Source organism: Spermophilus citellus, assembly GCF_964194105.1.
Source record: "Spermophilus citellus genome assembly, chromosome: 5".
Taxonomy (NCBI): Eukaryota; Metazoa; Chordata; class Mammalia; order Rodentia; family Sciuridae; genus Spermophilus; species Spermophilus citellus.
The window spans coordinates 21,611,962-21,731,309 of NC_138186.1; the positions used below are offsets into that span (position 1 = coordinate 21,611,962).

A 119,348-nucleotide genomic window follows, 5' to 3' on the forward strand; every position below is an offset into this window, starting at 1 on the left:
AGAGTGCAATAGTACAGGGAGGAGGGAACATTTTTACCTAATGAGAGCATCACAGAGAAAGTGGTTGTGTTAGCTTTCTATTGCTGTAACAAAATGCCTGGGATAAACAACTTATAAAGAGGAAAGGCTTGTTTTGGCTCACAGTTTTGGAGGTTTCAGTCCATGTTTTTTTTGCTTTTTGTTTTGGGACCTGTGGTGGCATGGTACATTATGAGAGACTAATAGGGTGAAAGAAGTACCTCAAAGTTCTCCAGGAAGTGAAAGAAGAAGAGGGGCTAGGATTTCACTATCCACATCCAGGACAGGCTCCAATGACCTAACTTCTTCCCACTAGGACTTACTTCTTCTTTTTATATTAAATATCTTTATTTTGCTTGTTTATTTATTTATTTTGTATGTGGTGCTGACGATCGAACTCAGGGCCTTGCACGTGCTAGGTGAATGCTCTACCACTGAGTTACAACCCCAGCCCCCACAATTACATTTTTGAGGGGTAAAGCTTAAAGAGAATTTGATATCCAACCAGGAGTAGCATCTTCAATTTTGAAAGGCTCAGACTGGTATCTTTATTAAAAATGGATGTTCAGGGTGCTGGAGGTATAGCTTAGTGGTAGATCATTTGCCTAGCATGCACAAAGCCCTGGGTTCCCTCCCTGGCATAAAAAAGGGTGGCTTAAAAACATTACTATCTATTCACTCTAAATTATTATTGTCATCTGATGCAAAAATTTGCAAACTTAGGTGAAGTTGACATTCTGAAAGTAATGTAAATTGAGGTTCAGGTTTATACTATATTTTTAAAAGGAAGCTTTTTAAATGCTTTTAAAAACATTCTTCCATTTTCACAGATGCTTTTTATTAAGCAGTAGTAGTGGGGCATCATTGGATGGGTTTAAGGGCAAGAGAAACTGGGGTATCCAGTTCTCTGGGCTTTCTCTAAGGGGTCCAACAGAGACCTGTGTTTCATAAAAATGGAAATAATCTTATTGCCATTATGGTTCTTAGGTTTTCATTATTCTGTAGAGAAAACTAAAGTTTTCAAAATCTCAAGGACCTGCTCATTAGACTGACTAGATATATTTCAGCTATATTATGTGTGTCACCTATAAATAGGGCATCAATCAACAGTAATCCTCACCCTTAACATGCTATGTATTCACAGGGCACTTGTCACTAGAGCATCCTCACCAGAACCCTTCCTCTTGGAGCCCTTTGAAGGCAGGTGGAGATGAAGGGCAGGCAAAGAGAAGGGTAAGATCCTGAGTCCTTCCATAAAAGGCACATGTGGTTACATCTTCCACTGAGAATGCATTCTCTAGACTGAATTTTGTCTTCACAGTGCCTTCGGTGTAAGAGTGATGGAGCTGAAACACTGCTGGTGACCTCAAGACTAAAGCAGGAAATGACCTGTGGCTGGAGGATATCAGTGTCCCTTTCCATCACCTGCCCAACTGCCAGCAGAGCTGCTCTTTTTTTTTTTTTAAGTGTTCTCTGGATTTTTTTAATTATTATTTTTATTTGTCCTACTTAGTTGTACAGGACAGCAGAATCCATTTAAGTTTATCATACACAAACGAAGCACAACATTTCAATTCTCTGGCTATACACGGTATACAGATGCACCATTTTTACAACCATACATGTACCTAGGGTAATGATGTCCATCTCATTCCACCATCTTTCCTACCCTCATAACCCCTCCCTACCCTCCCTTTTGCTCAATCCAAAGTTCCTCTATTTTTCCCATGCCCCCCACATCATAGATCAGCATCCACTAATCAGAGAAAACATTCGACCTTTAGTTTTTGGGGATTGGCTTACTTTGCTTAGCTTAATATTCTCCAGCTACATCCATTAAACCCACAAATGCCATAATTTTATTTTCTTTTAATGCTGAGTAATAGTCCATTGTGTATATATACCACAGTTTCTTTTTTTTTTATACCACAGTTTCTTTATCCATTCATCTATTGGTGAGCATCTAGGTTGGTTCCATAGTTTAGCTACTGTGAATTCAGAGCTGCTTCTTTTTAGACACCAAGACAAATAAATAGATAAAGGGAGAGAGTGAGAGAAAACCAATTATTTTTCCCCAATGCTCTTTAGATGCCTATTATAGGGAAGAAGAGAACTAGTTGGCTCCATTTCCTCCTGTTATTATCTGCTCAGTGCTATACAAAAAGTGTTGCTTTGTGGCAGCGTGGTGGGTTGGGGTATTTACACTGGAGAGGAAAGCAGGAACTCACAGCCCTCAAATGAGTCACCTTGGGCAGGGCAGGCATTATTTGAACATCTGCATGTGTGTTTCTCTGATTATATACTAATACACATCAGGGGCGGTGCTGGGAAGGAGGAGGACAAAGAGCCAGCATGAAGAGGCGTAGGCAGGAGCAGGCAGATTTGGGAAGAACGCTCACGGCCAACCATCCACAAAGCAGACAGTCCTCAGGTGCTGGGCCTGCCCTAATCCATGTCATCATTGTCTGTTTACTGTCTGTCTGTCACTCAATGCTCAGAGCCCATACAGTGCCTCATAGCCACACAATGTAGCAATCATAGATTTCCATTTTCCAGATATGGCAATACAGGCTCAGAGAGGTGAAGTGACTTGTTGAATGGCTTAGCCAGGAATGGCATCAGAGTGTGTTCACTCCATGGGGTGATCAGGTACTCCATGGTAGGTGATCAAATGCCCACCTGTTAGCAGACCCCATGACCCCCGTAACATCACTCCATGTCTCATTCTCTGCTTCTGTTGGCCTTAAGTTCCAGCTTGAATCAAACAACAAAGTCCAACAAGCAATTATCTCCAGAAAATCTTTGTGCAACTGTGTAATCTGCGATAGTCACCAGGAGCAGGGCCATTTCTGGGGAGGTTCTGGAAGCCCCTAGCTGATGGTGAAGGGCTATGGTGTGGAATTGGAGGCAGGGGTGGAAGAAGGTAGAGGCCAAGTCCTAGAACACTGAGAATAGCATCAATGAGACAGCTGTCAAGGAGGGGCCCAGCAGCTTGTGGAGGGGAGAGAGGAGGAGTCTAGGACATCCATGCCCACCTGAGAGAAGGCACCAGGCACCTGCTGGTATCTGGGGGGACCCCAGAAGTCTGGCTTCCTAAAGCAGGGCTAATGAAGACAGCTTAAGGCCAAGAGTCTACTCATGGATGACTGGCTTTTCACTTCCATCTCTAATAAGGAGCAACTATGGATATAGCAAGTAGGAGTCATATTTATAATGACAGCCTCACCTTGGGCTTTATGGAGGCATTTTTGCCCCATAAACTCGACCCCCTTTCATATATAGCTTCTGATTTCCTGCTCACAATGCTGGCTCCAGGGCACCTGTAATTATCATCATTTTGTATTTGGAGAAACTGGCTCTAGAGAGGAAAAGGTGGAGGCTCCTGTTCACTTGCCCCTGTTAACCATCATCTTGGAGACTAATTAGGGTTGGTGCTGACCTCATCCTGCCCAAACCTTTGAAACTCACCTGGGCTGTTGCCAAATGAGTGGAAAGAATGTAGATTCATTCACTTACTGGCTTTGTGGCCGGTCAGGTCTTTCAGCCTTGCCTTCTGATCTGTGAAGTTGGGAAAGTAATAATGCTTATTCTAGAATAGTGCTGGTTAATAGAAATACCCATGAATATGAGCCATAAACTTTTTCTAGTTTTCACAAGTTAAAAGAAATGAGTGAAATTAATTTAAAATATTTTATGTCACACAGTATACCCCCAAATTATTGTTTTGATTTCTAATCAATATTTAGTGTATTTAAAAGTCAGTAATGAAGTATGTTACACTGTTTAACTACTAATCCCATGAAAGCCGGTATGTATTTTAAATTTACAGCACATCTCAATTCAGAGGCCTTACTTTTAAGCACTCAACAGCCACATGTCTCTAATGGCTAATGAATTCACAGGTCTGTAAGGTTCCCTGAGGATTGAAAGATCTAAAGTATGTGAGGATGGGGCTGGGTGTGTGGCTCAAGCGGTAACGCGCTCGCCTGGTGTGAGCCGGGCACTGGGTTGGATCCTCAGCACCACTTAAAAAATAAAATAAAGATGTTGGGTCTACCGAAAACTGAAAAATAAATATTAAAAAAAATTTTTAAAAAAAGTATGTGATGACATGGGTTGACACCTCAACGCGGCCATTATATTCCTCCTTTCTCCTCTCTCTGACACACACACACACACACACACACACTCCGGGATTTTCCATATTTAAGAGGCCTTTACAGGGACCCAAGAACCCAAAGCAGACATGTGATAAATCCAGCAGTAAGCACTCTTCCTAGCTCCTCTCCACCGCCTTCCTTATAGAGGTGAAAACCTACCCACCTTGCTGTCCTTGAAGACAGCTGCCTGTCACCCTCTCAGCCCTAGTCCCATCACCCCCCACCCACCTCCCCGCCCTGCGCCCCTCCGGGCGTTTATATCAGCCAAGAATTCCCACCCAGAATAGAAAGAGAACACAGCTTGGCGTTCAGGACCCTGCCCAGGATGCAGAAGCCCTTGACGAAGAGCTGGAGACCCCACTGAAAAAGCGTCTTCAACTCTGGGACCCCTATTCCAAAAGGGAACCCCAAATGTTCTTTGCCCCTGAGAGGCGAAGACAGTGTTAGGAAGCAGCAGCTCCTCCCTCTGGTTTCGGGACCCAGATCTCCAGCCCCCCTCGGGGCTCAGGGTGGGCAGGGTAGGAGGGGGACGGGACGAGACTAAGGACCCACCTAGGGGTGCAGCTACGCCCCTGGATGGGGAGGCGGCGCCGGCAGACCGGGCCGGAGGTCTGGGCACCGCCCTTGGCGGCGAGTTGCCAAGGCTGGGAGCCCTCCCTAGACCCTGCGGCCGCAGTGCTGCGCCCGAGCGCCCCCGCACCTCGCACCGCGCCCCAGCTCCCTCTCGCGGTGCCGCAGTCCTACCGCGCCGCCCCCAAATCCCCGCCCCTAATTACGTCACTGTGGGCCGGGCGGGTCTTGGGATATAAAAGCCCGAGCTGGGGGCTGGCGGCGGTCTCAGCGCTGTCCTTAGCCCTCCGATTTACCGCGAGCGCACAGCTCCGAGGGCCAGCGCCACCACCCGCTCCGCCGCCGGCATCATGCGTGAGATCGTGCACATCCAGGCTGGCCAATGCGGCAACCAAATCGGCGCCAAGGTGGGCGTGCTGCCGGGGAGGGGGCCGGGAGGAGTCGCGGACCAGGGCCAGAGACCCTTAGGGTGCGGGTCGCGGCTGGGACGGGGGCTGGGTGAGCGTGAGGAAGCTCCGGGCTGCTTTCCACTCCGAGCCCTCTGGGTGGGGCCTGTGGAAGACCCAAACCTGCCGCGATGCTACGCCGCTGCGTGTGCCCTTAATCAGGACCCTTTAAATTTCCTTGGGATACAATTCTTTTGCAGGGTACAGTTGGCATTCCTCTGGGTGTATTAATTTCTGAACTTTGAATCGGGGCTACAGTAATATGTACCCATCCTTAGGCTCGTGTGAAATATGATTTGTATGTTTTTGTCGTTTGAATGAAAAAAATGCAATGTCATTGAACTGACAGATGTTAGAGAAGCTTTTCTTTGGCTGTCATGTAGAAGGGTGTTAGATAAAGTCTCAACACGGGCACTGTCTAGACGTGATGACATATAACGTGATGGTTTTTCTCGTCTGCTGGGTGGCAGGTGACTACATGGGTGGGGGCTGTAATTCCCGACCGCAGTGGGGAGGCAGCAGCGGGCATGGTGCATAGTTGTGGGCGGGCGCCCTTACAAGGACGTGGTCTCTTTCAAAACCGCCATATTGCCCACCCCAACCTCCCCGCCCCCTTTTCTGCTACAAATTCACAATGGACTGTAAGTCGTCATGATGGCAAATGTCTTCCACTGCTGCCTGGCACCTTGACAGGTTCTTGCCTACCTATTCCCTGCCAGGGTCAGAGCACAGAGGCCAATATGTAGGTCAGTGGCATAAAACTACCCTGTTGTAAGCTGCGCGGGGTTTGTGCCAGGAGTCAAGGATCCCTGGAGGCAGCTGTGGAGCAGGAGATGGGGGCGGGGCCACCTGTTTCACTGTCCTGCAAGCATTCATCCATCAGCCAGGATGCAGTGACATTCAGCCCTACCTGAAATGACAGTCCCCCTGAGTCCACTTCTACATAGAATGAGATTTACTTGCACTCTCCTCCAGTTTCTCTACCACCTTTTCAGTCTGCACTCTGCGGATTTCCAAGCCCCTCTGCAGCAGCTGCTGCAGGAAATAGGGGCTGTAGGACTCTGATTGCTGCTGTTCCAAGTCAGCCTTGGTGACAGAATTTTATGTCAAAATGCGATTTTTTTTCTTCTCATTTTAGTTTTGGGAGGTCATCAGTGATGAGCATGGCATCGACCCCACTGGCAGTTACCATGGAGACAGTGACCTGCAGCTGGAGAGAATCAACGTGTACTACAATGAAGCTGCTGGTGAGTATTTGAACGTGAACCTTGCTTACCACATGTGGGTAGAGGAAATGTCCTAGGAGCATATGAATGACAAATGCTTCTTGCATATTCATTGAAAAATACACATTGCAAAAAAAGAAAAAAAAAAGAACGAGCTAAATGGTTCCTTAAGACTCCTGCATGTTTGGCATGACTAAGCATGTTCAGCATCTCTTTTTTCTTTTTCCTCCCTTTGTGTCAAATGCTGGGATTTTCTGTAATGAATTGTGCTGTGAGAGCTGCATACAGCACAGTCTTGCCCACGACTTGGTTGTCAAGCCCAGGTCTAAGCTCTTGTTCCCACAGGCAACAAGTATGTACCTCGGGCCATCCTGGTGGACCTGGAGCCTGGCACCATGGACTCAGTGAGGTCGGGACCATTCGGCCAGATCTTCAGGCCAGACAACTTCGTGTTCGGTATGTCCTCATGGTCCATGGGAGGTGGCCAAGTGACTCACCTTCTTCCTAATAGCCACACACTTTACTGTTCTCAGAGTTCAGTGCTGAGGGGAGACTGTGTCCACAGATAGCCCCACTCCTGGCCTAACCCGATTCAGTCTAGGGGAGGTGGTGTCTCTGGTCCCTCTGTGGACAGCTCAGAGATGAATATCAGCCTGCAGAGACTGCAGTGGCCTCTATTACAGAGCAGCCTCCAAAGAGAAAGAACAAAGAGCAAGAAGAGCTTCAAACAGGGCTTATAGGCTACAGGTAATTTCAAAGGTGACCACAAGTAACCACTTCAAGGAGCCAAAGGCCAGTAGCACAGCTTATGACCAAGGTGTAGACAGCTGCTTAGAGCCCCTCTTCTCTGATCCCGTTCTGCTTTCCCCTTGCCTGCTTAATTGCACCTAATTAGAGTGTTTACAGAAGGTCTCTTCTTAATATTACAAGCACTTGGGTTTTGTTGAATATGTCTTCAACTTGCTTTTTTACCTTAGTATGAATGCTAGGGTTTTTGAAGGTCACTGATAACTGAACTTTTTTCCTTAACAAAAAGTAACAGGGCTGAGGACATGACTCAGTGGTAGAGTGCTTGCCTCACATGAGTTAAATTCTCAGTGCCACATATAAATGAATAAAATAAAGTCCATCAACAACTGAAAAAAATAATTTAAAAAAATAAAGTAACAAAAGCAAATCTAAAAGACTGTCTAAAAGTTATCTAAGACTAGTTCTACCTTTTCTACCACATAAGGAATCCAGAATTCCTTATGGGTCTGTGGCTAATATTTTCTTTTCCTCTGGCAGGCCAGAGTGGTGCAGGAAATAACTGGGCAAAGGGCCACTACACAGAGGGAGCCGAGCTGGTGGACTCAGTCCTGGACGTGGTCAGGAAGGAGTCAGAAAGCTGTGACTGTCTCCAGGGCTTCCAGCTGACCCACTCTCTGGGGGGAGGCACCGGCTCAGGCATGGGCACCCTGCTCATCAGCAAGATCCGTGAGGAGTACCCAGACCGCATCATGAACACCTTCAGCGTCATGCCCTCACCCAAAGTGTCAGACACAGTGGTGGAGCCCTACAACGCCACCCTCTCTGTCCACCAGCTGGTGGAGAACACAGATGAAACCTATTCCATCGACAACGAGGCCCTGTATGACATCTGCTTCCGCACCCTGAAGCTGACCACGCCCACATATGGAGACCTCAACCACCTGGTGTCAGCCACCATGAGCGGGGTCACCACGTGCCTGCGCTTCCCTGGCCAGCTGAATGCAGACCTGCGCAAGCTGGCAGTGAACATGGTGCCCTTCCCCCGCCTGCACTTCTTCATGCCGGGTTTCGCACCCCTGACCAGCAGGGGCAGCCAGCAGTACCGCGCCCTGACGGTGCCCGAGCTCACCCAGCAGATGTTCGACTCCAAGAACATGATGGCCGCCTGTGACCCGCGCCACGGCCGCTACCTGACCGTGGCTGCCATCTTCCGAGGCCGCATGTCCATGAAGGAGGTGGACGAGCAGATGCTCAACGTGCAGAACAAGAACAGCAGCTACTTCGTGGAGTGGATCCCCAACAACGTGAAGACGGCCGTGTGCGACATCCCACCGCGGGGCCTCAAGATGTCCGCCACCTTCATCGGCAACAGCACGGCCATCCAGGAGCTGTTCAAGCGCATCTCGGAGCAGTTCACGGCCATGTTCCGGCGCAAGGCCTTCCTGCACTGGTACACGGGCGAGGGCATGGACGAGATGGAGTTCACCGAGGCCGAGAGCAACATGAATGACCTGGTGTCCGAGTACCAGCAGTACCAGGACGCCACTGCTGACGAACAGGGGGAGTTCGAGGAGGAGGAGGGCGAGGACGAGGCTTAAGAACTTAAATAAATAGTGCATCCTTAGTGAACTTCTGTTGTCCTCCAGCATGGTCTTTCTATTTGTATACTATGGTGCTCAGTTTTGCCTCTGTCAGAAATTCACTGTTGATGTGATGATAATGTGGATTTCCTCTAAAAATGACAGTATTGTCTGTTAAGATATCTATACTAATAAAAAAGCATGTGTATAAAACCTGTGACATTTATTTTCCCTTTAGATAATTTATTCTTCCCCTAAATTTTCTGAGATACAAAGTTTGAGAGTTTACTCTTATCAGTAAGGTAGGATTTGATTTACTGCTCTTAATTAATAGCATTTCTTGTATTTTGGTAGAGATGGAAACAGGTTTTTTCATCTTCACCAGCCCAGAATGTCAAAATAAATGAAGCTTGCAAAAGTGATCAAGGAGTGCAGTGTGGAGATGAGGCAAACCTTCCCTTTTTTGGTACGGTTCCAATTCCTAGTGAATCTCTAGAATCGAGGTCTTAGGTAAGGATTTTCTTGTTTCTATTCTTTTTGGACAATGAGATAAATCAAAGACAAATACAGCTTTATTTCTCAAATAAACTGAATGCCATAAATTCAAGATATTGTAAAATAGCAGATATGAACACTACAAAATTTCCCCTTAAAGTTTATTTGAAAATAAATTATGTCAGGAATTTACTTTTAAGACAATGATAGAAACTCACAAGTTATTGTTTAAAAATAAGATTTCATCTTTATAATTAAAGCTAGAAGCTGCTGTCCATAGTCATTATTCTTGTTTGCTTACAATCACATTGTTGGGCGGGTAGAGAGCCTGGGAAGGCAGGTGAGCTGAGGTGTGATATAAAGCAGGGAGTTTCCAAACTTCAGGGCATTATGGTAATAGGCAGTGACACGATCAAGCCCCATGCTAAGGAACCACCAGGACGCAAAAGTTCTGAGGGGCTTTTTCATTGTAGGAATTCTTCTGCTAACTTGTTGAATTCATTAGCAAAACGTAAATGCAGGTTGTGTTTGCCTTCTGGCATAAGATGTAACCTTAAAAAAAAAAAAAAGCTTCTGATTAATGGTACACTATTTAAAAGTCTCTTCATCCCAACATTTCAGGAAAACATAATTTCACTACTGCTGTATATTTTTGTATGACTGCTACTGGGGAGGTGTAAAGTAAGAGTAGATACTTTCCATGAATATGGACATAGGGTGAACCCCCTGAGAGGTTCTGACCACTATGAAGGTTAACTGTAATTACTTAACAGTGACAGAAACACATGGTATTTGGAAAGACATCAGGAAACAAATAGTACGACTGGAAAACATGGTGGTGGAGGTGACACAGTGGTTACTTAAAAAATCTAGCTGGGCTGGGATGTAGCTCAGTGGTAGAATACTTGCCTACCATGCATGAAGCCTTAGGTTTGATCCCCAGCACCCCAGCACTAATCAATCAATCAATCAAATTCCACTTTAATAAAGTTGATTTTAAGAGAGAAGGTTGTAAAGATATTTTTTAAGGTTTTTTTTTTTTTTTTTTAAAGGAAATGTCCAGAAACCATGGGGTCTGGGTGGGTGTTTCTTAGGGTATCCATGTAGCTGGAAAAACAAATCAGAATTCACTGCTTCCTTTCAAGGTTCCAAGTTATCCTGTCAGTTTTGGAGTACTGAGCAAATAAGCCTGAATACAGTTATCAGATAAATGGCAAAATTCCTTAGGACCGCCAGGACAGCAGGGCCCTAGTCAGCAGCCCTGCATTCAGAGCCACTTGAGCAGCTGTCACAGCCCATCTTTGTAGCCACCCACTGTCCTTGTAATGCTTCTTCCTTTCAATAGGATTTTGTTGAAAGGAGATTGGTTTGCAATTTCTTGAAAAAAGACAAAAAAGAACCAGTTGCCAAGGATGTTGAAAAGCAATAAAAAGGTATGTTTAGGCCAAAATACATCCCCCGATGTGTATTCTGAGGCAGAGCCCCAAATGGCCAAACTTGAAGTCCTCTTCAGTAACTGTGCAACAGTCACGTGGCTACCCTGTTTTTACAATTTGTTCATTCCCTTAAGGAAGGAAAGAGATACCAGCTGTGCAGTCTTTCTACTAATGCTCTAGTTCTTGGGGAAATAAAAACTGAGTCCTCTTCACTAATAAACATGGGAGACCTACTCTGGATACCAGATGGGTGGGCAGGTGGATGGATGGATAGATGGATGGTGAGTGGATAGCTGAGTGAAGGGATACATGGATGGATGGATGAATGAAAAAATGAAAATATTAAAAAATTATTTTTACTCTTGATACCTTTTGGGAACTATTTTGAGGTTCTTAGTATACCTCCCTCCTTTACAAAGGACACAAAATTTGCTCTACAGGAAACCTGTCTCTGTTCCTCTTTGGGAAAAGGACTAAAACACAAAGGTGTAAATATTGGATGTCAAGGTCATGGAACAATTGTACCCCTAACCTTACTCTTACCCAGATAACAAAAGGATCTAATTACATGTCCCCTGGACAGTGATTTTCAAATAATCACATTCTTTAGGAAACTGGTATGAAATACTCCACCACTAAACACATGGCTCAATTGTAAATGAAGGGACTTCAGTGGGTGGGTATAAATTCCTATTCATGGGGGCAGGTTATACATCATATTTGGAACCTTTAGAAAGAGACATAATTCTAGGTCTTCTGGGGAATTAGAAGCTGTCTAACCTGACAGGGTGATTCCAGAGGTCACCTCATCTCTGCTTAATATAGTCCTGGGTGATGTTGGCATGGGTGTGACACTAACCTTATCATGTTAGCTTTCCTTCCCACTCTCAGCTCTTTTGGTTTCCATATTGAACTCTGAGAGCTATAGATAGTGACAAGGCTGTAAGAAATGTGCTGCTGGGTGTCTTTGCTTTGGATGAAGTGTGATAAAACTTTTAGTGATTTACAAACCTATAAAATTGACAGGAAGAATGTGAACACTTCTACTTTCATTAGAAAACAAAGGAATTGCTGATTCTTTGAATGAGAATCTCTTCCATTATGAAAGTAGACAGCAATATGGCTGCAGGAAGGCCTTGTCACTACACGTACTCCTTCCAAGGTCATGCAAACCTGGTTGCCCATAACAGCTCCTTTTAACTCAAAAACAAAACCTTTCTATTTTTATTCAGCTCCTTCTAGAATGCCCTAAAAAAAAAAAAAAAAAAAAAAAAAAAAAAAAGATAATGTCAGGTGGCTGCAAGCTCCTTCCAGCTGGTAAAGCTGGGATTGGGCAAGGCCAGCTTTATTCAACCAGGCATTTGGGAATGATGGGTGAATATCTCACTAAGAAGTTCCTTTGCTCAAATGCAATCATGTCTCAAGTATTAGGAAGAAAGGAAACTAATTTAGAGGCTGATTTTTGGGCAGTGCTGTAGCCTGGAGTGGACCATTGCTACTGGGTCGGCTGGATTGATGCTTTTACATGGGATATGGAGGACAAAGTCTCCAGGAATCTGGGTGGGGCCTTCTGACTGTAGTGAAAGCTTTCTTTCCATGGCAGCTGGATGTAAATGAGAGGTGCCATCAATGGATTAAAAAACACATGCAACGGAAATATTATAAATAAAAAAATCCATTTGATACATTTCTCCAGTCTATCCTACCTTACATCATAGCTTAGGCTAGCCTACCTTAAATGTGTTTAGTACACTTAAATTAGCCTAAAGTTGGTCAAAATCATCTAACACCAAGTCTGTGTTGAACATCTCATGTAAATGAATACTGTACTGAAAGTGAAAAACAGAATGTATTGTAAAGCTGAAAACCTAAGCTGAACCATGGGTAAACCAAGGACTATCTATAAATCTCTGTCACTTTTTAATGGCAGCCCTAGCTGATATACATCCTGAGCACACACTTGGCTTGACCTAGCTGTGTAGTCAAATCCTCTTCTGAGTAGGCCTAGCCCTGCTGCCTCCCAGGGGCTATCCACCCTGACCCTAGAGTTTGATGGGTGTCAACCTCTGCTCAACAAGAATCTCTGAAAGTGAGCCGAGGGTGGCCTCACAGGTAATGCCATGCTTGGTAACAGGAGGTTGTCACATAGAGGCCCGTGGACCAGACACATGGGAAGCAGTGTCGGCACTTTCCTATCTAGGAGGGAGCTCTGGACATACAGGGGGTATCCAGGGGCTGGGCCCCCATACAGGACATGAAGGGCAGGGTTGGGTTCCACTGCTGCTGTGATCAGAGCAGCTCTCACTGTGTTTTGCATATTGGCCTCTGCATAAGAGTTTGTTAGGGGGAGGGATTCAGCTGCCTAAAAACAAACATTGAAAACCATAAATTTGAATGCTCTGTAAGGCCTCTTTACTTCCACACGACTTTATGATTCCTCTCTCACAAAAAGAGAAAAGCAAAAGAGGAGGAGACAAATAAACATAAGCTGGAAGCAGGCCTCTCCCGAGAAGGGAAGGCAGCTTGGTGTTTACTTCACATACAATATGTATTCCTTGGTAAAAATCTGTGAAGGCATAGGCTATGCCGTCAAGTGTAACTAAACATGCACCTGGCAAGGCAGGGAAAAATCAGGTTCACCAGAAGCTTGCAATGCTACGCTGTTTCCCTATTGTCAGATTCTGGAGCACAGAATCACAGTAGGATTTTGGTACTCAAGAAATGCATCTTCTTTTTGTGGGCTCCTAAATAACCAGTTGTAGTCTAGGTAGGTTCGTGACCAATATAAAGTGCTATTTTTAGTGGAGAAAGTAGAAAATACAGGCCAGTTTTAGATAATAATTGTTAATAACATTTACCTTTAGCACATTGATTCCAAAGAATAGTGCTGTAAGAAAATGATCTTCCACAAGTCTACTGAAGCAGCTAATAAATGCATGGTAAGGGTGTATTCTCTCCCATATTGATATATTCTGTTGCTAGGAAGATGGGTCTGGAATAGAAGTACTAAACTAAACTATTTTGCCTTTACTTTTATTGAACCTGGCTTTTTAAGAGGACACATTGCATTAGGTGTCAGTGTGAAAAATACCTGTCATTTCTGAAGCTGAAGTTAGAAAACAATTAACCAGGCCACTCAGTATATTATTCCCAGCATTTTACCATCATAGAAAGAGTACATTTGTGAACATCAGCTGTGCTATGCTGGAAAAGCACTATATTAGGAGGAGAAACTCTAGGATCTTTGCCACCTTGAAAGATGGCTTAATATTGTTCAGCCTTGGTTTCACATCTGTAAAATGGATATTTTTTCCATGATTGTCATGGCATATAATTAGATTTTATACGTAAAATTCAAATTTTAAATTTAAAAATAATGCCTAGATGTAAGCATCACATTATACACTGTATATAATATTAAAATAAAACAAAGATAGATTATATAGAAAACTTTTAGGATTAATAAGAGAATATTTTCTGTTTGAATTTTGTACCACAACCATGACAAAGTATTATAATATTATAAAAGTCTAGTTTGAAAATGCCTTATTGCCTATTAAATCAATGTATAAACTTTTCTATTAAATCTTTACATTCACCAAAACCATAATCTTTTATATATATATATATATATATATATATATATATATATATATATATATATAAAGAGTTTAGTTACAGATGGACACAATTCCTTTATTTATTTTTTTTGTGTGGTGCTGAGGACTGAACCTGGTGCTCTATCACTGAGCCACAACCCCAGCTCCCCAAAATATAATCTTAATCTAACTTCTACTTTTATTCTTCACTTCCTCTATGTCCTAGTGAACACCTAAAACTCCACCTTCCCTGCTTCTTTTCCTTCCTGTGGCTGCTCTCATTCACTGAGACTTTGCAGGCACGGGTGCTGACGCGGTGCCTGAACTCACCGTGACCCTTTCACATGCTCATGTATGAAGTCAGCATGAAAACGTGGGACCAGAGGATCCTTCTCTCCATGCACAATTAGGGTGGGGCACTGAACCAGGGGCAATAAGTGCCGACAGATGTTACCTGAAAGACAAAGAGCATGAGGAATCTACCGAAGCGTAAAGAGGAAGAACTGAAGCATAACCACTCTGCAAGGTGAGAAAGAAAGAATGCACAGAGGCTTCCTGCTACAGTTTGGATCTTGAATGGGCCCACGTATTAATGGCTTGGTCACCAGAGAAGTGCCACTAGGGAGTGTGGAACCTTCAGGATGTGGGGCCTTGTGGGAAGACTTTAGGTCACTTCGATCAAGCCTTTGAAGGGTATTGTGGGAACCTTTTGCTCCCTGACTTCTGAGGTAAGCAGTTTTGCGCTGCCATAGACTCCCACCATGATGTGCTGCCTCATCAGAGACCCAAAGTAACTGGGCCACTCGATCATGGACTGGAAGCTTCAGAACTGTAAGCCCAAACAAACCCTTTCTCTTATAAGTAAATTATCTGGGCTGGGGATGTGGCTCAAGCGGTAGCGCGCTCGCCTGGCATGCGTGCGGCCCGGGTTCGAGCCTCAGCACCACATACCAACAAAGATGTTGTGTCCGCCGAGAACTGAAAAATAAATATTAAAAATTCTCTCTCTCTCTCTCTCTCTCTCTCCCCCCTCTCACTCTCTCTTTAAAAAAAAATAAGTAAATTATCTGAGGTATTTAGTTATAGCAACAGAAAACTGACTAATACACATACTCCTCTTTGGATTTCAGTTTTTCTGTGAAAATAATGGTTTAGATTGGGGGTTCTCTACAGGTCTAATATTTTTGGGATTTCCTTTTCTATTTTTTTTTTTTTTGGTTATTGTTTGGTTTTAAGCTCTACTAGCAAACAAAAAGCTTTGCTTGATTAAAATTCATAATTCATATGAATCAGAAGAAAATCAAACAAAAGGAAATACCACAATTCTTTATATTACATAGGAGGTGGCCTATCTGCCATGTGCAGGTGCTTGACACCTGGAAAGCTTCCCCTCGAAGTCACGTCTCCAGGCGTGTGGGCCTCACAATGAAGTTACGATCTGTATGCAGAAAATAAGCTTCTCTTCATGCTTGTGCCTTGGTGACACCCCTGGCCACCATACCTTGAGAGAACACGAGGATCTAGCTCCTATTTATAACATTTTTGAGGCAATTATGGATAATCTGGGCTGCAGTTCCTATCTTTCTCCTGCTTCTGAAATCTTTTTTTAAAAATTATTATTATTTTTTTATTTGTAGTTGGACACAATACCTCTATCTATTGATTTTTATGTGGTGCCAAGGATCGAACCTAGGGCCTTGCACGTGCGAGGAGAGCGCTCAATCGCTGAGCCACAACCCCAGCCCCTGCCTGCCTCTGAAATCTTGATGGCTCTTTAGCCACTTTGAGCTTCAGCCTGAAATAGGAATAATCATAGTTTCCTGGGTTGTTGTGAGGCAAAAAGAGAGCCACACTGAAGGTTCTGGGCATCCATAAAGCTAGCTCCTCCTTGTCCTTCCTTTCTTCTCTGTTCACACAGGCACCACCCACTGCCCTCCTCTTCAGTTGGAGGTAGCTGTCCACCAACTGAGAAAGTGACCTGTTGCCTGGGGAAAGACTTCTCTTGGTCTCTGAAGCTTCCTGCTCCTGTCCCTGGGACAGCATGAACCTGCCAACTGTGTAATCAAATGACAATGACGAATGCCAGTGTCACTGAGTGCTCACTGTGTTTCAGAGCTATTTAAACCACTGCATATTTGTTCAGGCTTTACAGTAGTTACATGTTTTGACTCACTTTGTACAATTATTTGTAAATTAAGTGCTTTTAAAATAACAATAACAACAGTCTTTCATGAAACACTCCACTTGTGGTAGTATACCACAGGTGAAATGAATTATCTCAGCTAATCTCCACAACAACTTTATGAGATAGCTAATCATATTCGCAATTCACAGACAGGACGCTGAAGCTTAGACAAGTGAAGTCATCGGCCCAAATCCACCTTAACAGCAAGTCGAGTGGAAAAGCCATAATTTAAACCTTGGCCTTTCTGTCTCCAAAGCTGCACAATTAATCCCTAGTACCCATAAACCTGAGCGTATAGTGATAAGCAAGAGCTCCAGTCAAATTAATTAGCATAGAAGGGAAATAAGTTATGCACAGTATCGCTGTGGATGACTTCTACACTGTTCAATCTTATGAGGGAGTTATTATTATTTTCATTTGCTCATTTAACTTTGCATTTGGATCTTCCTAACTTTTCATTGCCCTCTTCAATAAAGCATTTCACAATGTAAACCCTTCAGTGGGGAACTGTCCATTGTTTCATGGCAATTTTGTTGTGTTTTAACAGTGGAGGGAAGTATCTTTCAAGGACCTGCTTCTATGTGTGGATGCTGTGTTTGATAGTATCATTATAAGGCATGTATTTGCTGTTTCAAACTTAAACTAGAAATGTAACATTTCCAAAAGTCCTTTTCATTGTGAAAGTTTTGATATAACAGATGATTCATGCTGTAAATGACTGTCTAATATATTAAATTTGTTCTTCCATCACAAGCATTTTATAACTGAATGTGTTCAAAGATTAAATCTTAGCCATTCTATTCTTTCAGCAATTAAAAGCAATAACAACAAAAAAGAGAGCAGGCATTCCAAACACAAATAGCTTGCTATAGCTTGGATCTTAAATGTTCCCCAGAGGCCCAAGCATTGAAGTCCTGTTTCCCAGAGTGGCACTATTGGTAGGTTGTGGAACCTTTAAAAGGTGAGGTCTAGGGGGAGGTCTTTAAGTCACTGGGGCATCCCCTCAAAGGGCATTGTAGGACACCATCTATTCCTCTTTTCTTTTTTTCTCCACTTTGCAGCCCTGGGATGACTTAGCTATTCTACCTGCTCCCACTATGATGCGCTGCTTCACCACAGGCCAAAAAACAAAAGGGCCAGCCGACCATGGACCAAAACCTCTAAACCTTTGAGTCAAAATAACCTTTTTCTTTTATTAAGTTGATTATCTCAGTATTTATTTAAGTTACAGAAAGATGACTAACACAGATTGGTATAAAAATAGACTAATTCTGAATTTCTTTTAAAGATTCATTACTATTCATGGAAATCTTGTTAATTTTTCAGAACAAAAAAAGGGGGAGACATTTGTTCATGGCTAAGGTCATATAACCTAGTTCTGAAGATGAGTAAAGAACTACATACTCTCAGCTGGGCATGGTAGTACCTACCTGTAACCCCAGTAACTTGAGAGGGTGAGGAAGGAGGATTTCAAGTTCAAGGCCAGACTTGGCAATTTAGTAAGTCCCTAAGCAACTTAGCAAGACCCTGTCTCAAAATTGAAAAAAAAAAAAAAAATTTAAAAGGCTTGGGACATAACTCTGTGGTAAAGTTCCCCTTTGCTAAGTCCCCAGTACCAAACCAAACAAAACTGAGTATTTTCTTCCCATACTAATACTGCTGGGATTAAAGCTAAGGACAGAAATTTCCTCCTTTTTTGTTGCAGGAAGAGGAGTGTGTAGTGAGGTGACACATCTAAATGGATAAAAAGGGGAAAATATTGTCTTCACCACGACTTGTTTTCTAATTGCCTAGGCTGGAATTAGAAAATAAAAACCAAACCAAGGATTCTGGAGAATTCATTTGTCATTATATACACAAAGGAAAAAAGAACAGTCTGCTATTAGAGGCTCAACATTATGAATCTTTACGCAAGCAGTACTGTCTCGAGTTTAAAGCAGATTTAGTATGCAAGAGCTCGTACTGTGTACAATATCTAGTGTTCTCTGTTCACACATTTATATATAAGGATAGTGGGTAAATTCATCAATGGCTGCGGAATGCAGAACAACCAGGGAGAACTCAAGCATCTTCTCATAAGGATGGCCATTAAGCAGTTCATGCAACCTACCATCTGGTAGATGTTTAAACTGTCCTATGCCATCCACCCACTTTTCACAGGTTTTGGCAAGGTAGTCATATCCATACAGGGCTTCTAGAGGCTTCCTTGTTTTTTCGCTCCATTTAGAAACATCTCGGATACCTGAAAAACAGAAGTGTGGACAAGGATGGAGTCAGACTCACACTAAGGTATTCTTTTTTTTTTTTTTTTTTTTTGTACCAGAGATTGAAACCAAGGGTGCTTAACCACTGAGTTGCATCTCTAGTTCTTTTTATTTTGAGACGGGGTCTTGCTAAGTTGCTTAGCGCCTTACTAAGTTGCTGAGGCTGGCTTTGAACTTGCAATCCTCCTGCCTCAGCCTCCTGAGTTACTGGGATTACAAGTGTGTGCCATCACACCTGGCCTAAGGTATTATCTTTAAATATCACCAGCACAGGCCTCCTTGAGCCTCCTGCTCACTGTTCCATCTGCTCGGGAAGGCCTTCCCTGGTAGCTGCACAGCTCAATCTGTGATAGTCAAGCCAAAGGGACTCCATTTTGTTTTATAATTCCATTTTGTAAAACAACCATGCCAAGTAGAAGGGTCATGGTCAGGGCAAGATGTTCTTTTCCTTTTGCTATAGAAACCTTTAAGAACATGGAACTACCTAATGGGGTATTGTTTCTGTAACTGGGGTGACTGGGTTAATTGTGATTGGTTAAGCGTCTGACTGCACTCTCCCGCTTCTGTAACCTGGCTTGCTTGCATAGGCTGGACCCCCAAATGTCCCTTTTGCTGTTTTCAAGCTTATAAGGAGTGCTCTTGCAATTGTTCAGGGCTGATCAGGGGAACAGCTTTATGTTCTTGTCAGTCGCCACTGGTGTGCTTCAATAAAGGCTTGATCCGATTATACGTGAATAGTCTGGAAGTCAATTTATGAAACCCTGGGATGAATCTTTAACAAATCCTCCAGGTCTCCATTCAGATGTCAGCCAGCGTCTCCTCCCCATTAGCAACTGCCACAGTTTTGCACCCTTTTCTGCATTTATGGCTGAATGTCTATCTTCCCATCAGGATATGTACCCAAATGTAAGGGCTTTTGCTTTGTGCCCTGCTATACACCTGGGGCCTAGGCCTGTGCCTCCCACAAAAAAAGGCCCACAATAAATATTTACGAAGTGAATGAAATTAGACCTGTACCAAGTGCTTTCTCTTAAAAGTAAAAGATAAAAGAAAACACTCCTCTTACTAGGGTTGCCTGGGTAAGAGTGACACTCCAGCCATCCCTCCTGTATGTGGGAGGATTCATTTCAGGATCCCCTGTGGACTTCAAAGTCTGTGGATGCTCAAGTCCCTGATATAATATGGCATGATACTTATACAGAATCCATCTACATCCTCCTGTACACTTTAAACAATTTCTAGACCATTTATAATATCAAATACAATTTAAATGATATATATATAGTTCTATGGTATTGTTTAGGGAATAATGACAAGGAAAAGAGCCTGTCTATGTAGAGTACAGACAGATTTTTTCCCCAAAATATTTTCACAGTGGTTGCTCAAATCTACAGATTGAGAACCCATGGATATAGACATGGAGGGCCAGTTCTTTTTGAGAACTGGTATCTCAAGAAACACACAAATTATTAAATTCTATTAGTGAAGAAATAGGGTATAAAAGCAAACTCTAACCCAAAACTATATTATAGGTGATTCATTATTTGGAATTATTATACGTATTCCATTATTATAATAGCTAAAAACCTTTAAAATAAATTAACACATGTAATTACTTAGCTCAACCTTTCCCATATTTCTTTAAATGCTGTGATAAAGATTCTAGTGCTCTAGAACATATGAAATATTGCTTATTGAGAGCTTTCAATATAGTGTTCCTGCTCAAGGATGAACCCAAAAGACAAGATGACACTGAGCAGGGACTCTGGGGATCAAACCCAGTGATACAAACTCACATTGAACAATAATCTATACAGCACTCCATCTGGTAGGCTCTCAAAGTTTACATAGTGAATGGGAATAACCAAATAGAGGAAAAACTGCTACTTACAACTACAACTGTCTTCTGAGGGGGAAGATTCTATTATTGGAGGGTGCCTGTCTTCGTTCTGCTAATTGGTTTAAATATTCAGAGGGAAGTCAATTCAGAAGGAGTTGACTACAGAGGCCAGGAAAGGTCAAACTGCTCTGCACAATAGTGAAAAGACTTCAGAGAGGGGTAGAGAACTAGCCTGAAAATCCAGAGTGGAGAGAAGATTTAAGAAGAAGGGGAGTTGGGAGAGTGGGGAAAAAAGGAGAGAGGCTAGCAAGATGATGTGAAGAAGGAGTAAAATGATTCCCTGTAGAGGGGCTGGGTGGCTCAGTGGTAGATTATAAGCATGCTCGAGACCCTGGGTTTGATCCCCAGTGTCCCTGCTCAAAATACTAAAAGTTCCCTGTACATACTTCTATTTTGTGCTATCTTGAGGATACACCCTATGAGAGGCCCTTTTACAGTAGAACAACTAGATTTTTTTTTTTTTTTTGGTACCTGGGATTGAACCACATCCCCAGCCCTTTTTATTTTTTTATTTTTGAGATAGAGTCTTGCTAAGTTGCTGAGGGCCTCGCTAAATTGCAGAGCCTGACCTTGACCTTGTAATCCTCCTGCTTCAGCCTCCTCAATTGCTGTGATTACAGGTGCATTACACAATGCCCAGCCTAGATCTTTCATAAAATGTAATTCTGATGCCTTGATGGAGTTGTAGTAATTCATGCAAATTATGTATTTAAAGAATGCATGTGAGTTTGCCTATATGAGAAAAAGAAAACCCTGAAAAGAGGTCAGAGGTGACTCTGAAGGCAGAGCTGTCAAGGTGGAAACAAAGCCATTGGGAAGGAGGATCAAACACAGAACTTCTCAGTTCACACATGTTGTTTTGTGTGTTTTCAGATTAATAGCAACACGTCATCATAAGGCTGGGGTTGTGGCTCAATGGTAGAGCGCTTGCCTAGCATGTGCAAGGCCCTGGGTTTGATCCTCAGCACCACATAAAAATAAAAATAAAATAAAATAAAGGTATTGTGTCCAACTACAACTAAAAAGATAAATTTAAAAAAAAGAGTCATAAGTCATTACTTACAATGTGGTGTCTTTACACAAGACACTCAGCAATTTTGTTTGTGGGCTTATGCCCTGGAGATACTGTCACTCCTAGGCTCAGGAGTTAGTATGGGAATGTTCACTTTAACAGCTGTCTGTTGGAAAAAAGAATGAGCACATACACCTGCCATATCCTCCCACTAGCGTCTCTGAATGCAACACAACAGTGACAAGTAACACACTGCAGCTACAAGCTGTAAGCAACTTAGAAATTCATGAAACCGGACTGGGGATGTGGCTCAAGTGGTAGTGTGCTCGCCTGGCATGTGTGCGGCTTGGGTTCGATCCTCAGCACCACATACAAACAAAGATGTTGTGTCCGCCGAAAAACTAAAAAATAAATAAATAAATCCCCCCTCTCTCTCTCTTAATAAAAAAAAAAAAAAAGAAATGCATGAAACCTAGAAATGCAATGGGCAGTGAAAAAAATAAGTTATAGAAGACAATATATAGTATGAAATCAGTTTTTTAAAGTTCAAAGACAAACTACATTGTTTAATAAAAAACATGTGACAAACTGTTTTCACAAAGGCATTGGGCAGATTTGTAGGGTTCAGGTGAACTGGGAGGAAGCACACGGATAAAGGGTATATCCTGGGCTCCATAGTATGTTCCTGGGTATCATAAATCATACATGTAACACGGGTAGAATATACCTATCAAATATCACATAATAAAAAAAAACCCTAAAAATCATTTAGAAAAAAACAGTTCCTTGTGATGTAAAGGCCAGACTTTTTATGAAAAAAACTGGCAAATATTCAGGATAAAGATGTTTTTCCTGCTAAAACATCATAAAATAGCAAGAGATCCTTTTAATGAGTTACCTTTAGTAGAAGCAGGCAGAGGAGAGGTCTCTATGGGAATGTCAAATCTGGGGCAAAGTTTCAGATTCCCAAAGGAAATAGTAACTAACTCGCAGGAGGCAGGGAAATTCAGCTGTAACTGGAGTAAGCCAGATGTTCACATCAAGCACTGTGGTTAAGAACACAGCTTGGAAGTCAGGCTGCCTGGCTCTAAGTCCTTCCTAGCTCTGTGATACTGAGCAAGTTGCTTAACTTCTCTGTGCCACAGTTTCCTCATCAGAAAAATAAGAATTGTATGTCAGGCGAGCGTGTTACCGTTTGAGCCACATCCCCAGCCCCCTTGTAATAACACTGTGAAATAAAGAATAAATAAGTTACTACATGAAATGTGACAACAACAGTGCCTGGCATATAACATGCACTCAAAAATATTCTTTGTATTTTTATATTTATTCAGGAGGAAGCCAGTTCTGTCCCAAAGCATAATTACTACCAAAAATTCAACAGTAATTATGTTTTATAGTTAAGTTCCCAAAATAACCATTTGAATCAAACTGTTTGTTGATCTAAAACAGAACAAATTTGGATCTCCAAAGAAACTGATATATTTCTCTTTTTTTGAGCATATAATCTGTGCAAAACACTGGAAATGTAACAAAGAAACTGTTTACTCTTCTTAATTGGTAAATCAATATTGCAAACATTATCAAGTCTGCATGTGTTGGTTACTGCCAATATAAACTTGAATGAGATATGGTCTCTGCCTTCAAGAGCAGAGAGCTTAGACACAGCTGCTATAATTCCCCCTTATCCTCAGAAGATATGTGCAAGACCCCTGTGCCTGAAACCAGAGATAGTCTGGAATCCTCTGTATACTATGACTTTTCTTGTACATCCCTACCATAAAAAAGTTTAATTTATAAATTAGGCATAGTAAGAGAACAATGGCAACTTATAAAAAAAAATAACAAAAATAACTCTGTACTGTAATAAAATTGCCAGCATTGCTACCCATACTCCGAAGCCACATTAAGTAAAGTAAATCCTTATTGTACACAAACACTGCATCCTTGACATGTGATAACCAAGATGGCTACTAAATGACTTGACGGGCAAGTAGTGCATACAGTGTGTATACATTGGAAAAGGAAAGATTCATGTTCCAGACAGTGGGGCAGAGCAGGACAGAATGGGATTTCATCGTTCTATTCAGAATGGTATGCAATTTAAAACTTATGGTATTTATTTCTAAAATTTTCCATTTAATATTTCTAGACCATAGTTGACGAGAGTAACTGAAACCACAGAAAATAAATCTGCAGATAATGGGGGCTACTGTATTATAGTGTGTATTATTTAGCAAGATAAGAAACTTAGGAAGAAGAACAGGTCTAGAGAAAGGTTATGAGCTCAATTTTGTTGTGTGTGTGGGGGGTATCCAGGTAAGAAAATAAAATGAAAAGTTGAATTATCTGGGATTTAGGAGTTAGGTTAAGACAAGGAAACCTAAGAGTAAGAAGAGGGCTATGTGTGATGGCTTCTACATGTAATCCCAGTTACCTGTGAGGCCGAAGCAGGAGGATCATTTGAATCTACAAATTTGAGACCAGCATGGGCAATCCCTGCAAGTCAAAAAAAAAAAAAAAAAAAGCAGCAGCAGCAGCTTCAAGAAGGGGGGTGTGATCAGTATTGATACATCATGAGCCCATCTTCAAATGCTGCAGAATGACCAAGGGAAAAAGGGAGCCAGTGTCTAGTGGGTTGGTTTCATGGAAGGCCCTCTGTCTGTTGAACTTGTGGGTCAGAAATCATCTTGTCACAAGGAGAGACTGGTGGGATGAGGAAGTGGCCAAGAAGATGGCCAGGGAGAGAAGCAGAGATACATTAGAGGGTAAAAGTGGTGTGAGGTTGGGAGTTGTATTTTGTGCTCCTAGAAGTCAGAGCCACTACAATGGTGAACACACACTACAGTGACTGAGGCAAAGGGGTAAAAGGGTGCCAGGGCCCAGGATGAAGGGCTATTGCACAAGTAATTGCAAAGTGTTACAGAGTCACGGGGGAAATCAGCACCAGGCTAAAGGACTCTGGGAGGCCTTCACAGAGGTGGTGCCCCAGAAGCAGGCAATGGGGTGAGGACATGTCTGCCAAGGAGGATGTGGTGGGAAGGGGTCAATGCAGCTGGTACATCACAGGTACAAGGGCACAGAGATTAGAAGGGGAAAGCTTGTTTCAAGAAGGGCAATTTGTGCAATGCAAGGAATGCACAGGAAGGGTCAGGGAACAGGAGGCAATGAGGCAAGAAAGCTGGGTGGGGCCAGACTGGTGGTGAGCCAAGTAGTGTAGCCTTTACTGAAGGATTTTAAGTGGGATGATTAAATGGTCAGATTAATGCCTTGGAAAGGACACCCTCCTGTGGAGGGCAAATTACCAGAAAAGGCTAAGGAACAGATCCAGGAACATGGAGGGTCGGGAAGAGAGGAGGAGATAACATAAGCAGTGTTTTGAGCATGGTATCAATGGAATGAAGTCACAGTAAAATGTAGAGGGCAGAGGAGCTGAGCCTTCAAGGGATGACTCTAGGACTGGGCTTACACATTTAGGCAGATCATCAGCTGACAGTGATTATGGGAAAGAACAAGTGAGCAAGGGTGGAGCACAAGAAAGATCAAGAAATAATGAGTTCAACTTTAGACCAAAGCATACCATATTCTGGAGCATAAAACTTAGCAAACATAAAAGAACAAAATCATACAAAGTATATTTTTTGAACCTAATGAAATTAACTAGACACCAATAGCAGAAAGGTAATCTGGGAAACCCCAAATATTTGTAAATTAGAAAATACTCTTCTGGTATGGTTTAAAAAAAGAAAAAAGAAAAAGAAAATACTCTTCTAAAAAGCTATGGTGAAGAGACACTAGGAAATACTCTGAACTGAATAAAAATATGGCATATCAAAATCTGTAGGATGCGGCTGGGGTTGTGGCTCAGTTGTAGAGTACTTGCCTTACATATGTGAGGCACTGGGTTTGATCCTCAGCACCACATAAAATGAATAAATAAAATAAAGGTATTATGTCCATCTACAAAATGAAATAAAACAAAAGAGACTGTAAAGAACTAAGATCGTACAATGAGACACTATCACTGAGTAGCTAACTAAGGCATATGAATTGCAGAAGATCAGAAAAGGCTAGGCCTGTGATAGCCTAATGCTGGGGTCTGTAAACTTTTTCTGTACAGAGCCAGAGAGTAAATATATCAGTTTCTGCAGGCCAAGAGGTAAAATCAAAGACATTATGAGGATACTTCAATATGTGAGGATAGAAAATGCCTGATCCATCTAGACCTAACTGCCTAGGGTGAACCATTTGAGGTCCAAAAGAAATATACTCGGGACAAAAAGCTACAAGTCTACAAGGAAGGGTCCTGGTGGTCAGGCTAATAGGTGGAGGTAACCCAGGTCAGTTTCACTTTTTCCCCCAATAACCTTCAGACCCAGAAGAATCATTCTCTACTCCTGAGAGCCTGGTCAACTCAATTTGGGCAGCTTGCTGGAAGTGGAGCTGTTTCATGTCTGAGTGTGTGGTATTTACCAACAATCCCCCCTGTGCCATGGCCACCAGGGCAGGCCCTGGGAAGCAATGCTGGGAGTGGAAAAGAAATGGGGAAGGGGTGGAGTGGATCTCCGGCTTGGTCTCCATGACTCACACAGCATTAGCCTCCTTAGTTCAAGCCTGGGCCTTGAAAAAAGCATGCGGCAGGCCAGATTTGACCCACATGTCCCTCCTCTAGTGCCCCTAAAAACCGATAAAAGAAGCTTGAAGGACTACCTTAAAAATGCAAATAATTTGCACAGAAACTGTTACAATCAAAATGAAAGTTCCATATTTGAATTCGATGTTCCCTTTTATGCCCACATTATTTTAAATGAGATTATGAATAACACTTCACACACCTCCTCCTTTTTTCAAGTTCACTACTAGTCATAGTAAATGTAAATACTGCTTTTCCTTAGACTTTTCCTGAGTCATAGAAGTTTCACTTCTGGAAATAGAAAGTTTTCTATTTTCAGATGGGTTAATTGACACTACTTTTCTGAGCATTTACTATTCTTCCAGCCTGAGAGCCAAGAACTAGAAGTGGATGATATGACTTATCAACACATCAAAATAAGAGATGAGGACAGAAATAAAGCTCAGTCATTGCCTGGGGTCGACAGAACCTACCCTGATAAATTCTTTCATCCTCTTCAGTGACATAGGCATTAGCTCCCCAAATCACCATCTTATTGATGTAAGATGGATATTTCGCAGCAGCAAAGAGTGCAGTGATGCCACCGTCACTCCATCCCAGCAGAGAGACCTTCTTAAACTTCAGCATCTGTGAGAAATACAATGAAAACCACAGCAGAGGTTATTGCTCCTTCCTGCTAAAAGAACCTGAGATTAAAAAATGATCAGAATCAATACGGGGGCTCTGGAGTATCAAGGATGAATCCTAGCTGGGTGCAAGGATAAATGCCTGTAATCCCAGCAACTAAGAATGCTGAGGCAGGAGGACCGCAAGCAACTTAGTGAGACCCTGTATCAAAAGTAAAACTAAAAAGGGCTGGGGTTGTAGGTCAGTGGAAGAGCATTCCTGGGTTCAATCCCCAGTACCAAAAGGAAAAAAAAAAGAAATCCTAGAGTCTACTACTTGGTAACAGTGTTTTCTCTCAATTAGTTTGGGTGAAAATATAATTGTCATAGGAATTTGAGTACAGCTGTTTTAAATTATGAGGGAATTACATCTTCTGGTTGGATAAAATGTCAAGGGAATAGAATCAATGGAGATCAGCTGTATTTGGATATGACAAATTGTGTATGTGCATGCGTGCCCATGTGCACTCCTTAAACAAGGATTTGAGAGCAATTATATGGATTATAGAGGGGACCTGAGGTTTCTTGGATGAAATGAAGTAGGACATCTGGTGAAGCCACAGACTGCAACTGTGGGAACAGACCACGAGAGATGGGTTGAGAGAGAAGAGTGTCACCGGGTTGCAGGTCCTTGGGTGAATTAACCAGGGCATAAGTCTGTGTTTGGCAGAGAAAACTGACAAAGATTATGTTTGAGAGATGTTGCCTAGAATTAAAAGTAGAATGACTGAAAATATTAAAGTTAAAAAAACCAAATATTAGTCCAAAATATTTGCTGATGGGATTATATATTAGCATAACTACTAGAGGTAATAATTTGGTACTAACTCATAAACATAAATATTTATATCTTCTATAACCCAGCACATTTCTCCTAAATTTGCATGAAATTCTTGTACACATGTGCCAGGAGATGGGCCCATTAAGTCTGCAACAACCTTGTTTAAAATAGCAAAAAAGTAAGAATCAAAATGTCATGACAGGGCTGGGGATGTGGCTCAAGCGGTAGCGCGCTCGCCTGGCATGCGTGCGGCCCGGGTTCGATCCCCAGCACCACATACAAAAAAACAAAGATGTTGTGTCCGCCAATAACTAAAAAATAAAAATTAAAATTCTCTCTCTCTCTCTCTCCCTCTCTCACTCTCTCTTTAAAAAAAAAAAATGTCATGACAACAGAATGCTCAGTGTACTAATGTTTATAATTAAAAAAACACAACTTAAAAATTAAGTCCTCTTGTTATCTACCATTATATAACAGGTGAAGTAAGACACGGTGCATCTATACAGTGAAATACAGTTACTTTCCCTCTTATCTGTGGGGAACACTCCCATACACTTCCAGACTATTGGTAGATGCCTGAAAACAGTGCCAAGCATGCTACATTTTATCCTATACACACACAGGATACAGGATGGATATACTGGACAAAGGGATGATTCATGTCCCAGGCAGGATGGAGGAGATGGAGCAGAACAGTGCAGGATTTCATCATACTACTCAGAATGGTGTTGAAGTTAAACTTAGGACAGTAAGGTAACTACACATTAACAAGAATAGAAGAAAGTATTTTAAAAGTTTTCGCCATAAAGAAATGATGACTGTTTGAAAAGAGATATGTTAAACATGATTTAAAATATATGCAGTGTATAAAAATCATATATAATATTCATATATGTGTGTGCGCGCATGTGTGTGTGTATGTGTGTGTATTTTTTCCCCCAGTGCTGGGGATCAGATCTAAGGCCTTGAGAATGCTAGACAAGCACTTTACCACTGAGTTATATCCCCAACCAATATGTACTGTTTCTATATTTTTATGTACCAGTTACAAAAAAATTAAATTGAACTTTTAAAAGAGTAAAAAGCAACTTATGACTTATTTATGGAATTTTCCACTTAATATTTTTGGACCACAGTTGACCATGAGTAACTGAAACCACAGAAGTGAAACCATGGGTAAGAGGAGACAAGTGTGGCAGGCACCTATTATAAAACAGATGCAAAAGCATGTTTATTGACATGAAGTATCTTCTTTGGAAATTGTTCAATGAAAATAGTATGTTAGAAGAACATCAGAAATAGCATGATGCCATCAATACAAAACTGTGTGTTTATATTTATCATAAGACTGGTCAGAAAGACAAAGTCTTAAAGTATTAATAGTGGTGTCTCTAAATAGCTTGATTGTGGAGTATTTCTACATTCATCTTTACATCTATTTGAATCATTTGGACTTTCTGTAGCAATCACATGAGGTACAGCATTTGTAGAAAGAAATAACAACAAAAACTGAGCTAAACAAATGAAGACAGGCCCAGCCACCAACCCTTCCCTGAGCATTTCCCCGGGGACCCACCTTCATCAAATCAACAGCATCTTTTGCATCCCTTTCAAAAAAGTCCGCTGGGAAGTCTCTATCTGGGGGTCTGGAGTGTCCATATCCTCGAGGATCCCAGGCCACCACAGTGAAGAGATTCTTATTTAAGCTTTTAAGTTGGGGTGCAAAATCAGTCTCTCCGCTTCCTGAAAATAGCCACTTGGTTATGCCCTGGTGAATTCTTTCATTATATGAAACACATCAGAGAGAAAACAGAAGCGATAGCAATTTTAAAAGAAAGTAATTAGTGTCTATTCAAAGTAAGCCACAGGAACATAATCAAGAAAGTAGTCTTACAAGGATTGAATCCATTTACCCAGAGGCAGATAGACTTCCTTTCTCAGTGAAGTTCAAACCTGCCTTCCATCGTCCCCTAGTGGACATTCTGAGAAGGACAGGGGCTGGCCTTCATTTAGTCCAGTATTCAGCAACCCCTGCCCCTTTTTTCCTAAAGAATTAATGGAATTATACAGAAATAAACTTATAGCTATGTTATACTTCTAGATTTTTTCTTTTTAAAATAAATGACTTGACAAATGAGAAAGATCCCAATAAATTCTGTAAACAAATTTGAGATTTGAGTCAAAATGGAATTCTAAAATTCTGGATTTTTTTAAAACTAAGATGATTGTGAATAGCCCTGAAGATTTTATTTTGTAGTTACAATTAATGCTAAAGTGAAACACTGAAATGGTGGTGGTGGTGGAAGAAATCAAGTGGCATCAAAATAATTCAAAAGAGTTTATACTAACAAGTAGAACTATGGTTTTTTTTGTTGTTGTTGTTGTTTTTTTGGTGGTCCTGGGGATTGAACCCGTGGCCTTGCACATGCCAGGCAATCATTCTACCAGTGAGCTACACACCTAGCCCAGAACTATGTTCTCAAACCCATGGTAGCTTCAACTGGTAGTCCCCAGCTCGATGCAGCCATTCATGGTGCTGTGTGCTCATACTCACTACAGAGTGGAAGGTCACTACAAAGAGCTCAGTACAGGGGCAGATCACCTATTTACTGGTAAAGTCAGTTTGATTTCTGAGGACTCACACTTCAGACCACAATAAATATTAAACACCTTGCCTGATGAACTAGCTTCATTATAGAGTGTTTCTAGATGGAGCAGGATCACTTAAAATCATCAAAATGCATCATTCTTGGCAAGGCACTGCTTCTTCGAGATCAGGGAAATCATTCAGGAAACCCAGGTCCAAACCAAATTGGTGATTTCCAGCCTAGGTCTACTACTTTGACACTTGGCTTCCCTTATGTCCCTTGGCTGGAGGGACTTCTGGTGCAAACTATCTTTTTTTTTTTTTTTTTTTTTAAGAGAGAGTGAGAGAGGGGAGAGAGAGAGAGAAAGAGAGGGGGGAGAGAATTTTTAGTATTTATTTTTTAGTTCTCGGCGGACACAACATCTTTGTTGGTATGTGGTGCTGAGGATTGAACCCGGGCCGCACGCATGCCAGGCGAGCACGCTACCGCTTGAGCCACATCCCCAGCCCTGGTGCAAACTATCTTGAAGGAGGAGCAGAAGGTAGGAAGATGGGAAAGGGAGCAGGCTAAAAGATCAATTTCAGAAATAATGAGACATTTGTTTTCTGGCAAATATGTAAATATTTGAAGACCAAGGCCATACACACACACACACACATATATTATATATAATAATAATAATTATTATTATTAACTAATACATGATACCTGAATAGCCCATGGGGAAGGGATCAGGATCAGGGGGACAGATAGGAAACTCACTGTTTTATTTTTAAATTTTGGAAGCATGTTAATGGTTTTACATAAATAAAAATTGGTATGTTTTTGTACCTGGTTAATGATCATAAATACTAAAATAATGGAAATTCTAACCTGGTAAGTTGTTGTTGTGACAGATGACTTTAGCTTGACATTGGTTATTAGAATAAATGTCCTCCTTCATTACAATAGCTTAAGGAAAACAAAAGGTACTAAATACTAACTAGACAGAGATACCTCACTAGCTACCACGGTACCACATCAGCGGAGGCTTGATCAAATAGAAACATCAATTAACTGACAAGTTTTAGTAATTTATTTTTAGGAGAAAGAAGCAAATCACAAGGAAGTATACATAGGATTATTTAACTAAACCAAGAATAAACAACAATACTAAATCCTATAAAACTAAATTCTAGATGTCCTGGGATCCCTGTGTATCTTCTCTCACTTTCTACATCTGGACTACTGTTCTGTAAAGTGAGATTCAGATCCAGAGGGCTCACGGTGCCCCACACTGAGAGAGGGTAATACGATAATCTAATTTTGATTTTTAAAATTTTATTTATTTATTTTTATGTGGTGCTGAGGATCGAACCCAGGGCCTCACATGTGCTAGATGAGAGCACTACTGCTGAGCCACAACCCCAGCCCTTAATTTTGATTTTCAAAAGGACCTTAAGTTTATTTTTTCTTACTTTTTTTTTGGTGTGTGGGGGAGTGAAACTGGGGATTTAACCCAGGAGCACTTTATCACTGAGTTATACCCCTACCCATTTGAGATGGAGTCCTGCTAAGTTGCTGAGGTTGGCATTGTGATCCTTCTGTCTCAGGCTCCCAAAGTTGCTGGGATGATAGGTGTACGCCACCACACCCAGCTCTTATTTCTTATTTTAACTGAACATATCAACCAGAATAGAGAGCATCTGTCCTGGTTTCAGCACTGTAAGTCCCACAACCTTGAAAACTTCTTGATGCCAGGAAACTGGGATGGCTAATCACCCACTCACCTTATTTCTTCATCTACTCCTTCCCACACCCTTTCCTTGACCTCTCACCTTTGGTTTCACAGCATAACCATATAGGAAAAAACTGGGTATATAAAGGAATACAAAAAACATGATAGAAAGTTATCTACTTTTCTAAATCATGCATTTGATTTTAGCAAATATCCCTTAAACCAGTCTGGTAAAGCACTAAAATTAATCAATATTTGGCAACTAGTATCATGACCCTATCAGAGAGATTATACAGCATGCCAAAGGATTATATTAAAAATTGTCAGACCCAACATCCCAGGAAGCAGCAGGACTGCATGTTCGCCCTCTCCAGTCTGCTGATAATGCAGGTGAACGCCATTCACAGATACTTTGGCAGAGGTTACTGTTCTGGAAGAAAAAGAAATCCCCAAAGGAAAATTAATTAACACAATATGTTTATCAATTTAATATGATAAGACTGCTCTTTTACATGCATGAATCAGTTCCAGTACCCCTCTCAAGTTTCTTGGATTATTTTGATTTGTGCCTTAACTTTCCATTCCTAAACAGTGACATGAGTTTGTATCTTCTTTAACAGACTACAAAATCAACTGTATTCATTTTTCAATATACTGCAGCACCCAGCCTGGGGCCCACCCTACACGAGCACTGAAAGGTTTGCTGAATTCAGTGGCTATATGTACAGGCCTAGGGCACATGTCCAGGAGCTAGAAGTCAGTCGTGCCCACGTGCAGGCTGATGTGGGGCACCAGAGACACAGAACCTGGAACCATTTTATCCTCCTCAGCAGCTTTACAGCAGCTACCAGGATGTTCAGCAGTACTGGTGGCATTCCTGAGGACAAGACTGATCCCAGGAGTTCCAAGGAAAGGCCCTGGTGATCTCAGGGCATCTGGTGTCATCTGATCAGAAGCAGGAGGGCTCTAATCAGAAACACCCAACTGCATTGACATGGACTTGCTGGTTTTTAAGATGCTGAAATATTCCTGTGTTGACTATTAAGAAGCCATTTCCATAGGTCCCATTCATGATCCAGCATCTAACTAGACACTAATTGGCACAGGACAAGGCCACCACCAGCATCTGTCCTGCCTGAGGATGCATGGGCTGTACAGGTGTTCTCAGAGGCTCTTCTGGAAGCTCCAGAATAGACTGTCCAAGGATATACACCAGCATAGCACCTACAAGACCCCTGCACCGATTTGCCAGACAGATAACTTAGGACCTGATGGCATACTAGGAGAGGTGCTAGGAGGAGCCACTCCTCTTCTAGTGGACTGTCAATAAAGTAGAATCAACTAATCTTCCTTTTTCTATTACATACTCCTCACCTGACCACTGCCCTTGGTCAAGATGACTGCTCAAATATACGCTTTTGAAAAAACAAGGTCCTGTTTCTTCTTTTGGTTTCACCTGATTTGCCAACTTCAAGTAAAAACGAAATGCAGGAAAAAAATTTGAATATTGCTGTATCTAATTGTAACACACACTTGTCTGTAAAATTATGACAGAAATGGGAAATAAGAAGTCCTGATATAAGCTCATTTTAGAAATATCATTAGAGGAGCAACAATCATGTCATTAAGTGGTTTTAGTATAATCTGTACTCTGCCAATTTACTTATTATTAACTTCTTATTCCTCTGAGGAATTAATTTTTATTGGTAGGATGGCTTTAGTTATCTTAGGCTCAGGATAAAAACAAATAAATGTACTTTACTAGTAAAGACTCATTTTAGTAAATGGTCATTTATTGGTGTATATTTGCTCACAGTCTAGAAGGAGAGATGATAAAGACAAAAGATTTACTCTGCAAACCCTCAGGGAGGCAGTTATGACTGAGGAAAAAGGAGCTTTGAGGCACCTGGATGGGATAAAAGTCCTTATTGCTATTTCCTGTGTTGCCTAAATTAAATGAAGCCACTCCCTGAACAGAAATGACTACCATCCGTGCAGCTCACATTAGCAATAATGTGCACCATACCATTATTCCCTTTATTACTCTTGTGCCCTAGAATTTTTAGGAGCTCCCTTTCCTGAAGTGCCAAGAACATGCTCATGAAAGCTACATTGCACTGTGAGGATATTATGCACGATGAAAGTACCCTTCCCTCACCCTCCTCCATGTGCAAAGCTCATCAGTTTTCAGGACTGGGTGTTGCTGCCTTAAGCTCTCTGCATCTCTGCAGGGCACAGACTCACAGGCTTTTCCTCAGCTTCCATGATCACTCCCAAGTCTCTGCTGCAAAATACAAACAAAACTAACTTCCCTCTGCGCTTGGTAGTATCTATGTTTTGATTCCCCATTCCAAACTTCTCTAATTATTACCATCCCATGTTCTCTTGGTTACCTAAAAGGAATAGGGAGATAAAACCAGGCAGTCTTGATTTTAGCATAATGGCAACTCAATGTCAGGGAAGAATGTTTAAAGGGAGACAGAGATCATATCAGGGCTGGGCAGAGGGATCTAAAAGGAGCTTTGGAGATGAACTTCCAAAGAGGGGTCAAATTCTGAAAAGAAAATGTGGTGGGAAGGGCATTTCTTTTTCTTTTCTTTTCTTCTTTTATTTTAGAGAGAGAGAGAGAGAGAGAGAGAGAGAGAGAGAGAGAGAATTTCAATATTTATTTTTCGGTTTTTCGGTGGACACACATCTTTGTATGTGGTGCTGAGGATCGAACCCGGGCCGCACGCATGCCAGGTGAGCGCACTGCCGCTTGAGCCATATCCCTAGCCCCGGGAAGGGCATTTCTGGAAGACAAAAATAGTCTGATCAATGGCCCAGGAGCAAGGGACATCCGTGGGGACAAGCTCATGTTCAGCTAGCAAGAATATGAAGGCAGCTCTATGGTGGGGGCCTGCAGCTAGGCTGGGGGAAAGATACTGTCACACTGCTTTGTCTTCAACCACCCTATATGTTGTTGCACCAGAGGGACCTGTACTGTCACATCAGCCCATCCCAAGGGGTTGATGGAGTTTGACAAAAACCTTTCATGAATCTTTAAGCTGGAGGAAAAGGAATGAGGACTATTTGTGAACAAAAGCAAATCAATATCAAACATAAGAAAAAGGTTTACTTTTAAAGATAACAGTTACTGCTGGGCATGGTGGCATATACCTATAATCTCCAGTGACTAAGGAGGCCGAAGCAGGAGGATCACACATTTGAGGCCAGCCTCAGTCACTTAGTGAAATCCTCAGCAATATAGCAAAACCTGTCTCAAAATTAAAACATATGAACAAACAAACAAAAGGACTGGGAATGTACTCAGTAGTAAAGCACACCCCTCAGTTCCAGCCCAATACCGTTAAAAAAAAAAAAAAAAGAGACAACAATTATTGTTTACTTTCACAGAAATATAAAATATAACAGAAATGAGTATAGCACTTTTCTTCCAGATTATTTTAGAGTTGCAGTCAGGCCTTGGATTAACAGTTATGTGCATGTTGTAAGAAAATCAGGCCATAAAGACCAGGCCTTCAATGACCCTGCTGTGTGTTTATTACTTGAACCACATTCAAGATACCAAATTTCCCAAAACTCTCAGGGAGGAAAAAAAAAAAATAGAAAACTTCAGAAAATTTAGAGACAAAAATTATAGGCTGTGGGGTAGAGCTTAGTGGTAGACCATTTGCTTACTCTTATGCACAAGGCCCTGGGGGTCCTGAACTCACAATCCTCCTACCTAGGGCCTTTGAATAAACAATAAAGAAAAAAATACTAATCCCTTCCTCTTTGGCTGTCAGTTTGGTTTTTCCATCTCTTCTTCCCTCTTATTAAATTGCATCTCTAACCCAGGTATTCTGAAACAGTTGTGTTGTTTAGAATCACCAGTGGAGATTTAAAAGCATGCCTATAACAATCCTGAAAGACATTCAATAACTCTGTGGCAGTGCCCTGGTTATCTGCTTTCAGAAACATTAAACTCCACCATACCATTCATTCATTCATGCACATCCTGAACACCAACCTGGTGCTGGGCACTAAAGTTATGCTGTCATGTAGTTTGGAGGCTAGCAGATGGGTAAACACCTGGCCACCAGCATTTACCATGCAGTGTGTGGAGTCTTATGAAAGAGAAGCTAGGGGAGGAGACCCTAGGATGTAGGTGAGAGTCACCAAGTTCAACCCCCTGCACCAACACCTCCACAGCGGCCCACTTGTCTCCACCTTCTTTAAAAAATATTTTTTAGTTGTCAATGGACCTTTATTTTATTTATTTATATGTGGTGCTGAAAATCAAACCCAGTGCCTCACACGTGCTAGGCAAGTGCTCTACGACTGAGCCACAACCTCAGCTCCAATTGTCCCCTTTTTACAAGAGCATTTCCTGTCTCCTACTACTTCAGTGGAACTAGGGATTGAACCCAGGGGCACTCTTCCATTGAGCTCCATCCCCAGTCCTATTTTGGATTTTATTTAGAGACAGGGTCTCGTTGAGTTGCTTAGCGCCTCACCATTGCTGAGGCTGGCTTTGAACTCACGATCCTCCTGCCACAGCTTCCTGAGCCGCTGGGATTATAGGCATGTGCCACTGTACCTGGCCTCAAACTTCAATTTGAACCATCTTTCAAACTTCAAAATCTGATGCATAGACTATGCTTTAATTCAAATCTTTGGGGTGGAAGCTAGGCGATTATATTTTTAAATTTTTTCAGGAGATTTCAATAGGCAACTAAGATTGACAACAACTGTAATGAGTTATTGGAGGGATAATATTATGTTGAACCTAATCTTACCATGGAGGAATCTGAGGATTAGAGAACAAAATAATTTGCCTACACTATGGGGCTCTGCCAAACCAAGATGAGCACCAGAAGGTCTGACCCAGAGCCTCAGCACTTTGCTTTAGAAATAAAAATGGAGGTCACTTAGTAAGATACAACCTCATTTCAAAAGTCCTAATCATTTATATTCAGCTATTTTATATAAAGTAACCATTAACTACAATAAAGTATTACACACCCCCAGGGCTTGAATTCAAGTGAATTTTGATCATTTATTTTTACTTCTTTTATATTATTATTTGTATCATTACTAATTGTACCTATTAAATACTTACGTCCTAGACCTTTTACATCCATTGTTTCAAATCCTCACAAACTGTGCAAGTCAGGAGGCTCAGAGAGGTTAAGTAACTTGGCTACATTGACACAGACAGGAAGTGATGGTAACAGAGCTATCTAAACTCCAAAGGCCAAGCTTTCTCTCTAACTTCATGGCTGAACAGAGTCCCCCTCATGGCTCAGGCACTGGGGTAGAACACAGTCTGACTGCCATGCAGGGAGAGGGTGGTGGCAGGCTTCAGGGGAAGGAGGGAATCTGGAACAGGGCATTATTCCAAGATTGAACTCAGAAAATATTTTTCTTCAGGCAGATTGTTAGATGCTGTAAATTGTTAATATTGTAACTGTAGTAACATACAATTTCAGGGAGAAAAGACTTTATTTTTTTAACCTAATCCAGAAACAAATTTCCTTAATTTATTAAATAAGAGTCAAAGTTCCAAATAGACTTCCAAACAAGTTTTTGGCATACAACTGAGTTGCACATTGGACACTGGCTGTTAGAAGCAGTTTTTTTTTTTTTTTTTTTTTTTAATAGGAGTGCTTTTACCAGTTTCATGGGGCTGTGGCCTTGTTTCAGGGTTAACCAATACCACTGCTCATTTTCTCAGATTACATATCATCAGTTTGCAACTGCATTTATGCACCTGCAGGACAAAATCTGGAGAAACCTGTTTTTCAGAGTTAATTTAGGAAGTGCCACAAGGTGGACAGGGCCTCTATGTAACCATTAAATAACCTATCAGGACTATGATACTGGTACAATCACAGCAACATTATCTCAATCCTTTTTTGAAAACAGGAATCTGGATACAATGTACATTTTTCACTGTTGATTTATATAGCTGCATCTACTGACACGTTTTTCCATCTGTATCAAAATAGTCCTGAAATAATAAAACTAAGCCAAATATGAAACTTAAGTACCAGTTAATTATACAATGAAAATTTTAAAAAGGTAGTCAGATTTACCCTCCTATTTTCTTCTTTGAAATTAATAGTTTCTACATAACATCAAACAAAATTCTAAATGCCAGGTACCAACCAAACATTTCATTTTTCCCCACAAGTCATTAATGAAATTGACCCATCAACATTTAACTGCATACATGCACTGTGTGTCTATGAGTGTGAAATGTATATATGTAGACATATTATGTAAAGAATACAGTAAAGGAAATTTCAGGCCACTCCATCCATATTTTTCTGCGCAGAATCTCTTGGAACCAGGCACCAGGTCAGAGGTTAATCCAGGTTTTTGTTGTTACTGTTTTATCTGTAAAGCGGACGAGAGGACTAAGAGAAACATGCAGATTTTTGGACCTCTCCACACATGTATTTCAGAATCTCTTAAGAGTGAGGTCTGGGATTCTGCATATTCATAGGTTCCCAAGATGATTCTCTTGCACATTACAGTCGGAGATAAGCAAATTAAAGACTCAGGAGACTTGGGACTCATGACTTAAGCCTGATCAGTTCTATGCCAGCTAATAGGCCCCAGTCATATTCAGGCAGATTTCTGATATAAGAAGTAGGAGAAGGCACTCCTGTAATCCCAAGGATTTTGGAGGCTGAGGCAGGAGGATGGCAAGTTCGAGGTCAGCCACTATCAAGACCCTAAGCAATTTAGCAAGACGGTCTCAAAATGAAAAGCTGGGGCTAAACCTCAGTGTGGCAAAAACAAAACAAAACAAAACAAAACAAAAAAACCCCCCAGCAGCACAAGAGATTACTATTCTCAACCTCACGAGGTAAAGTCTAGAAAGAGGAACCGGCTAAGAACAAGAGGCGTGGGCTTACAATATGCTTCCTCACCAGTTAGTCGTGACTAATAGCAAATTTACCTCTCGGGGACCCTGCGTCTGCACACAGACGACCATCTCATCCCCTAAGCTCCAGAATCACAGATGTGAGGCACAGGCACAGTTCAGGCGCTCACCGAGTGCTCCCGGATGCGGGATCTCGGGAAATGAAGGGCCACAAGGAGGCCAGACCTCGCCCACGACCCCCATCTTTGCAGCCGGGTCCACCTGGGTCAGCGCGCCCCTCCCGCTGCCCCCCAGAGCGCGCAACGCTGAGGCTCCCCGACGGCAGGAGGGCGCCATTACCCGTACGCCGCCTTGCGCCCAGCCGTGGGGACGTAAATCTTGGGCTTCTGAGGCGAGAAGAGCAGCCGCGGTAGCAGCCCGCCTCGGCAACACAGCCTCACCACCATGTTCCTATGTTGCGCCGCCCTGGATACGCGCATGCGCAGGACCTTATGCCCGCCCCTGCAAGCCCCGCCCCGTCCGCCACGCCCCCGAGGCGCCCAGCTGTGCCGGGCCACACCCCTCCACACCAGCCTGGCTCAGCTTGTGGTCACGTCCTACACCAGCCCGCCACGCCCCGCCCCGCACACAGCCTTTGCCTAAACCCGTCCGAAGCTGGCGAGACTGGATCTTTTCTTAAGGGCTCTCTCTGGCCCACAGGCACGAGGTCCCAGTCTATGTCACCTCCTCCTACCTGTTTGCTATAGTGATGACCAAGGCCCCTGGGGAGGTGAGGTCACTGGCCATCCTGCCTTCACCTGGTGGGCACCCAGGTCGAGCTTCTGACAGATTAATTATTAATTAATTAATCCCTGCTGCATAGCTGGTGCTAAAGGTGAGATGGAGTACGTTCTCATTTAGGGATGGTGGAATCTAATGTTTTTTTTTTTTTTTCCTGTAAGCCATTTATATCCATTAAGATAGTTACTATTAAAAAAAAAGAAGTTAGTGTTGCTCAAGATGTTGAGAAATTAACATTCTTGTGCACTGCTGGTGGGAATGCAAAATGGCTCAGCTGCTGTGGTCAAGAAGATCTCGGTTCCTTAAAAAAGGTTAAATAGAGAATCACCCTATGATCCAGCAATTCTGTTTTTGAGTATACATCCAAAACAACGAGGGCTTCAGATATTTGTGCACCAGTTTTCATAACAGCATTATTCACAAGAGCCAAAAAGTGGAAGCAACCCAAGTGCTCATCAACTGACTAATAGATAAAATGTAGTGCATCCATTGCATGGAATATTACTCAGCTTTAACAAGGAAATATTTTTTTTAAACTGGTTCTTTTTATACATGACAGCAGAATCCATTTTGATATAATTATACAAGCATGGAATATATTTTATTTTTGGTTAAGAATCCCATTCTTATGGATGTACATGGTGGTGGGATTCACTGTGTTGTTTGCATGGTACATGAAAAATTGTCAGATTCATTCCACTGTATTTGTTTATGCCCCCTCCTTCCCTCTATTTCTCATTGTCGAATCCACTTAACTTCTATCCCCCCTCCCACCTCTGCATCTTATTTTGGGTTAGCTTCCACCTATCAGAGAAAACATTCGACCTTTAGTTTCTGCTTTGGTTTCTGGGGACTGGCTTACTTCACTTAGCACGATAGTCTCCAGATCCTTCATTTGCTGGTAAATGTCATAAAGCTATTCTTCTTTATGGTTAAGTAATATTCCAGTGTATTTGTACCACATTTTCTTTATTTATTTGTTGAAGTGCACCTAGGTTGGTTCCATAGCTTAGCTATTGTGAAACTAGCTGTTATAAATTGTGATGTGGATGCATCACTGTAGTACATTGATTTTAACTCCTGTGGATAAAAGGAGGAGTGGGATAACTGGGTTAAATGGTGGCTCCATTCCAAGTTTTTTGAGGAATTGCTATACCACTTTCCAGAGTGGTTGCACCAATTTGCAATCCCACAATGTTTAAGTGTAACTTTTTCTCTACATCTTTGCCAACATTGTTACTTGTATTCTTGATAATTGCCATTCTGACTGGAGTGAGATGGAATCTCAGTGTGATTTTAATTTGCATTTCTCTAATTGCTAGAGATGTTGGACATTTTTTCATATATTTGTTGACCGCTCACATCTCTTCTGTGAAGTGCCTGTTCAGGTCCTTTCCCCATTAATTAATTGAGTTTTTTTAAGTTTTTTGTGTTCTTTATAAATCCTGGAAATAGTGCTCTGAGGTGCAGGTGGCAAAGATTTTCTCCCATTCTATAGGCCCCCTCTTCATGCACTTGTTTCCTTTGCTGTGAAGAAGCTTTTTAGTTTGATACCATCCCATTTATTGATAATTGATTTTATTTCTTGCATTTTAGGGGTCTTATTAAGGAAGTCAGTTCCTGAGCCTGGATGTTGGAGTGTGCGTGTAGGGTCTCTGATCTAATACCTAAGTCTTAAAAGGAAATCTTGACACATGCTAAATATGGGTGAACCATGAGGACTTTGTACATGAGGTTCCTAAAGTTGTCCAATTCACAGACTAGAATGGGAATTTCCAAGAGCTGCCAGGGTGAGGGGAATGTGGAGTTAGTGTCTAATACACAGTTTCAGTGCTGCAAAATAAAGAGTTCTGTAGCTGGATGGTGGTGGTGAGTACACAGCAATGTGAATGTATTTAATGCTCCTGAACTGAGCACTTAAAATAGTTAAGACGGTAAAAGTTCTGTGTATTTTGTCATTATTTTTTAAGGCATATAGCTTTATAAAGGTTCCAAACATCTACAACTGAAATCTCAGAAGAGAAAAAAACAGTTATACTTTTAAGTCTGGCTACCACTGTAGTCTCCCTTAACTGGGAACACTTGGCAAAATTTGTGGCTAATGTTTTAGCCTTGGCAAGAACAATCTGAGATAATAGCTTCCTTACATATTGTGTTATTTTTCCTCCAAGAGATCCTTCTTGTGTAACTGCATACACAGTACTTTTAAGTTACAGGAGAGGTCAGTTAACCTGCATGGTTCCTCACTGTCCCGTTGCAGTTTCTGTAGTAGTAAGAACAGGTTTGACTTAAATAAAGAATATGCACAAACATGCTTACATTCTACTTTGAACATACATCTGTCAATTCCTGCATAGAAGGAAAGAGGAATGTATGTTTGAGTTGACTTTAATATCACTTGACTTTCAGGAATCTTTGGTGGGGTCATTTCCTTTTTTTTTTTTTTCCTGAAACATTCATTGGGATTTCTTTTCAGAGATGATGAGGATTAAAAATGTCTATAGAATTTCAACAATAATGACTCAACTGCTAAGCCAGAAAGGTAGTGTGAAGTTCTTAGTTTACTAATGTCAGAATTTTTAAAGTACATTCTTGAGGACTGGTCCTTTATGTGTACTATTAAATAACTGCCATTTTGCAGTTATTTTGGTGCCAGGCCCCTTATGAGGCACCACTTTATTTTAATCTTCAACCAGCCTATGTATTATTGCCCCACCCCTGTTTATAGATGGAATTACTATGCCTTGCTATCGTAGTGTTAGTCCTTCAATTTCTTTGTAATCTAATGCTTCTAAAAAACCTTTAACCTTTGAACTACTTTTATTTACACTAGTATTATAATTAGAAAAAATAAATAACACCTAACATGTGTACCAAAATATTGTTTAAAACATTTTATGAGCAAGAACTCCTCTTCTTATTCCTGAAGCCCTAACTTCACATGATAGACTAAAGGCAAAGATTACCACCAGGGCAACTAATGGAAAAAATCTGTGCTCAGGAACCAAGTATGGACAGCCTTCTTCCTCATTTTTTTTTTTTTTTTTTTTTTTTGGTCTGGGTCATTCTGCTTATTTAGTTTCTGCCCAAGAATAACAGTGAGGCTTGGGCTTTGTATAGAAACTCTTCAGAGGCAAATTTGACTTTCTTCAGGGTGGTGTTTAGAGAGTGGAGAGGGAGGTGAAGGAAAGGCTTCTGAGTCCCAGAGGAAGGACAGCAGTGCTGTAGGCTTGTCACCCAGAGGATGGCCATGCCTGCTTCCTGGGAGCTCCTCTTTCTACCATCAGCTCACTCTCTCTGCCAGCAGCAGGAGGGTAAAGGGGGGCAACACACAGGAAATGCCAACCTGAGCAGCAGAGGTACAGTAGACAATCCCAAATAGTTTCATTTATACAAACACACATCATTTCAATGGCCTGTATTTCATATATAATGTTTTATTTTAAAAAGTCCATTAAAATACCTTCCATTTTTGTCTCTTAACATTGACCATCTAACCTCTTTTCAATTTAAGAGAACTAGAACACCATTGGAATGGAGGGCCAAGGAACCTATTTAGAAATCATACATGCTCCTTCAGCAAAGCCTGGGCCCTTCCCCACTCCAATTTTATTTGGGGTCAGCATGACTTAATGCTGGTGGCAGCTAAGTAGTGAGACCTGACATCTGTGGACATACTGAGGCTTACAGCAATACTCTTGTCAAGCAGGGCAATTTTTCCCTTCCAGGGAACACTTGGAAATTCCTAGAGACATTGTCACTGGGGGCAAGATGAGGGAAGGCACAGGATAGCCTCCCCCCCCCACCAACCAAAAAACAACAACAACAACAACAAAAACCCCTACGTGGCTCAATGCCAATAGAGCTAAGTGGAGAAACCCTGTTCTGCATCCTCATTTCAGGGGTGTGTGTCTGCAGAGGCTGGAGGGGATTCAGAATCAGAACCAACAACACTGTTATCGACCCAAGACATCAGAATCTCTCCAGACAGAGTGACCATCACTGCACCCTTCTCTCCCTCTATGTTGGGAGAGCTGAACACAATGGCATATCTCTGTTTAGCAAAGTGCCAGCAACAATGCCCAATGACCTGGGTAGCTTCAATGTTCTGTTCTAGAAGTTCTTTCATTTGCTCCTGGGATTCATAAGGGCTTTGAAAGGCTGAGTGCTAGATGCATAATGACCAGGTTCTCAAGTTTTTTTTTTTTTTTTTTTAGCTTCACAGCACACAGAAAAAAATAAACACATTTCTTTGGTATGCTGGGGTAAACTGAGGTAAGAGCTCAACAGCGATCAGTCCTAAGGCTCTGATCATACCCAGGGGTGAAGAGATCAATATTTCCCACATACCTTTCTCTGTTTGGGGTACACTGGATGGGAAACTGCATAAAGTACTGGAGTGTTAGGAAAGCACATACAAAATTAAGAATTTTTGTGGTAGTCACAATTCATAACAGTTTCTTGAATTAACTGCCAGGAAAATCCAATGATTTTCCACCCTGTATTTTTTTCCTCCTCTTTAGCACTCTTTCCCTTCAGTGAATTTTTTTTTTTAAAGAAAGAGTGAGAGAGGGGAGAGAGAGAGGGGAGGGAGGGAGGGAGGGAGGGGGAGGGAGGGAGAGAGAGAGAGAGAGAGAGAGAGAGAGAGAGAGAGAGAATTTTTTAATATTTATTTTATTTTATTTTTTTTTTAGTTCTCGGCAGACACAACATCTTTGTTGGTATGTGGTGCTGAGGATCGAACCCGGGCCGTACGCATCCCAGGCGAGCGCGCTACCGCTTGAGCCACATCCCCAGCCCCCTTCAGTGAATTTATACTTTAGAACAATGAAGGGGGATTGCACATAATTTCTTAAGAGTCTGTGGCGACAGTATTTGATACTGAAGTTAATAGGTCCTATAATTTTGGGACAAACTGTTGGTTGTCATACAAAAAAATCTATTTGCACAGAAATTAGAAATTTATTGCACTTTGGTTATAAGAGGAGCCTATGTGCTGAAGAAAGCCCAAAATAAGAAAGCTGAATTTGTTTTTTCCACCAAAACCCCAGGAAATGAAATGACTAGCATAATTTAAGGTTATGACATGGGCTGAAAGAAAATGATATTCTTCAAACATCTCTTCTTCCCTTTTACATCCAACTAGGCTTTCTCTTTCTCTTTTTTTGTTTTTAATACCTTCATAGGTATTAAGAAGCCTCCTGTCTGCACACTTTCCTGAGAGTGGGATGCTGGCTGAAGATTTCTCTTGCCGTTGTTCAGCTTTGAAATGCAGGCAGCGACATGTATCCGTGAGGATAGAATCTTGAATGTTTTGGGGCAGAACACCTCCCAGGGGCTTCATGTTGCCCAAGCCCCTCCAGGGTTAGTTCTGGCTGACATGGATCAAGGCGTTCAGGAGGTCTATTCTGGAACACTGGTGGAGCGCCTGGGCCAGCTTTCCCACGGTGGCCCCCTTATTGCCTTCCCTCATCAGCCACTTTTGGAGCATCTGGTAAACTTTTTCTTTCAGTCCATCGCGCTCATAGTCATGGTCGATTTCATCAATCTGAGACTCAGTGAAGCCCAGCTTACGGGCACAGTTTTTCCAGTGCTTTCCCAGGTTTTCTCTGACAGGGTTCAAGTGTTTGGCAGTCAGACTAGAGGTATTATCTACCAAATGGAAAAGAAAGAAGGTGTCAGGCTGTAACCCATTTGAACAATCTAGCTTCCTGAACTGCTGAAAGGCCCCAGCAAAACGAAGAATACCAGCAGGCAGAAAAAGATGGCTTCTTAATCTAGTTACTGACTCACTGGATGAATTCAATATGCACAATGGCCTTGAGTCTGTGTGTGACCTTTCCTCCTGGCAAATACACCTGGACCACAGCCCATAGTGTTGTGAACAAAACCCCTCCCTGGCTATTAGTGTGGGGATTCCAATCACCATACTCAGTGGCCCTGTTTATGTCAGACCTTCCTGGATGTGACAGGAAAAACCACATTTTTGTTCCTTTTGAAGATTTTCCACTTACATCTGGCCATAGTTACACTACCGCCCACTCCTGACCCTGCTTATGCAATTCACTTTCCTCTTAGTTAACAAGAGACACTAAGACCATCATTCAGTTACTACGCCCTCCCTATTTCTCAAGGGATGAGGTAGGAGGTATCAATATTCTTCAAGGTTCATTTTTAGACCCCTTCCTACCTTCATTTTCTCCTCTTCCCCAAACTGCTGTCCCCTTTTTTCCTATAGCCATGCCACCTCTCCTTCTACTGATTCTATCCCTTCAGCTCTTCAGAAAAATAATTAATAAAGGAAACAAAATTATAAAACCACATCACAAACAAACCATATTACTCGATCCTTATCAGTATGCTGAATACAAAGAAAAAGACATCTAATTTTTCATACTCATCTCCCATTCTTTCCTCAGCCCATGACAATGTAGTTTCTGTTGCTATTACTGGATATTAGCAGTCCAAGAACCTCCCAAAATATCTGCCAAATTTTGTTAGAATCTTTAGGAGAGGAGCCCTGAATTTCATCAGATTCTTAAAGACACCTTCGGTTCCTCAAAAGTTAAGAACATCTATAGGTAGAAGTTCTGGCCCCCTACTTGATTTGTAAATAAAGTTTTATTGGAATCCAGCCATGATCATCCATGTACATATCTTCTGAGGTTGCTTTTATACTACCATGAACTAGTAGTATTTGGGTAGTTCCAAGAGAGACCTCGGGTCCAACATAGACTAATGTATTTACTATCTAGTCATTTATAGAAAAACTTTGACAACCCCAAGATTAATCAGAAAGCTGGATTCTTAATCACATCATTTGACCTCTTTTTTTTTAAATCAATTTTTTAAATTTGACCTCTTGACCCCTTTTCCCAGGCTGTGTCTTAAGATTAATGTTATAGGCCTGCAGAGTGAAACCCTCTGAGAGACAGCCCTCTTATTTTCATTACAGAGGTGCTGGTGAGGGTACAGTCTTCCACTTTTACAGAATCCCTTTTGATGGGGACCTAATAGAGCAATTTCTCTCAGGTCTAAACAGTAATACTGATGATGATCAAAGTTTAATGCTTTATAGATCTTCCTATGTACCTGGCAGTATTCCAAGCTCTTTACACATATTGACTCCCTTAATTTTCATAATAGAGTTATGAATTAGATACTGTGATTATCCCTGCATGGAAAACAAAGAACTTATATGGATATTACGTATGATTTCTTTATAACTTATCAGGAAGAGATATTGAATAACTTTCAGGAAGAATCATCAGAGAAATTTTAAGATTCCATTATATCCCTCTCAACAAGTAAGAAAAGTCAAGGTTGCTAGACATTGTTTGTTGGGTTTTTTGTTTTGTGGTGCTAGGTATCAAAACCCAGGGCTTTGCATATGCTAGGCAAGTCCTCTATCACTGAGCTACATCCACAGCCCAGCACTAAGTCGTTAAAGAGCATCTTACCAAAGATATCTCGGAACTTGGAAAGTGGCTCTTCTTTCATATTTGCACATGTGTTTTCTGGTAGTTGTGAATTCACTGCACCAACCTCCATATAATTATAGGTTCCAATCTGTATGCCAGTACTATTGTATATGCAACATTTTGGGGACTCATCTGAAGAGACAGAAACATACAAGTAAATCCATCAAGCAAGAGAAAAAAAATATGGCATGGTAAAGGAACAGGGGTTTACTCCAAATGTTTAATTATCTTATACCATTCCTAACATCTTTTGTCTTTAAAATGTGGGTACTCCACCTCACACCCATTAGGAATTCTAAAACCACCACACAAACAAACAGTGTTGGTATAAATGTGGAGAAAATGGAACTCTTGTACATTGTTGGTAGGAATATAAAATGGTACAGTCATGGTGAAAACCAGTATGGAGTTCCCTCAAAAAATATAAAATAGAATTACCATATGATGCAGTAATTCCTATAGCCTAAAAGAACTGAATGCAGAAATATTTTTATCCCCATGTTCATAGCAACATTATTCACAATAGCTAAAAGGTAAAGCAAACCAAGTGCCTATAAACAAAATGTAGTATATATACCCAGTGAATCATATTCAGCCTTAAACAGAAGCAATTTTTTTGAGATGGGCATCTCTTTCTTGCCCAGGCTAGTCTCAAATTCCTGAATGCTGGGATTACAGGCAACATATCACTGCAACTGGCATAATAAGAAAATTCTGATACATGCTGTATCATGCATGAACTTTGAGGACATTTGCTAAATGAAGTAAACCAGTTACAAAAGGACAAATCTATATGACTCCACTTATAAGAGGTACCCAGAGTAATCAAAGTCATAGACAGAAAGTAGTAGGTGGTTGCCAGGGAAGAGAGGGAGAGGGAATGGAGAGTTAGTGTTTAATGGGACGTTTCAGTTTGGAAGGATGAAGACATTCTGGAGATGGGTGGTGGCAACGGCTGTACAACAGTGTGAATGTTCTCAATGCCTCTGAACTGTACACCTAAAAATAATTAAGATGGTCAATTTTATGTTATAGGTGTTCTACCAGTGTGGGTGCTACCAAGCCAGAAAATGGGGTGGATGAAGGACGACACAAGGATCAACCACATTTCCCAGCAGGATCCCACTACCCAAATATCTGTTAAGGGTCCTCCTCCTATATACAACAAACCCAAACCCCAATTCATGCTGAGCTGAACCTATCAAATGCTAGTACTGTAATTACAGAACATTTAGCAGATCTTTGCAGGAGAGAGGAGGAGGAAAGAAGACAGTTCTAAGAAGAAGGTATATTAAATTTAGCTCTAGGAACCTCAGACAGCACATCTGGTCCTCAACGAGGCAGCCCAGATGGAGTGGATACCACACTTACTTGGTTAAATTTCTCTGATGAAGGCAAAGGAACTAGGCACCATCTCTAATGACAGATGTAAGAAATATGTGATATCTGTAATTTTGGGTGGTCAGTGAAACTGATGAAACTGGAATCCTCATAAAGAGGTACTACAGTCTCTAAAGTGCCTTCCAACTTTAAAGACCCTGCCTTTTGCAAGGGACGTTCATTAAGGAGAATAATAGTGACGATAACAGCAGCTACTATTTACTGGCCACTCAGTACATTATCAGGCATAGCAGTCAATTGCCTTATCCCATTTAATTCTCAAAGCCTACTGTTCTAGTTTATGGTGACACTCTGTTAACTAACAGTGAACCACAGGCTGTTAAACAGACGTTAAGTCAGACAATACCTGACCCAGTGCCAGGATTTTATGCTGCACCTCTCTACTCAGATGCCTGTTTTTGAATCCGTGCTTTCTGCAGGCTTCTAGCCCACATCTGGCCATTGGAAATCCCAGAAAAGTTGCGAAATGGAGAAACTAATGCAATATTAGAAACACAAATTCACTCACGTAAATTAGGTATGACACAGATCCCAGTTCATGTCTAATCATGAACTGGGATCTGTGAGAACTTGTAACGTGTAAATCTTCTAATGTCACATTTTCATTTGTAAATGAGGGTAATGAATACTGGAGAGGCAAAATGATTTGCCCAGTCGTGCAGAGATAATGAATGCCACCAAGGGACTAGATCTCAGGACTCCTTCTAACAGAGTCACGTGAACTGTCCCTTTCTAATATCACTTAAGGTAGTGCATAAAACAAAAGGAAGGATCCTGGGAGATTTCATCAACATGAAGAATTATTTCCCTTCTGTATTTACAGGTACAGACACACCCTCTTTGTATAGCAAGGTGAATTAGAAAACTCACATTTGGTGCAGAGTCAAGTCTATTTGATGATAGCAAAAGCAAGTAGAAGAATTGGTTAAATTTGCAATGAAAAACTCGCCTTGTTCATTTACAAACTTAGTACTTTACAGGGTCATCCTTAGGGTCAGAAACAGAAAATTCCACTATTGCTTCTAGTGAAGTTTTGCTTTCCCAACAGAGAGCATCTCAGAATCATGAAGGGGTAAGACTGCTGTATATTCATGGTTGGCAGAACCAGTAACAGAGGAAGAGTGAGAATGGAAAAAGGTTTGGGGTACTAAACTAGTGAGCTTTGGTTATTCATGTACAATGAATAACACTGACACATTATAATGGTTTACGCGCTGCCTTTTAACCACAAGAATTTAAGCTCCATGTGGGAAGTGACTCAGACTTGTTTATTTTTTCACTGTTACATCTCTTCATTCCCTAGAAAAAGCCTGGCACAAACTGGGGAGTGCTTTGGAAATTATTATGGGATGAAATCTTAAGTGATCAGATGATCAAACGTTTCAGTTTCAGTCACAAAGGGAAACAAAAGGACATTTCACTCACGTAAATTAGGTATGACACAGATCCCAGTTCATGTCTAATCCAACATTTAACGTTCCATAGATAGTATAATAAAACCCATAGAAAAAAAAAAGACAGAATATTTCCATAGGAGGTTTCTAGAGAATTTACCCTTTTGAAAGATAATGCAATCTAGGACTCAAGTGTGCTAGACAAGTACTCTACCACTGAACTACATGCCCAGGGCAGAAAGTTCTGTGGTTTTTAAAGCTTCCACTACCGAAGCTAATTTCAGGCTTCCTAGAGCACAGTATAGGTAGCATCAATAGATGAAATTCAAGTAGCAAAGGTGGTAGAAATAAGTATTGTTTGGTAATGATACTGGATATTAAATTAAACCACTTCTCTAGAGAATCTGTAACTATTATCAACTAGCTTTGACTTTACCTGAGATATGGAAATTCAAAGAAAATTTCTCATCACAAAAGGTGTAAGACAAGAAATAAAAATTTCTAAGACTTATTTCTTACCTTCAAAAAATAGCAAGCAAGAATATTCCCACCGCATGGAACACTGGAGACTACTAGGTGATTCAAGTTAGAGCAGAAGATGCCTACCAATTACAAGGACCTGTAACCAATATCTGTGGGCAGCTGGGATGAATCCTAGAACAAAACTGAAATATTCCCAGAACAAGGAGTCTGATGGAGACCATTCCACAGTGGCAAGTACAACTTCTCTCTGTCCCCATCAATAACTTAGAATCTATGGCACAGGTAATGGCTGCTTTATTTTCAAAAACATTTTAGAAAAAAAGATAAGATTATGATTCTTAAAGGTCAGTTTACCTGTTGATGGAAAGGAGTAGAGTGGAATGGTGGGTGTGTTTGCTGGTAGGTTGGTCTCAGGCACTGGAGTTTTATACAGATTAGGCATGTGGCTGGAATTCAACCCATACCAAAATCCTGTACTTGCTGTCACTGGATCCAGTGGTCTTATCCCAAACCCAGGTACATTGTATAAGTCAGTGTTCCAATATGGTCCCTGAGGTTGGCTGGTTAGCCCTGCCGGTTGATTTACTGCACTGCTATGACTGGCTGCATTGGGATAAGCAAGACCTTTTCCACTGGTGTTCTGAACATTCTCATAAGGGTTCTGATGTGCGAAGGGGTCATGAGAGACCCTTCGTTTCCTCTCCTCCTCTCTGTTGTAAGCCACATTCTGTCTGGGCTGTTGTTTTGTCTGCTTGTCCATGCGGTTGCCAAAAGCATGATAGCTTGCTTCCTCCTGGAGTTTAAGCTGCAAGATGGGCTCACTCTCTTCTTGTGGGTTCTCCAGGGAGGCAGAAAACCAGGACTCTTCCACAGGACCAATCTGGAGTCCCTGGGAACTGTGCAGCGAACCAGGCTGTTCTATAGAGGAGAAGAAATGATCAATGTGGGTTTCATGAAACACCAAAAAGTAATAAAACCTGAGTACCATCATGAATCTGTCCCTCAGTAACTGAATGAAAACAAGGAAAAGTTAAAAGCATTTAGTAGATGGTCTTTTTTCTACAAGTTTACAGATGATCAGTAGGAGCTTCTCACTAGCAGCCAAGAGAACATGAGGGAAATTAGGAAATTAAAACAAACAACAGAAAAGTGAGTGTTACAGAGATGACTGTCTTCCTTGGAATGAAGGATGACTAAGTCTTTCTAAGAAACTTTGGCTGGAGCGGAGAAGGTGGTGGTCACCTTGGAGCAATTCAGGGTGGAAATAAGAATAGCTACAGCCTTGTCCTACATGCTTCCCATGAATTCTTTCATTTAAAAGCCCTATGGAATCAGTAACAATTATTATGACTTTTATGGATGAGGTTTATAATTAAGTCATTTGTCCCAGAGTAGATGGAAGTGGCTTCCCTTTGGGCATAATGAAAAAGCATCCACCTGTGCTCCCGATCAACCTCTTCTAGGAGTCCCACATTTTGGTGAGCATACTGTTACTTAATATTTCAAAGATCTGTAACTGGGACTCCCAAATATATTATAAATGCCTTCGAGGCAGGTGTCCAACTTTATAGCTTTTTCTATGTCCATGGGATTCTAAGTAATATTTTAGAGAGAAGAAGGAACAAATGAGGAAACAATTAAGTGATTAAATAGATTCCCACCAGAGGGTAAGTTACCTGAATTTGACCTGCTTGGAGGTTCTGCCACACAATCAATTTGGAGAGACTGCAATCTCTGCAAAACTGCATTTTTCATTGGATATTCTTTCTATAATTAAGAGGATAAATACACATTTCAGTAAACAGCAGAAGTACCAGAAAAATACTATTGAGAAGAAGATATTCTTATAAATTCATAGAAATTTCATACAAATCTTAAAGTAGTAAATGTTTAAAAAGAAAACATTTTTTTTCCAAATACCCAAAATGATCCTACAAAAGAACAAAGTTGGAGGTCTTCCATTTCCTGATTTCAAATTTTATTACAAAGCTATAATAATCAAAAAACAGTGTGACAATGGCATAAACCCATAGACTAATGGAAGAGAATAGAGAGTCTAGAAATAAACCCTCCCATATATGCACAACTGATTTTTGATAAGTGTTTTTAAAATGGATTAGAGACTAAACTTAAGTGCTAAAACTCTTAGAAAAAAAATAGATAATTTCATGACATTGCTGGGTACGGTGGCAAAAGCCTGTAATCCCAGGGACTCAGAAGGCTGAGGCAGGAGGACTGCAAGTTGAAGCCAACCTTAGCAACTTAGTGATAGCTTGTCTCAAAATAAAAATATATGGGGATGTAGCAGTGGTAGAGTGCCCTGTATTCAATCTCAAGTATGAAAAACAACAACAAGAACAGGCTGGGATGTAGCTTAGTGGTAAAGTGCTTGCCTCACATGTATGAAGCCTTGGGTTCAATTCCCAGCTCCAAAAAAGAAAAGACAAACAAACAAAAAACAACCTCCACCTTCCTAGAAAGCTTCATGACATTGTTCTTGACAGTCATTTCTTTCTTTATTTATTTGTTGTAGTTGGACACAATACCTTTATTTATTTATTTTTATGTGGTGCTGAGGATCAAACCCAGGGCCTCCCATGTGCTAGGTGAGCGCTCTACCACTGAGCTACAACCCCAAACCTTGACAATAATTTCTTGAACATGACACTAAAAGTACAAGCAACAAAAATAAATACAGATAAATCTGACTATGTCAGAATTAAAACCTGTGCATCATTTTATCCAGACAGTGAAAGAACAACCCATAGAATGGGAAAAATATTTGCAAATCATATATATTCCATAAGAGATGAATAGCGAGAATATATAAACAATTTTTACAGCTCAACAACAAACACACAATTTGACAAAAGACTTGAAGAAATATTTCCCCAGAGAAGATATACATATGACTAATAAGTATATGAATAATGCTCAACATTAGTAATCCTTAGAGAAATGTAAATCAAAACCACAATGAGATACCACTTTATATTTATTAGAATTGCTGAAATGAAACAAAAAGTAACAAGTGTGGAACCCTTGTGCATTGCTGGTATGAAATCTAATATGGTGCAGCTACTGTGGAAAATTGAAGGTTCTTACAGAGTTAAACACAAAATTTCCAGATTGTCTATCAATGCCATGCTTAGGGATATATAGCTAAGAATGGAAAGTAAGAACTCAGACCCCGTACACCAATGTTCACAGCATTATTTATAATAGTTAAAAGCTGGACATAACCCAAACATCCAACAACAGATGTAGGGATAAACAATATGTGTTATGTTTCCATATGATGGAATACTATTCAGCCAAAAAAGGAATAAAATTCTGATACATGCTACAAAATGAATGTACCTTAAAAATGTTCTATACTATGTGAAATAAGCCAGACTCAAATGGAAAATATTGTGTAACTTTATTTCTACATCTACCTAGAATAGGCAAATTCAGAGGCAGAAAATAGAGATTACCAGGGGCTAGGAGACAAAGAAAGGGAAGCTATTATTTAGTAAACAGAGTTTGTGTTTGGGATGATTGATAATTCTAGAAATGGACAGTGATGATGGTTGCAGAACATCGTGAATGTACCTAATACTACTAAATTGTACACTTAAAAAAAGGCTAAAACAGTGTATTTTGTTTGTATATTTTACCCTAATAAAAACATTTTTCTTATGAAAGTAATAATACTCATAGAAAATATGAAAAATGTGGGAATAAGGACTTCTTTTCTAGATTGCTTATATTTTTAATCGTGAATAAATATTATATTTTATCAACTGATTTTTTTCTGCACTTATTGAAAAGTTATTTTTTTTCTCCATGAAAAAGATAATGTAATGAGTTATGACAGACTTTCCAAACCTAACTTTATATCTTGGAATAAATCCAGTTTGTTTTTTGTCTACTGATAGATTCAGGTTGTTAGTATTTTGTTTTGGATTTTTATCTTTTTTTGATATCAGGGACTGAACTGAACTCTTAAACACTGAGCAACATCCCCAGCCCTTTTGGTCTTTTATTTAGATACAGGGTTTCACTGAGTTGCTTACCGCTTCACTAAATTACTGAGGCTGGCTTTGAACTTGAGATTCTCCTGCCTCAGCTTCCTAAGCCACTGGAATTATAGGCATGTGCCACTATGCCCAGCAGGATTTTTGCATTTATACTGTTAAATTAAATTTGCCTGTAATTTTCCTTTCTTTTAAATTTTTTTTTTAGTTGTTGATGGACCTTTATTCATTTATTTATATGGGATGCTGAGAATTATACCCAGTGCCTCACACATGGGAGGCAAGCACTATACCACTGAGCCACAACCCAGCCCCATAATTTTCCTTTCTTATATCTTCTTTTCAAATCAAAGTTATACTAAAACAAAATAAGTTATGGTAGCATATAACTCTCCTGGAAGAGTATTTTCATCTCTATTATCTGGAAAAAACCTGTGTATGACTGGTATATTTGATAGAACACACTGACAAAGCAATTTGTGGGCTATTCTCTATAGAAAAAATTTTCATTACTGATTCAATATCCTTTAATGGTTATAGGAATAATTTAGGTTTTTATTCCATATGAATCATTTAAGTCAGTTTTAAAATATTTTCCCCTAGAAATTTGTATATTTTACCTAAATTTTAAGATAATTAGCAAAAACTTCTTCACAATATACACACACACACACACACACACACACACACACGTAGAGAGAAATGTGTACATATATTTTTTTTATTTGAGAAATCTTTTATTAAAATATGTCACAAAGTCAACAGTTTAAAATCAGGCAATCACAACTAAAGATAAAATTTCAGGTCAACTTGCCTTTCAAAATAAAATCAAATCTTTGCCACTGAATTGTCCAGGAGGTTTTCCTTGTACAGAAACAGTTAATACTACTTTATAAAATACATACAAAAATATAGTATAAAAGATATCTTAGATGACGGCAAGCTCACGGACTTGAACAACACAGAATAATACCCAGCTGTAGCTTATAAAACACAAGCTATTCATCTGAGACATCAATAACCTATTCCGCATCTGTCCTCCCAAGACAATTCCAGAAGTATTTTGGCTCCCGAAAATCTGGCTCCAGAAAGTAGAGTGCCAATTCCAAAAGTTCCCCTGGGATTGTGAGGCCTGGAAGCACATTTAGAAATAAACTACTGTGGGTAACAGATTTGGAAGTAACAGCTGGTTTTACAGAGCCACAGACGGTGTTTTCCTTTCCTGCTCTTCCACTTCCACACCAGGAGCTAGAAGGCAACAGAGGAGCCGACCCTTCTTCCAGGATAGGATTAGGGGTTCCTGTGCTTGCCCACATAACACTTGCTGGTTTGGGTGACTTTCCCAGATTGGAAGCTGCCCCTGGATTCTACTAGGAGCTACATACAGAATCCAACTGGGGCAAAATCCATCATGGGTGGCTAAACAGAGCTCCTGTGGTGCTTTTAAGACCCTGGAGCACTGGATGAGTCTCAGTGGCTCTCCCCAGAACCTCAGTAAGGCCAAGATCTGGGAAAGGGGTCTTGACTCACGTTAGACTGGCAGAGAATGAGGCTAGTGGTTATAGAGCCAGCAAGCTCCTTGCAGTTGCATGAGGAGGACAGGTTTGCAGGGTTCCAGTAGAACTTCAAACAGAGTCAAAGATTGAGATGAGAGGCAGATAGGAAGAGGAAGAGTTACACAGTGCTTCCTTCTGAGGTGCCTTATACCTGCCTTGAGAAAAAATCCAAAGACAAGCCTCAAATGCCCCTTGGAAAACACCTGGACACAGAACAAGTTCATCAGCCAGGATTCCAAGCCTTCCCTAAGCCCCAAACCAGGATCCATTTTCCCGTTTCTTGGGGAAATATTTCTGATCTTGGGAAGGAGCACTGTAGAGCCCACTGCATAACAAAGGCAGAATGAGCACCCCCCAAAAAAAAGTCCCTTGTAAGGACATAACTGCCCCTCCCTTAGAGGAGAGGGCCCAAAGGGCTCTAAGACAAATAATCTAACAGGCCAAGCTCTTTAAATGCTCTCGAGGTCTGGGCATTCACAGTGGGGTGGGTGTCACCTAACATCATAATGTTTGCACTCTAAAGGTTTGCATTCCTCAGGTCAAGGGTCTGACAGTGAGGTAATGGTGTGTGTTTTTCAAGTGTGTGAGCTTGCCGTCACCTAAGATATCTTGGGTGACTCCCAGAAAAAGGAGCTTCAGGGAGAGCATCCAGGCCCAGCTACCTTTACATCACCCCCAGAGACACCAGTGGAAGCATCCTTTCCTAGCCTAAAGCTCCTGTAGAGTGTGAGATTTCATGCAGGCTGGAGCCCCCACACCCTCGTCCACCACCTGTTACACAGGATCTGTCAGCCTTTTCTTTAGAGCTAGTGAGCTAAGCAGACCCCAAGCCTCCTCAGTCAGCTGTCTGCTAAGATGCCAAAGGCGCCAGAGAGGACACAGCACTCCCAAGAGTCAGGAAAGAGGGAGAGGTGGGTTTCAAAATTTCCAAGAATGTAAGCCCTTAACTGTGTGTGAACTGGCTGCAATTCATTCTGGGATCTAACTGTTCAGACAGCCCCACCATAACTAAAGTGGGCAAATTACTAAGGGGGAAAGTGAGGAAAAAAAATAAACTTTCTAAGACAGAAGAGTCAGGCTTTTTGGTCAGTTAGTAGCCCACTGAGGAATGTGATTCTTTTCTGCAATTGCTGCTGCCAGCACTGGAGCTGCATTTTTTCTGTATCCATCCTTTTTTTACCGCCCACCCCCAACCAGGGCTTGCAAGTATTCCAAGGCTTTGCTCAGAATCATCACTCTGAGGGCCTCAGAGCAGCTGGCCAGGGTGGGTACCTGGTGGGCCCTCAGGGTTAAGAACCATGAGCAGAGGTTATTCTGTCTTTTGCACTCCAAGAAATTATGGTTCTTCCTCTTGGTTACATCCTCAGTATCAGAACTGACAGGTTAGGGGTGGCAGGACCGGGGAGTCTCACTTTCCATAGGTGAGGGGTTCACAATATCTTCACTGTCCTCATCTTCTTTCTCCTCCAGGGTTTCTCTCCAGTCTCTACTTGGAGTCCCCTCTCTGGAGCCTCTTCTTGGGAGCATTTTGAAATCTTCCTGATGGTTGAAGTAATGCTTTTTTGCCTTAATGTTTATCTTTACTGATGTCCCTTTGATGCTTCTTGCTTTGCACTGGATACATCTCTTTTACACTATAGGGAATCCCTCAAAAGGTGAGCAATTATGCCTGATTTTTTTTTATTCTGAAATCTCTATTTGCTTGCCTGGTTTATTTTTTGAAGTCTCCTTTTCATGACTTTGGGTGTATGACAGTAGTTTGATTTATGAGTGTAAAAGTGAGGAAGGTCTCTATTCCTCTTAGTTGGTTAGCTGATAACTGGGCTTTGGTGTACCTCTCTGACCCTGGACACCAAAACGATAGCTTCAGCCTTAGATGCCACTGTCCTCTGTTACTAAGTACAAGGAAGCACAGGGAGGAGCCAACTCTTCTAGATAGCGTAAATGTGGTTCCCAAATGACTCCTTATCAGTGTCCATCTGCACCTCTAGTACTTCTTCCTCAGCAATGTTTTAGGTTATTATTTTTCCCCTCTTCCAAATCGTAGCATATAAAATCCTGCTGTCTTTGTTTTATAAGAATTCCTCAAAATGGCTGATCCATGTATTTTCCAGTGACACTGTGTTTTTGTTTTCATATTGCTATAAGTATTTTCTCTCATTTAATGAATATAATGGAGGAATAAGTCCACTTTGCCAACATAATGACATTTGCATTACAAGTGCTAATTTGTTTTATGTTCACCAAGCTAGTTTACCTCAAATCTCAGTACCAAATTACACTGCTTTGGTTTTCATGACTGAGAATATATACACTGACATGTGAATATTTTGAGCATCTGCTATATTACCTACCTTTAAACTCTCCACATCCTCTTCTACAATTTCTTCAAACTGACTTACATAAAAAGGCCTAAATTTTTCTTCAATGCCTATATGAAAAAAATAGTCCTTTAAATTTCTTAATTTTGTAAAATAAAATTAAAATATTAGCAATCTATTGTCTTTGAATTTCTTACCTCAATCTGTGGACAAAGCAGTAAGATAAAAATTTAAACTCTAAATCACTGACTGATGAAAAGACTAACAAGAATACATACCAGCAGATAGGAGAAGGGTTAGAAAACACCAGAAACCAAGAGCTTCTGCCTTACAGAGTACACTTGCTCTGGCTGCAGCAACAGCCCTAATGGCGTGAATTAATCACCAAGTGGACAAGGATGAGTGAACTCTGTTTCCATCTCTCTAGCATCAGATTTATGATAGGATGGGATACTCAGAATAAGGATTGGGAATAAAGGATTAGATATTAGATATTATGTATCAAATAAAGGTATGGATCCTTTGGAAGGAGGAGAAAGGAAGGCAGTTTGACTAGGGACTTCATGGCTGAGAAAACACATACATGGTAATAAGTTCACTGGATTTTCTCTTTGCTCATAAACAACAGTTGGATCTGAAAGACTAGCAACCAAGAAACATCAACAAGCACACAGACAATAACAGCAGCAGCAGCAGCAGCAACAACAGCCTAATCTTTCTCAACATAGCATTAAGCAAGGGGTAGCCTACTAATAGAAAATGTTTGATCAATTTAATCAATAACCACTTTGTTGAAGCTAACGACCCCAGAAAAAAAATTATAATTCCACCTCCACCCACATAAGCCAAGGTCAAGTAGAAAGCCTAGACTTGCAACTTTGTGGGATAGTGACAAGGCACCCCAGTACTCCCACCAGGGTGAGGTTAGAGAAAGTCAAATAGGAAGATAGGATTGTGCTGCCTGTTAGCTGACAATGAGCCCTTCTATTCTCTTGGTGTCCAGACACCACAAGGGTAACCTGGACTTGTACCATACAGGGCCTAACAAGATGCCTCTTCTCCACCTTGTTGGGTAAGTATCAGAGGAAGCCTGTCAAAGACTTGGGACTTCCACTGTTGTCCAGTGGTGATGATGCACTTTGATTGCAGTGGTTGTGGAGACCATGTAGACTCTTCCACAATGCTAGGCAATGACCAACAGTGTAAAGAAGACCCTGCTTTGGGTGTCAATGGGGTCTGAGCAGAGAACTTGGACTTCTACCTCTACCTGGTATTAGCAAGGTGGCAACGACTATTCCCTTTCCAAAGCAAAGTCAGAAAAAATCAGCTAAAACAGAAGGCTTAAAGAATATGCATAATCTTATAATATAGTAAAATATATACACTTCAGGGAAATCATACATTACACTAAGAACCAGAAAAATTCCAAACTAGAGTAAGAAAAGGCAACAGATTCCAACATAGAGATGTTGGTACAACTGGCAAAGATTTTTAAAACATCCATGATAAAAATAGTTCTTTAATGAGGAATTCAAGAACCTGCTTGAAACAAATGGAATAATAGAAAGTCTCAGCAAAGAAATACAGGATGGGGTTGAGGGTACAGCACATGCTTAGTGTATTAAAGACTCTGGGTTCAGTTCCCAATATGTATTCACGTGCGAAAGCGCGTGCGCACACACACATACACACACTCACACAACACAGCAAAGTAAAAAGCTCCTAGATGGACTTAAAAGCAAAATGGAGATGACAGAGAAAAAGCAGTTAACTGGAAGATGAAATGACAGAACTGCCCAATCTGAACAAGGGAGAAGCAATTAATTGAGAGGAAAAAAATGTAGGGCCTGAGGGATCTACAGCACCATAACAAAAGATTTAGTTTCTATGTTATCAGAGTTCAAGAAACACAGTAGAAAATACAGTTGAAAAAAGCACTCAAAGAAATAATGGCTGAAAGATTCCCACTTATGTCTAGGCATAAATATACAATTTCAAGAAGTGAAGCAAAACTGAAGCTGAAAAAACCCAAGTTAATCCACACCAAGAAAAATGCAGCTAAACTTGTGGAAAATAAAGACAAAGACAAAATCTTGAAAGCAGTCAGAGAGAAATACAATGGAAAATAATACCTATAAGGAAAAAACACTTCACACAATTAGAATGACATGATTTTCAGTTGAAACCATGGAGGCTACAATATTTTTCAAATGTGAAAAGAAAAGAATTGTCAACCCAGAATCCTACACCCAGCAAAAATATCCATCAGAAATCATAGGAAGATTCAGACCTTCTCAGAGGCAGAGTAAGAGAATTTATTACCCTATGAGAATAGCTTGAGAAGTTCTTCAAACAGACAGCAACTGATAAAAGATGACACCTTGAAAAACCAGGAAATACACATGTACTATATTAAAAAATAAAGATTTGGTCTTTGTCTCTGATTTGGTTCCTGACAGGCAGTTCCTAAAATACTTGGCATCTCCTAAAGTAATAAGGAGGATGGGTGAGCAATGGAGTTGGGTAGATAACTTCAGAACATGGTCTGGTCAGCAGAAAGATTAAGCCATGATTAGAGGTGGAACTTTTGGCACCACCTTTTGAACTGCAAGAAGAGGAGAGGAATGAGATTAAGTTCAATCACTAATGACCAATGATTTAATCTCTCATGCCTACATAATAGAAGTTCTGTGAGAACCATAAATGATGGGGTCCAAAGAGTTTCTGGGTTGATGAACATATAGAAGAGCTGGAAGGGTGTGTGTGCCTGAGGACAGTAATGAAGCCCCATGTGTGCGCGCGCACACACACACACACACACACACACACACACACGCTCTGCCATATCTTGGTTTATGTACCTCTTCTATTTGGGTGTTTCTGAGTTTAATACATAGTAAAAATAAGAATTTTCCTAGGTTATGTAAGACTTTCTAATTAATTATCATACCTAGGTAGAAATCATGGGAACACCTGAATTTGTAGTCATCTGAGCAAAAGTGTGGATAGCCTGGGTACCCTATTTGTAGCTGGTATGTGAAGTGACGAGTCATATGGAACTAAGCCTTTAAACCCGTGGAGTCTGATGACAGCTATGCATAGTCAGTGTCAGAAATGAGTTGAATTTTAGGACACTCAGTTGGTGACACATTTGGTATCAGAAAAAGAACACCACAACACAATAATCAAAACAATGGGTAAATACAATAAACTTTCCTTCTCTTGAATTTTCTAAATTATGACAATTAAAGCAAAATGATAGCACCATCTACTGTTGGGTTCTAAACCTATGTAAGGGAAATATTCAAGATTATATACAGGAGAAAGTAAAGGGAAGTAAGGGACATTAAGGTTCCTACACTACATTCAAACTGGTGAAGTGACACCATTAGTAGACTGATATATTATATATAGGTAATGTAATAACTGGCGTATCCATTTAAAAAACCACACGTAGAAATACAATAAAAACACTGTAGATGAATCAAAGTGGAATTTTAAAATGTGTTCAAACACCCCAAGAAGGCAGGAAAGATGTTGTAGTTTAGATCTTCATGTCCCTGAAAGGTCCATTTTTTATAGGCACAGCACCTGTGGTGCTGTTGGGGGAGATGTGAAGCCTTCAGAAAGTGAGGTCTAGTGGAAGCAAGTTAGGTCACTGAGGGCATATCCTTCAAGGGAATGTCAGAACCTGGCTCCTCCTTCTCCACTCTCTTACGAATCCCAGCTATGAGGTGAATAGTTTTATTACTTTGTGTTACCTGCCAAGATTGTGCTGCCTTGTCACAGGCCCAAAAACAAAGGGGACAACCAACTGCAAACTGAAACCTGTAAAACTGTGAGCCAAGATAAACCTTTTCCTTTTATAATATGATTGTCTCAGATATTTTATTATGGTAATGGAAAGTTGACTAACATGAAAAACGGGAATGAAAAACATTAAGAACAAATAGATGACAAAATGAAATGGCAGACTAGAGCCCTAACAGACCGCTCATTACATCAAATGTGAATGGTCTAAGTACATCAATTAAAAGAAGACACTTAAAAAACATGACCCGACTATAATTTGTCAGAAGAAACTCACTTGACATATAATGACAAAGGCATCTTAAAGTGAAAGGTTGGAAAAGATGTATTTATCAAAGGGAAAGCAGAATGGCTCTATTAATCTCTAATAAAGTAGACTTCAGAGCAAACAAAATTAACAAAGACATAAAGAGGGACATTTATAAAATGATAAAAATATCAACCCTCTAAGAAGACAGTAATTGAAATGCAATTTATAAAAAGCAAAGAAGGACAGAACTAAACATAGAAATAGACAAGTTCACAATTACAGTTGGAAATTTAAATACCCCTATTAATATTCAAAGAACAAGTAGAGAGAAAATCATCAAAGACCAAGAATACAACACCATCGACCAACAGGATTTAATTTAATTTAAAGACCATTCTACTCAAGTAGTCTCCTCAAGTGCTCAGAGAACATGTACTAAGACAGACCACAGCCTGACTCACAGAACAAATCCGAACAAATTTGAGAGTACTAAAACACACAGAATATGTTCTCTGTCCACAATGGAGTCAAGCCAGAAATCAGTAACAGGGAGATGACAAGAAAATCTCCAAACTCAAGAGACTAAACAACTCACATCTAAATAACACATGGGTCAAAGAGAAAGTCTCAAGATCAATGAAAAAAAAAAAAAAGATATGTGAAGTTGAATGAAAATGAAAATACATGTCAAAAATTCTGGGGCACAACTAAAACCAGGCTGAGAGGGAAATTTATAGCAATAAATATACACATTAGAAAAGAGAAAATGGTCTCAAATCAATAATCTCAAGAACTTGCAAAATAAATACAAACTGAGCATAAGGAAGGAAATAATAAAGAATAGAAACTAATGAATTAGAAAACAGAAAAATAATAAATTAATGAAGCCAAAACTAAATCTTTATAAAGATTAATAAAATTGATAAAAATCTAGCAGAAATGAAAAAAAGAAGACATGAATTACTAATATCTGGAATGAAATAGGAGTTATCACTAGATTCTGCAGGCATCAAAAATATGAAAGATACTAAAATCAACTTTATACATAAACTTAATAACTTAGATGAAGTGAACCACTTGCTCAAAAAATATAAACTACCACAACTGCCCTAATATGACACAGATCTTTTGAACAATCCTTAAAGAAAACTGACTTCATAGTTTAAAAACTAAGCCCCCACCCCAAACACAAACAAAAATCTCCAGGTCCAGAAAGTTCTATGGGAGAATTCTACCAAACTTTTCAAGAATATACATTCTAGGAAGTCAGCTTAAAACTACAAGTGCTACTTGGTTTTCTGAGGACTCAAACCATATTCCTTATATTATCTTAGGAAAATCAATGTAGGGAATGTATCCTGCATAGTCACAAAAGATGCTCTTACTAGGAAATGTTGGTCGAACTTCTGGGTTCGTCTCCCAGCAGAGCTCCATGAGGCTGATGATCTCCTTTGGGCAGTGCTCAATGATGTCTTCCACATTTGGCCTGTTCCCAGATTTTATGCATATTAAAAGTTGCTCTGCACAGATAGCATCTATAAGACAAAGAGGATCTTTGCTTAAGACTTTTGGGTCCTGCTTTCAGGCACTAAGATGACAGAACTTGGATAATAACACAAATTTGTCTCTATCTAGTAAACTTTTAGCATAGCAGCCTTGTTCTGTAGAGGTGGAATGACCTTGTGACAAGCTGACATATTCTATCATAGAGATGATCAAACAACAATTTAGTTTCTGAAGATAAAGGACAAAATTCAAAACAAAGGCTGCTTTCTGGAAAAACAAATGGATTTTATGTGTAAAGCCAATGACAGTTCCCAGATTTTAATACAAATGCAAACACAGGACAGCCCTCACCTTTAGGAAGCTCGTTTAATGACAGTGACTTAAAATATAGAGTGAAAGTTGATATAGAAGTACAAGGGGCTCTGGTAACACAATCATGACTAGAACAGAAAGTCTGGCGTTTTGCTAAGTCTAGAAAAATAAGCAGGAGTTATCCAGGTAAATGGGGAAGGAGGGCCCATTTATGGAGGATGATTCCAGGCCAGAGTAGGAGAATGAAGAGACTAGGGGTAGGGGGGTAGTTAACAAAAATCATGATGCAGCCCAGAAATTACTAGTTTGATAAAACTAGGCATACTGACAAAGGAGGGAGAGGCAAAGGTCAGATTATAAAGGGCCTCATATTCCATACTGAGGAATCTGAGCTTAATCCTAAAGGCCATGAAAAATTTTGGAAGGATTTTAAATAGGGGAATGAAATGGTTGTGTTTGCCTTTTAAGATGACTATTTTGACTGCCATGTGAATGGTGGACAGCTCAGGAGCAGTTAACAGAAAAACAAAGGGTCTGAACTAGACAGAAGCTAGTAGTGACAGAAAGAATGGATTAAAGATGTATCTTGACTTGTGTGTGTGTGTGTGTGTGTGCGCGTGCGCGCATGTGTGTATATGTGTATAAACCATACACATACCCCTCAAATTTATAGCTTTTGAGATCTTCCTGGATGTGGGAGATAAGGGGCAAGGTTGAGTCTGAGATGACTCTAAGGTAGCTGGTGACCTCCTCAACAGACAAATAGTGAAGACATTTTCTGAGTATACAAAGAGGACCCAAGCTAGAGTGAGCTAAAGGAACTTACAAACTGTGGATCTGTTTATGAGAATGTGCTTTGGAGATCCCTCTGGTGTATGTAATGGATCTAACAGGCAGGTGGACATCCAGGCAAGGGCCAGAGATAGACATTTCAGAGGCATCAGCAAAGAAACAATATTAAACCACAGAAGCTGATAATCATCCAGAAAGAATATATAGGAAAATGTCCATTAGTTTATATACTTCAACTGGAAGAATGACCATTTACATATCTGTTCTTTTGCATGAACCCCAACTTACTCATCTTTATTTTTTTTCAATAAAGTACCCACAGTAAGTACTGGAAAAAAAATTAATTCTGAATAAAGGGCAAAGTGAATGAGTATCAGTATGAAATGTATGCCAATAGTATGCTAAATCCTCACAAGCAGGAATAAGCAAGTTTTCTGTCCAGGAAGAGTCCAGAAATTTTATAGCACTTCCAAAGGTTAGATACATTATCAAGGTGCCTATTCATCTGAGATCTTGGATTCCTAAAATGGTATTACTCATTCACTGAACACAAATTTACTAAGTACCTACTGTGTTCTAGGCAGTATGTGTGTAGATGCTGAGAAAATGACAGTGACTAAATCAGATGTGGCACTAACCCTCATGGAACTCATTGTCCGGTGGGACAAACTGCCATTAAATGTACAAAAAGTTATAAATCTTAACTGATTTCCTTGAAGGCTATTATTTCACATAATCATTTAGATTAATAAGAAAATCCCACTCCTCTACAAATGTCTTACTCTCATATGGCTCCTTATTTGCAAATATTGCCCAAAGAACTATGCCAAAGCTGTACACATCTGACTTCTCTGTGGGTTTGGTATTGATGTCATTCAAGTGCTCCGGGGCCATGTAGTAGAGGGTGCCGCCATTTTTCACAGAGTTGCTGTTCACTTTCCTTTGCTCATTGTGTTTCTCTTTAGTCAGTTTGCTCCACGTCTTAAAGGAAGCAACACCGAGGTCAGCTATCTGCAAAAGATCAAACCAACACAATCACTGTGTGAAGTCTATAAGCAACCCAGATTTGGCTTTCAACTGGGGATTTATCTAACAGATGTGAGGAACAGAAATGGTTACATTGGGCAGGTTTAAAATAGCTTCTGAACACATTCAAAGAAATGTGTTTCCTCACTGACATGCAAAATCTTCTCCAAGAAATGTTCACATGAAATTCTGTATCTTGATTCTTATGCAATAAAAGGGCAGGGGAAAGCAGAAGCATTCCTGACATGACAGTAACAAATTGGGTTCATTTTGCATGTTTTTTCAGTTATTTCTAGGGCTGGGTGGAAAAACATTACTTTCTTCTCAGCAGATTTACGTAGCTGACAGAGAATGGGTACTACACCTTCTATCTCCCCAAATGGTGTCCAGAGGCCCATTGGATGCAAGTTTCCATGGATCAAGACACACTGAGCGTAAAGACTGTGATCTTGTTGGGTATCGGAACCTAAGAAAAAATGATATGGGAAGGAGGAGGAGGAAAAAAAAAAACAAGAAGAAAAGCAGAGAAAAATACCAAGGTCAGACACAGAGCAAAGAAGGAAGTGGCAAGCCAAAAACGACAGAATAAACTGGCAAAAGTGACAGTTCCATTTTTGTCTCTAGGAATCCAAGCAAGCATTTGGGGATGAACGACGACAAGTGATTATCTAAAAGTCGAAGATTTTAACCCAGAATATAAGAGAAAGGCTATTAATTTAAAGAAAGAATTTAAAGATATGAGAATAAAAATCTGTCCAAGACTTGAACAAAGGGTTAGAACAGAATCTTGTAGGCCAGTCCTGAGTTCTTCCCCTAACGCTGCTTCCCCTTTCAGGTTCTTTGTTTTGTTTTGGTGTGGTTCTGGGAATTGAACCCAGGGCCTTGCACATGATAGGAAACTCTCTACCACTGAGCTACAACCTCAGCCCTTCTTCCAGGTACTTGCACCTGGATTCCAGCTGCCCAAACCAATTCGATGTGTTGCTCCCGTAGTTAAATCTTGCCTGTGAGTGAACAAAAGAAGGTTCCCTTTCTCTGTTCCCTTTACTACAATGAAAAGAATATTTTCAAAAGGAAATAGATACTTTTAAATCAGCTGTTTTTCAAAAGAGAAGTTTTTGCTGCCCAAACGGTTGATTTGCTGCAGATCTGACTCTTAGCCATATCGAAGTTCTAAGGATTTTCCACATGCACCCCTCTGGATTCCCCTGCATTTCCAGAAAGGAATCTCAACATAGATTCCCTGGAAAAATGATGAGGCAGATGGCCCATTCTAGAGTGAAGGGGGCAACTCTTGAATGTTGTATCTCAAAACCTAACAGAGGAAAGAAAACCCAAAACCTAGGAAAGTGTTTTTCTAGCCTACTTCAATCAATTGCACTACTCCCAAAATGACATTAGTCACATCCTTACACTTATCTCCCAACCCCATCAAATCTGCATCCGTCCTTTCAATCCCTGGTAAAGCCATATGACAGCACCATCGCCAATTATATGTTGAGCCAGGTCTTCCTTTATCAGCAGCAAAATGGCCATTTGGGCATCAAAATTTTCTGCTTTGAAATTTAGCTTATTTTATTTTTTACTTTCATCTTAATTTTTTTTTCTTTCTTTTCTTTTTTTGGCAGTGCTTGAACCGATTGAACGCAGGACCTTGTGCATGCAAGGCAAGCACTCTACCAACTGAGCTATATCCCCAGCCCCTCACCTTAATTTTTGTAAAATCAATTTTCTTTTTCCATCTGTAAAAATGGATTTTCAGTGGAAAATTATAACTGAAATTACTCAACCAAAATTACCAAACCTTCTAGAAGCCTATAGCTTATAGTTTACCTTAATGTGAAAATTATCATCAACAAGGATATTTTCGGGCTTCAGGTCCTTGTGTATGACACCTTCTCCATGTAAGTAACACATTCCTTCAATGGTCTCCACAATTATCCTTCCTTTGACAGAGAGCGGGATACTGATCTAAAACAAGCAATAGTAAGTCTATGAAATGGCAAGGTAATCAAACCAACCAGAGCCACTATTCCACTGAAGAGTGGTGGCACTAAATCTGAGAACTGAGTCACCAGGTTTCCTCTCTCCAGATGCTCTGCAGTACTACCATCATGGTGACACAAGTTCCCCTTCAAGAAAGATTCCATTCCAGGGGAGAAAAGATACTGATGTCATATTTTGTCAGTGTAAAAGCAAAAATTCAATGTCAATCTTGTAGCATACAAAAATATTATAAGATTAAATTATTTGTGAACAAAATCACATTATTGTTATTATTTATGATTGTATTTTCAGTACATAGAATGGCACCTAGATCATTTGAATGAATAACATATGTACAAACATTTTCTATGGCATACACCTGTAATGTGATACTGTTATCTGCACTGACTACATGAAAAATGCCAAGGAAATGTGCATGTGAAATAATGTTAAGAGGAAAAGAAAAGAATATAAGGAAATATGTTCACACTGATTACAACCATGTAAAAATCTGTGAAATATGTATTGTTTCTAAAACTATGCTGAAGTGAATTAATATGTATTTATTGAATTGGTATCAGACCCTTTAGGTGTTTGTAGAATCTCAGGTCACTCTTACTTAAAGTTATATTCTAGTTACATCAACATCATGTTTGTATAAACAATTCTAGTTTCATTTTAGTAGCTGAATTTTAATTTTGCTAAACACTGAAAATCTAGGTACACTGGTTGTTGGTTAACAGGAAAAACATTTAAATGACAGAATTAGATTTCCATGTCTACCCGTCAAACCATATTTATCATATAATGTAGCTGAACTACAGCATCTTTAGTTGGGTCACCATCACATAAAAGCAGATGAGATCCATTCCCTTCTTCTTTGGTACAATTTTGGGTTTAGAAAAAAAAAAATCAAGCAAGTAAAGTTGCTTTCCTGCCCACCCCTCTCCTGCTCCTCTCTTGGATCCTCCTAACTTTCTTCCTGAGCTCTGACTGGTGCACTTTATCATCGCATGATCCTAAAGAATGCCTCCTGTGACAAATGACTTATCTCCCAATCAAAGTGCCTACTTCTTTCAAGCAGTCCACCTTACCTCGTTTGGAGAAGGACAGCAGTCTGGTCAAAGGACAATACAACGTGTATAAGTGACATCTTTTATCCTCTCACAGATGTTTGTATTTTTGAGAGAGGCCTATTGATTGGCAGTTATGGAGTAGAGGTAGAAGGTAGAAAAGGGGGAATATTTGCTATAAAGGCAGCCAGATCCTGCTATTCTTCACATGTGATGTATACTCTGGCCACATTGGGTGTTGCTGTTCTGCAGATCGGGCATCCTTTTCCTTTGCACCTGCCTTCTCTCTGCCTGGAACACTTACTCCCTAATTGTCTGCTTCAAACCTTCTATTTGTCCTTCAGATTGGAAGCCTCTCTTATCTATCCCAGGTGGGGTGGGGGCTTCTCCTCTGCTTCACTACAGACTATCGGTGTTTATTAAAACACCACCACTTATTCACCTGCCTTCTTTTACTTGCTGGAATCATATTTGCTCTGCATTACTCAGGAGCTAGCCCAAGAGCTTGATCTTAGTAGTTACATAAACTTTCAAAAACATTTTAGAATTATTTGATTTTGGTAATAAACAAGTTTTATTTTCCTGTTTTAAATCTTATCCAATGTTGTTGTGGCTTGTGTTCTGTTTTTAACCTATAATAATAAAAGCTTCTTAAATAGTATCAAAGTGCAATTGCTAATATTCCATCTTCTCTTACCATCACAAGAGTGTATATGCTTTCACTGATCAACCCATACTTGTTATCTCTCACACAAATACCCCACATCAGACCATGTGCTTCTGAAGACAGGCCTCTCTCTGCAGTGTGAGCCATGGAAAGGCTGGCAGGTCTGGTAAAAAGTCAACTGCAGCAGCAAGACACAGAGGGGACCTTTCAAGTGGTGACACAGAGGTCTATAGGTGGCTTGAGAAAAGGAAAGACAACCTTCTGTGTGGGGAATGGCAAGGAGGTGGTACTGAGGGACTGACTTAAGATAATCCAAACTACGAGGCAATTCACCAAGATACTATTTTATACCAGAGAGCCATAAATGAACTCCCCACTTCTAGCCATAGAGCCAGCACCCAGTGCACTACAAAATGTTCTCTACCTGGGCCTTGAGCACCTGCATCAGGTTTCCCTTCTCCATGTACTCCATCACCAGGGAATAGTCCCCTTCTTCTATGATGATGCCCAGGAGCTTCACCACCCGACTGTGCTTCAGTTTGTGCATTATCTTCCCCTCCTCAAGGAGCGACTCATTGTACCTGTGGGCGGAAAAGATGCCATGCTGAGCGGGGCACATCTGGCCCCTTCTCCCTCAGCACCTGGGAATGTATGCATTTCTGCACCTGTAATGTGTCACATTGGGAACCATACTGATCTCTTTCAGATACAGACCATGAGCCTTACAAAGCAGAGAGGCTTCTCTTTCGTCTCTGCACCCTTCCTTCCCAGTAACTGGCAGTGGGTATTCAAGACATGTAAATCAATAAACAAAAAGTACACCAACAGCAGCAACATGGCCAGATGAAGACTATTCTGGACAGTCCAATAAAAGAAGGCCTCTCTTACATAATTACTTTAAAAAGAAGAGACAGGTTAAAAAAACAAAACACTCCACTGATTGCTTTAAAAAAAGGCTTCTTGGACCTTTTTATAAATGGTCTTTTTTTTTTTTAATATTGAGGGCTGGTCCTTACCCCAAACATGAAGCAAACAAGTAAGTCTACTTTCATTGATTCCTCTGGATCTAGAATGAGCCTCAAAGGCTTCTGTATTGAAACCTTGCCCCAGCTGGTGGTGCTACTGAAAGTAGCCTAGTTGGAAAAGGTAATTTACTGGGGGCTTGCCTCTGAAAGGTGTATTTTATCCCTGAGGCCCTTCCCATCCACCCTGCTTCCTCAGCTGCCATGAGGCCAGTAGCATCCTCCACCACATGCTCCCACTGCCATGGTCAGCTGACCTTGGACTGAGCCCTCTAAAACCAAAATAAATCTTTCCTCCTTTAAGTTGGGAGGAAACTTTCTCCTTTTCCTCCTTTAAGTTTCCTTTTCTTTTTAAGTTGGGGTATTTTGCCACAGCTAAAGAAAGCTGACTAAACACTCACATATCCATTGCCTCCCTCATGTCCTTCTATTTTTTTAAATTTTTTCCCCTGCACTTCTCTTCCATTATGTCTTAGTTTTCACTAACTAGCCTCAGAAACATCACTAGAGATAATGATAATAGTAAGAGTAACCATTACCCTGAAATAGAGCTGGTGTATCAAGACTCACGTCAGGTTCTGACTCATCCTGAAACCTGTACTGTCCTTGATAGCCACTTTCTGTGGTCAGCAGGGAGTGTGACCCACCCACCTCTGCTCCCAACTCACTCAGTGCACTTGGGCCCCGTGTACACCTTTTTCAGGATCACTAATCCATGGGTTCTGTGAAAGCACAAGGACACCTTCCCAAAGCCTCCGCTGTCTAGATCTTCTTTCTTCAGGAGGTCACTGGAGTTCATCTTAATGTCATCCAAGGACATGTCTGGTTGCCTTCTGAGTACTCAGAATGTGCCCAAATAAATTACTTTGTTTATTTCTCAGTGCTAGACCCTACAAAGAAAAGAGAGAGAATATCTCAGGGCAAAAAGATCATGATTCAAAAAGTCACATGCTTGGTGGACCTTTTATTTATTTATTTATTTTTTTGAGGATAGACATAATCTCTAAAATGAGTTGTTTTTCAAAGAATCAAAGAAGACTGTAAGTTTTATTCCCTCAGCAATATGGAGCATTAGAAAAAATATTTAAAACCTTCCTGCTACAAAGGACCTCTATATATTGAATAATAGGTGTCAAATATCTACTCCAGTGATAGCTGAGCTCAGTGGAAAGGAAAAAGAATTTCAGGAACAGAAAACAAACTGGGCATAGGATGAGGGGCACTGCACACATGGAGACCCTGCAGGGCACTGCCAACCTTGCTAACCAGACAGTGGGTTTAAACCCTACCAGGGACAGGAGCTGAGATGGGGGCATGCAAGAAAAGAGGACTGGAATGAAGAACCACCTTAAAATGATTCTCCAAAGTCTGCTACTCCTAAATGGAACAACAGGCTAGGAGGAAAAAAAAAAAAAAAAGCAGCCCATTAGCCAACGAATACAGAGTCCAGGACTAGGCATGAGGTATTAAAAAAAAAAAAAAAGTCTCTGTGCAAATTCATAACCTTGGGCCTGTCTCCAAATTTGGCTTCAAATTTAGAGGATCCTGACCACCTTCTTCAGGCTTTTATCTCCCAAACTAAAAACTTTTATGTAGAAAGTGGCCACAGGCTAATAGACAGCTGAAATCAACAACACCCTCACAATCAGGCCAGATAGGACCCCCACAAAACAAAAAAAGCACTTAATTTAATAGGAGCTCCCAATCCAAAATTATAAACCACAAAAGAAAAATTTCATTATGAGCCAGGTCCAACAAATAAATAGCAGTATGAGGCACCAAATAAACTAAGAATTTCAGACAACTAATTAAAAAACAAACAGGTATAAAGCAATTATGAGCTGAAGTAAGAATTACAAGACTATACAAAGAATAATGCACTTGGGATAGGAAGATGTGAAAAAAAAAAAAGGATTTAGAGAATGTGGCTGTCTGCATCAGATCTCAAAGTGGAACTATTTGCTTCAATCTTCTTCCTTTTTCTTCTACTCCTTCATACTCACTGATTTTCCCCAAAGTGAAACGAAGAATAATATCTCACAGTGAGTCACCATAAACACCAATATATGCCTACCAGAACATCCAAAATTAAAAATATCAACAGTACCAAATACTGATAAAGATGTGACACAACTGGAATTTTCATAAACTGATAGGAGTATAAATTGGTACAAACACTTTAGAAAAAGGTCTGATAGCTTCTTATAAAATTAAACATACATATATATACTATAGCCCAGCAATTCCATGCCCAAGAGAAAATAAAATATTTGTCCAAAAGGACTTGTGCAATGTTCAGAGTAGCATTATTCATGATAGCCTCAAAGTGGAAAATGCTTTCCAAGAGGACTGTGGTGCTAGGAGCCACAACCAAATAATATGATGCATGGCACTTTTGGTTGTAAGGTGACGCCAGCTAGCCATTGAGATGATATGATTATGTTAAGATTTACATTCATATGGAAATTGGACTCCTGCTGTTCACCTTGGCCTGCTACGGGACTCATGTTACGGGACTCCTGGAGGGTTCCCATTGGTTGGGGAAGGATAGTAGGAGGGAATTCCGGGGGAGGTCCGGGGCCCCGGTTCCGGTAGATGCGACCGCGTGGGTGGACCGGTTTGCTTGCCGGACGCGTACGGGGTATTGGCGGCATTTTCAAAAATAAAGTTTTGTTCCTGCTTGAGTGGCTCGTGATTCTGTGCCCAGCCAGACTGCGGCAATTGGTGGCCCAGACGGGGAACGCCTGAAGCTTAGAGGTGAGTAAAATTGCTCGCCCCTGAGGGAAGGCGACAGAATGGGTGACCATTTCAAAAAACAATGTGTTCTTGTTTTGATTTATTTTGTTTTTTATTTCAAGCTCCCTAGCCCTAGAATTTTCTCAGGTGAACTGGGAAAAATGGTTGGCTCAAGGTTTGAAGTTATTCGGCCCTGAGAAAGAGAAAATTGATACAACCATTCTCTGCTCCATTTTTGTTTCATTCTGTTTCGGCTTTGTTTTATCCTATCTTATTGGGTTGCGTTACCTTTATAGTAGATTAGAATCTAGTAAAAAACAAACCGAAAGACTGTTAAGTAAATTGTTAGAGGTCCAGACTATGGTAGAAAACATGTTAGGTCAAGCAAAAGAGAAGGTCTCTCAAGCTAGTCAGACAGAGGAAGATTTGAAGAAAGCAAGCTTAGAAGAAAAACAGCCATCAGGTGGGGAGGCTGCTACTAACTCCGTTCTATCACCAGAGGGCGTAATTCAACCAACAGCTCCATCTACAGCTGAGTGGCTCTCAACTCCCGTAGTTGATGGACGGAATCCTGAGGCAGGACCCCAAAGATTAGCATGCCCTGTACTTGAGCAGGCAGAAGGGCAACGAGTTCACCGTGCTTTAGATTTCAAAACAGTAAAGCAATTAAAGGAGGCTGTAACAACCTATGGTCCGCAAGCACCCTTTACCATAAGTATGGTCGAATCTATTACCAACTTGGACATGACACCAGCAGATTGGGCTAACATGTGTCGATCTGTGCTAAATGGAGGACAATATTTGTTATGGAAGGTTGCCAATGAGGAATTTTGCATGGAGACAGCTAGGCGAAATGCAGCAGCCAGTTACCCTCAAAGAAATCTAGAGATGTTATTAGGAAAGGGACCTTATGAGGGTCAAAGACAGCAAACTGAATATGACCCTGGCGTATACGCACAAATTGCTGTAGATGCAGTTAGGGCAGGGAAAACTTTACAGGGGCATGGAGATTTACAAGGTCAATTATCTAAGGTAATACAAGGAACTAATGAACCTTACGCTGAATTTGTAGATAGGCTTATTCAGACAGCTTCTAGAATATTTGGAAATACAGAAGAGGCAATGCCATTTATAAAACAACTGGCTTATGACCAAGCAAATCGTTGCTGCAGAGAGGTCATTAGACCATGGAGACATGAAGATTTAAACACATATATTAAATTATGTAGAGACATTAATGAACAAGGGCAAGTCTTGGCAGCTGCAGTACAACAGGCTTTAGATGCTAGGTCAAAAACATGCTATAATTATAATCAAAAAGGACATTTTAAAAGGAGTTGCCCCATAGGAGGAGGGTTTAACAAAGCTAGGTATCAAAGGAATAGAATACCGGGTATTTGCCCACGATGCCATAGAGGGAGACATTGGGCTAATGAATGCCATTCTCAAACCACCATAGAGGGTATTCCGTTATCAAAAAATGGACAAGGACCAAGTGTTTACCAACGACATCGTGGATAAAGGTATCAGGCTCCATTGCCAAAAAACGGACTAGAGGGCCCCAAACCACAAATATACGGGGCAATGGAGGAACCCAGCAGCACCATCAAGGTAGTGCCCAGGACACATTATCAATTAAATCCCTCATCAGACAAACTAGAGGGAGCGCAGGGCTGGACATCTGCGCCTCTGCCAGAGCAGTACTAACTCCAGAGATGGGAGTTCAAATCATTCCCACAGGAGTAAAAGGACCTCTTCCCCAGGGAACAGTAGGCTTATTATTGGGACGCAGTTCTTCTACACTAAAAGGACTTATGATAAGTCCTGGGGTAATTGATCCCGATTATGAGGGTGAAATAAAAATTATAGCTAGTTCTCCAAGAGGTATATCAGTAATTTCACCAGGAGATAGAATAACACAGTTATTAATAATACCCAGCCTGCATGATAAATTTTCCAGTTGTAATGTAGAAAGAGGTTCCAAGGGATTAGGCTCCACAGGTGTAGATTGGGCTATGCTGTCTTTAAATTTAGATTCTCGCCCAATGCTAAAATTAAATATTCAAGGACATGACTTTAATGGGCTGCTGGACACAGGTGCTGACCTCAGCATCATATCTCGTCAAGAATGGCCAAAACATTGGCCATTACAACAAGCCACTCAAACGCTTCGAGGCCTAGGAGTGGCAACAAATCCCCATAGAAGTGCTATGGTATTAGATTGGAGGGATCCTGAAGGATGTGAAGGAACTATACAGCCCTATGTATTGGATCATATTCCCGTAAATTTATGGGGACGAGATGTCCTAGATCAATTAGGATTGACATTAACAAATAACATCAATGCTAATGCACCCACTACTAGGGCTAGACAAGGCTTTAGGAAAGAAAAAAGATTAAGAGAACAAGAACAAGGTATGACAGCACCAATTCAAATAGATCAAGAAATAAATAGACATGGATTGGGTTTTCAGAAAGGGCCACTGAGACAATCAAAATTACTTGGAAATCAGAAAGACCAGTGTGGGTTCCTCAGTGGCCCCTGACTAAAGAAAAGATACAAGTAACCCATGACCTGGTCAAACAACAATTAGCGGAAGGACATATACAACCTTCCGTATCTCCCCATAATACTCCCATTTTTGTCATTAAAAAGAAATCTGGTAAATGGAGATTATTACAAGATTTAAGAGCCATTAATAATGAGATGGTTATTATGGGACCTGCTCAATCAGGGATTCCCCAATTGTCTGCTTTACCAAAAACCTGGTATGTTTTAGCTATTGATATTAAAGATTGTTTCTTTTCAATTCCAATTTATCCCGAGGATAGTCCACATTTTGCATTTACTATCCCTGCACTGAATCATGAAGGTCCTGATCAGAGATATGAATGGAAAGTACTCCCTCAAGGGATGGCTAACAGCCCAATTATGTGTCAAATTTATGTTAATAAAGCAATCCAGCCCCTTAGAAATCAAAATCCTGAACTACAAATATTTCACTATATGGATGATGTGTTATTGGCACATAAAGATAAAAACACATTGCTAGAATGTTATGCCACACTTACAAACTTATTGAAAAATTATAATCTGGAGATAGCAATAGATAAAGTACAATTAAATCTTCCAATTAATTATTTAGGAGTTCTATTATCCTCAACCATGGTCCGTCCACCAAAAATTCAAATACGAGTAGATCAACTCAAATCACTTAATGACTTTCAAAAGTTATTGGGAGACATAAATTGGATAAGGCCTTATCTAGGCATACCAACAGGAGAGTTGGGACCTTTATTTGATATCCTAAAAGGTCCATCAGATCCAAATTCACCCCGCATGTTAACGCCTAAAGCAAGAAAAGCATTAAAAATCATTGAAACATATATGGAAAATATGCATTTGGATAGAATTGATATAACTTTGCCTTTATTATTTATTGTACTACCAACAAAAAATATTCCTACAGGAGTATTTTGGCAAGAAGGTCCATTACTGTGGATACATTTATCTTATTCTCCTAACACTATTCTTACTAGATATCCTGAGGCTGTAGGACAATTAATACTCAAAGGAATAAAAGCAGCAAAGGGAGTGTTTGGGATTTCTCCCAATAAAATTATTACTCCATATACTATGGATCAAATTGATGAGTTAGCTAATGAGTTAAATACTTGGGCAATAATCATGTGTAAATTTAGTGTTTCATTTGATAATCACTTGCCATTGAATCCTTTGTTGTCTTTTTGGTCTAAGCATCCTGTAGTTTTTCCAAAAATGACAAGAAAAATCCCTATCATGAATGCTCCAAATATATTCACTGATGGGTCAAACAATAGTACAGCAGCAGTAGTTACTCCTGATCAAACTTTTACATTTTTAGTACCCAAACAATCAGCTCAAAAGGTAGAGCTTAATGCAGTATTACAAGCTTTTATCATGTTTAAAGATTCTGTATTTAATTTATTTTCTGATAGTCAGTATATAGTTAATGCTATAGTATCCCTTGAAGATGCTGGTAGGATTTCACCTTCTTCTACTGTTTTCTCTTTGTTTTCCGCTATACAAAGTCTAATCTGGGACAGAAAAGATCCATTCTTTATAGGACATATCAGGGCACATACAGGATTGCCTGGAGCCCTTAGCTTGGGCAATGAACTAGCAGATAAATCTATACATGACATACATATTTTCTCCACAATAGAAGAAGCTATAAATTTTCATAAAAGGTTCCATGTCAATGCTAATACTTTACAAAAGTGTTTTAAAATAACTAAAGAACAAGCCAGACATATAATAAAACAATGTCAAAATTGTGTGACATTTTTACCACAAGTTAATCTTGGAGTCAATCCTAGAGGACTGATACCTAACCATATTTGGCAGATGGACGTCACACACTTGCCAGAATTTGGAAAATTAAAATATTTGCACGTTACAGTTGATACTTCTTCCGGATTTTTGATGGGCTCCCTTCATGCCGGAGAAATAACTAAAGATGTTATAGCTCATTGCTTACAAAATTTTGCCACTGTGGGCGTTCCAAAACAGTTAAAAACGGATAATGGTCCTGGTTATACTTCCACCTCTTTTAAACAATTTTGCTCATCATTTGGCATTACTCACATAACAGGAATTCCATACAATCCACAAGGACAAGGCATAGTTGAAAGAGCTCATCAAACTATTAAAATGTACTTATTAAAACAAAAGGAGGGAATTGGAAAGGGGTATATATCCCCCAAAGATAAACTTAAAATAACCCTTTTTACTCTAAACTTTTTAAATTTGGATTCATCAGGGCTTAGTGCTGCGGAAAGACATTTGTATCCAAAAAATGTACATAAGCCTAAGGTACTTTGGAAAGATATTCTAACAAGACAATGGAAAGGTCCTGATCCAGTGATAGTCTGGAGTCGGGGCTCTGTCTGTGTGTTTCCACAGGGAGAACAGCAGCCGATTTGGATTCCAGAGAGGTTAACCAAAACAATTTCTACAGACCAAAAAGAAGATGATTTGACTCAAATCCATAACAGCTGATATCCAGAACTCCAGCTTGGCTATTCTTACATCTGCGACAGTGATCAACCAGGGTGCTTTTTTCAATATCTATTTTATTATTGCTTTTTCCCACATCAAAAAGTTCCATTTTATTTTTGAGCTGATACAGACATAAATTAATGTTTTTCTGATCAGTTTTATTTTTTGACTATGGAGTTTTTAAACATTGCAATGGAGATTTCACCTAGGTAAATCTACAAGGCCTTTACTATTGTCTTATGTGTTGTATGTTACGTATGCACATTTCTGTTTTGTGTTGTATGTATGTATGTGCGTATGTCCATATATCATATATGAGGAGCACTCATAAAAATATGGATCCAAATTTTTTTTATTATTCATGTGATTTTAATGGTTTAATTTAATTTGGGTAAACAGCTGTTGAAGACTGTTTTAATATGTGTACAAGTAAGCAGGTTAACAGATATGTTTGTTTACTTTCACCTTTCCTTTTCATTATATTTAATAATTCTGTTCAGGATAATGTAAATTGTTCTAAAAATTGTTTTCTTAATACCTGTTGAAATGTTACATTTTTTTCTTTTCTTAACATCATTGTCAATCCCTATTTTCATCCCAGTGCCGGTGAAGACAAAAGATGAAACCAAACTACAACTTCTTCAATAATTATCACAACAAACTGTATAAACTGATGCATCAATGAATAATAACTCAACAAGTAATGCTCAATCACTGAGTCGATTTATTTTGGGAGGAAATGGACATATTGATAGATTCCTCCACTTTGAACTGCTTACAAAACTTGCCTGGACTATGTATCACTTGTATGCATTGTGCTCTATTTGTTGATACAGCGAATTATGGTAGTGCTAGCGTATCTTAGCTGATGTGTCACCAGTGTTACAACTTTTCCTAAGGAGCCGTCAATTGACTTGATGTCGTGGCATTTCTGTATCCTCCTCCCTTCTACTAGTGATGGTCTAAATTTGGGGGCCAACAGAGGTGAGGCAAAGAACCTCATCCCCCCACTGGTGCATAGGCCTATCCACAGGTATGGCTATATACTGGACCAGTAGTCAGTGACGGGTATGATTCAGTTGCAGTGGTATCAACCTAAGACAGGAGGCTGACGCCTAGAGGTCAGTTTTCCAATGACGGGTAAGAACCATATGTTGAATTGGACATACCTAACAGGCACGGTCCCTAGCCACATTGCCTGTTGCTTAATTAAACAGAAGGGGGCAGATGCTAGGAGCCACAACCAAATAATATGATGCATGGCACTTTTGGTTGTAAGGTGACGCCAGCTAGCCATTGAGATGATATGATTATGTTAAGATTTACATTCATATGGAAATTGGACTCCTGCTGTTCACCTTGGCCTGCTATGGGACTCATGTTACGGGACTCCTGGAGGGTTCCCATTGGTTGGGGAAGGATAGTAGGAGGGAATTCCGGGGGAGGTCCAGGGCCCCAGTTCCAGTAGATGCGACCGCGTGGGTGGACCGGTTTGCTTGCCGGACGTGTACGGGGTATTGGCGGCATTTTCAAAAATAAAGTTTTGTTCCTGCTTGAGTGGCTTGTGATTCTGTGCCCAGCCAGACTGCGGCACTGTGGTAAACCATCCATGCTATATGCACACAAAGTATGATTACTCACCAATAAAAAGGAGTTGAACTACTAATACAAAAAACAGCATAGAAATGGAAAAAAAACCCAATGCTGAATGAAGGATGATTATAAAGTATATGTACTTTATAATTCCTTTTAATGAAGTTCTAGAATAGTCAAAACTAATCTATGTAGAAAAAGTATTTTGGTTGCCCAGAGAGAGGTGAGGAGCGAGTGGGATGGGGCATGTAGGAGCTTTCTGGGGTGATGGTAATCTATTATATCAAAGGGTTATGTATGCACACACATATGCCTTTGCCAACACTCAGCAAATGTACAGTAGGTCCCCCATATCCATGGGTTCTACATTGGTGGATTTAACCAACTGCCAACAGAAAATACTCTAAAAAACTCTGCATCTGTTCTGAACATGTACAGATATTTTTTCCTTGTCATTATTCCCTGAGAAATACAATATAACAACTGTTTAGTAGCATTTACATTGTATTAGGTATTATAAGTAATCTAGGAATGATTTAAAAGGGGGGGCTGGAGCTGTAGCTCAGTGGCAGAGTGCTTACTTAGCACATGTGAGGCAGTGGATTCAAGCCTTAGCACAGCATAAAAATAAACAAAATAAAGGCATGCTGTCCATCTATAACTACAAAAAAATTAAAAATAAAGTACATGGGAAGATGTGTGTAGATTCTATGTAAATACTATGTCATTTCATATAGGAGACTTTAGTATTGTGGATTTTGGTATCAAAGCGGGTCCTGAAACCAGTCTCCTAAGGATACCAAGGAATAACTGTACTTTTAAAAACTGCAGATAAATATTACACCAAAAGAACAAACTATAAATATACTGAACTTTAGTTGTAGCATGCATGCTGTGGTATTTGGAGGGATGGGTACTGATATCTACAATTTAATTTGAAATGCATGCAAAAAAAAAAAAAATCACATAGCTGGGTGCAGTTACCCATATCTGTAATCCCAGCAATTTGGAAGGCTGAGGCAGGAGAGAATCATGAGTTCAAGGCCAGCCTGGGAAACAAAGAATGACCCTTTCTGCACCCCCAAAAATTAGACTCACAGATTAATAGAGGAGATAGTGATGTGATAAAACCGAGTAAAACTGTGCTGATAGCCAATATATTAGCATACACTGTAAAATCTTTTTAACTTTGCACCTTATTTGATGTTTTCATAATCAAGTGTTAGAAGGCAGGAAGTTTAAAAAGTACCTTGGGGAGCAGACATTCTAAAAATGCCTGGGCTACTTACCATCTTGTCCAGTGGCCTGGTGCAGACAGCTCAGATAAGCAACCTTCTACATCTTATAGAAAGGCTAAGCAGATGATGCCCTCACCTCAGCTCCTTAGACTAACCCTACGGGCATCTTCCCTGTTATGCAAGGCATTGCCAAGAGAAAGGAAGCACAAGAGAAAGAAATGGATCAATGGGACAGGCACAGGGAGGGGAGGATAGGGAGGCTGACAAGAAAAAGGCATGAAGGCTGAGGAAGAGAAAGGGTGAGGCCAGTGCTGGAGATGAGATAGCAAGGAGCCATCATGGCAGCGCAAAGGGCATGGGCCTTCTTCTTATATGAACTTTGGCTCTGTAATTCATTAGCTCTATGAACTTGGGGAACTTACTTAGGTTTCAACTTCCTCATCTGCAAAAGTAAATAATAATGACTTCATCAGAGGACTGGCAAGGCTAATATGAGAAAAATTATGGGAAAACACATTTATTGGTTGTGGCTATGATTAGCCTCATTGTGTGGTTATGTGGCCACATTTATTTATCCAAATTGATTCCTTTTTTCTGGCTTTGAGAATGCCAGAAGATCCCCACTGGGCAATCCCTGTGAGAATAAAATTGGGGGTGAGGGAGACATAGAAAGCATAAAAGATATAACATTCATTCTAAGCCTTCCTTTTTCATTTACCATAGATTCACTGGGGCACGTGGTCTTTCCTATCTCATGATGGTAATTTGTCCCAACCTTTTCCCGTCAACCTCTTGCCTGACTAGAGATTGCTCATCTGTCAGGTCTCAGTGAAATTGCATTTCCTGAAAAGAGTCATGCTACATCTTTCTGTTTAGAGATTTTCACAGCACCCTGTACCTCTCTCCTGAAAGTTAAGACAACTGTTATTTGAGAATTATTTCTAATGAAGCTCACAGAAGGCAAATAAACAAAAAATCAAAAACCTGTTGTGGCACTGTTTCCAGTGTCTAACAGAATCTTAATATGTGCCAACTGATCATTAAATGGATAGCTATTATTAAAAAAAGAATCACTTAACTGTCCAAGAACAAAGAAAATAATTAAATGGGTTATAGCATAATCATAAGATAGAATATTACATATCAATTGTTTTCAAAGAATAAATCTGTAAACATTTTGTATGTGTAAACAGATATATATATGTGTGTGTGTGTGTGTGTGTGTGTGTGTGTGTGTATATATATATATATATATATATATATATATATATATATATGCACATATACAGGAAAAAAGACATAGAGAAAGATATCCAAATATTAGCCAGGATTATTACCTGAACTATAGGGAAATGAATTATTTTTTACTTTACACTTTTACTGTATACAATAAACACAAATTATGTTTATAATAAAATTATGTTTTAAAGAAGGGATAATTCCTTGATTCAATAGTTCTTGACTCCGAGGAATTAAATCTGAGATGTTGATATACAGTGATGTTCCCAGTTACACTACATAGAACAGCAAAAGCATGTAAAACAATGTATATAGGTACAGAGTAGAGAATAAGTTATGCCCCATCCCTAGTGTGTATCAGTTTTTAAAAATAATACTGTATAAGAATGTTAAATAACATGAAAAATACTCAAACAGTCAAGAAATTACCAATCAGGTCCTGAAATACGCCCATTTGGGTATATAATTTCAACTTTTATGATTTTTATTTGGAATCTCTCCTTCACCTCAGACCACATTTCCTCAAACTTGCCAATACTAGGCCCTCCAAGCTTCCTGGATGCATGATGCATCTGGGGGAAGAAGGCCTCTGGGCAGGTTCACTAGACTTCATGAGCTTGGCTCTTGACCCAATCAGTTCTCCATATGGTCTTGTGGTTTGCTACTTTAGTCTGATCTTAATCTTATTTGTATTTGGCTGAGTTTCAATGATTTCTTCTTAGTGTTTTTCCTCCTTTATTTCCCCACAAATGATTCAGCCTTATATTACTGACGATTGGGATTGAATTCATGATTTCACATACACTAGGAGTGCCTTCAATTCCAATGTGGTAAGCACTGCCTCCAACTCCAATTCAAATTTGTTTAGCCACGTCTTGTGAGGAATGAGGAATACCCAAGGGCCAAAAAAAAACCCACAATGAATTTAGGTTAGAAAGCCATATCATAATGGCATGTTACAGAGTATTAATGAAGGCAAGCTAGCCATTATTAGTGCCATAACTAATATCAACTAATTGCATCCTTTTAATGGGATTTGTTATTGTTTTGAGATAAACTCATAGTAATCGAAGGATGCAGGGAAGCATTTTTTTCCCACTAAAATTAATGAAAATAACCAAGAAATTTCTCAATTTACCTTCTAAGTGAGGATAAGTTTAATTATCAAAATATGCATATTTACCTTTAAATGGTTAATCTAATTAATTTCCCTCCATTTTCCATACATAGTGAAGTGTGACAGAAAATGTTGATTGTCTGCCAGTGTCTCACTTCTCTGCTAATGGAACTCTGATTTTACTCAGGTACCCAACAAGACCAGAGGGCTTCTCCAAGGTTCTCTGATTATAACAGCCTGATGCTTTGCCTAGAAAGAGTTGAGCAAGGAAGAGCCAAATGTCCACCGGCAAAAGACAAAATCAAAAAAGTGTTTAAGCAAACATGATCATATTATTGGCACATTATGACCCTGTGAAGTCAATTTTATTATCATCATCATCACCTTTTTAATTTACAAGTGAAGAAACTTAAGATTCAGTGTTAAATAATTCACACGAAGTGGCAGATCCTAGACTCAAACCTTGTCCCTTTTCCTCAAAATTCCAAATCAGTTCTCCTATCACATGCTACTTACTTCTCATGACCAATAATTTGTCTTTGGAAAAGTCCAGATACAAAGATCCAATCTTACAGTCTTTCCTGTCTAAATTAAATGAGTATACTACATTTTGAAATATGGGGAGTCTACAGACTAATTTTTAAAAACATGGAAAATATGGTCCAAAATTGATATTCTATATATTAATATAATCAGCTATTTCTGCCAGAATATAATATCCAACCAAAGCACAGGAAGCTATATTTTCAAATTCCAGATTATATAGGTGGTATTAACACATTATGTACAAACAGTACCTTGCCCAGTTTGGAAGTTGACATTGTAGGTTTTTTTCTTAACACTCATTAATAATCACAATGCTGGAAGTATAACATATCTCTAGGACTCAATATAGTGCAGATAGAAAACAATAATTAAATTTGTTACAGCTGTTTTCTCTAAATTCAATTTTAAAATAGGCTAGTCTTACTTTTGTGCATAGAAGAGCTACAGTATTCCACATTTCTAAGTGGCCACCACTGCCTCCTTATTCTTCACAAAATACAATGAGTACTAAGTCACTCTACATTTCCAAGTTCATTCCCTGTCTTGGTTTCTTCAAGTGTAAATCAGGTAAGAATTAATAAGTGGTCTCAAAACTAAAGGATTTATGCAAAGTTCCTTGATTCAAACAGCTTCATGCTTTGCCCAGGAGTCCTAAGCAAGGAGGAGTCAAATAAACAAAGGCAATCAGAAAGAACCCGTACCTCCACCCACTCATTCTTGGCGAGGCTGATCAAAGCTTGTGTGAACATGATGCCGTTTCTTCTTTTCAAACCCTGAAGAGGATCTGCAGCACTTCATAAAAGCAAATGCCACCAAAGAAGTCACCCACAGTTGGGACAATTCATCCCTTTTTTGTCGCTGTGGCTGTGGACCGCTCCTTCCGCATTTGCCATCTCACAGCTAAGATTATACCCAAATGCCTTAGGTTGTCTTTGCAACCTTCTCTAAGCCCAAGTGCAATTAGTTAAAGGCCCTTTCAAAGGGTTGGTAAGAAGTCCCAGCTAGGGACATTTATAGTATGGCAAGAGCACGGCACTTTCTCTTAAAGATAACTGCAATAATACCTCATCACCCCCACCAAAACGATAACCATAAAGCGTCGGCTCCATTGTGTCACCACAACCGTGGGTCAGACACCTGGCCTTGTCGCGACTTGAAACTTAAACCCCTACAAGAAAGGCGCGCCCAGGCCGCTTTGCCTGCAGGAGCCCGCTAGAGGCGAGGCCCGACTTCCCGAAACCCTCGGGCTGCAGAAACGCCGCCCACACCCCGCGACTGCGTGGCTACGCCCCTTCCGGGAAGCCCGCCGCGGAGAAGCGCAGTGACCGCCCAGCCCGGGTGCAAAAGCTCCTCTAAAGCTACTTACTTTCGTTTCCGCTGCAAACTTCCCAAGGCCCAGGTGAGGGACTGAGCCGCGGTAGGAAAGTCGGGAGTCACTCCCACACCGCAGCAGCCTCGCGGGGGAGGGCTGGGGAGCGCACTCGAGCCCCGACGCGGGTACCACTGGGACCGAGCTCGGCCAGTCGCAGTGACAGCCCAGCTGAGTGACAGCTCGCGCCTTCCACCTCACCGCGCCCTGGCCCGCGCCTCCGTCGTCCAGCAGAGTCCAGCTTCACTTAGTGTTCAGGTCCAGCACCGATCCCGGAGATGCGGGCCGGCCGGACAGCCGCACTCTGGACGCTAGGCGAGTGGCCGCGCCAACCGCGCCTTATATACCCGGATTTGAGACCTACGTCAACTGGGGGGCGGAAACGGTTGGTTCTGTCTCCACCCTTCGTGTGCGGCCCGAGCTCATTCTCTGTTTTCCCGCCAGGTGGCTTATATTTCTTGAATACAAATTCCTGAATACAAAGTCACAAAAAATAGACACTCCAAATTCCATTTTAAAGGATCGCGCCTCAGCCTTGTTTTTAAGCTAGTTTCGGAGAGACGTAAAGAGGAAATCTCGGCTGCAGAGGAGAGAGCTTGGCCTAGAGGAAAGCCCTAGGTGGGTTCCAGTGGAGGAACCATACCGGGGGTGGGGTGCCTGGAGGGGGGGGGGGTGTTCCCAGCTTGTGGGTTAGGTATGCTAAAACCATAGGCAAATTACCATTCATCTGTAAATTGGGGCTGTGGGGGAAGAACTGGGATGATTACTTTCAACTCTTGAAAATGGTAATTGTGAAGACTCAAGCAAAATAGAAATGCTTGCTATTAGTTATAGGAAGTTATAGGGCGCACAGTGGTAGAGCACTTGCTTAGCATGTGGGAGGCCTTGGGTTTGATAACCCAACACCTAAAGGTTAAATTTTTTAAAAAGTTACAGAATTGAGCTGGTGTTATGGCTCAGTGGCAGAGCGCCTCCCTAGCATGTATGAGACCCTGGATTCAATCCTCAGCACCATATAAAACTAAATAAATAGATAAAGGCCCATTGACAACTAAAAAAATAGTTTTAAAAAAGTTACACAAGTATATAGACAATGATTACATATTGTAAAAAAGATTTATGTCAAGAGAATGAGAAAATAAGCCACTGACATGAAGAAAATATTAACAAAAGACATACCTGATAAAGGTCTCTTATCTCCTACCCCCAGCAAAAAGAAAAACCTGTCAAAAGCAACAATAAAATGCACAATCTGATTTAAAATAAGCAAAAGATCTGAACAGATGCCTTGCCATGCAGATAAGCACATAAAAAGATGTTTAACATCTTAAGTCATTAGGGAAATGCAAGCTAAAAAATGAGCCTTTCACTCTGGCTCCAGCAAGGGGATGGAGACAGAACACTTAAAAAAAAGTGTATATATATTTTTTCAATAGACCTTTATTTTGTTTATTTACATGTGGTGCTAAGAATTGAATCCAGGGCCTCACATGTGCTAAGCAAGTGCTCTACCACTGGGGCCCAGAACACTTCTTAGAATGGCTAAAACCCAAACAACAATTCATCCCCTGCAAGTGTGCAAAATGTTACAGCTACTCCAGAAAATAGTTTGGCAGTTTCTTACAAAACTCAGTAGTCTTCACTGCATGATTCATCAATTGCACACTTGGTATTTGACTTTTTGCAGCTTAATTCATAATTGACAAAAAAAAAAAAAATGAAAGCAACCAAGATGTCCTTCAATAGTGAGTGATTGGAAAAGCCATGGTACATTCATTCAATGGAATATTATTCAGCACTAAAAAGAGATGAAAAAAAACATGGAGAAATCAAATGCATATTTCTGTGAAAGAAGCCAATCTTTCACATGAATCAGACCAGGAAGGGGTATCTATATATACAGAGAGAGAGAGAGAGGAATGTCGAGGAAGGAGAGGAGGGAATAGAGGATAGAAAGATTTATTACAGGAATTAATTCTTTTTTTTTTTAAAGAGAGAGTGAGAGAGGAGAGAGAGAGAGAATTTTTTTTTAATATTTATTTTTTTAGTTCTCGGCGGACACAACATCTTTGTTGGTATATGGTGCTGAGGATCGAACCCGGGCCGCACGCATGCCAGGCGAGCACGCTACCGCTTGAGCCACATCCCCAGCCCAGGAATTAATTCATGTGATTATGCAGGCTCAGAAGTCCTGCACAAGCTACAAGCTGGAAACCCTAACTTGCTGGTAGCATGATTGTGTCTCAGTCTAGAGGCCTCAGAAGTAGGGAAGTTGATGGTGTAACTTTTATTAGAGCATGTTGTTATAATTGTTGTATTTTATTAATCATTATTAATCTCTTATTTTGCCTAATTTATAAAATATAAGTTAAACATTATCATAGGTATTTACTATATAGGAAAACAGTGTGTGTGTGTGTGTGTGTGTGTATGTGTGTCTACATACATACACACGTTATCCCTGGTTTCAGCATCTACTGGGGGTCTTGGAATGTATTCTCCATGGAGAAGGAGGGATTACTGCATTGATAATTTGCATTTTCTCCTTTTTTGCTTTTTTTTAGTCTTTCTAAATATTTATCAAGTTCATTGATCTTTTCAAAGAACCACATTGGGATTTCCTGGATTTTTCTCTGCAGTTTTCTGTTTTCAGTTTCATTGATTTCCACTGTCTATTATTTCCTTCCTTCTGCTTTTGTTGGGTATGTTTTATTCTTTTTCTTATTTCTTAGCATAGAAGCTTAGTTTTTAATTCAAGTCCTTCTTTCCTAATATTTGTATTTTGTCTTGTGTTTTGGTCATTGTGCTTTTCAGCTCTAAAATACTCATTTATTTCTTTTTTATGTCTTCCATTTATTTACTAAGACTTTCTACTTTTACAGTGGTTTCTAGTGTATTTGTGATCATCGTTGGAGTGGTTTTGTTGTTTTGAGGTTCTGTTTTAAGCATTGTAATGCCATCAGTTTCCCACTAAGCATTGATTTGACTGCATCATAAAAGTTTTCCTATATTGTATTTTTATATTCACTCAGTTAAACATAGTTTTTAATTTCTCTTAAGACTTCTTTTACTCATTGATAATTTATAAATCTGTGATTTCTAATTTAATTCTATATTAACTAGAACATACATTGTATAATTCTAATTCTTTTCATGTTTCTTGCCTTAGGATAAATAGTCTCTCCCAATGAGTGTTCCATGTATACTTGAAAATAATGTGTATTCTTTGATTTTCTGGAGTGTTCAGTGGAAATTCATTAGATACAGTTGGTTGATGATGTTTTTCAGTTATTTCATCTGCTTGCTGATTTTCTGTCTCTAGTTCTGCCTGTTACCAGAATGAATGGTTTTTAATGAGAAACCTGCAGTTACTTGTATTGTTGTTCCCCTTTGGGTATATATATCGGGGTGGGGGGCTTGCTCTCAAGCATTTTTCCTTGTCTTAGTTTTTAATAACTTTGTTACGATACATGTGAGTGTGGATTTCTCTCAGTTTATGCTGTTTGGAATTTGAGGTTGTATTTTGGTCATTGTGTTTTTCAGTTCTAAAATACTCATTTGTTTCTTTTTTATATCTTCCATTACTTTATCAAGACTTTCTTGCCGCAGTCTGGCTGGGCACAATTCACGAGCCACTTATCAAGCAGAAATGAACTTTATTTTTAGAACACACACCGAACCACACTAGCTCTTCAGGAACTCCCTCAGAGCCCAACTGCCACCACCGGCTTCCCACAAGCCTCTCAACCCGCCCCCTCTTCCTGCTCTTGAGGCCGATTGGCTGGGTCATGTGGGCGGAGCCAAAAGAGTCCCCCAATGAGCAGCTCCGTGGTCTGAAAGGGTGGGGAAACAGCCCAATGAGCATCACCGCAGAGGAGCCAATCAGCTGGCAGCTGGAAGTTTGCTGGGGGGGGGGCTGTGAGCCAATCATCAGCTGGCAGCTGGAAGTTTGCTGGGGCCCCTTCGGCTGTGGCTCTCAACATCTCCCCCTCTCTGTTTAAACAACAAGCATGTGGCTTAGGGACCGTGCCTGCCTTAGGCTGTCCAATAGTACATATGGTCTTTACCTGTCATCGAATGAGCTAACCTCAAGGCGTCAGCCTCCTGTCTTAGGTTGGTACCATTGCAATTGGATCTCACCTGTCATTGACTACTGGTCCAGCATACAGCCACACCTGTGGATAGGCCTTTGTACCAGCGGGGAGGTGAGGTTCTTTGCCTCACCTCTGTTGGCCCCCAAATTTTAGCTGAATGACCATCACAAGCAGAAGGGAGGAGGATACACCAAGCCAATTGACGGCTCCTTTTGGAAAAATTGTACCACTGATGACACCATCAGCAAAAATACCCCAACACTACCACAAGTCACTGCACCAACAGATAGTTCACAATGCATACAAGTGAGTTCACAATGCATACAAGTGATTCATAGTCCAGGCAAGTTCTGCAAGCAGTTCAGTGATAGCTATTGCAGAAGCTGTGGTTTCTAGTGTATTTGTGATTCATCATTGGTTTCCAGTGTATTTGTGATTCATCATTGGAGCAGTTTTTGTTGTTGTTTTTGGGGTTCTGTATTTTTAATATTTTTTTAGTTGTTGATGGACCTTTATTTTATTGGTGCTGAGAATTGTACCCAGTGCCTCACACATTCGAGACAAGCGCTCTACCACTGAGTCACAACTTCAGCCCTGTTTTGTTTTGTTTTTCTCCCAAACTTGGAACAACAAAATCATATTGTCTCATAGTCCTTGTGGCCAAGAGTCTGAAATCCAGGTGTCAGCAGGTGGGTTCATTTTGGAGGCTCCGAGGGCGTATCTGTTTCATGCCTGTCTCCCAGCTTATGGTGATTGTAGATAATCCTTGGTCTTCCTTGGCTTGCAGCTATATCCCTCCATTCTTTGCCTCTGTCCTCACATGGCCTTTTCTAATAGATCTTCTTTATGTCTTGAGTCTCCCTCTGTGTCCTCTTATAATGAGACTACCCTAAATCCAGGATGATCTCATCAAAATCTTTGATTTACTTATACCTGCAAACACCCTATTTCCAAAGAAGGTTACATCCTCAGACACTGGGGGTTAGAACTTAGATGTATCCTTTTTTTTTTTTTTTTTTTAAGAGAGAGTGAGAGAGGAGAGAGAGAGAGAGAGAGAGAGAGAGAGAGAGAGAGAGAGAGAATTTTTAATATTTATTTTTTAGTTCTCGGTGGACACAACATCTTTGTTGGTATGTGGTGCTGAGGATCGAACCCGGGTCGCACGCATGCCAGGCGAGCGCGCTACCGCTTGAGCCACATCCCCAGCCCGATGTATCCTTTTTTGATGGATAAATTCAGTCCACCATAAGGAATAATTTATGTGTAACAGAATTTACTAATTTTAAGTATTTTGTTTGATTAGTTTTGACACACACATGCAGTAGGATAATTACTGCCACACTCAGGACCCAAAATACCTCCAGCATTCCAAAAAGTTCCCCATGACCTTTGCAGTCAATATCTTCCCACCCTGAGTATCTGATTGTCTTTCTGTTACTATAATTTTATTTTTCCATCCTTTGTATCTGGCTTCTTTGACAGCATAATGCTTCTGACATTCCTCCATGTTGTATGTATCAGGGAAATCAGTAGGTTTGAAGATTTTCAAACTTAAAAAAAGAAAAAGGACATAAGCATAGTACAATGAATACCCTCTTAGACTCACAAGTATGGGCATTTTGCCATGTTTGTATTTTCTTTCTCTTACCGTAAACTATAGCAATAGTTTATTGCTAAACTATTGCCTACTTCAGCTTCTATCTCCTAAGGACAAGAAGATTCTGTTGGAACACTTTTGTAATAGCAACTGTGAAGCTACTGTAAAGTTTTTGTCAGATCATTCCAAAATGTATGTCATCTATCAGCTCTTATATACAGAGTTGGAAAAGAAGAAACAAAACTATCACTATTTTGAGATGAATAATGCCTAATTAACATTTGTGTTAACATCCTTGATACTCTTTTCCCATGTAAGTTGTGATTTTACTGGTAGTTTGAATGCCAAGTAATTCTGGATTATATTATGGGTATTTTTGGATATTGTGTTATGAAATGCTGGGTTTTATTTAAATTCTATGAAGAATTTTGCTATTTTTGTTCAGGATGAGGGATACTAGAGGGAAAAATAATAAAAACTCATGGCCAGGTTGGTTGTACCTTGAATTCTGGTCTTCTTTCTAATGTTTATTTTTAGATTTTCGAAGTAGCATTGTTAAGCATTCCGTCCAAATTTTATAGTTGCTTTCAATGAGAGAGAACTCTATGATTCATTTACCAACTAAACTACAATCAGAATTAGGACTTTTTTTCTTACTGTAAAACTTTTTAGCTACTTACTTTTACTGATGAGTGCTTTGCAAACATTCAAGGAATGCTCAATTTGCATTCAAGGAATGCAAATGATCCAATTCTCCCATCCAAGTACTAACCAGACTGGACCCTGCTTTGCTTCAGAGATCAGAGGAGATGGGGTGCGTTCAGTGGCCGGCTGTAGACCAAATGATTTAATTCTCTACTCAGTCCAGAGTATAGAGAAAGAAGCTGCACCTTCACCTCAGTTTTTGAGATTAATCTTTGTACTAAAATTTGACAAGAACAGGTGAAGAAAATTGCAGACTAAAATAACTCATCAACATCAATATAAAACTTTAAACCCAATTGTTAATAAGCAAAATTCATCAGGATATAAAAAAGATAAAGTGAAATAACCAAAGTAAGTTTCCCAAGAACACAAGGTTGTTTAAATTAGTAAAGCAGGGCTGGGGATGTGGCTCAAGCGGTAGCTCGCTCGCCTGGCATGCGTGCGGCCCGGGTTCGATCCTCAGCACCACATACCAACAAAGATGTTGTGTCCGCCGAGAACTAAAAAATAAATATTAAAAAAATTCTCTCTCTCTCTCCTCTCTCACTCTCTCTTAAAAAAATTTATAAATTAGTAAAGCAGTTGATAAAATTTAGTATAACACCATATTAGAGTTAAAAACATGACTATCTAGATACATGCTTTAAAATATTTGATAGTTCAGTAACTATCCATCACACTAATGGTAGATCTGTAAATGCCTTAAGAAGATGAGGTAATAAGATGTGGGTGCCCATCTCCATTGTACAGGAGGGTCTTCTAAAAATAAAATGGTACAAAACCAATACAAGAGTATGAAAAGAAGAAATGAAAATATCATCCATGAATAAATAATGCCTAGCAGATATGTCATATCTCCCAGAGTTAGGAAGTCTTGGGATCTCTATGAAGAGATACAAAGCTGCAGCTGCCCCATGAAACATTCTGAGCTGAAATCGGCTCCTTGTGATCTGTAAGAAAGATGGAGTTTTCTGAGAGGCTTCTCTTTGAAAGAAGCTGACATGGCAATATTAGGAATATATTAGGCAATATTAAGAAGCTATATTAGGAATATATCAGCTATATTAGGAATATAGTAGGCAATGTTAAGAAGTTGACATAGCAATATTAAGAATATACTAGGCAATATTAAGATGCTATATTAGGTATATGTTAGGATTATAGTAACTATATTAAGAATATATTAGGCAATATTAAGGAATATATTAGGCATTATTAAGAAGCTATGTGAGGAGAGGAGACGTGGTGTATGGAGGGTAAGGGAGTCTAGGCCTGGTCAGCGCAGAGAGGCACAGAGAGGACAACTGTGCCCACACTGGCTACCCATCTACCAAAGCATGGCTCCCCCCAGACCACCTCTGTTAGGTAGTAGCTAGCAATGAGCATTAAAATGCAGGCAAGGTCACAGGTGTTCTTTAAATTACTCCTGCCAAAGTAAACAAAGCAAAATGTGGCAATTTGTAGAAAAAGAAACAGAAGCAAAAGGAGATGTCAAGAAAAAAGGATTAATGGGACTAACTCTTAATAGGGTCCATTGATGTCAACATGATGCTAGGAATAAAAGTATCTCCAATTACCTGGGGAGGAAGACTCCTTTAGTAGCACAGGCACACTAAAGTAACTTCTGATCAGTGATTGACCCCAATGCCCACATTAACATGGGATTGACTTGTAGATGAAGCCCCCCAAATAGGATGGCCACCATGACAGTTTCGGAGAGGACCAACTAAGGTCAAAAACTCCACCATCCCACGTGAAGGAGGAGTTAAACACCAGACTGGTGAAAGTTGCTGGAGGAGGACCCCGGTTTTCAAATTAACCATAAAACAATAATGAAATTGGGGACAGTATTGTCTTCTTTGTTGTTTTCTGCTTGGAGACGGTCCACTCTCTCCCTTGAGAGTGCTTTTGGCTTAAGCCTCACTTTCCTTTATTTTCACCTCACTTTTGCTTCTAATAAAGTTCTTCTGCATGACTTTTGGTGTCTGACTTTAAATCTTCTTTCGTTGGAACACAAGAACTGAGGTTTGGAGTTTCAGCTCCCTGTTTTCCTGTGACACCTCCATCTTGGAACACTGGAGCCACTGCCATAGCCTTCCCCACATGGTAGCCTTCACCTTAGAACAATGGACAGGGCCTGGAGGCAGCTGCCCACTGCAGCACTGCTGGCCACAGCACTGCATCCCTGAAGGGCTGCCCAATTCCATTGCACAGCCCGCCCTTCCAGCCCCATCTCTGAAAGTGGTCACCTCCATCATGGGACACCTCTGCCACCATCTTGGGATACATGTGCTACTGCCACTGCCATCCCTAGTTGGGGCAGTTTCCATCTTGGGACATTGGCTGGGGCCTGGAAGCCCAACATCAAGGTACTACAGGTTTGACACTACTACTGCCACCAACTAGGGACGTGGGTGCTTCTATCTAGGGACAACAGCCAGGATGTGGAACACTACCACCAAAGTCCCTGCAGGCCTGATTGCTCCAGAGGTGTCCCTACTAGTTGTGCTAATAGACACCATCTGGTTGCAGAGGCAGAGGAGAGCCTTGCTTGGGGTCACCTCTTTCTCTTTTTTCTTCTGCTAACACCAACTTCTTTCGATTCCTTTTTCATTCCTCCTGTGATCCAGTGCCTCTATATTCTCACATCCTACCTCATAAACATCAATTTGCACACCATTAGAAACTGTAGGCCCTTATGCAAACCTACTGTTTATATTGTAGATAATAATTGAACACATCATTCTATTTATTGTGACAAAACTGTAATCACCTAAATAGGAGCTATTTGGTTTAAGGCTGCATATTGTTCGTATTGGGTGCGGTAAAATTGATCTCCCCCTTAAAAAGGTGAGGTATTGGTAACTTGCAGGGATACTACAAGATTATAGGGTAGAAACTGTAATACCTCTAAAAAGCTTTTTCTCAGTAAAGGAAATAATCAATAATGTGAAGAGAGAGCCTACAGAGTGGGAGAAAATCTTTACCACATACACATCAGATAGAGCACTAATTTCCAGGATCTATAAAGAACTCAAAAAACTTAACACTAAAAATAAAATAACCCAATCAATAAATGGGCTTAGATACTGAACAGACACTTCTCAGAATAAGATATACAATCAACCAACAAATATATGAAAAAAATTTTCAACATCTCCAGTAATTAGAAAAATACAAATCAAAACTAATATTTCATCTCACTCCAGTCAGAAATGGCAGTTATCAAGAATATAAGAATAATAAGTGTTGGTGAGGATGTGGAAGAAAAGGTACACTCGTACATTGCTGGTGGGGCTGCAAATCAGTGCAAACACTCTGGAAAGCAGTATGGAGATTCCTTAGAAAACTTGGGATAGAACCACAATTTGACCCAGCTATCCCACTCCTTGGTTTATGGTCAAAGGACTTAAAATCAAAACACTATAGTGATGCAACTACATCAATGTTTATAGCAGCTCAATTCACAATAGCTAAATTGTGGAACCAACCCAGATGCCCTTCAATAGATGAATGGATAAAGAAACCGTGGTACATACACACAATGGAATATTATTCAGCATTAAAAGAGAATAAAATTATGGCATTTGCAGCTGAATGGATGGAGTTGGAGAATATCATGCTAAGCAAAGTAAGACAATCCCCCAAAACCAAAGGCCAAATATTTTCTCTGATAAGTGGATGCTGATCCATAATGGTGTGTGGGGGGGAGCAAGGAAAGAATGGAGGAAATTTGGATTGGGCAAAGGGAGGGTAGCGAGGAGTAGGGGCATGGGAGTAGGAAAGATGGTGGAATGAGATAGACATCATTACCCTAGGTACATGTATGATTGCATGAATGGTGCGACTCTACATCATGTACAACCAGAGAAATGAAAGTTGTGCTCCATTTGTGTACAATGAATTGAAATGCATTCTGCTGTCATGTATAACTAATTAGAACAAATAAAAAATAAAATCAAAAAGAAAACTAAGAAGCTATGTTAGGAATATGTTAGCTATGTTAGGAATATATTAGAAAATATTAAGCTGACTTGGCAATATTAGGTAATATTGGTAATTTATTAGGCAATGTTAAGGAATATATTAGGCAATATTAAGAAGCTATATTAGAGGCCAGGCACAGTGGCATATGCCTGTAATCCTAGTGGCTCAGGAGGCTGAGACAGGAGAATTGCAAGTTCAGAACCAGCCACGGCAAAAACAAGGTACTAAGCAACTCAGTGAGACCCTGTTTCTAAACAAAATACAAAATAGGACTGGAGATGTGGCTCAGTGGGCAAGGGCCCCTGAGTTCAATCTCTGGTAACCACTTCCTCCCCCCAAAAGAAGAAGCTATATTAGGAATATATTAAGAATATATGAGCTATATTAGAAATATGTTAGGCAATATTAAGAAGCTGACATGGCAATACTAGGAAGAGAGAATTTCCTTGCTTAGTTTTCTGAAAATTGATATTGGACAGTGTTCTCTGCCCAGTGCTTGAGTATGTATACACATACATACATATCTACCTGTATAGCTGACAAGAGCAAAGAACCAGACTGTTATGGTTTGGATATGGTTTGAGTGTGTCCCCCCAGAAGTTCATGTGCTGGAAGCTTCTTTGGTGTGGCAGTATGGATGTGGTAGAACTTTTAAGAAGTGGGGCCTGGGGCAAGGAAACTAGGTAATGGAAGGTGCTGCCCTTGGAAGTAATTAATGTAGTTCTCTTGGGATCCCAGTTCCCTCAAAAGTGGATTATTATAAAAAAGAATAAGCCTGGCACCTAAATCTCTCTAGCTTTCTGTCTTTCCATGTTATCTCTTCCACCTGTGTTCTTATCATTGTGTTACAGTCCTGCCGTGAGGCCTTCACTGGAGGCCAAACAGATAGGGCCATCTGACCTTTAGCCTCCAAAACTGTAAGTTAAATAACTCTCTTATCTTTATAAAGTACCCAGCCACCACTATTTTGTTATAGCAACGGAAAACAGAGACAAAGACAAAGGGTTAAGAAAATTTTACCACAGGAACAAAATTATTTGTATTTTTGTTTCATTCTTCTATTCAGTCTTCATGCTTCTTGCCTAGTTTTTATATTGTTAGGAAAGACGATCCATGGCAGTGCCCCCCCCTCCCCACATATAAGCTCTTGCTGGGTATGCCAAGAATACCTGACTATGCTTTACATGGTCCATGTGTTTGCAAGGGGTGACTTCAAGGCATGAGTCTACATCTTTCTCCAGACAAGAGCAGCTTGCTTCTGCTTTCTATAAAAGCAGTGAATCAGCAATCTCATTGTCCTCTTCTTCTGTAACCCAGTCATCCTCTTGTGCCTCCATGGTGAGCATTTTGCTTTGCCTTCCTGGGGCCTGGGAAAGGTAGGGAACCAACACAAGAGAATATTATAAGTTCTAGCTACTGCTTTGCTGTTGAATAATAAAATCCTTTATCTCTGACCCAGAAATCTTGTGTCTTCTACCAGTATCCATGACATAGGTTGTAACAGGCTAACTTGCAAGTAGCATCAAATCCTAGAGCCTGCATAGTTCTTGATCATGTAGTTCTAGATTACCTATTATGTGAAGAACTTCCCATGATAGCATTTTATATGTAAACTATTCTTTCTGAGGTTCATACTGTTACAGGAAAGTGATATATTTGCTCAATCAAAACCATATTTAGGAGTCTTTTCTTCATTGTAAAATATCAACCACTCGGTGATTCTTAATAATTTTCTTAGGATAAATTTTCAAGAATGAGTTTAAAGTTACTAAATGTATATAATGAACATATTCTTCATAAATTTTCCCATGACATCCTGAAAGAAAAAAAAAGTATTAGTAATAATAGAAAATATAACTCCATGATCACAATGGCAATTAAAAATAATTATGAGTGAATAATGTGCTTCCTGAAAGCACAGATTGTATCATGAGGCTATGGATCTAGGAATCTTTAGTATGGTCTTTGAAGACTTCAGAAGATTTGGATTTTACTGTGTAAAATATTAAACACACCAGCTCATGAAAGTTGTTGACCATCCAAGTTTTCATCCTGAAGTTTATGCACATCATTAAATGTGCAGATTTTTTTTAAAAAAAAAAGAACAACAACAAAACAAACCATAAGGTTAAGGAGGAGATGTTTAATGTAAAGAATTAACTTATGACACAAGGGAGTCTACAGGGTACCCTAAGACGGGGGAAGTACCCACAGAAGGATGAGTATGAGTGACTCAGATCGGTTGGAGAAGGTGTGACAGCCCCACAGGCTGGAGCTGGTCTGGAGTGGCTGGGGGAGCACTAGGCCATGGTGGGTAGTACAGATGGGCAGGCAGCATCCAAGCAAGGGTATTCTGAGCTGGGGGCTGCAGAGGTTGCAGGGACTGTTGCAGACACCTCTGGCCCAGGTGGCAGCTGTGCAGACCAGTGTTCCGGCTTCTCTGTAGGGAGTGTGGCCAAGGTCAGGTTCACCAAGGCTATGAGGTAGCACTGGCTGCCTCTGGTGGCTGGAAGGCTCCCCAGAAGTCCTTACTGCACACTGCAGACCCCTGCCCATGCTGGAAACAGCTGTAGGGGGTCTTCCTCCTCCTGCCTCTTCAGAGCTTTCCTCAGAGGACACCAAATGTCTACTTGCTTTACAGTAGATGTGCTTAAAGGAATTCTGACGTTTACCCCAGGGTGGCATGGGGAGCTGAGAGGCAGGCAGTAGACTGGTAACTGACACCTGAAGTATTTCTAACCAACTATTCTGTGCATTGTAGTTAGCTACGGTCCCATCTGACTACTCGTTGATAGACTGAGTGTGTAACATTATTTCTCCAAGTTACCAAAGGGGTATGTAGTGGATGGATTCTTCCTCCCAGAGGGTCTTCATGTGGCCACGTTCACTTTCCGTTTTTTTCTCATGATGTAGCCTCGGGAGCAAAACCCATCTCCTGAAAAACCATGGAATATAGCATCCTTGGACTGGCTTGATTTCTAGCTCTCTCTAGAAATCCCAAAGGTAGAAATCATCCCTTACATGTAAGCCACTATAAATGCCTCTTAAGAGAGGATTAAATATCACTTAATTAAAAATAAACCCCTCTTCTATGTAAAGGCAAGATGCACAAAATATGCATTTCTTTTCTGTTGACACCTACATCTTTTAGGACTGTGGCAGGCTCACATAGCAGATGTATTAGTCAAGAGGGAAGGGGGTTTCCCGTGATGAGGAATCCTGAGGTTCCTCACTTCCTCCAGAATATCAGTTCTTAGAACCACTCACCAATCTCCTTTTCTAAGTAGTCACATGTTCATCCTGGAATTAATGGCTTTCTTCTATATTGGTTTCTTTTTTTCCCTTTAAGTCCATCCTTCACCAAGCAATTGTAGCTGTACTTTGTTTCAAGGTCTTGAGATACTGGACTTTTCTTGGCATTTATTACGTATGTGTAGGTAATAATTTGTCATGCAACAGAAAGTGGTGCAGAAGGCTTGCCTTTGACTCTGTCCTGAAGGATTCAGTGAGTCAACTCTTGGGAGTCTCATTCAAAGGCACTATCAGTTGTCAATTTTTTTTCCACTTCAGTGCTATAAAGATCAAGAAAGAGAAAAATTAGGGAAACATATGTTATCTCCCAGTCCTGGTTTTACTTCTATTTTCAGAATCAGCTCTTAATAACAAACTGTGGATCATGAAGGACCCTGTTGTGTCTGTTCTGCTCAGAGGTGGAGGGAAGGTGGAATGCCAGGGCACACAATTGCCAGAAGGAAACACGTGGGGCTTAAATATGTTCACAGGCCACAGGAAGTAATAGTCCCCTACACCAAGCCCTGCTTGGCTGGACATCTCGGCTGTGCCCCCATGGTAGATGAAAGGAGGGATAATTTATCCTGGGAATAGGAAATAATTGTGTAAGGAGCAGAAGAGACCTCTCCTAGGAAGCATTTACAATAACTCAGGTGGGGAAGTTCAAACTAGTAAAGAGAAACAAGTCAAGGACAGAAACAGATATAACATTCCCTGCCAGGTATTACAGTTATTTTTGTGTGTCTATGTCCCTTCTAATTTAATGATTTTTTAATATTTTTTAAATACATGACAGTGGAATGCATTACAATTCTTATTACACATATAGAGTACAATTTTTTTCATCTCTTTGTATATAGAGTATGTTCACGCCAATTCATGACTTTATTCATGTATTTTTTTGCATTACAATTGTTATTACACATATATACCACAGTTTTTCATATCTCTGTTTTATGAATGTGCTCCATGTTTTCCTCATCTTTTTTTTTCATTCAGGATACTCAGCCCCATACACAATAGCTTAATAGAAATTTGTTGAATAATAATAATCATAAAACATCTCCAGTAGACCAGAAGTCTAACTTGATAAGACGGAAAAATAGGGAGTCTAAAGTTTTTATGAAATGTTCTTGGTAAACTCAAGAAATCTATTCCAAAATACAAACCTGAAGTCAGGTTCTTAGTATTTTGGGTGGCTACAATAGCAAACCCTCAACAGCTGGATGACTGTGTCCATCCAGCCCTTCAGGATAACTAGCACACCTAATCAGTACAGTAGGAACTGGGGTGGCACACGAAGGAGGCCTAGCTAGCCGAAAAGAAAGGAGCACCCCAGAAAAGCCAAACAAAGCGTTTTGAATGTTTTCATCATAAAAACATGATAAATGTTGGATGAGATATGTATGTTTACCCTGGTTTGAACTTTACACAATGTGTACATGTATTAAAATATCACATGGTACCCTACAAATTTTTTTTTAGTTATATGTGACAGTGGAGTCTATTTTGACATGTTTATACAGACATGGAGTCTATCTTTCTAATTAGGATGTATGATGTTGAGATCCACTGTGGTATATTCCTATATATAAATAGGAAAGTTATGTCAGATTCATTCCCCTGCCTTTCCTTTCCTATCCTCCCTCCATTCCCTTCATTTCCCTTAGTCTAATTCACTGAACTTCTATTCCCCTGCCCCCCACCCAGTTGTTGTATACTAGCATCCACATATCAGAGAGACCGTGCAACCTTTGATTTTGGGGGATTGTCTTACTTCACATGGCATGATAGTCTCCAGATCCTGGTAAACGCTAGAATTTCATTCTTCTTTAGGCTGAGTAATATTCCATTGTGTCCATGTACCACATATTTCTTTATCTATTCATCTGTTGAAGGGCATCTAGGTTGGTTCCATAGCTTAACTATTGTGAATTAAGCTGCTAATTAAAGCTACATCACTGTAGTATGCTGACTTTAATTCTTCTGGATATATACTTAAGAGTGATATAACTGGGTCAAATGGTATTTCCATTCCTAGTTTTTCTGAGGAATCTCCATATTTCTTTCCACAGTGGTTGTACTAATTTGCAGTCCCATCAGCAATGTGAGTGTACCTTTTCCCCCACATCCTCACCAACGTTTATTGTTACTTGTATTCTTTTTTTTTTAAAGAGAGAGTGAGAGAGAGAGAGAAGAGAGAGAATTTTAATATTTATTTTTTAGTTTTTGGCGGACACAACATCTTTGTTTGTATGTAGTGCTTGAGGATCGAATCCGCTTGAGCCACATCCCCAGCCCCTGTTACTTGTATTCTTGATAACTGTCATTCTGGTTAGACTGAGGTGAAATCTCTATAGTGTTAATTTGCATTTCTCTAATTGCTAGAGATGTTGAACATTTTTTTTTCATATATTTGTTCACCATTTGAATTTCTTCTTTTGAGAAGAAAATATAGGATCCTGTGGCCAAAGTTTCTTGATTTTTTTTTTTTTTGCTATGGAGATTTATTTAAACACATCTAGAGTATGTTTCAGGTGAGTGGTTACGAGTGAACAGTAGTTCTTCTTAGGACCTTCATTTTTTTCCCCTCCCTCTTAATTTTCTATTTCCCTGTCTATTCTAGTCTCTTCTATTCACATTTTCATGTTTCTCACTCCTACTCCCAGATGCCACTACCTACCCACCAGTGATACTCTTAAACATCTCCTTTGCCCCAGAAGTCACAGTTGTTGTGTTTTTCTTAAAATTTTTATTTGTTCTACTTAATTGTACATGACAGCGGAATGAATTTCAATGGGTTATTTATTGATTGGATTATTTGTTCTTTTGGTGTTAAGTGTCACAACCCTCGTGACATTTACTCAGTTTCCCCAAGCTGGGGTGGTGAGTCAGATTGGCAATATTACTAGAAATTTAAGACATAAAGACAAGACATGGAGGGGCTGGGGTTGTGGCTCAGTGGTTGAGCACTTGCCTGACATGCGTGAGGCACTGGGTTCAATCCTCAGCACCACATGAAAAAATCAATAAATAAAGTAAAGTTAGTGTCTCCATCTACAACTAAAAAATATTTTAAAAAAAGACAAGACATGGAAATAAGCAAAATGGCAGGATCTAGTGGAGACTGGATCTAACAACAAAATGGAGCCCATGGGCTTTATTCATATGGGTAGGAACACCAACGGGATTCAGTGTGAAGGACTTGTTGAGGAAAACAGGATGAAGATGGCAAAATCAATTTGGCTGGGGCTTAGCAGGTTACACCCACCTCCTGTTCTTCTGGGCTGGTGCATTTGAACCTAGGGCTGTCTGAGCCAATGAGAGGGCATCAACATAATCTGAGCAGTCTCGAATATGTGGGATTTCACCGAGAGTTCTCAGAAGAGCTATACCCCTGCCTTGAGGTGGCTCAAACAAACCCATAATTCATCCATGGCCCCCAATATTTAAGCTTTTTGAGTTCTTTGTGTATTCTGGAAATTAACATGTTATCTGATGTCCAAAGGGCAAAGATTTTCTCCCATCCTATAGGCTCTCTCTTCATGCTCTTGATTGTTTCCTTTACTGTGAAGAAGCTCTTTCGTTTGATACCATCCTTATTTATTTTTTAAATTTTACTTCTTGTTCTTTAGGAGTCTTGGTGAGAAAGTCGGTTCCTAAGTTGACATGTAGGAGTGTTGGGCTTACATTTTCTTCTAGTATGTGCAGTGTTTCTGGTCTAATAACTAGGTCTTTGATCCACTTTGAGTTGAGTTTTGTACAGGGAAAGAGATAAGGGTTAAATTTCATTCTACTACATATGGATTTCCAGTTTTCCCAGCATCATTTTTTTTGAAGAGGATATTTTTTTCTTCAGTGTATGTTTTTGGCACCCCTGTCTAGTATGAGATAACTGTATTTATGTGGGTTTGTCTCTTTCCTCTATTCTATTCTATTCTATTCTATTTGTTTTCTCTATTTTGTTACCAATAACATGATGTTTTTGTTACTATAGCTCAGAAGTATACTTTTTAAATATATATATTTTTTAATTTAGAAAGAAACACCATGCTTCAGTAAGGCGGGAGAACCTGTGCTCACAGCTTGTCTTTATTTTTTGTATAGCTGAACTGATAATTACTATAAATAAATCCAGTCATCCTTTTACCTAGTGGGTTAAACAGTTGGGTGTGAATTGGCTTAAGTCTCTCTTCCCATTCTCTGTGGTTTACATCTGATGTGACTGCAGCATGGGATTCTGTGGCTGAAGCCCCTTTATATTATTGATATTCAGACTGTTAGTTGGACCCTGGCCCTGTTGAGGCTGTTCCCTCCTAATGCATAGACCAAATCAAGGGCCCAGTCAAGGGAGAGCCCATGACAAAGAGAATAAAAGTGCTCTTTGCCATTTCATGGCTGAAATAATAGGCCACTGGCCATCCTGTACTTGGTGTTAATAAGATGCTTTGGTGTTTGGATTTGGACACTTGTTCAAGGTCTTACATAGCCATGCAAGATCCTTAAGCTTTAGCCTTAACTGACCTACAGCTTTGGTCAGTACTGGAATAGGCCAGGCAAAGCACTCTGTTCCTTAAAGTGTGTGGGGACTGCGTGCGAGATTTTTTGGGGAGTACTGGGAATTAAACTCAGGGGCACTTGATCACTGAGTCACAACCCCAGCCCTATTTTGTGTTTTATTTAGAGACAGGGCCTCTTTGAGTTGCTTAGTGCCTCACTTTTGTTGAGGCTGGCTTTGAACTCACGATCTTCCTGCCTCAGCCTCTGGAGCTGCTGGGATTACAGGTGTGAGCCACCATGCCTGGCCTGGGAGTGATCTTAACAGATATCTAACTCAGCTTGCAGCATAGGAGATGGTATAGCTTTGAGGTTAAAAGCATGGACTCTGAAGGCAGCAGACCTGCCTTACAGTTAGGATTAGGATTTTATTCTAGCTCCAAAGCTCTGCAATTCTTACTTCCTCTCAGGCTTCTATTTGTTCATTGGACAGGAATGCCACTACAGGTTGAGTGTCCCTTGTCCAGAATGCTTGGGAAGAAGTGTTTCAAATTTCAGGAGTTTTCAGATTTTTAGAACATTTGGATATAAATATTGATATATCTTGGGGAGGGGACCCAAGTCTAAACACATATTTACTTGTTTCAAATATACCTTATACACATAACTGAAAGTCAATGTTACACAGTATTTTTAGAGTGCCTATGTTTTGACTGGACCTGTCACATGAGGTCAGGTGTGGGATTTTTCCACATGTGGCATCATGTTGGTGCTCAAATGTTCAGATTTTGGGTCATTCCACATTTTGGATTTTCAGATTAGGGATGCTCAACCTGTTAGTAATACCTGTTTCATACACAAGTGAGCATTTAATGACATACTTTATACAAAGTATGCAGCACAATGTAGTGTGTAGAGGGAGCATTCAATCAATGTTAACTGTTGTTATTAGCTGTGTTCCATGAAAAAAATTGAGCTAGGCTTTGGAGCTGGGTGTGTAGGAACAGTCTAGGAGTTGAGTCAGAGGCAAATGAAAACATTCACCCATTCATCCTTTAGTTGGAGGAGGATGCTAACTAAGCTCTTTACATGAACTGGCCTTAATAAGATCCAGAACCCCAGGCTCTCTTCAGAATTTGCCACCAGAGGGCAGCAAATGCACAGCTGGCTCTGCTCTCAGCACCCCAGGTACCCAGGAGCAAGTCAGTCAGACCTATAGCTTTATTCTGGGTCAGTTTAGATAACAGAGCACCCTGGGGGCCCACCCACATTTCCCCCCCCAGAATACACAATGCCAAGCTTATCAGAGTGTGTACATTATGGAGCAAGTGGCTCAGTGACTCAGAACTGGCAAGGTCACATGATTGTAATCAATACCTTGGAAAGGTGTTAACCCCTCAGGTAAATTATTAATATATGTTTTGTTTTTAAAGGAGATGTAACAAGCAACAGAAAAAAAAAAAAAAAGATTACGAGTATTTTCCTTGAATTCCCCAAACATGCCAGGTAGATGGCTTATTTTGCTTGCAATGCCCTGACAATCTTGCCTTGGTAATGACAAGATTCAAGGAGGCCTGCAGCCTTGACCGTGGAAGGAGCAGAGTTGACACAAGGAGGTCAGATTTGAGCCACCACACTGGAGAGAGGGTCTTCTATCTGTATTTGGCCTGGAAATTCAGAATTTACAATTTGTGATCCTGATTATAGCAATCTCATTTCCTGGTGGGGGTGGGGGGGTGGGATAGGTTTGTAACAGCACTATTTCTTGATGTCCATGTAAGTATAAGTATGATACTTATACTATACCCTAACCTGAAGATAGCTGGCTTATCTTATGTTTAGAGATATTAAATATATTTAAAAAGAGGGGGAAAAGAACCTGAAATATACTGCCCCCCCAAAAACATCAGCTCAGCTTCCTTTGAAACTTCTTATGCTCCTCAATTATATCTCTGGCCAGAGACCCCTCTTGGAGTTATTCATGACTTTCCAACTCCACTGAAGAATCTTGCCAAGAGTAGCCGGGAGGGGTCTCTCTCATGTAGGCATTCTCACTCCTAAGACCAGTGGGCTGTCCAAGCAAGTCAGAGATCATGTGTGTCAGACAGGATGGAATAATCTTGCCCCTTCAATTCCACACATGTTCATTGAGGTTCTAGAATGTGCCAGGGCCATTCCTGGCACAGATTTTCCAGTCCTGTTTTCTATTTGCACTATATTAGGGGGAATGGATGGGTCAAAGGGAACCAAAAATAAATGGAGCAATGTGGGAAGAGGGGCTAAGTGACTCACCCAGCACCCTCTGAACAATTAACCTTGGAAAACATATTTCAGTCAGAATTATTCACAGTCAACACACAAAATAAAGTGCAAGGATACAGATATTTAAAGGAGGTACAGCAAATCTGCTCAACTATAGGTGGGGAGATTACCTTCATTAGCAAATTAGAATGTCTTTCTAGACAGGACATTCTTTAAACTGAATTTTGGAGAATTCCTATGATTGATTTTCCAGAAAGAATAGTCTGAGAGGTAGGAGGAATATGATCATTGCAGACAAAACATTCCACTGGTCCAAGAGTTTCCTGCTCAAGCATGAGGATTGTGTGTACCAGGGTGGGAGTGTGCCAGAGTTTATGGCAGCCAGGGGAGGGTGATGGAGCCTTGACCAGAAAGCGGACTAGAGTGTAGGTAGGGCCATGTCACAAAAGGTCTTGTTTGCCATGCTGAGAAATTTGGACTTTATTCTGGAAGCAGTGGATAACAAGGGCAGGAGTTCATGCTGGAGGGTTAACTTGGAGCATTCTTGGGTTTATTATTTTTTATAATTTTTTTTTTTTTTTTAGTTTTAGGTGGACACAATATATTTATTTTGTTTTTATGTGGTGCTGAGGATCGAACCCAGGGCCTCACGCATGCGAGGTAAGCATGCTACCACTTGAGTCACATCTCCACATTCTTGGGTTTATGAGAGATCCTTTGGTAGAATGCAGGCAAGGACAAGGTTAGAAGTTAGGCATCCAGTTAGGAGGTGACCATATCATAATAAAACATTTCAGGGAACCACGCGTCCCAGGCCAATATGCTTTGAATGTGTCCCCCAAAGTTCATGTGTTAGAAATTTGATTCTCAATGTGGAGATAAGGCCTGTTGGAAAGTGGGTCATGTGATGACTCACCCTCAGGAATGGATTAATGCTTTTACTGAGGGAGGGGTTTCCTTATAAAAGGGCCAGAGCAACCTCTTTCTCCCATCCTGTGTCTTCTCTTTTGCTTTCTTTATGTCTTTACCTTTCTGCCTTTTGCCATGGGATGACACAGCAAGAAGTGGCTTCTCCATCTTGAGTTCCCCAGACTCCAGAACCATCAGCCAAATATATTTTTGTTCATGAGAAATCTGACCTGTAATCCCAGTGGCTCGGGAGGCTGAGGCAGGAAGATCCCGAGTTCAAAGCCAGCCTCAGCAAAAGCAAGGTGCTAAGCAACTCAGTGAGACCCTGTCTCTAAATAAAATGCAATATTTGTGGTATTCTGTTATAGTGCTACAGACTTAAGACAAAGCCTCACATTATACAAAGAAAAACACAATTAACTAGAAGTTATTAAAAACTAATCCCAGTCTTGTATTTCTCCAAAATGCTAAAGGAAATACATTTCAAAGCACAAAGCAACACGTCTTGGCTGCCTCTTTCTCCTCCCTGCTCTCCTCCACTTCCTCCGCCTTCACCTCACCTCTCCCTGATGTGGAGCATTACATTCCAGAAATCCTTGAAAAGCGTATTGTCCTTCTGGAAGATGAAATAGCAAATATCCTCTGTCCAGAAGTCAGAATATTTATAATATTTCCACCATGCTGAAGTGTGAACCAGGGCAATGACAATTAAAATAGTAAATTCCCAGTTTAGAATGATCTTTTCAGGCCCTAAAGAGAAAATACTGTACATGATGCTAAAATAATCTGCTTTACACTTTTTATAAGAATTGGAATTGAAAATAAAATATTGTTATTATTTTAAATTCTGATTCCCAAAGTTATGTTTCAAGTCTTTCAAGAGTGGCTTTGTTTGTTTATTTTCTGAAGATTTTATTTATGACTGATTTAGAGGAATCCAAGAGGAGGATCTCCTGACAGCTCTGGGTTCTTTGGCAGCTATAACCCTTTCTCCTGGGTGCACTTTGATAGAGCAGAGGTGTGAGGTGTGTTCTCAACCTGAATAGGACAAACCAGTGTCCACAGACAGCCTTCGGATTATCACAGGGCCCTGCTGCCATCTGCTGGCTACGTGTTGCTATGGCACAGTAAAGCAGCCCCATATCAAAGGCACCAGGTGTCATCTGCCCTATCAGTTTAGAAATCAAAGAATGTATTTTCTTCCATTTAATTACATGTGCCCGAATGCCCTCAGTAGCTGGGCTCCCTGCTCCTACTCTAAATTGTACAAGAACCCCTGGGGATTTTCTCAGGATTTTTGCTTCCAAACCTCAAAATATTTGTGAATTTAGAAGTCTGACCTGGCCTGTAGCACTCATCTTTCCGACCCTGCTGTTTGGGTTCACTGTGAGGTTTATGACCTGTATGGCTTAGGGTTGGGCATGGCTTGATGGATCAGAGCCCTTCCAACCCCCAGAGGATGCCCATGTGCACTCCAGAGGGGCAACTTGCTCATATTCATGCAACCTTTCCCAACCTGCCTTGGTGTCAAAGGGATTTTAAAATAATGTGTATGTGCGCTGATTGATGGTAGTGCACACACTTATCATACCTGAGGTTCTGTAACCAAAGTTTTTTTAGAAAACATATATCTAGATTTATCTTATTATTACTCATCACAAATGATTTCACCTGTGTGAAAGTGTTCCATAACTATCACTTCAAAAACAGTAAAATGAACACTTGTGTACTCATCACCTGGCTAAGGACATAGAACATTAATAATACCTTTAAAAGCCTGTCCCCTCCCAACACACAACTATCCTGAATATTTGTAATTTTACCACATCAGTATGTATCCTTGAGTAACTTTTTATTTGACATGTGTTTATTCTTTGTTAAGGGATATTCTATATCCTGCATTTTTCACTCAACTTTTTATTTATTAGATACATACATCTTGTATGTATGCCTATAGTTAAATATCTTTTGATTAGTAGTAAGATGTGAAAATACTGTATAATTCTGTTGACCCATATTCTCACTAACACTTGGGACAGTCTAAACTAACATTTCTGCTAACCTAGTAATTACAGAATAGTATAGCATTGTGCTCTTAATTTGAATTTCCTTTTAATAATTAGAGTGGCATCTTATGTGTGTATCTTCTGTGAAATACTTTCTATTTGTGAGTGTGTATGTATTCTTTTATGATCTCTTGAATATAACATTCAGCTTGGTTATTTTCAGTCTTTATTTTTCACCAATGAGCATTTAAGGCTGTCTGAGATGTAGTCCACAAACTTTAATAATGCAGTAATTTCATTATATTCAGTTCTAAGCAATAAATGCTAGGTTATGATTTCCACCTATTTTTTAAATTTTCCATTGTAATGTCCACTTTTATCCAAGAGTTATGAAAAGAAGGTTGTCAAGTTTCAAGTTAGGTATTTTTGAAGTTATCTTTATTCTCATTTCTGATTCATTACACTTTTATCAAAGAATGTTTTCTGTGTGTTACAGATTGTTTGACATTTGTTGATGTCAGAATATTTTTAATTTTTCAGTAAATACTTGAGAAAAATATGAATTTTCCTACTGTGCAGTGCAGTGATTTTTATATACCCATTACATCAATTTAGTTCAGCTATTTATTCTTTTATGTATTTTACTAGCACTTACTAGAAGTCTGTTGAAATTTCCCACTCTGATAGTGGATTTGTTGAGCTTCTTTTTACAATTTAATGTTTGTTTTATGTAGTTCAAAGCTATTTACCAGATAGATAAGAGTTTATAATCAATTTAACTTCAAATTGAATCAAAATTCTCATCATTACAGAGACTTTCATCTCTAATAATGGTTTTTGTTCTATTGTCTAATTTTGTTTGATATTAACTCATTATGTCTGATTGTCCCATTTACAGAACACCTCAAAACATACCACTGATGGCAATTTGGAAATAAATATTTATGGTTTGTTTTGTTTTGTTTTGGTACCAGGGATTGAACCTCTTAGCCACATCCCCAGCCCTTTTATTTTTTATTTTGAAACAGGGTCGTGCTAAATTGCTTAGGGCCTCAATTAGTTGTAGAGGCTGGTTTTGAACTTGCAATCCTTCTGCCTCAGCCTCCCAAGCTGCTGGGATTACAGGAATGCGCCACCATGGGGAGCCAATATTTATGTTTTAAAATATTTTTCTTTTGAGAAAAGGAGTAGATGAATGATTAGTGATATATTCATTAATATTAATAACACTATTAATATTATTGATAATAAATTATGTAATAAATGCTAGGTTATGATTTCCACCTATTTTAGAGCACCTCTGTCAATTTCATTAAAATATGCACAGAATTGAAAACTTGGGACTTAACAGATTAATACAACTATCCTCCTTCTTTTGAGTTAAGTAGGTTGGTAAAGGAATATGTTGGTAAAGATGGGAGTACTTCTGCTGGGTACAGTGGCATACGCCTGTAATCCCAGTGGCTTGGGAGACTGAGGCAGGAAGATCCCGAGTTCAAAGCCAGCCTCAGCAAAAGCAAGGTGCTAAGCAACTCAGTGAGACCCTGTCTCTAAATAAAATGCAAAATAGGGCAGGGGATTTGGCTTAGTGGTTGAGTGCCCCTGAGTTCAATCCCCAGTACTTCCCCCACCCCCAATAAAGGATGGGGATAGTTCTGAGAAACCTGCAATTAGGTGGCTTCATTATTGTACAAAAATTACAGAGTGCACTTATGTAAACCTGGATGATGCATTTATGGTCATCATTCTTGGTGCAATCGAAGGACAGGGTAAATTTAGATGGAGGAGGCTGCTGCTGGCATAACACAGCATACTACCTGACAGTACTTTTTTGTTGATGTTTTGTTTGTCTTTTAGCATTGGGGAAGGAAGCCAGGGCCTTAGCAGACTCTCTACCATTCCTAAACTTTTCTTTCATGAGTAGGAGGAGTACATTTTAAAATAACAATAAAGTATAGAAAACACATAAACCAGTAGCGGTTGTTTCCTATCATTATCAAGTACCCTCTATAGTCCATGCTGTATGTGCTACACTTATTTATATGACTGGAGGTGAAGTAGACAGGAACTGCAGTTCATGTAGGAGGCTAAAGTTCATGGTTAACTGTGGTTTTCAAGTGATATATGTGTTTTCAAGTTTCCAGATAAGATGAGCCCTAAGACCAAGGAAACTGGCAGCCAAATTAGTAGAGAAAAAAAAGGAATTTAAAAACTATAGTCATCCAGGGCTGGGGTTGTGGCTCAGCAGTAGAGCGCTTGCCTAGCATGTGCAAGGCCCTGGGTTCAATCCTCAGCACCACATAAAAATAAATGAAATAAAAGTATTGTGTCCAACTACAACTAAATAATAATTTTTAAAAAAACTACAGTCATCCAAAAGAAGATTAGAATGGGAGGAAAAATGAACAGTAAATGCAAGACACATTGAAGATACGAAATGTGATGGTGGAAAAAATACAAATATATCTATAAGCACTAAAAAAGGTAACATATCAATTAAAAGTCAACATGGATTTAAATATCAAATTGTCTATCTTTACCAAAGATATGTCCTAAAGCACAAATCTCTACAGTCTCACTACAAACATGAGGAAAGTGCTACACTACAATGTAACAAAGGCTACCAGGTCACTAGGTAGCAGCAGGTTTTCAGCTCCATTGTACCTTAGGACCACTGTCAAATGTGTGGTCTCGCGGGGACTGAAGTGTTGCTTGCTGTGTGACTATATTTGCAGTGTTTCTTTTTCCTTGCTTTTTGGATTTTTGTTTTAGATGTCTCTTGTTAAACTGTGGGCAGCTAAATTCCATTTTTAAATACAACCTAATCCTTTTAACTGATGTGTTTGTCCATTTACCTTTTTAAGTGATTATAGATATATTAGGATTTTTTTCTACCATCATATTTTGTACCTTCAATTTGTCCTAATTTTACCATTTTTTCCCCTTTATTCTTATTTTCTTTGGGATGATTGCATTTTTTATTCCATTTTACCCTCTATTAATTGGGTACTTGATTTCTATCATTTTAGTGTTTGCCTTAGAAACTTGAAAACACAAAAATCAATTAAAACCTATGGTTAATCATTAATTCTATCCTCCTCCCTGAGAAAAGGAAGAATCAGCTATTTTAATATTTAGATTATACTTTCTATCTTATGTTATTTTTATCCAGCATGTTATATTAGATTTTCAACACTATGAATTATATCATGTTGGTTTTGTTTTATACAATCATTGTATATATTCAACCATGTTCACTATTTTTTCTTGCATTTCAGAACAACTTCTAGAAGTATTGTCCTTCTAAAAGATGTACAGTTTTTTAGAATTCCTTTAGTAATGTCTGTTCATAGCAAACTATATTTTTTGATTTTTGTGAAAAGCCTTCATTTTATTCTAATTATTCAAAGACAGGTCTAGATTTATAGTTATCTCTTTTTTTTTCACTACATCAATGATATTATTCCACTGTTTTTGGTTTTCCATTATAGCTCTTGAGAAATTTATTGTCAGTTAAATTGTTGTCATAGGTGATCTATGTGTTCTTTTAGAATGGACAGTTTTGGGATTTTTTTTTTGTACTAGGGATTGAAGCCAGGGGCACCTCACCACTGAGATACATCCCCAGATTGTTTTGCTTTATTTTTGAGACAAGGTTTTGCTAAATTGCTTAGGGCCCTACTAAGTTGCTGATGCTAGTCTCAAACTCGGGATCCTCATGCTTCAGCCTCCTGAGTTACTGGGATTCTGGGAGTGCAACACTGCACCTGATTAGACAGTTTTATCATGTATGTCTGATATTGGTTTTATCTGTCCTACTTGCAGCAAATTTAATATGTAGCATTAAATTTGAGTACTAATGTATTCAATAAATCCTAGGAAAGTCTCAGCTATTGTCTTTTTTGCAATATGGTACTCCCCAATTTTCTCATTCTAGACATCTAGTTAAAACAAGATTAGGTCTTTTAATCTATTCTCCATGCCTCTTAATCTTTCATCCTTCTCATTTCTTTCCTTATCTATTCAGATCTTTCATTTCACTAATTCTCTTTTCATCTGTGTCTAATCTAACATCAACCTAGTCAGGCTTTAAGTTCAATGTTTATGTAGTTCAATTATAGATGTTATATTCAGTTATTTTTCAGATTTGGTGGTCACCATGTCTTCAAACATTTTATACATGGTTATTTTATGTTCCAGATCTCATAATACCAATATTTGAAGGTCCTGGCCTGATGTTTTTGCATCACATTCATGATGTTTTTGTTTCTTCATGTGTTTGGTAATTTTGGAGGGTTTATATTAAGCTGATCTTAATCAGCGGATATCCTCACAGGCATGAGGTGATGCTTTCCTCTAGAAAGAATTTTAACTATACCAATGATTGATTGCTATCATTTGGAGCCACTTAATTTCTTTAGATTTTCCCTGACTTCATAGATGTGGGTAGAATAAAGTCCAATCCAAGATTCTATAATACAGATTTTTTTTCTACCCAGAGCTGAGAAAGAGATAAGACAAGCTACCTGCCTGTCACCTTTTAAGAGTAGATGTATTCTTCACATCTCTTCATAAGGGTGGAGCCCCTGCGTGCAGGGTCTTGACTCAGCTTCCCACATTACACACATCCAACATCTGCTTTCACTCCCATTTTTCCAGATTATTGGTGTCAGCATTAGACCCTGAGGCAGCCTAAGCTTCTGCATTTGCTTACCACTCTGCTATCGGAAACTAGTTTTCTTTGGCAGGGGTGAGAGGTTGGGGAATATGCTTGGATGTTTCCCATGATCTTAGTAATGTTCTGGTTTTTCTGGCATGTAAGTTTTACATGCTGCTGTGGGAGGGATTTTCAAAATCCTTGTCTGCCACAGAACAGGAAATGAAAGCCAGCAGGTTCTTTAAAAATTTGTTCTAATTAGTTATATGTGACAGCAGAATGCATTTTGTTTCATTGTACACAAATGGAGCACAACTTTTCATTTCTCTGCTTGTACACAATGTAGAGTTGCACCATTTGTTCAATCATACATGTACCTAGGGTAATGATGTCCTTCTCATTCCACCAAAAGGAAGTTCCTCCCTTCTTCCCAGGACCCCTGCCCCCATTCCAGCCACTTGGCAAAAGAACTCCAACCCATAAAACATTAGTCTCTTGTTTTGCACGGGGAGGTGGCAGCTTTGATTCCTCCTGGTCTTACTATGAACTTCCCTAAGAATCAATGAAGGTCATTTCCTAAAAATGACTTTGTTCCCACTGACGGGTTCCTTAGCCTGGGTGATCTAGAGCACAACCTCTGGAAAAAAATGGTTTAGGTTTAATCTCTGATCAGCCAATTGTAATGGTGAGACGCTGGTCAAGTTGTTTCAACTCTGAGTCTCAGCTCACCCATCTGTAAAATGGAGGTAATAATAAATCCATCTCACAGACTGCTAGCTCATGCTGGGAGAAATCAGCACAAAGGTCAAAACTGAGTGAAAATAACACCTGATCTGATTCCTGATAAGATTTACCCTCAGTACATTTTCATGAAACAAATGACTGTATGCATTGCATTTTAGCATATCAGTCCCACATAACAAATAAGGAAGTGTCAGAGCCTATGTCAGGGTCACCAGACACAATTTTAACTCATTCCTGGGGTTAAAAGCCTGGATAAGTTTGCCTCAGTGTGGACTTTGGTTGCAGGATGACACCCTCTATAATGTGATTTCAGAGCTTCCAGTCCCAAATCATGAAAGGCTTCTCTTGCCCAGTAGATCCAATTAATCCCTGCATTTAATCTCATTGTCTGCTTAGGTTATTGCTGGGCAATGGAATACTGTGGAAGCCAAGCCCTTGACTGGGAGCTGTGAGATGGCAGACAGAGTGGACTGGAGTGGGGCACTGAGCATGGGCCCTATCATGAAGAGCCCACCATGCTAGTGTGAGCCTGAGGGTGTGATCCAACGCTGACTTGTTGCACAGTGGTAGCCAAGCCCAGTGTGGGCTGGTGAAGATGCCCACTCTACACACTACTGCAGCTCTGAACCCCTAAGCATCCATGATCCACCAATCTCAACCTCCTGGGCAGCTGGGATTGAAGGCAAACATTGAGAAAATGGAAGTGGAGCAGACCTGAATAGAACTCAAGGGTTAACCAATAGCATTAGTACTTTCCCCATATCTGATTAGCGTAACTCTTAACCAACCTAAGCTAGCACTTTCCCAAACCCCGATTAGCATAAATAGGGACCAACAGCATTGACCCAAGTGTTATATGAACCCTGAGACTAGCACTCTCAAGCTGCAACCTCTACCAGGTCCTGCTGCCTGTGGGAGTTGTGCATCTATTCACACTTGATAAATTCTACTTTTACACTCCTCTGCATCAATGGGTCTTTGGATTTCATTCTTTGAATTCACAAGACAAGAACCCAGACAGAAGAAAGTGGCAGCAAGCTACTGGGGTCTGCTGCAACACTGAAGGGCACAGCCTGTCACTGAGAGTTGCACCATGTCGCTCAATGGTAGTGGAGAAGAAACAGGCTTTCATGGCTGCAGATGCTTTCGGCTTATGCAGACCCCACCCGCGAGGAGAAGCAGAGAAACTCTGGTTTCATTGTGATTGATAAGGTCTGTCAGGGGCTGCTCCTAGGTACAGAGGAGAGGTTGCTCCTATAAACATGTGTCTTGGCAAAAGGACAATTCCCCAAGGAAGATCAGGATGTTGCCATCAAAAGGAACAGAAACGATGTAGGACAGGTAAAGATAACTGTTCATAACATCTGCCACATAACAGCACAATTGGTGGCCATGGTCTGTTTTCAAAGCCTACATCTGCCTCTCTATAGTTATGACCCTTGGGCAAGTTGTGACCCTAACTTTGCCTCACCTGTAAGTGGGGGTAGTAACTTGTTCATAGGGCTCATGGGGCTGTTACAAGGATTAAATGAATATTAACACAGGTAAAGGATTGACATCGGCTATTTTTTCTGTTATAACCAGCATTGCTAAAGAATAAAATATTTAATTAATAAAATTACTTTCCACTTTCCTAGAATCTTTCTTTTTTTTTTTTTTTCCCTAGGCAAATGTTACCACTGAACTGCAATTCCAGTGCTAGAATTCATTTCTGTAAACAGAATGGACTGCTGTGGTCAACTCTTTTTTTTTCTTGACAGATTGCTCTCTGCAGTACTGAGCCAATTAATACAGTACCAGGTAAGTACCTTGTATTGGAATATTCTAAGAAGAGAAACACATTCCTTTTTTTAAATTTTTTAGATGTTAATCAACCTTTGTTTTTTTCATTTATTTATATTCAGTGCTGAGAATTGAACCCAGGGCCTCACACATGCGAGGCAAGTGCTCTACCACTGAGCTACAACCCCAGTCCCGAGAAACACATTCCTTTAAGAGGAAAACAGTCACCTGAGCACACACCTGTCAGTGGGAGGGCTGTGTGGGACAGGACGGGTTGAACAGCTCACAAACCACCTCCTTCCTCATCCCTGTCCTGTCATGATTTTCTGGGGCTGTTTACCCTGTCTTCAGACTTATGCCTGCTGCTGTCTCCCCAGGGTATAAGGCAACAACTGTGCTCCAGAGTCATCAATATTTCCCCCAATTCCTGAGATTTTCTTACATTAAGCAACATACATATCTTCCTCTTTTTTAAACCAACTTCCACCCAGTCACTCAACTACCAAAGAGACCATTGTAAGTCCACCAGGGGCCTGTGCTTGAGAGAAATGGAGTTTTATTACACAGCCAAGTCTTCAGTCATTTCCTTTTCTTTTTCAAACAGTTATTACCATAATTTCCTGCTGCCCTGGTGACGCTGAAGTTATTTTCTTTTTAAGTTTTTCAGCAATAAGATTTAAAGAAACAGTGATTAGTACAGGAAGGTGATGAGCTGATGGTATCTAAGTAAGGTCTCAGTTCTCAAACTGCAAGCAATTTTGCTTGGGAGGCAGAACTAATGCTCTTGGCATATGCAAGGCCAAGTTAAAGACATCATCTCTCAGGGCAATAGGTCTTGAGGAAGTAGTATGGCAGTGGGAAGTCCTACCTTTGAAATTCCCATCTTCTCACCCTGACACTTTGGAGTTGGTAAGAGAGGATGGAGGACTTCCTAATTCTTCATAGTCTGGGTCTAGCAACCTACAAGGACCCCAGGATGAGGCTCTAAAGGGTGGGTGTTGTAGTCTGTCTACCTGCCAGGCTCTCTTGGAGGCTGCAGGCCACTGAGCAAGGGATGGGGAGGGGAGTTATGCTGCTAAATATATCCTGAGCCAACAGGGAGAAGGGGCCTGTCTAGGGTATTTCTCCTGGGTCTCCCTGGCCTTGCCTGGTGTTCCTAACCTACAGTTCCCTATCAACAGACTGGGTCAGTTTGTGCAACCACTGAAGTAGAAGAGAAACCAGGGAATAGGCAATACACACTAAACATATCTGATTGGCCCGAAGTCCACAATTTCTTCCCCATGGAGATGCATGCTCATTATACAGGGTGCTAGAGAGTCACAATCTGCTGTCTGTGATCCAGGGCTGGATGCATAAGGAGGGTGCTGCCCTTGCTCTCCAATAAATGCTGAGGGCGCACCTCCTGGGACTAGGTAAATTTGGGTCAATTAGGAGGCTCCTTCTCTTTGGCAGATGCCTCAGTGGTTAACCTCTGCATCCTGGATGAATGCATCCTGGGTCATTGCATTCAAATTTTAGTGGATGGTAGTTTGGTGGCTAGAAATTCCCCTCAAGGCATGGGATGGATCTGCAGAGGATAGGGTTGAAGAGACTGCAAAGCTAAGAGGGTGGGAGACTTCTTTTAATCCCCCTGAGGCCAACAAAGGCATTCAGGGTTCCAATTTCATGTTTACCTCTTAAAGAGCAGGACTTTCTAAAGTAAAGCATTTCTGGGGTACCCTAGCACATCCAGGATGGATATTCAAGAGGCCACAGTGAAATGGTATTTAAAGGACCTATTCATGAAAAAATGCTTGGGGAAAAAAAAAAGCAGAAGATGGGGAGATTTTGAAGAAAATGCTTCTGAAAAAAATGCTAAAGAAGTTAGCCCCTGAAAAGAAGCCCCAGTTCTAAGAAGGTACTTCGAAAAAGTCTGAAGATTCCTCAGAAAGTCTAAAGACTACTCTGAAAAGTAACTTGAAGATGGCTCCAAAAATAATACTGAAAAATTATCCTGAAAACAGGGAGAGGAAAATGGCTTGGAAAGATCATTATCTGAAGATGATGAATTTTCAGTGAGGAAATCCCAGAAGAGAGTGTGAAGACTCAGAAGAGAAGGTGTATCTGGAAAAGTATCTGCTAGAAAATGCAGCTGGAAAAGGGTCTGAAGATGCTGCTGAAGAGGGGGAGGGATGCAGGTAAGAAGCAAGATGAAGACGCAGAGGACAGGAGGACCAAGATGATAACTCCAGCAGGAAGCTGTCTGAGCAGTCTGATGGGGGTGGCTAAGAGTGGCTTTGGGAAGGTTAAGGAAGAAGGGCCCCTGGGCACAGGCTCTTTCTTCAGTAGTGACAACAGGGGGAAGGAATGATGATGACGATGAATATGTGATCCCTTAAACTTGCATTCAGAGAGATTCCTCCATCTACCTGTTCCTGTGCTTCAGGATAATTAGCAGTGGTGTCACAGGACCATGTGCATAGCGGCAGAATGCCATTCAGCTAATGATTTGAAATTTTCACTGTAACCAGCACATAATGGTTCCAAGTACATGCTAACCAGATGTTCAATTAAAACTTCATAGTAATAATGCAAGTGAAAAAAAAATAGGGGAGATATAAAGAACTAAAACATTAGCTACGAATGGATTAAACTTCCTGGGGAAAAAGCAAAAATTCTCTAGTTGAGTTATGCCAGCTGAGTTATGAAACAAAAACAAACAGAAAAATACAAATCAAGCTCCATGTCCAGAGAACTATCTCAAAATTAAAATTATCATGAAGGTTGAACATAGCAAGATGTTAAAGAAATGAAAGCTTAAGTAAATAATTTCCAGTCATCAGAATTCAATACAGTAAACTGATGATTGCAATATCTGATCTGGCTGTGTGATAGTAGGAGCAAATGTGACTCCATTTTGTTTTATGACTTCATCCTGTAAAACAACCATGCCAAGTAGAAGAGTCATGACTGGGGCAAGATGTTCTTTTCCTTTTGCTATAGAAACCTTTAAGAACACAAAACTACCTTATGGGGTATTGTTTCTTTAACTAGGGTAACGGGGCTCTGTTTCTGTAACTGGGGTGACTGGGCTAACTGTGATTGGTTAGGCTTCCCTCCACTTGACTGCACTGTCCCTCTTCTGTAACCTGGCTTGCTTGCATTGGCTAGACCC

General features: G+C 40.2%; 3 protein-coding genes and 1 long non-coding RNA gene across 6 annotated transcripts; 1 reads left to right on the top strand and 3 right to left on the bottom strand.

Annotated features, from left to right (window-relative positions):
- The first annotated feature begins 4,980 nt into the window (after positions 1-4,980).
- LOC308649745 (tubulin beta-2A chain) lies at positions 4,981-9,172 on the top strand. The gene is made up of 4 exons (XM_081295557.1): positions 4,981-5,155; positions 6,333-6,441; positions 6,766-6,876; positions 7,708-9,172. The coding sequence occupies exons 1-4, from the start codon at positions 5,099-5,101 to the stop codon at positions 8,766-8,768; spliced, it is 1,338 nt and encodes a 445-aa protein (XP_081151683.1). The 5' UTR covers positions 4,981-5,098; the 3' UTR covers positions 8,769-9,172.
- A 137-nt stretch (positions 9,173-9,309) lies between these two features.
- On the bottom strand, positions 9,310-39,377 carry BPHL (biphenyl hydrolase like). Of its 3 annotated transcripts, XM_081296148.1 has the most exons (7): positions 39,242-39,371; positions 32,355-32,455; positions 29,297-29,463; positions 26,748-26,901; positions 18,576-18,707; positions 14,611-14,734; positions 9,310-9,797 (listed from the first exon to the last, which is right to left on the bottom strand). In XM_081296148.1, exons 1-7 carry the CDS (start codon positions 39,346-39,348, stop codon positions 9,710-9,712), a joined length of 873 nt encoding a protein of 290 aa, XP_081152274.1. In that variant the 5' UTR covers positions 39,349-39,371; the 3' UTR covers positions 9,310-9,709. The 3 variants fall into 3 exon arrangements, with proteins under 3 accessions (XP_081152274.1, XP_081152276.1, XP_081152275.1); XM_081296150.1 differs by lacking the exon at positions 29,297-29,463 and having other exon boundaries at positions 39,242-39,377; XM_081296149.1 differs by lacking the exon at positions 14,611-14,734.
- Positions 34,675-39,235, bottom strand: LOC308650150. The gene is made up of 2 exons (XR_014022263.1): positions 38,978-39,235; positions 34,675-34,817 (listed from the first exon to the last, which is right to left on the bottom strand). It is a non-coding gene; the product is annotated as an uncharacterized lncRNA (long non-coding RNA).
- A 5,494-nt stretch (positions 39,378-44,871) lies between the features above and the next one.
- On the bottom strand, positions 44,872-86,301 carry RIPK1 (receptor interacting serine/threonine kinase 1). Its single transcript, XM_081294404.1, has 11 exons — positions 85,658-86,301; positions 71,450-71,671; positions 70,184-70,340; positions 67,867-68,004; positions 65,790-66,018; positions 63,783-63,932; positions 58,371-58,447; positions 52,118-52,208; positions 50,796-51,359; positions 47,143-47,295; positions 44,872-45,334 (listed from the first exon to the last, which is right to left on the bottom strand). Exons 2-11 carry the CDS (start codon positions 71,599-71,601, stop codon positions 45,048-45,050), a joined length of 1,998 nt encoding a protein of 665 aa, XP_081150530.1. The 5' UTR covers positions 71,602-71,671; positions 85,658-86,301; the 3' UTR covers positions 44,872-45,047.
- Between the last annotated feature and the right edge of the window lie 33,047 nt (positions 86,302-119,348).

Coding starts and splice junctions, on each gene's coding strand:
- LOC308649745 (XM_081295557.1), top strand. CDS start 5,099: ATGCGTGAGATCGTGCACATCCAGGCTGGCCAATGCGGCAACCAAATC. Junction 5,156..6,332: donor GCAACCAAATCGGCGCCAAG/GTGGGCGTGCTG, acceptor TTCTCATTTTAG/TTTTGGGAGGTCATCAGTGA. Junction 6,877..7,707: donor GCCAGACAACTTCGTGTTCG/GTATGTCCTCAT, acceptor TTCCTCTGGCAG/GCCAGAGTGGTGCAGGAAAT.
- RIPK1 (XM_081294404.1), bottom strand. CDS start 71,601: ATGTCCTTGGATGACATTAAGATGAACTCCAGTGACCTCCTGAAGAAA. Junction 66,019..67,866: donor ATGATAATTTTCACATTAAG/GTAAACTATAAG, acceptor GATCTTTTGCAG/ATAGCTGACCTCGGTGTTGC. Junction 51,360..52,117: donor TCCAAGCAGGTCAAATTCAG/GTAACTTACCCT, acceptor TCTCCTCTATAG/AACAGCCTGGTTCGCTGCAC.
- BPHL (XM_081296148.1), bottom strand. CDS start 39,348: ATGGTGGTGAGGCTGTGTTGCCGAGGCGGGCTGCTACCGCGGCTGCTC. Junction 26,902..29,296: donor ATGCTGTTGATTTGATGAAG/GTGGGTCCCCGG, acceptor TATTTCTCACAG/ATGCTGAAGTTTAAGAAGGT. Junction 14,735..18,575: donor GTTTAAACATCTACCAGATG/GTAGGTTGCATG, acceptor TTTGTCTTTCAG/GTAACATCTGTCGGCACTTA.